The sequence below is a fragment of the Thalia democratica genome, chromosome 3 (assembly GCF_965202585.1).
Source record: "Thalia democratica chromosome 3, ktThaDemo2.hap1.1, whole genome shotgun sequence".
NCBI lineage: Eukaryota > Metazoa > Chordata > Thaliacea > Salpida > Salpidae > Thalia > Thalia democratica.
Window position 1 is genome coordinate 78,131,121 of NC_139167.1, and position 144,179 is coordinate 78,275,299.

Consider the following 144,179-nt stretch of genomic DNA (forward strand, 5'->3'; position numbering starts at 1 on the left):
AGCATTATTTCTTAATTTAACAGTTTAATACACATAAAACAATTAAGTTTCGACATAAACACAAAAACAGTTCATCAAGTTTATAAATAAGTGTACATACTTCTTAATACTTGACAATTTTTTTTTCAAGTGTGCACTGACAAACTTATCTATAAGACTTGACTGTGTATAGTCAAATAACTTGCTAATGTAAACTTTTAATACTTTTGAGTAGTATTGTTCACTTAGATAATCTGTTCAAAACTGTAATAAATTCAAGTTATTCAAAAGTAGTTAGACACTTGTTTAGTTTTGAGTGGGTCTTTTAATAAACTCTTAATATTGTAACACAATGAACTGTTGAAAACTTAGAAAGATGAACTATCATCAATTCATAATACTGTGTTGTTTAAACTATATACAAAAACCTGCACATTTTACTTATCATCTAACTTACATAAAAACTAAGCTAAAATCTATCATAATCCTTAAAGTTTTATCATTCTTCAAAAGTTAATATGTGTGAACTTGTTGCTGTATATAGTTTTTAACTAAAGTTATTTCCTTATATCATGGTTATTTCAGTGTTGTTTTTCTAGTTTAACAAAAGTATAATTATATCTTTTTATACACAAAAACTATTTTATGTTTGTCATTTAAAAAAACAATGATAAAACTAACAATTTAATCTAATGTTATCTTACTTAATATTTAAGCTAACAGCTATTATTTGCATTGATAGTTATTTAAATCTAGTTTATAAAGCTTGTTGATTTGTGTAGTAATTGTTTATAAAAAAACACTTCAAACTAGTAGTAAAGAGAACCGTAAGTTGCAATAAATATGTGAGTAAACATTTTTTAGGACACTAAAGTTTAACTTTACAAACTATATTAACACGTATCAAAATACTAATGAAACTATGAGTCAAAGTAAAAATTATTTTATAAACTGTTAAACAACTAATTACATTAATATACTTTATAAAAATGTAGTTTTTGTCTAAAGACAAAACCAACTGTAGTCATTGAAATTTATGCAAAATTTTATGCTATAAAATTGAATGATAATGAACAACTAAAACTTATTTTTAGAATTTATTTTCTTTTCTTTTTAAACTTGCCAATACTTAAAAATAAACATTTCCATGGTTTCAGGCGGAAAAATTCATGCGAAAAAACACCAAAAAAATTATCAAAACGATAAAAAATAAGGTTTTTAACATTTAATATTCACAATACTTTCTTATGGCGAATTTAAGCAGAAATTTTGTTTTATCACGTGGTCTCTCTTCATTTATTTTTAAAACTTTAACCTAGTTTTGAACTTCTAACTTGTTTTTTTAAACCTTGTTTTTTTTTGCAAAACTAAATTTTACTTTCATGTCGAGCACGAAATTCTACTTCAAAAAACATTTTCTTCTTTACATCTTTTAAAGGTGGTTGAAGTTTTGTTTGAGTACTTTTTTATTGTGCAGCATTTTCAAATGCAAGTATACATTTGAGTAAAAGTATATGTTAGATTGAGCTGATTTAGTATCCATTTTTACTTTAACATTGGATATTGCACAGATAATAAAGGCTAGACCAACTGCTTTTTTTTCGTTGTTTACATAAGATTTATCATTTTTTAAGCTTAAAATAATATGCAATTAAATAACTATGTTTATATTTAGTAAGCAACTAGGTAGAATTAAAGTTTTTTAAAGCAAGTATAACGTTTTGAATGAAATTGTTTTACGTTTGATTAACTTTTTATTAACTTTTATTTACTTTTTTGTTAACTTTTTATTAACTCACAACTTTTTTCCAATAGTCATTTCAGACTTTTTGGACTATATTTCGAACAAATTCTAAAACATAAGCAACTTAACAGTTTGTTTTTTTTTTCTGACGTGTTAAATAATAACTTTTACTAACTTCCCTTTTAAAACCTTTAATTTTATTTGAATTTTTAATGAGATTTTTTAGTTATTTCAACTTAATCTTTGTCAGATTCTTTCTAAATTGGAGGTTTCGTTTTTTTAACTTCAGTCGAATTGTTGTTAGTTGTTGGAAACGTTTTGATCGTGGTAGTTATTCGGAAGACTAAATGATTTATACATAGCTAATACGTTTATAAAACTTTTATATCTGTCCTTGATATCATTTGGTCTTCGTTACGGGTTTTTGTATTTGGTTTTGTTAGTTATGTTTATCTTGTACCAAGTGCTGGTATGAAAAGTATACGTTTTTATCTGTAAGCGTATTTTTTTGAGTTTTTATTAAGTACTATTAAGTTTAAAATCTTAATTTGTTTTGGTTTAGCCCCTTTGTTGTTTCAAATACCTTTCAAACTTGTATCTGTTTGCATGTTGTGAGTTAGAAACAATTAGCAAATACTAGTATTCAAACTATGTTCATAACAAATAGAATTTGTATAAACAAATAGATATTAAATAGAACCTTTTGTAATAAGTGTGTGAAAAAATGTTTATCCACACACTAAGGTTTAGCTTAAGTTTCCAAACTATATTAAAATATATCAAAACACCAATGAAACTGTTAGGCAAAGTAAAAAATCTTTGATAAATTTTTAATGAACTACTTACATTCGAGGTCAACGAACAAATATATTTATTGAAATATACAAACACTTTTACTTTATTTATTCAACAAACAAAACTCAAACAAGTTGATTACAGTATACTACCGCTTAAGTACGCACTTTTTTTGGTACGCATCACGCCTTAAGTACGCACTTATCCAGAAAGACAAAGTAAAGGATGTTATTCTAGAACTTCTAAGAAATTCCAGTTTTTTTTTGCCTAAATTTTCAATCATCAAGTTTTTCCAGATTATTTTATGTTTTCAGGTAGAATGGCCAAATTGCTGAGTTAGCCTGAGACTTTCACAACTTTTAAACTAGGGTAAGTAATCCTGAGTAGTCTAAGTAACCTGAGATTGTGACAGTCCTGTTATTAAATGTTAATAAACTTAATACTTATGTAGTGGTTGCAGAAAAATAAAAATAATACTGATATTTGAGCTGTAATGCTATAAAATAAATAAATATAGATGACAAAGTTAAAAAAACCTATAAATACAAAATAGTTAAGTCATAACTTAATTTAAATGTACATACATTGATGTTTTGAAAATGTTTGGTAAACACAATGTAGTTTGGTACTTTTCCTCTAACAAAACAAAATGTAGCTTAATATTTTTTTTAAATCATTGACTGACATTGACTTTCTATATTAAATGTATGTATTAATTATGTAGAAACTTTTTATAGAAAAAATAAATCATTTTAAAATCTATTAAAAAATTTTACAAATTAGAATTATTTATTAAATGTTATTTAAAATAAAAAGCCTTGTTTATTTCGCTTAATTATTTGGTGGCTAGTTGTAAGAAAGAAAACAAACAACTAATATTCATATTATCCTATGTCGTCAAAAAGTACGCACTACCCGTGCTAAGTACGCACTTTTTGGTCGGGTTCAATTTGCGTACTTAAGCGGTAGTGTACTGTATTTTAACACAATACTTCAACTAGTTTTTAATTTATTTATAATTTTTAGGTTTGTTTTTGTAAACTTCCATTGGTTTAAATATTCAACTCCATAAAAATTTCGAGACAATTGCATTTATATTAACAACAGCGAGTTTAACTAATAGATAGAACCAAGCTTTATCTGGAAACTAGACTGAACTGTAAACATGAAAGTTTATGCAAATTTTCAAGCATCAAAATTCAATAAAAATGAACATTTAACTATTTTTTTAACTTGCCTATACTCAAAAACTAATGTCTCGATCTTTTCGGCCACAAAATTTTGTGCAAAAAAAGAACCAAAAACTTTATGTGAAGGATAAAAAACCAGAATTGTTAGAACAAGTGCGTTAACATTTTTCATGAATAAAACAATACTATTTAGCTTTTAGTCTTATAATTTTCAGATTGTGATTAGTTCAACTTGCACAATACTTTATTTGCTTAGATCAATAAGTCCAATACAATCTAAAGTCTTTACTTTCTAATAAACCCATATAATTCAATTAATAATATACAATTCAATGTTAACAAGTATTATAAATTGTTATGTCTAACTGTGATTAAACTAGAGTAATGCCATAAATAACTTTTAATTGACCTTTATAAGCAAAAAACCTAAGATATGATTGAATACTTAACTGGTAATTTATTTACGAGACACACTTAGTTTTGAATATTATGTAGTAACATAATTAGTTGAGTTACAATACAATGATATTGATAAACATAATTAAAAAGTAAGCTGAATTGTTATTTATAGAATAATACCAGAATTGTCTACTACAAAATTGTATCATTTGTAGTACGCAAAACACAGGATACATACTATAAAACATAAAACTGTACTTTCAATTCAAATGTTGTAATATTTAATAATGAGTCGAAAACAAACACCAAAATTAAATAGACAAAAAAAGACCTTTCGTTTTTATGACAATGCATACAATTTGTAGAACTTTGTGTGGACAACTTAAGACGTTTATTACTGAAAAATTTACTTGATTTACTTGATAAAACAGTTTAATCTTTTAAATTTATAGTTAAATACACATGTTGTTTGTGATATGAAACTAGAAACAATCACATAAACCAGCGCAACAATATGATAATTAAATATTAAGATTTGATTGTAATTTAAAAATTAAATTCCTTTATACGCAACAGTAAAATATTTAAGATCTAGTTGCCATATATGTTTGTATCTGTTAGTTTAATTAAGATACACCTTATCCAATACTTATTATGTACATACAATTAGTCTTACTTGAAACAAATTTAATAATTTATGATCCAAAAGATATGTCCATATACAACTAATGTGTAAGTAAAAATTACTAATTACTAAGTTTATACTGTATGAGACTACAGGGTAATGACGTAATAATTGTAAATATGCAAAAATAAAAAATATTACAAAATTACCTGAAAAATTGTGGACATAAACGGTATTTTGAAAGTGTCTAATTTAAAAGATGTCCAGACATTAGTTATACAATTTAAGACGTAAATACTTACTTATGTAAATTGAAAATTTTAGCTTAGTTTAACCATTGTTTTTCATTTTGAAGCCTAACGACGCTTAAATCTCAGTAAGTAATCTACTAGTGTAACTCAAACAAATGATGCAGGAACTGATTCATAGAGTATCCGGCACTTAAGTAGTGTAAATTGGGATTAGTTAAGTTATTATTTTCCAATAAGGGGTAAAACATGAAAAAAGCTGGTCTAAAGTATAATTAAACACTAAACTAAGAATTTATTTGCTGTTTATGAGACTTGGTAACTTGAATTAATATAACTTTTCGAATTGAAATAGAATGATACTGATAAAGTAAACTACAACATAAAACTGTTGTGTTACTTTTTAGTATTCGAATTACTTATAGGTATATACTATTAAAAATTTCACTTTTAAATTAAACATATCTGTTAATAACACTAAAACTCAGTTCAGTCTTTACTTTGAGCTATAAATAGAGTTAAATTACTTAAGGACACACAGTACAAACAAAACAAATAAGCTAAGGCTTGTTTAAATAACAACATTAATTAGATAGAAGACTTTTATAGGTAAACTAACTGGTATGTACAACTAGTAAATTTATGAGACAAATTACAATAGAATAATGTTAACAAATCAAATTACAATAAGTGAAGTGTTATATATAGAATAATGAATTGATTGTCTACTCCAAAACTATACCATTTGGAGTACTACATCAATGTTATATACTATAAAACATGTAACTTTACTGTAATTCAGATGTTTTTAATATCAATCATACATATGGATACTCACAAGCGTATAAGAGAAAAATAACATACTAAAAGAACTTGCGTAACTACTCGTACATCAAACAAAAAACTAATTAGGTGCCGACCAGCATAAGGACGCGGCCTAAAGGACGGCTTTCGTTATTTGTGCAAAAGTCCCTGGAGCAAGAGTTCTCGAAGAGAACTCGCAGCGGAAGGGACTTATGCACAAATAACGAAAGCTGTCCGCTACCACTTTAACTCAAAACCCAACTACTTCTTAGAGCTCAGTACCACACTTTTATCTGGTTTGGCTGTCAGGCTTACTAACTGGGCTCCAAGCGTAATTAGGTTTTTAAGAAAAAATGGTTGGGAGTAAAAGTGAAAAATTTTTCGCCGGCGGAGCCGGCGAAATGCCTTCAAAATAATTTTTTTTATCAATCTCAAAAATTTTCACGCCCATTTTCGATTTAGGGAATTCCCCCTAATGTGAAAATTTGTGTGGGGGGCCTTAATAATTTAGTGCGTACCTTATGCGTGTGCGTATTTCTTAGATCGCGTACCTTACAGACATTAAAAATCACTTTAACGCATTGTAACCATACTACCTGATGTCAAATCATTTTCGTTCATTTTTAAAATCCTTAACTACTTGCATCTTAAATAGTTCTAAGGTCCGGCTGCAGTTCTAACGTCGCTTCTGATTGGCTAATATATTACAATTTTTATTGATTTAATTTTTATTGAAGTAATAAAACTTGTTTTTCATTTTATTTTTATGTATTTTGGTAATTTTCTTTAATATTATGCTGTATCATCACTTCACCTCTTAATGTTATGAATGAAAACATATACAAGGCCTTACAACTGCAGCCGACCCACTTAAAATATGGCTTAACTTACCTTATCTAATTATTAACATATTTAAATTTAAACAATCACTGTCTAAAACTATATTTTTTAACCAATAAAATACAGTACCACTTGAGTTACTACACAATGTTACAAAATATGCAAAAGGAATATTAGTGATTTTATATTTTAAACAGTTTTTGACAGAGGTTATTTAAATAAAATAGTTAACACGCTTGTATACTGTATAAAAAAAAACTTTTATTAATTATCAAAATACTCTTTGCTTAGAGTCTTTACTGTGACACTATCTAATAGTATGAATGATGAAACTACTAAAAAACACTTGGAAATAATGCTGCACAATACATAGTATCAAGTTTGAGATAAAATAAACACCTATGTTAGTTTATAATGTCACAATAGAAATTCCAGACAAAGACTATTTTGAAGTGTTATTGTTATTCCAGAAAACTAAGTCTAACATGTCTATATAACAATCATATGTAGTCAGATAAAAGTCTGGTTTTGTCAGCTAGTCACAGTTTATTTATCATAACTCTGTTAAACACTAAAGGATTATCAACAATTGTTTCTAAATGTTAATATTTTTTTCTTTTATTTGCTTTTGAATGCACTTTATAACCACTCTAAGTAACAAACCAGACTCTTATACAGTTTAGCATTGTCAATTATTACACTGTACTACATAATTCTAAAAACATTTAACAGTTCTAAACATGTTTTGAACAGTTTTTGTTCAAAAAATATAGCTAACATGCTTGTATATTATATCTAAATCTAAGTATTAATCGTTTAAATAATCTTTCATAGGAACTTTTTTATATCATAAGTATCTGTTTTATATAGCATTTCATTAACTAACATAAAACATTTGGTTTAATCTTACACATAGTATCAAGTTGAAGATGAAACAAATACTTATGATACAATATTTTATAATGTCACACAATTAAAATTCCAGACAAAGACTATTTTGAAGTATTATTAATATTCCTTAAAACTAAGTCTATCATGTCTATACAACATTGTCTTTTTATAAACACCATATATAGTCAGACAGCAGTCTGGTTTTTGTCAGCTAGTAACAGTTTTTATCACAATTCTGTCAACTATAATAATTACTTAATGATTATCAATCTTATAGTATGTTTAAACATTGAACTTTATTACCACTTTTAATTATAATCACTATAACTAACTGAAACAAACCAGACTTTTATCTAACTTGGTTATATAAACATACAAAAACACCAACTAAACATAAGTCAGTTGATCATGCTGTCTAAATGTTGTTTGTGTTCTTATATGTTTATATGTAATGAAATATGTCACTTATACAGAAACATTTTACACTATTGCTTTAATTGATTAGTGGATAAAAACATAATAATAAAACATTTACTTAAAAAATTAATAACAATATGAATACCAAGGCTGCCAGTAATTGATTCAAAAATTGTACCCTTGTAAAATTCAACTTAATTTAGATATAATTAGAAACTAAGCAGCAAAAGCTGTTAATGCATTATGTACTTTACTTGATATCAATTGAGTTTGAGCACTAAATTATATTAATGATTCTTTATGTTTACAAAAACAAAAATTAATCAAGTAAGTAATTTATAAGTATTTAAAATTGAGTGTTACTGAAACATTAAGTGCTTGGCAACCTTGAAAAATAATCTTGTATGACATTTATCTATCTTAATTAAATAAGAAACTAACCTCACTAAGAGCTGCAATAGTCCAAGAACTGACTTGGTTCACCAAAATGGTTAGCAGTATTGATTAGGAATTAGAAAGATGATTGATCTAGCATCTAAATATAGATGCCATTTTGTTTCTGCTCAACATAAGACTTTTTAGTGAGTTTATGAATATAGAGTGAATCAAACAAATGAAATTTTTTCAAAATAAAGGTAAAGACTTTTCTTTAAAGTTGTGAACACGAAGATAAAAATACACATTATTTTCATAATAAACTAGAAAACTGTTGATTAAAGACAATTTTTTAACAAACAGGTAAACACCTTTCTGTGGAGTTGTGAACAAAAAGAAAAAAAAAACAAGATTACCACAATAAAGTAGAAGTCTTTTGATTTAAGACAGTTTTTCAAAATACAGGTAAACACTTTTCTGTGGAGTTGTGAACAAAAAGAAAAAAAACATGATTATCACAATAAAGTAGAAGACTGTAGATTTAAACCACTTTGACAACATACAGGTAATGACTTTTCTTTGAAATTGTGAACAAAAAGATAATTAATACCCTTGAATATCATAATAAAAGAGAAGACTCTTGATTTAAATAACTTTGACAACATGCAGATAATGTAGATTTGTTTTGTTTTCTTTTTTATTCAAGCATAAACAGTTCAAGTTTAAATTTTATTGATTTTTTTCATACTATGTCATTGTTTTTGAATTGTATGTGCTTGTACTTTGAGTACTTTTTATTACTTAAAGCAACATATAAAAGGTAAACTCTAAAAATACATATGTAAAGAAAGTTAAAGTAAAAATTTGATGGCCTACCACTTTCAAGAAAACTTTTATGAAATGAATTGCAATTTTTTAGAAATTTCTGCAAACAGATTTTTTGTATAATTACGTAATAAATAAAAACTTTGTGCAAAAAATTCACTTGGTGACATTCACGAGGCCTCTCTTCTCTCAATTTGACAGTTTTAAGCTAATTTTCAACTTTTGGCTCTAACTTTTCTAAACCTTGTTTTTTTCAAAAATAAATTTCACCATCGTTTTCAGCACAAAATTCTGCTTTAAAAAACACCAAACACTTTATTAAAACGTTAAAAAATAAGCAAATTACAACTTTAAAATTTCAAAGCTTTGAAATATACAAATTTTTGCTTTGAATACATTTCAAACTTCAATGTTTTTGCATGATCTGAGTTTTAAACAATTAGCAGGTATTAGTACTCCATTTATGTTCAAAACAAATATCTCTGCTATATTTTAAATTTCAGCTTTAAATTTTTGTATCAGCTAAAGGTTTATATTTGTAACTGTTCATTAACTGCTTTATAAAATCTGTATAAGTGAATTTAAATGTTTCAACTCTAACTTTGATTTAATACAATAACCATAAACTTGAGATTAATAGTTTAGTTTGTGTCTATTACTGTACAAACTTATTAATTTGTTAATTTGATTTTAAAATAGTGCTTCACTATAGTTATAGAGATATTATTAGTAATAAACACCTTAACAAACATTTACAAAGACATTGAGGCTTAGCTTAACTTTACACACTATGTTTAAAATATAGCAAAAAACTAATGAATCTATTGAAGAACTTTAAATAGATTGAAAAAAGCGTTTAAAGAACAAATTATATTGATATATTCTACAAACAAAAGTAGCTTTTATCTAAAAACCATACTAAATGGAGTCATGATAATTACAATTAGTTTTATATAAGCTAGTTTGACACTTACATTTCATACTTCAAAGTTAACATTAATGCAGTTGAGTAACAAATTTTTGTTTTAAACATTGATTAAACCATAAGTTTTTCAATACTTTCATTTTGATTTACTTATGTATGTTTTATCATTTTATATACCTTGCATTTTTTTCATATGACTTTTTTTGTTTTGTTTTTAACAAGTGAAGATCATTTATATCTTAATATAGTTTAATAACATTGTTTTGTTTATAATAAACTGTGAAAACAAAATATAATGGTCTACTTAAAGCTACTTAAATTGAGAACAAAATTAACTTGAAGCAAATTACAATATCATTAAAAATATGCAAATTTTTAACCAAAAAAATTGAATGATAAATGAACAAGTACAACTTTTTTTGAAATTTTTTGTCTTTTTTTTTTAAACTTGCCAATGCTTAAAAATAAACATTTCCATCGTTTTCGCCGGAAAATTTCATGCTAAAAAACCATAAAAAATTTATCAAAACGATGAAAAATAAGCAAAATGGATCTTTAAAACTTCAAAGCTTTGATTTTACACTACATGGTTGTTTCAAATACCTTTCAAACTTGTGTCTGTTTACATGATATGAGTTTTAAACAATTAGCAGGTATTAGTACTCCATTTATGTTCAAAACAAATATCTCTGCTATATTTTAAATTTCAGCTTTAAATTTTTGTATCAGCTAAAGGTTTATATTTGTAACTGTTCATTAACTGCTACCTAAATTAAATTACCTAAAATATTAACGGCAAAAACTTTAAAGAAAAATAACTATTTTTTAAATTAATTTTAGGAGGAAACAAATATGTCCACGAAGACTGCCTAATTGAATGGATTGAGAGGAAAAGGAAATTAAAAAAAGAAGAACATTTGGAACCGACATGCGATATTTGCAATACAAAGTTTTATGTCAACTATTTTATATAACTCATGAATTTATCTTTTGAAATTCACATTTTGCAAAACTAGAGTGAAATGATCATTGCCAGTAAATTAGTTTGATTTTGCGAAACTTAGTAAAAATATTTGAAATAAAATCATAATTGTGCTGACGATTAAGATTGGTTTTATACAGTAAATCAGGATATTTTACTGTAAATATTTAAAACTTGATAATGTGATGATTTTTGATTTTAACTTAGTTTGATAAAAGAAGTTAGATAAAAATCATAAATCTAGTAATTAAAAATTTTAGACTACAAAAAAAAAAGGTTAAAATGACAATCTAATAATTTGAAATAATGATAAATCTAATTGTACTTTCACCAAAGAAAAATTTTTTTATTATTTAGTCAAACATTGAAAGTAAAGTTTGTTAATAAAGTTTGACAGTGTTGTAATCCTTTTAGTCAAAACTGTTCTGATTGATTAGAAACTGTCTTGAATGACTTTGAACTGACCAGTAGTCATCCAGGATTATTTTTCTTTCATCAATTTAAAATTTTTCAAAGGCAAGAAAAACCAAGCTCTTTAACATAAATTACAACAAAGTAATAAACTATTGAAACTAAACCAACCACATCTCAAATAAAAGGTAGAAAAACTGACCTGAAATCTCAAAAATATATTTAGATAAAATAAACCTCACTGAGCAAACCGGAGTTTTGAAAACAAATTTAAATCTTATTCAGTTACCTTGTGTCTTTCTGAGATTTTAAAAAGTTACAAAGTTTCCAGGATTATTCTGATTTTGTGGCAACCTTTTTAGTTATCTGAAATATCATAGTTATAACAGACATATTATTTTAAACATTTATTTTAAGGCAAAAAATGATGTTAATTAAAATTTAAAAATAGCCTTAAATTCAAAATAAAAATTCTCAACTAACATGAACATTTTTTAAAATCCTTATGTGTTAAAGTTTTAATAAGAATATCAAAAGACCTTTAAGTACCTTTATTTTTGCAATTACTAAATAGAAAGTTTGGGAAACCCTGGTTTACCTATAGTATTTTTTCTCTTGAAAATTTTTGAATCATTGCAGAACTAATTTTTATATAGGCTTAAATTTATTATGAATTTATTATAATTTAGCTTTTATAACTCATAAAGTAATTTATTCTTTACAACAAGAGCTCTAAAGGTTAAGAGCAGGTAAGTATAACAGGACAATTTTATTCCAGAGTAAACTGTTTTATACTAATAAAATTTAGAAATTATATGATTATAATTGTCTTATTATGGTTTAAAACAGTTCCTCCTACCACAGGGTTGCCATTCTTTAAATCAAATAGATTATTTGATTTACGAAACTAAACTAACGTTTATAAATTAAGACTGAGGTGTTTTCAGTTTGTTCAATAATTTAAACAACTATGTCGATAAAAATTTTGAAAATCTACTACTGACCAAGTAGTATGAAAAGTAAATAACCTCATTAATTATAAATAAATATCAAACAAAATAATAATCATTATTGAAACATAACTAAACATCAAGATAGAGAATAGTTTACATCTTAAATTAATTGCTTATAGTGTTGTTTTTTATAGAAACCTTCTTTTATGAATTTTTACGGATCTTATTTTCATTTAGGCTTTGAATTACTAAACATTTATTAAATTTTTATTGTTATAACATTTAAAGAAAGTTATTTTTACAAACAGTGCTGTACACGTTAGGTGCAAGTAAGTTTAATATTTTTTTTATATCTAGAATTAATTTTTTTATAATTTTTATATTTCATAAGCTATTTATAACGCAATTTTAATGAATCTCGTTTGTAATTTAATGAAAATTTCAAGTATATTTTGTGTACTCGATTATGGAGCATATCATAATTCGTTAAACTTGAGGTCTAAATTAAACTTTATGTTTATCATGATTAGTATACTTTTATCAACAAAATACGGTTAATGCAATTTTAGTGAATCTCGTTTGTAATTTAATTAAAATTTCAAGTATATTTTGTGTACTCGATTATGGAGCATATCATAATTCGTTAAACTTGAGGTCTAAATTAAACTTTATGTTTATTATGATTAGTATACTTTTATCAACAAAATGCGGTTAATGCAATTTTAATGAATCTCGTTTGTAATATTGTAATGTTTTTTTAATAAAAATATACTATTCATCACGAATATAAAGTTTAATTTAGACCTCAAGTTAAACGAACTATGAGTTACCCCATAATCGAGTATTACAAAATATACATGAAATTTAAATTAAATTACAAACGAGATTCATTCAAACTGCTTAAAGCACGTTTTTTAATAAAAATTAACTATTCATTACAAATATAAAGTTTAATTTAGACCTCAAGTTAAACGAACTATGAGTTACCCCATAATCGAGTATCACAAAATATACTTGAAATTTAAATTAAATTACAAACGAGATTCATTCAAACTGCTTAAAGCACGTTTTTTAATAAAAATATACTATTCATCACAAATATAAAGTTTCATTTAGACCTTAAGTTAAACGAACTATGAGTTACCCCATAATCGAGTATCACAAAATATACATGAAATTTAAATTAGATTACAAAAGAGATTCATTCAAACTGCTTAAAGCACGTTTTTTAATAAAAATATACTATTTATTACAAATATAAAGTTTTATAAAGACCTTAAGTTAAACGAACTATGAGTTACCCCATAATCGAGTATCACAAAATATACATGAAATTTAAATTAAATTACAAACGAGATTCATTCAAACTGCTTAAAGCACGTTTTTTAATAAAAATATACTATTTATTACAAATATAAAGTTTCATTTAGACCTTAAGTTAAACGAACTATGAGTTACCCCATAATCGAGTATCACAAAATATACTTGAAATTTAAATTAAATTACAAACGAAATTCATTCAAACTGCTTAAAGCACGTTTTTTTAATAAAAATATACTATTCATTACAAATATAAAGTTTCATTTAGACCTCAAGTTAAACAAACAATGAGTTACCCCATAATCGAGTATCACAAAATATACTTGAAATTTAAATAAAATTACAAACGAAATTCATTCAAACTGCTTAAAGCACGTTTTTTAATAAAAATATACTATTCATTACAAATATAAAGTTTCATTTAGACCTTAAGTTAAACGAACTATGAGTTACCCCATAATCGAGTATCACAAAATATACTTGAAATTTAAATTAAATTACAAACGAAATTCATTCAAACTGCTTAAAGCACGTTTTTTTAATAAAAATATACTATTCATTACAAATATAAAGTTTCATTTAGACCTCAAGTTAAACAAACAATGAGTTACCCCATAATCGAGTATCACAAAATATACTTGAAATTTAAATAAAATTACAAACGAAATTCATTCAAACTGCTTAAAGCACGTTTTTTAATAAAAATATACTATTCATTACAAATATAAAGTTTCATTTAGACCTTAAGTTAATCGAACTATGAGTTACCCCATAATCGAGTATCACAAACTATACTTGAAATTTAAATTAAATTACAAACGAGATTCATTCAAACTGCTTAAAGCACGTTTTTTTTAATAAAAGTATACTATTCATTATAAATATAAAGTTTAATTTAGACCTCAAGTTAAACGAACTATGAGTTACCACATAATCAAGTATCACAAACTATACTTGAAATTTAAATTTAATTACAACAAAAAAGTAAGTTGAAGTGTTAATTATAGAATAATACCAGAATGTCTACTACAAAATTGTATCATTTGTAGTACGCAAAACACAGGATACATACTATAAAACATAAAACTTTAATTTGAATTTAAATATTGTAATATTTAATATTGAGTCGAAAATAAACACCAAAATTAAATAGTTAAAAAAAGACATTTCGTTACCATGATAATGCATACAATTTGTAGAACTTTATGTCGACTAAAACTAGAAACAATCACATAAACCAGCGCAACAATATGATAATTAATGATTAAGTATTATTAAGACTTGATTGTAATTTAAAATTAAAATTCTTTTATACGCAGCAGTAATTTATTTAAGAGCATATATTATTCATATATGTTTGTATCTGTTAGTTTAATTAAGACACACATTATCCAACACTTTTTATGTACATAGAATTAGTCTTATTTGAAACAAGTTTAATAATTGATAATCCTAAAGACGATATCCATGTACAACTAAAGTGTAAGTAAAAATTACTAAGTTTTTTCTGTATGAGACTCAGGGTCATGACGTAATAATTGTAAATAGGTAAAAATAAAAAATATCACAAAATTACCTGAAAAATTGTGGACAAAAACGGTATTTTGTAAGTGTCTTATTTAAAAGATGTCCAAACTTTATTTATACAATTTAAGACGTAAATACTTATTTATGTAACTGAAAAATTTTAACTTAGTTTCTGTCTAAGTGGCATAAACCTTTTACATTCAGTGTTCCTTATATACTACTTAGATAAAGTATATGGTTCTGTTCCATTAAGAATGCAATGTACCAATATTGGTAAAGCATTTTGCACAACCATTGTTTTTTTTCTTTCAAGCCTAACGACGCTTAAATCTCAGTAAGTAATCTACTAGTGTAATTCAAACAAATGATATACATTGGGATTAATTATTGGAAACTGTAAATTGGGATTAATTAAATGAAAAAACAGTTAAGAGTCTAAAGTACACATAAATACTAAACTAAGAATTTGTTTGCTGTTATGAGACTTGGTAACTTGAATTGATATAACTTTTTGAAATGCAGTAGAATGATACTGATAAAGTAAATTACAACGTAAAACTGTTGAGTAATTTGAATTACTTAAAGGTATACACTATTAAACATTTCACTATAAATCGAACATATCTGTTAATAACACTAAAACTCAGTCTTTACTTAACTTTGAGCTATAAGTAGAACTAAATTACTTAAAAACATACAATACAAACAAAACAATGTTTAAATAATAACATAAATGAGATAGAAGACTTTTATAGGTAAACTAACTAGTATGTGCAAAATACAATAGAATGATACTGTTAAATCAAATTACAGTAAGTGAAGTGTTATATATAGAATAATAAATTGTTCATAATTAAATAATACATGTTAAAATCCAGTTTATAATGCTTGTTGATTTGTGTAGAACTTATTTATAAAACAACACATCAAACTAGTATTTAAGAGAACCCTTAGTTACAATAAATATATGAGTAGACATTTATTAGGACACTAAAATTTAGCTATATAAAGGACAAACTATATTAACACGTATCAAAATACTAATGAAATTGTTAGTCAAAGTAATTTGTTTTATAAACTTTTAAAGAACTAATTACATCAATATACTTTATAAGAAAGTAATTTTTGTCTAAAGACCATACCAACTGTAGTCATTGAAATTTATGCAAATTTTTATGCTATAAAATTGAATGATAATGAACAAGTATAACTTTTTTTCGGAAGATTTTTCTATTTATTTTAAACTTGCCAATAATTAAAAATAAACATTTCCATCGTTTCTGGCGGAAAGTTTCATGCGAAAATACACCAAAAAAATTATCAAAACGATAAAAAATAAGATTTATTTCACGATACTTTCTTATGGCAATTTTGAGCCGGAAAATTAATTTTATCACGTGGTTTCTCTTCTCTCGCTTTGAAAATTTTAAGCTTGTTTTAAACTTTTGGCTATAACTTTTTTAAACTTTGTTTTATTTTAGAATAGATTTTACTATCGTTTTCAGCACAAAATTCTGCTTAAAAAACACCAAACACTTTATAAAAATGATGAAAAATAGACAATATGAAAGCTTTGAATTTGAACTATTTAGTTTTTGAACACGTTTCAAACTTGTATGCTTTTGTATGATATGAGTTAGAAATTGAAACACATAGCAGGCACTAGTATCTTCATAACAAATATCACTGCTATATTCCTAATTTCCGCTTTAAACCTTCATTTTAGTTCAAAGATTTACATTTTTAACCATTAACTAACTGCTTAAACAAAAAGAATTCTACAAGAGTCTAAAATTAAGTCGTGTTGCTAATACTATTACATTAAGCTTGTGATTAATTAGTGAAGTTTTTTCTCAATAACTTTTTGTAGAAACTTATTGATTTGTGTACTTATTATTAAAACAATACTTCACTCTAGTATACTTAGTTGCAATAAGTACGTGAATAAACATTTATGCAGACATTAATGCCCAGCTTAACTTCACAACTCACTATTATCAATTTGGTCGTTATTTTGTACAATAACTTATTTTTACATGACTTAAGTTTAGCATTATTTCTTAATTTAACAGTTTAATACACATAAAACAATTAAGTTTCGACATAAACACAAAAACAGTTCATCAAGTTTATAAATAAGTGTACATACTTCTTAATACTTGACAATTTTTTTTTCAAGTGTGCACTGACAAACTTATCTATAAGACTTGACTGTGTATAGTCAAATAACTTGCTAATGTAAACTTTTAATACTTTTGAGTAGTATTGTTCACTTAGATAATCTGTTCAAAACTGTAATAAATTCAAGTTATTCAAAAGTAGTTAGACACTTGTTTAGTTTTGAGTGGGTCTTTTAATAAACTCTTAATATTGTAACACAATGAACTGTTGAAAACTTAGAAAGATGAACTATCATCAATTCATAATACTGTGTTGTTTAAACTATATACAAAAACCTGCACATTTTACTTATCATCTAACTTACATAAAAACTAAGCTAAAATCTATCATAATCCTTAAAGTTTTATCATTCTTCAAAAGTTAATATGTGTGAACTTGTTGCTGTATATAGTTTTTAACTAAAGTTATTTCCTTATATCATGGTTATTTCAGTATTGTTTTTCTAGTTTAACAAAAGTATAATTATATCTTTTTATACACAAAAACTATTTTATGTTTGTCATTTAAAAAAACAATGATAAAACTAACAATTTAATCTAATGTTATCTTACTTAATATTTAAGCTAACAGCTATTATTTGCATTGATAGTTATTTAAATCTAGTTTATAAAGCTTGTTGATTTGTGTAGTAATTGTTTATAAAAAAACACTTCAAACTAGTAGTAAAGAGAACCGTAAGTTGCAATAAATATGTGAGTAAACATTTTTTAGGACACTAAAGTTTAACTTTACAAACTATATTAACACGTATCAAAATACTAATGAAACTATGAGTCAAAGTAAAAATTATTTTATAAACTGTTAAACAACTAATTACATTAATATACTTTATAAAAATGTAGTTTTTGTCTAAAGACAAAACCAACTGTAGTCATTGAAATTTATGCAAAATTTTATGCTATAAAATTGAATGATAATGAACAACTAAAACTTATTTTTAGAATTTATTTTCTTTTCTTTTTAAACTTGCCAATACTTAAAAATAAACATTTCCATGGTTTCAGGCGGAAAAATTCATGCGAAAAAACACCAAAAAAATTATCAAAACGATAAAAAATAAGGTTTTTAACATTTAATATTCACAATACTTTCTTATGGCGAATTTAAGCAGAAATTTTGTTTTATCACGTGGTCTCTCTTCATTTATTTTTAAAACTTTAACCTAGTTTTGAACTTCTAACTTGTTTTTTTAAACCTTTTTTTTTTTTGCAAAACTAAATTTTACTTTCATGTCGAGCACGAAATTCTACTTCAAAAAACATTTTCTTCTTTACATCTTTTAAAGGTGGTTGAAGTTTTGTTTGAGTACTTTTTTATTGTGCAGCATTTTCAAATGCAAGTATACATTTGAGTAAAAGTATATGTTAGATTGAGCTGATTTAGTATCCATTTTTACTTTAACATTGGATATTGCACAGATAATAAAGGCTAGACCAACTGCTTTTTTTTTGTTGTTTACATAAGATTTATCATTTTTTAAGCTTAAAATAATATGCAATTAAATAACTATGTTTATATTTAGTAAGCAACTAGGTAGAATTAAAGTTTTTTAAAGCAAGTATAACGTTTTGAATGAAATTGTTTTACGTTTGATTAACTTTTTATTAACTTTTATTTACTTTTTTGTTAACTTTTTATTAACTCACAACTTTTTTCCAATAGTCATTTCAGACTTTTTGGACTATATTTCGAACAAATTCTAAAACATAAGCAACTTAACAGTTTGTTTTTTTTTCTGACGTGTTAAATAATAACTTTTACTAACTTCCCTTTTAAAACCTTTAATTTTATTTGAATTTTTAATGAGATTTTTTAGTTATTTCAACTTAATCTTTGTCAGATTCTTTCTAAATTGGAGGTTTCGTTTTTTTAACTTCAGTCGAATTGTTGTTAGTTGTTGGAAACGTTTTGATCGTGGTAGTTATTCGGAAGACTAAATGATTTATACATAGCTAATACGTTTATAAAACTTTTATATCTGTCCTTGATATCATTTGGTCTTCGTTACGGGTTTTTGTATTTGGTTTTGTTAGTTATGTTTATCTTGTACCAAGTGCTGGTATGAAAAGTATACGTTTTTATCTGTAAGCGTATTTTTTTGAGTTTTTATTAAGTACTATTAAGTTTAAAATCTTAATTTGTTTTGGTTTAGCCCCTTTGTTGTTTCAAATACCTTTCAAACTTGTATCTGTTTGCATGTTGTGAGTTAGAAACAATTAGCAAATACTAGTATTCAAACTATGTTCATAACAAATAGAATTTGTATAAACAAATAGATATTAAATAGAACCTTTTGTAATAAGTGTGTGAAAAAATGTTTATCCACACACTAAGGTTTAGCTTAAGTTTCCAAACTATATTAAAATATATCAAAACACCAATGAAACTGTTAGGCAAAGTAAAAAATCTTTGATAAATTTTTAATGAACTACTTACATTCGAGGTCAACGAACAAATATATTTATTGAAATATACAAACACTTTTACTTTATTTATTCAACAAACAAAACTCAAACAAGTTGATTATTTTAACACAATACTTCAACTAGTTTTTAATTTATTTATAATTTTTAGGTTTGTTTTTGTAAACTTCCATTAGTTTAAATATTCAACTCCATAAAAATTTCGAGACAATTGCATTTATATTAACAACAGCGAGTTTAACTAATAGATAGAACCAAGCTTTATCTGGAAACTAGACTGAACTGTAAACATGAAAGTTTATGCAAATTTTCAAGCATCAAAATTCAATAAAAATGAACATTTAACTATTTTTTTAACTTGCCTATACTCAAAAAAAAATGTCTCGATCTTTTCGGCCACAAAATTTTGTGCAAAAAAAGAACCAAAAACTTTATGTGAAGGATAAAAAACCAGAATTGTTAGAACAATGCGTTAACATTTTTCATGAATAAAACAATACTATTTAGCTTTTAGTCTTATAATTTTCAGATTGTGATTAGTTCAACTTGCACAATACTTTATTTGCTTAGATCAATAAGTCCAATACAATCTAAAGTCTTTACTTTCTAATAAACCCATATAATTCAATTAATAATATACAATTCAATGTTAACAAGTATTATAAATTGTTATGTCTAACTGTGATTAAACTAGAGTAATGCCATAAATAACTTTTAATTGACCTTTATAAGCAAAAAACCTAAGATATGATTGAATACTTAACTGGTAATTTATTTACGAGACACACTTAGTTTTGAATATTATGTAGTAACATAATTAGTTGAGTTACAATACAATGATATTGATAAACATAATTAAAAAGTAAGCTGAATTGTTATTTATAGAATAATACCAGAATTGTCTACTACAAAATTGTATCATTTGTAGTACGCAAAACACAGGATACATACTATAAAACATAAAACTATACTTTCAATTCAAATGTTGTAATATTTAATAATGAGTCGAAAACAAACACCAAAATTAAATAGACAAAAAAGACCTTTCGTTTTTATGACAATGCATACAATTTGTAGAACTTTGTGTGGACAACTTAAGACGTTTATTATTGAAAAATTTACTTGATTTACTTGATAAAACAGTTTAATCTTTTAAATTTATAGTTAAATACACATGTTGTTTGTGATATGAAACTAGAAACAATCACATAAACCAGCGCAACAATATGATAATTAAATATTAAGATTTGATTGTAATTTAAAAATTAAATTCCCTTATACGCAACAGTAAAATATTTAAGATCTAGTTGCCATATATGTTTGTATCTGTTAGTTTAATTAAGATACACCTTATCCAATACTTATTATGTACATACAATTAGTCTTACTTGAAACAAATTTAATAATTTATGATCCAAAAGATATGTCCATATACAACTAATGTGTAAGTAAAAATTACTAATTACTAAGTTTATACTGTATGAGACTACAGGGTAATGACGTAATAATTGTAAATATGCAAAAATAAAAAATATTACAAAATTACCTGAAAAATTGTGGACATAAACGGTATTTTGAAAGTGTCTAATTTAAAAGATGTCCAGACATTAGTTATACAATTTAAGACGTAAATACTTACTTATGTAAATTGAAAATTTTAGCTTAGTTTAACCATTGTTTTTCATTTTGAAGCCTAACGACGCTTAAATCTCAGTAAGTAATCTACTAGTGTAACTCAAACAAATGATGCAGGAACTGATTCATAGAGTATCCGGCACTTAAGTAGTGTAAATTGGGATTAGTTAAGTTATTATTTTCCAATAAGGGGTAAAACATGAAAAAAGCTGGTCTAAAGTATAATTAAACACTAAACTAAGAATTTATTTGCTGTTTATGAGACTTGGTAACTTGAATTAATATAACTTTTCGAATTGAAATAGAATGATACTGATAAAGTAAACTACAACATAAAACTGTTGTGTTACTTTTTAGTATTCGAATTACTTATAGGTATATACTATTAAAAATTTCACTTTTAAGTTAAACATATCTGTTAATAACACTAAAACTCAGTTCAGTCTTTACTTTGAGCTATAAATAGAGTTAAATTACTTAAGGACACACAGTACAAACAAAACAAATAAGCTAAGGCTTGTTTAAATAACAACATTAATTAGATAGAAGACTTTTATAGGTAAACTAACTGGTATGTACAACTAGTAAATTTATGAGACAAATTACAATAGAATAATGTTAACAAATCAAATTACAATAAGTGAAGTGTTATATATAGAATAATAAATTGATTGTCTACTCCAAAACTATACCATTTGGAGTACTACATCAATGTTATATACTATAAAACATGTAACTTTACTGTAATTCAGATGTTTTTAATATCGATCATACATATGGATACTCACAAGTGTATAAGAGAAAAATAACATACTAAAAGAACTTGCGTAACTACTCGTACATCAAACAAAAAACTAATTAGGTGCCGACCAGCATAAGGACGCGGCCTAAAGGACGGCTTTCGTTATTTGTGCAAAAGTCCCGAGAGCAAGAGTTCCTCCGGAGGAGGAACTCACAGCGGAAGGGACTTATGCACAAATAACGAAAGCTGTCCGCTACCATTTTAACTCAAAACCGAACTACTTCTTAGAGCTCAGTACCACACTTTTATCTGGTTTGGCTGTCAGGCTTACTAACTGGGCTCCAAGCGTAATTAGGTTTTTAAGAAAAAATGGTTGGGAGTAAAAGTGAAAAATTTTTCGCCGGCTCCGCCGGCGAAATGCCTTTAAAATAATTTTTTTTATCAATCTCAAAAATTTTCACGCCCATTTTCGATTTAGGGAATTCCCCCTAATGTGAAAATTTGTGTGGGGGCCTTAATAATTTAGTGCGTACCTTATGCGTGTGCGTATTTCTTAGATCGCGTACCTTACAGACATTAAAAATCACTTTAACGCATTGTAACCATACTACCTGATGTCAAATCATTTTCGTTCATTTTTAAAATCCTTAACTACTTGCATCTTAAATAGTTCTAAGGTCCGGCTGCAGTTCTAACGTCGCTTCTGATTGGCTAATATATTACAATTTTTATTGATTTAATTTTTATTGAAGTCATAAAACTTGTTTTTCATTTTATTTTTATGTATTTTGGTAATTTTCTTTAATATTATGCTGTATCATCACTTCACCTCATAATGTTATGAATGAAAACATATACAAGGCCTTACAACTGCAGCCGACCCACTTAAAATATGGCTTAACTTACCTTATCTAATTATTAACATATTTAAATTTAAACAATCACTGTCTAAAACTATATTTTTTAACCAATAAAATACAGTACCACTTGAGTTACTACACAATGTTACAAAATATGCAAAAGGAATATTAGTGATTTTATATTTTAAACAGTTTTTGACAGAGGTTATTTAAATAAAATAGTTAACACGCTTGTATACTGTATAAAAAAAAACTTTTATTAATTATCAAAATACTCTTTGCTTAGAGTCTTTACTGTGACACTATCTAATAGTATGAATGATGAAACTACTAAAAAACACTTGGAAATAATGCTGCACAATACATAGTATCAAGTTTGAGATAAAATAAACACCTATGTTAGTTTATAATGTCACAATAGAAATTCCAGACAAAGACTATTTTGAAGTGTTATTGTTATTCCAGAAAACTAAGTCTAACATGTCTATATAACAATCATATGTAGTCAGATAAAAGTCTGGTTTTGTCAGCTAGTCACAGTTTATTTATCATAACTCTGTTAAACACTAAAGGATTATCAACAATTGTTTCTAAATGTTAATATTTTTTTCTTTTATTTGCTTTTGAATGCACTTTATAACCACTCTAAGTAACAAACCAGACTCTTATACAGTTTAGCATTGTCAATTATTACACTGTACTACATAATTCTAAAAACATTTAACAGTTCTAAACATGTTTTGAACAGTTTTTGTTCAAAAAATATAGCTAACATGCTTGTATATTATATCTAAATCTAAGTATTAATCGTTTAAATAATCTTTCATAGGAACTTTTTTATATCATAAGTATCTGTTTTATATAGCATTTCATTAACTAACATAAAACATTTGGTTTAATCTTACACATAGTATCAAGTTGAAGATGAAACAAATACTTATGATACAATATTTTATAATGTCACACAATTAAAATTCCAGACAAAGACTATTTTGAAGTATTATTAATATTCCTTAAAACTAAGTCTATCATGTCTATACAACATTGTCTTTTTATAAACACCATATATAGTCAGACAGCAGTCTGGTTTTTGTCAGCTAGTAACAGTTTTTATCACAATTCTGTCAACTATAATAATTACTTAATGATTATCAATCTTATAGTATGTTTAAACATTGAACTTTATTACCACTTTTAATTATAATCACTATAACTAACTGAAACAAACCAGACTTTTATCTAACTTGGTTATATAAACATACAAAAACACCAACTAAACATAAGTCAGTTGATCATGCTGTCTAAATGTTGTTTGTGTTCTTATATGTTTATATGTAATGAAATATGTCACTTATACAGAAACATTTTACACTATTGCTTTAATTGATTAGTGGATAAAAACATAATAATAAAACATTTACTTAAAAAATTAATAACAATATGAATACCAAGGCTGCCAGTAATTGATTCAAAAATTGTACCCTTGTAAAATTCAACTTAATTTAGATATAATTAGAAACTAAGCAGCAAAAGCTGTTAATGCATTATGTACTTTACTTGATATCAATTGAGTTTGAGCACTAAATTATATTAATGATTCTTTATGTTTACAAAAACAAAAATTAATCAAGTAAGTAATTTATAAGTATTTAAAATTGAGTGTTACTGAAACATTAAGTGCTTGGCAACCTTGAAAAATAATCTTGTATGACATTTATCTATCTTAATTAAATAAGAAACTAACCTCACTAAGAGCTGCAATAGTCCAAGAACTGACTTGGTTCACCAAAATGATTAGCAGTATTGATTAGGAATTAGAAAGATGATTGATCTAGCATCTAAATATAGATGCCATTTTGTTTCTGCTCAACATAAGACTTTTTAGTGAGTTTATGAATATAGAGTGAATCAAACAAATGAAATTTTTTCAAAATAAAGGTAAAGACTTTTCTTTAAAGTTGTGAACACGAAGATAAAAATACACATTATTTTCATAATAAACTAGAAAACTGTTGATTAAAGACAATTTTTTAACAAACAGGTAAACACCTTTCTGTGGAGTTGTGAACAAAAAGAAAAAAAAAACAAGATTACCACAATAAAGTAGAAGTCTTTTGATTTAAGACAGTTTTTCAAAATACAGGTAAACACTTTTCTGTGGAGTTGTGAACAAAAAGAAAAAAAACATGATTATCACAATAAAGTAGAAGACTGTAGATTTAAACCACTTTGACAACATACAGGTAATGACTTTTCTTTGAAATTGTGAACAAAAAGATAATTAATACCCTTGAATATCATAATAAAAGAGAAGACTCTTGATTTAAATAACTTTGACAACATGCAGATAATGTAGATTTGTTTTGTTTTCTTTTTTATTCAAGCATAAACAGTTCAAGTTTAAATTTTATTGATTTTTTTCATACTATGTCATTGTTTTTGAATTGTATGTGCTTGTACTTTGAGTACTTTTTATTACTTAAAGCAACATATAAAAGGTAAACTCTAAAAATACATATGTAAAGAAAGTTAAAGTAAAAATTTGATGGCCTACCACTTTCAAGAAAACTTTTATGAAATGAATTGCAATTTTTTAGAAATTTCTGCAAACAGATTTTTTGTATAATTACGTAATAAATAAAAACTTTGTGCAAAAAATTCACTTGGTGACATTCACGAGGCCTCTCTTCTCTCAATTTGACAGTTTTAAGCTAATTTTCAACTTTTGGCTCTAACTTTTCTAAACCTTGTTTTTTTCAAAAATAAATTTCACCATCGTTTTCAGCACAAAATTCTGCTTTAAAAAACACCAAACACTTTATTAAAACGTTAAAAAATAAGCAAATTACAACTTTAAAATTTCAAAGCTTTGAAATATACAAATTTTTGCTTTGAATACATTTCAAACTTCAATGTTTTTGCATGATCTGAGTTTTAAACAATTAGCAGGTATTAGTACTCCATTTATGTTCAAAACAAATATCTCTGCTATATTTTAAATTTCAGCTTTAAATTTTTGTATCAGCTAAAGGTTTATATTTGTAACTGTTCATTAACTGCTTTATAAAATCTGTATAAGTGAATTTAAATGTTTCAACTCTAACTTTGATTTAATACAATAACCATAAACTTGAGATTAATAGTTTAGTTTGTGTCTATTACTGTACAAACTTATTAATTTGTTAATTTGATTTTAAAATAGTGCTTCACTATAGTTATAGAGATATTATTAGTAATAAACACCTTAACAAACATTTACAAAGACATTGAGGCTTAGCTTAACTTTACACACTATGTTTAAAATATAGCAAAAAACTAATGAATCTATTGAAGAACTTTAAATAGATTGAAAAAAGCGTTTAAAGAACAAATTATATTGATATATTCTACAAACAAAAGTAGCTTTTATCTAAAAACCATACTAAATGGAGTCATGATAATTACAATTAGTTTTATATAAGCTAGTTTGACACTTACATTTCATACTTCAAAGTTAACATTAATGCAGTTGAGTAACAAATTTTTGTTTTAAACATTGATTAAACCATAAGTTTTTCAATACTTTCATTTTGATTTACTTATGTATGTTTTATCATTTTATATACCTTGCATTTTTTTCATATGACTTTTTTTGTTTTGTTTTTAACAAGTGAAGATCATTTATATCTTAATATAGTTTAATAACATTGTTTTGTTTATAATAAACTGTGAAAACAAAATATAATGGTCTACTTAAAGCTACTTAAATTGAGAACAAAATTAACTTGAAGCAAATTACAATATCATTAAAAATATGCAAATTTTTAACCAAAAAAATTGAATGATAAATGAACAAGTACAACTTTTTTTGAAATTTTTTGTCTTTTTTTTTTAAACTTGCCAATGCTTAAAAATAAACATTTCCATCGTTTTCGCCGGAAAATTTCATGCTAAAAAACCATAAAAAATTTATCAAAACGATGAAAAATAAGCAAAATGGATCTTTAAAACTTCAAAGCTTTGATTTTACACTACATGGTTGTTTCAAATACCTTTCAAACTTGTGTCTGTTTACATGATATGAGTTTTAAACAATTAGCAGGTATTAGTACTCCATTTATGTTCAAAACAAATATCTCTGCTATATTTTAAATTTCAGCTTTAAATTTTTGTATCAGCTAAAGGTTTATATTTGTAACTGTTCATTAACTGCTACCTAAATTAAATTACCTAAAATATTAACGGCAAAAACTTTAAAGAAAAATAACTATTTTTTAAATTAATTTTAGGAGGAAACAAATATGTCCACGAAGACTGCCTAATTGAATGGATTGAGAGGAAAAGGAAATTAAAAAAAGAAGAACATTTGGAACCGACATGCGATATTTGCAATACAAAGTTTTATGTCAACTATTTTATATAACTCATGAATTTATCTTTTGAAATTCACATTTTGCAAAACTAGAGTGAAATGATCATTGCCAGTAAATTAGTTTGATTTTGCGAAACTTAGTAAAAATATTTGAAATAAAATCATAATTGTGCTGACGATTAAGATTGGTTTTATACAGTAAATCAGGATATTTTACTGTAAATATTTAAAACTTGATAATGTGATGATTTTTGATTTTAACTTAGTTTGATAAAAGAAGTTAGATAAAAATCATAAATCTAGTAATTAAAAATTTTAGACTACAAAAAAAAAAGTTAAAATGACAATCTAATAATTTGAAATAATGATAAATCTAATTGTACTATCACCAAAGAAAAATTTTTTTATTATTTAGTCAAACATTGAAAGTAAAGTTTGTTAATAAAGTTTGACAGTGTTGTAATCCTTTTAGTCAAAACTGTTCTGATTGATTAGAAACTGTCTTGAATGACTTTGAACTGACCAGTAGTCATCCAGGATTATTTTTCTTTCATCAATTTAAAATTTTTCAAAGGCAAGAAAAACCAAGCTCTTTAACATAAATTACAACAAAGTAATAAACTATTGAAACTAAACCAACCACATCTCAAATAAAAGGTAGAAAAACTGACCTGAAATCTCAAAAATATATTTAGATAAAATAAACCTCACTGAGCAAACCGGAGTTTTGAAAACAAATTTAAAACTTATTCAGTTACCTTGTGTCTTTCTGAGATTTTAAAAAGTTACAAAGTTTCCAGGATAGTTCTGATTTGTGGCAACCTTTTTAGTTATCTGAAATATCATAGTTATAACAGACATATTATTTTAAACATTTATTTTAAGGCAAAAAATGATGTTAATTAAAATTTAAAAATAGCCTTAAATTCAAAATAAAAATTCTCAACTAACATGAACATTTTTTAAAATCCTTATGTGTTAAAGTTTTAATAAGAATATCAAAAGACCTTTAAGTACCTTTATTTTTGCAATTACTAGATAGAAAGTTTGGGAAACCCTGGTTTACCTATAGTATTTTTTCTCTTGAAAATTTTTGAATCATTGCAGAACTAATTTTTATATAGGCTTAAATTTATTATGAATTTATTATAATTTAGCTTTTATAACTCATAAAGTAATTTATTCTTTACAATAAGAGCTCTAAAGGTTAAGAGCAGGTAAGTATAACAGGACAATTTTATTCCAGAGTAAACTGTTTTATACTAATAAAATTTAGAAATTATATGATTATAATTGTCTTATTATGGTTTAAAACAGTTCCTCCTACCACAGGGTTGCCATTCTTTAAGGCAAATAGATTATTTGATTTACGAAACTAAACTAACGTTTATAAATTAAGACTGAGGTGTTTTCAGTTTGTTCAATAATTTAAACAACTATGTCGATAAAAATTTTGAAAATCTACTACTGACCAAGTAGTATGAAAAGTAAATAACCTCATTAATTATAAATAAATATCAAACAAAATAATAATCATTATTGAAACATAACTAAACATCAAGATAGAGAATAGTTTACATCTTAAATTAATTGCTTATAGTGTTGTTTTTTATAGAAACCTTCTTTTATGAATTTTTACGGATCTTATTTTCATTTAGGCTTTGAATTACTAAACATTTATTAAATTTTTATTGTTATAACATTTAAAGAAAGTTATTTTTACAAACAGTGCTGTACACGTTAGGTGCAAGTAAGTTTAATATTTTTTTTATATCTAGAATTAATTTTTTTATAATTTTTATATTTCATAAGCTATTTATAACGCAATTTTAATGAATCTCGTTTGTAATTTAATGAAAATTTCAAGTATATTTTGTGTACTCGATTATGGAGCATATCATAATTCGTTAAACTTGAGGTCTAAATTAAACTTTATGTTTATCATGATTAGTATACTTTTATCAACAAAATACGGTTAATGCAATTTTAGTGAATCTCGTTTGTAATTTAATTAAAATTTCAAGTATATTTTGTGTACTCGATTATGGAGCATATCATAATTCGTTAAACTTGAGGTCTAAATTAAACTTTATGTTTATTATGATTAGTATACTTTTATCAACAAAATGCGGTTAATGCAATTTTAATGAATCTCGTTTGTAATATTGTAATGTTTTTTTAATAAAAATATACTATTCATCACGAATATAAAGTTTAATTTAGACCTCAAGTTAAACGAACTATGAGTTACCCCATAATCGAGTATTACAAAATATACATGAAATTTAAATTAAATTACAAACGAGATTCATTCAAACTGCTTAAAGCACGTTTTTTAATAAAAATTAACTATTCATTACAAATATAAAGTTTAATTTAGACCTCAAGTTAAACGAACTATGAGTTACCCCATAATCGAGTATCACAAAATATACTTGAAATTTAAATTAAATTACAAACGAGATTCATTCAAACTGCTTAAAGCACGTTTTTTAATAAAAATATACTATTCATCACAAATATAAAGTTTCATTTAGACCTTAAGTTAAACGAACTATGAGTTACCCCATAATCGAGTATCACAAAATATACATGAAATTTAAATTAGATTACAAAAGAGATTCATTCAAACTGCTTAAAGCACGTTTTTTAATAAAAATATACTATTTATTACAAATATAAAGTTTTATAAAGACCTTAAGTTAAACGAACTATGAGTTACCCCATAATCGAGTATCACAAAATATACATGAAATTTAAATTAAATTACAAACGAGATTCATTCAAACTGCTTAAAGCACGTTTTTTAATAAAAATATACTATTTATTACAAATATAAAGTTTCATTTAGACCTTAAGTTAAACGAACTATGAGTTACCCCATAATCGAGTATCACAAAATATACTTGAAATTTAAATTAAATTACAAACGAAATTCATTCAAACTGCTTAAAGCACGTTTTTTTAATAAAAATATACTATTCATTACAAATATAAAGTTTCATTTAGACCTCAAGTTAAACAAACAATGAGTTACCCCATAATCGAGTATCACAAAATATACTTGAAATTTAAATAAAATTACAAACGAAATTCATTCAAACTGCTTAAAGCACGTTTTTTAATAAAAATATACTATTCATTACAAATATAAAGTTTCATTTAGACCTTAAGTTAAACGAACTATGAGTTACCCCATAATCGAGTATCACAAAATATACTTGAAATTTAAATTAAATTACAAACGAAATTCATTCAAACTGCTTAAAGCACGTTTTTTTAATAAAAATATACTATTCATTACAAATATAAAGTTTCATTTAGACCTCAAGTTAAACAAACAATGAGTTACCCCATAATCGAGTATCACAAAATATACTTGAAATTTAAATAAAATTACAAACGAAATTCATTCAAACTGCTTAAAGCACGTTTTTTAATAAAAATATACTATTCATTACAAATATAAAGTTTCATTTAGACCTTAAGTTAATCGAACTATGAGTTACCCCATAATCGAGTATCACAAACTATACTTGAAATTTAAATTAAATTACAAACGAGATTCATTCAAACTGCTTAAAGCACGTTTTTTTTAATAAAAGTATACTATTCATTATAAATATAAAGTTTAATTTAGACCTCAAGTTAAACGAACTATGAGTTACCACATAATCAAGTATCACAAACTATACTTGAAATTTAAATTTAATTACAACAAAAAAGTAAGTTGAAGTGTTAATTATAGAATAATACCAGAATGTCTACTACAAAATTGTATCATTTGTAGTACGCAAAACACAGGATACATACTATAAAACATAAAACTTTAATTTGAATTTAAATATTGTAATATTTAATATTGAGTCGAAAATAAACACCAAAATTAAATAGTTAAAAAAAGACATTTCGTTACCATGATAATGCATACAATTTGTAGAACTTTATGTCGACTAAAACTAGAAACAATCACATAAACCAGCGCAACAATATGATAATTAATGATTAAGTATTATTAAGACTTGATTGTAATTTAAAATTAAAATTCTTTTATACGCAGCAGTAATTTATTTAAGAGCATATATTATTCATATATGTTTGTATCTGTTAGTTTAATTAAGACACACATTATCCAACACTTTTTATGTACATAGAATTAGTCTTATTTGAAACAAGTTTAATAATTGATAATCCTAAAGACGATATCCATGTACAACTAAAGTGTAAGTAAAAATTACTAAGTTTTTTCTGTATGAGACTCAGGGTCATGACGTAATAATTGTAAATAGGTAAAAATAAAAAATATCACAAAATTACCTGAAAAATTGTGGACAAAAACGGTATTTTGTAAGTGTCTTATTTAAAAGATGTCCAAACTTTATTTATACAATTTAAGACGTAAATACTTATTTATGTAACTGAAAAATTTTAACTTAGTTTCTGTCTAAGTGGCATAAACCTTTTACATTCAGTGTTCCTTATATACTACTTAGATAAAGTATATGGTTCTGTTCCATTAAGAATGCAATGTACCAATATTGGTAAAGCATTTTGCACAACCATTGTTTTTTTTCTTTCAAGCCTAACGACGCTTAAATCTCAGTAAGTAATCTACTAGTGTAATTCAAACAAATGATATACATTGGGATTAATTATTGGAAACTGTAAATTGGGATTAATTAAATGAAAAAACAGTTAAGAGTCTAAAGTACACATAAATACTAAACTAAGAATTTGTTTGCTGTTATGAGACTTGGTAACTTGAATTGATATAACTTTTTGAAATGCAGTAGAATGATACTGATAAAGTAAATTACAACGTAAAACTGTTGAGTAATTTGAATTACTTAAAGGTATACACTATTAAACATTTCACTATAAATCGAACATATCTGTTAATAACACTAAAACTCAGTCTTTACTTAACTTTGAGCTATAAGTAGAACTAAATTACTTAAAAACATACAATACAAACAAAACAATGTTTAAATAATAACATAAATGAGATAGAAGACTTTTATAGGTAAACTAACTAGTATGTGCAAAATACAATAGAATGATACTGTTAAATCAAATTACAGTAAGTGAAGTGTTATATATAGAATAATAAATTGTTCATAATTAAATAATACATGTTAAAATCCAGTTTATAATGCTTGTTGATTTGTGTAGAACTTATTTATAAAACAACACATCAAACTAGTATTTAAGAGAACCCTTAGTTACAATAAATATATGAGTAGACATTTATTAGGACACTAAAATTTAGCTATATAAAGGACAAACTATATTAACACGTATCAAAATACTAATGAAATTGTTAGTCAAAGTAATTTGTTTTATAAACTTTTAAAGAACTAATTACATCAATATACTTTATAAGAAAGTAATTTTTGTCTAAAGACCATACCAACTGTAGTCATTGAAATTTATGCAAATTTTTATGCTATAAAATTGAATGATAATGAACAAGTATAACTTTTTTTCGGAAGATTTTTCTATTTATTTTAAACTTGCCAATAATTAAAAATAAACATTTCCATCGTTTCTGGCGGAAAGTTTCATGCGAAAATACACCAAAAAAATTATCAAAACGATAAAAAATAAGATTTATTTCACGATACTTTCTTATGGCAATTTTGAGCCGGAAAATTAATTTTATCACGTGGTTTCTCTTCTCTCGCTTTGAAAATTTTAAGCTTGTTTTAAACTTTTGGCTATAACTTTTTTAAACTTTGTTTTATTTTAGAATAGATTTTACTATCGTTTTCAGCACAAAATTCTGCTTAAAAAACACCAAACACTTTATAAAAATGATGAAAAATAGACAATATGAAAGCTTTGAATTTGAACTATTTAGTTTTTGAACACGTTTCAAACTTGTATGCTTTTGTATGATATGAGTTAGAAATTGAAACACATAGCAGGCACTAGTATCTTCATAACAAATATCACTGCTATATTCCTAATTTCCGCTTTAAACCTTCATTTTAGTTCAAAGATTTACATTTTTAACCATTAACTAACTGCTTAAACAAAAAGAATTCTACAAGAGTCTAAAATTAAGTCGTGTTGCTAATACTATTACATTAAGCTTGTGATTAATTAGTGAAGTTTTTTCTCAATAACTTTTTGTAGAAACTTATTGATTTGTGTACTTATTATTAAAACAATACTTCACTCTAGTATACTTAGTTGCAATAAGTACGTGAATAAACATTTATGCAGACATTAATGCCCAGCTTAACTTCACAACTCACTATTATCAATTTGGTCGTTATTTTGTACAATAACTTATTTTTACATGACTTAAGTTTAGCATTATTTCTTAATTTAACAGTTTAATACACATAAAACAATTAAGTTTCGACATAAACACAAAAACAGTTCATCAAGTTTATAAATAAGTGTACATACTTCTTAATACTTGACAATTTTTTTTTCAAGTGTGCACTGACAAACTTATCTATAAGACTTGACTGTGTATAGTCAAATAACTTGCTAATGTAAACTTTTAATACTTTTGAGTAGTATTGTTCACTTAGATAATCTGTTCAAAACTGTAATAAATTCAAGTTATTCAAAAGTAGTTAGACACTTGTTTAGTTTTGAGTGGGTCTTTTAATAAACTCTTAATATTGTAACACAATGAACTGTTGAAAACTTAGAAAGATGAACTATCATCAATTCATAATACTGTGTTGTTTAAACTATATACAAAAACCTGCACATTTTACTTATCATCTAACTTACATAAAAACTAAGCTAAAATCTATCATAATCCTTAAAGTTTTATCATTCTTCAAAAGTTAATATGTGTGAACTTGTTGCTGTATATAGTTTTTAACTAAAGTTATTTCCTTATATCATGGTTATTTCAGTATTGTTTTTCTAGTTTAACAAAAGTATAATTATATCTTTTTATACACAAAAACTATTTTATGTTTGTCATTTAAAAAAACAATGATAAAACTAACAATTTAATCTAATGTTATCTTACTTAATATTTAAGCTAACAGCTATTATTTGCATTGATAGTTATTTAAATCTAGTTTATAAAGCTTGTTGATTTGTGTAGTAATTGTTTATAAAAAAACACTTCAAACTAGTAGTAAAGAGAACCGTAAGTTGCAATAAATATGTGAGTAAACATTTTTTAGGACACTAAAGTTTAACTTTACAAACTATATTAACACGTATCAAAATACTAATGAAACTATGAGTCAAAGTAAAAATTATTTTATAAACTGTTAAACAACTAATTACATTAATATACTTTATAAAAATGTAGTTTTTGTCTAAAGACAAAACCAACTGTAGTCATTGAAATTTATGCAAAATTTTATGCTATAAAATTGAATGATAATGAACAACTAAAACTTATTTTTAGAATTTATTTTCTTTTCTTTTTAAACTTGCCAATACTTAAAAATAAACATTTCCATGGTTTCAGGCGGAAAAATTCATGCGAAAAAACACCAAAAAAATTATCAAAACGATAAAAAATAAGGTTTTTAACATTTAATATTCACAATACTTTCTTATGGCGAATTTAAGCAGAAATTTTGTTTTATCACGTGGTCTCTCTTCATTTATTTTTAAAACTTTAACCTAGTTTTGAACTTCTAACTTGTTTTTTTAAACCTTTTTTTTTTTTGCAAAACTAAATTTTACTTTCATGTCGAGCACGAAATTCTACTTCAAAAAACATTTTCTTCTTTACATCTTTTAAAGGTGGTTGAAGTTTTGTTTGAGTACTTTTTTATTGTGCAGCATTTTCAAATGCAAGTATACATTTGAGTAAAAGTATATGTTAGATTGAGCTGATTTAGTATCCATTTTTACTTTAACATTGGATATTGCACAGATAATAAAGGCTAGACCAACTGCTTTTTTTTTGTTGTTTACATAAGATTTATCATTTTTTAAGCTTAAAATAATATGCAATTAAATAACTATGTTTATATTTAGTAAGCAACTAGGTAGAATTAAAGTTTTTTAAAGCAAGTATAACGTTTTGAATGAAATTGTTTTACGTTTGATTAACTTTTTATTAACTTTTATTTACTTTTTTGTTAACTTTTTATTAACTCACAACTTTTTTCCAATAGTCATTTCAGACTTTTTGGACTATATTTCGAACAAATTCTAAAACATAAGCAACTTAACAGTTTGTTTTTTTTTCTGACGTGTTAAATAATAACTTTTACTAACTTCCCTTTTAAAACCTTTAATTTTATTTGAATTTTTAATGAGATTTTTTAGTTATTTCAACTTAATCTTTGTCAGATTCTTTCTAAATTGGAGGTTTCGTTTTTTTAACTTCAGTCGAATTGTTGTTAGTTGTTGGAAACGTTTTGATCGTGGTAGTTATTCGGAAGACTAAATGATTTATACATAGCTAATACGTTTATAAAACTTTTATATCTGTCCTTGATATCATTTGGTCTTCGTTACGGGTTTTTGTATTTGGTTTTGTTAGTTATGTTTATCTTGTACCAAGTGCTGGTATGAAAAGTATACGTTTTTATCTGTAAGCGTATTTTTTTGAGTTTTTATTAAGTACTATTAAGTTTAAAATCTTAATTTGTTTTGGTTTAGCCCCTTTGTTGTTTCAAATACCTTTCAAACTTGTATCTGTTTGCATGTTGTGAGTTAGAAACAATTAGCAAATACTAGTATTCAAACTATGTTCATAACAAATAGAATTTGTATAAACAAATAGATATTAAATAGAACCTTTTGTAATAAGTGTGTGAAAAAATGTTTATCCACACACTAAGGTTTAGCTTAAGTTTCCAAACTATATTAAAATATATCAAAACACCAATGAAACTGTTAGGCAAAGTAAAAAATCTTTGATAAATTTTTAATGAACTACTTACATTCGAGGTCAACGAACAAATATATTTATTGAAATATACAAACACTTTTACTTTATTTATTCAACAAACAAAACTCAAACAAGTTGATTATTTTAACACAATACTTCAACTAGTTTTTAATTTATTTATAATTTTTAGGTTTGTTTTTGTAAACTTCCATTAGTTTAAATATTCAACTCCATAAAAATTTCGAGACAATTGCATTTATATTAACAACAGCGAGTTTAACTAATAGATAGAACCAAGCTTTATCTGGAAACTAGACTGAACTGTAAACATGAAAGTTTATGCAAATTTTCAAGCATCAAAATTCAATAAAAATGAACATTTAACTATTTTTTTAACTTGCCTATACTCAAAAAAAAATGTCTCGATCTTTTCGGCCACAAAATTTTGTGCAAAAAAAGAACCAAAAACTTTATGTGAAGGATAAAAAACCAGAATTGTTAGAACAATGCGTTAACATTTTTCATGAATAAAACAATACTATTTAGCTTTTAGTCTTATAATTTTCAGATTGTGATTAGTTCAACTTGCACAATACTTTATTTGCTTAGATCAATAAGTCCAATACAATCTAAAGTCTTTACTTTCTAATAAACCCATATAATTCAATTAATAATATACAATTCAATGTTAACAAGTATTATAAATTGTTATGTCTAACTGTGATTAAACTAGAGTAATGCCATAAATAACTTTTAATTGACCTTTATAAGCAAAAAACCTAAGATATGATTGAATACTTAACTGGTAATTTATTTACGAGACACACTTAGTTTTGAATATTATGTAGTAACATAATTAGTTGAGTTACAATACAATGATATTGATAAACATAATTAAAAAGTAAGCTGAATTGTTATTTATAGAATAATACCAGAATTGTCTACTACAAAATTGTATCATTTGTAGTACGCAAAACACAGGATACATACTATAAAACATAAAACTATACTTTCAATTCAAATGTTGTAATATTTAATAATGAGTCGAAAACAAACACCAAAATTAAATAGACAAAAAAGACCTTTCGTTTTTATGACAATGCATACAATTTGTAGAACTTTGTGTGGACAACTTAAGACGTTTATTATTGAAAAATTTACTTGATTTACTTGATAAAACAGTTTAATCTTTTAAATTTATAGTTAAATACACATGTTGTTTGTGATATGAAACTAGAAACAATCACATAAACCAGCGCAACAATATGATAATTAAATATTAAGATTTGATTGTAATTTAAAAATTAAATTCCCTTATACGCAACAGTAAAATATTTAAGATCTAGTTGCCATATATGTTTGTATCTGTTAGTTTAATTAAGATACACCTTATCCAATACTTATTATGTACATACAATTAGTCTTACTTGAAACAAATTTAATAATTTATGATCCAAAAGATATGTCCATATACAACTAATGTGTAAGTAAAAATTACTAATTACTAAGTTTATACTGTATGAGACTACAGGGTAATGACGTAATAATTGTAAATATGCAAAAATAAAAAATATTACAAAATTACCTGAAAAATTGTGGACATAAACGGTATTTTGAAAGTGTCTAATTTAAAAGATGTCCAGACATTAGTTATACAATTTAAGACGTAAATACTTACTTATGTAAATTGAAAATTTTAGCTTAGTTTAACCATTGTTTTTCATTTTGAAGCCTAACGACGCTTAAATCTCAGTAAGTAATCTACTAGTGTAACTCAAACAAATGATGCAGGAACTGATTCATAGAGTATCCGGCACTTAAGTAGTGTAAATTGGGATTAGTTAAGTTATTATTTTCCAATAAGGGGTAAAACATGAAAAAAGCTGGTCTAAAGTATAATTAAACACTAAACTAAGAATTTATTTGCTGTTTATGAGACTTGGTAACTTGAATTAATATAACTTTTCGAATTGAAATAGAATGATACTGATAAAGTAAACTACAACATAAAACTGTTGTGTTACTTTTTAGTATTCGAATTACTTATAGGTATATACTATTAAAAATTTCACTTTTAAGTTAAACATATCTGTTAATAACACTAAAACTCAGTTCAGTCTTTACTTTGAGCTATAAATAGAGTTAAATTACTTAAGGACACACAGTACAAACAAAACAAATAAGCTAAGGCTTGTTTAAATAACAACATTAATTAGATAGAAGACTTTTATAGGTAAACTAACTGGTATGTACAACTAGTAAATTTATGAGACAAATTACAATAGAATAATGTTAACAAATCAAATTACAATAAGTGAAGTGTTATATATAGAATAATAAATTGATTGTCTACTCCAAAACTATACCATTTGGAGTACTACATCAATGTTATATACTATAAAACATGTAACTTTACTGTAATTCAGATGTTTTTAATATCGATCATACATATGGATACTCACAAGTGTATAAGAGAAAAATAACATACTAAAAGAACTTGCGTAACTACTCGTACATCAAACAAAAAACTAATTAGGTGCCGACCAGCATAAGGACGCGGCCTAAAGGACGGCTTTCGTTATTTGTGCAAAAGTCCCGAGAGCAAGAGTTCCTCCGGAGGAGGAACTCACAGCGGAAGGGACTTATGCACAAATAACGAAAGCTGTCCGCTACCATTTTAACTCAAAACCGAACTACTTCTTAGAGCTCAGTACCACACTTTTATCTGGTTTGGCTGTCAGGCTTACTAACTGGGCTCCAAGCGTAATTAGGTTTTTAAGAAAAAATGGTTGGGAGTAAAAGTGAAAAATTTTTCGCCGGCTCCGCCGGCGAAATGCCTTTAAAATAATTTTTTTTATCAATCTCAAAAATTTTCACGCCCATTTTCGATTTAGGGAATTCCCCCTAATGTGAAAATTTGTGTGGGGGCCTTAATAATTTAGTGCGTACCTTATGCGTGTGCGTATTTCTTAGATCGCGTACCTTACAGACATTAAAAATCACTTTAACGCATTGTAACCATACTACCTGATGTCAAATCATTTTCGTTCATTTTTAAAATCCTTAACTACTTGCATCTTAAATAGTTCTAAGGTCCGGCTGCAGTTCTAACGTCGCTTCTGATTGGCTAATATATTACAATTTTTATTGATTTAATTTTTATTGAAGTCATAAAACTTGTTTTTCATTTTATTTTTATGTATTTTGGTAATTTTCTTTAATATTATGCTGTATCATCACTTCACCTCATAATGTTATGAATGAAAACATATACAAGGCCTTACAACTGCAGCCGACCCACTTAAAATATGGCTTAACTTACCTTATCTAATTATTAACATATTTAAATTTAAACAATCACTGTCTAAAACTATATTTTTTAACCAATAAAATACAGTACCACTTGAGTTACTACACAATGTTACAAAATATGCAAAAGGAATATTAGTGATTTTATATTTTAAACAGTTTTTGACAGAGGTTATTTAAATAAAATAGTTAACACGCTTGTATACTGTATAAAAAAAAAACTTTTATTAATTATCAAAATACTCTTTGCTTAGAGTCTTTACTGTGACACTATCTAATAGTATGAATGATGAAACTACTAAAAAACACTTGGAAATAATGCTGCACAATACATAGTATCAAGTTTGAGATAAAATAAACACCTATGTTAGTTTATAATGTCACAATAGAAATTCCAGACAAAGACTATTTTGAAGTATTATTGTTATTCCAGAAAACTAAGTCTAACATGTCTATATAACAATCATATGTAGTCAGATAAAAGTCTGGTTTTGTCAGCTAGTCACAGTTTATTTATCATAACTCTGTTAAACACTAAAGGATTATCAACAATTGTTTCTAAATGTTAATATTTTTTTCTTTTATTTGCTTTTGAATGCACTTTATAACCACTCTAAGTAACAAACCAGACTCTTATACAGTTTAGCATTGTCAATTATTACACTGTACTACATAATTCTAAAAACATTTAACAGTTCTAAACATGTTTTGAACAGTTTTTGTTCAAAAAATATAGCTAACATGCTTGTATATTATATCTAAATCTAAGTATTAATCGTTTAAATAATCTTTCATAGGAATTTTTTTATATCATAAGTATCTGTTTTATATAGCATTTCATTAACTAACATAAAACATTTGGTTTAATCTTACACATAGTATCAAGTTGAAGATGAAACAAATACTTATGATACAATATTTTATAATGTCACACAATTAAAATTCCAGACAAAGACTATTTTGAAGTATTATTAATATTCCTTAAAACTAAGTCTATCATGTCTATACAACATTGTCTTTTTATAAACACCATATATAGTCAGACAGCAGTCTGGTTTTTGTCAGCTAGTAACAGTTTTTATCACAATTCTGTCAACTATAATAATTACTTAATGATTATCAATCTTATAGTATGTTTAAACATTGAACTTTATTACCACTTTTAATTATAATCACTATAACTAACTGAAACAAACCAGACTTTTATCTAACTTGGTTATATAAACATACAAAAACACCAAATAAACATAAGTCAGTTGATCATGCTGTCTAAATGTTGTTTGTGTTCTTATATGTTTATATGTAATGAAATATGTCACTTATACAGAAACATTTTACACTATTGCTTTAATTGATTAGTGGATAAAAACATAATAATAAAACATTTACTTAAAAAATTAATAACAATATGAATACCAAGGCTGCCAGTAATTGATTCAAAAATTGTACCCTTGTAAAATTCAACTTAATTTAGATATAATTAGAAACTAAGCAGCAAAAGCTGTTAATGCATTATGTACTTTACTTGATATCAATTGAGTTTGAGCACTAAATTATATTAATGATTCTTTATGTTTACAAAAACAAAAATTAATCAAGTAAGTAATTTATAAGTATTTAAAATTGAGTGTTACTGAAACATTAAGTGCTTGGCAACCTTGAAAAATAATCTTGTATGACATTTATCTATCTTAATTAAATAAGAAACTAACCTCACTAAGAGCTGCAATAGTCCAAGAACTGACTTGGTTCACCAAAATGGTTAGCAGTATTGATTAGGAATTAGAAAGATGATTGATCTAGCATCTAAATATAGATGCCATTTTGTTTCTGCTCAACATAAGACTTTTTAGTGAGTTTATGAATATAGAGTGAATCAAACAAATGAAATTTTTTCAAAATAAAGGTAAAGACTTTTCTTTAAAGTTGTGAACACGAAGATAAAAATACACATTATTTTCATAATAAACTAGAAAACTGTTGATTAAAGACAATTTTTTAACAAACAGGTAAACACCTTTCTGTGGAGTTGTGAACAAAAAGAAAAAAAAAACAAGATTACCACAATAAAGTAGAAGTCTTTTGATTTAAGACAGTTTTTCAAAATACAGGTAAACACTTTTCTGTGGAGTTGTGAACAAAAAGAAAAAAAACATGATTATCACAATAAAGTAGAAGACTGTAGATTTAAACCACTTTGACAACATACAGGTAATGACTTTTCTTTGAAATTGTGAACAAAAAGATAATTAATACCCTTGAATATCATAATAAAGTAGAAGACTCTTGATTTAAATAACTTTGACAACATGCAGATAATGTAGATTTGTTTTGTTTTCTTTTTTATTCAAGCATAAACAGTTCAAGTTTAAATTTTATTGATTTTTTTCATACTATGTCATTGTTTTTGAATTGTATGTGCTTGTACTTTGAGTACTTTTTATTACTTAAAGCAACATATAAAAGGTAAACTCTAAAAATACATATGTAAAGAAAGTTAAAGTAAAAATTTGATGGCCTACCACTTTCAAGAAAACTTTTATGAAATGAATTGCAATTTTTTAGAAATTTCTGCAAACAGATTTTTTGTATAATTACGTAATAAATAAAAACTTTGTGCAAAAAATTCACTTGGTGACATTCACGAGGCCTCTCTTCTCTCAATTTGACAGTTTTAAGCTAATTTTCAACTTTTGGCTCTAACTTTTCTAAACCTTGTTTTTTTCAAAAATAAATTTCACCATCGTTTTCAGCACAAAATTCTGCTTTAAAAAACACCAAACACTTTATTAAAACGTTAAAAAATAAGCAAATTACAACTTTAAAATTTCAAAGCTTTGAAATATACAAATTTTTGCTTTGAATACATTTCAAACTTCAATGTTTTTGCATGATCTGAGTTTTAAACAATTAGCAGGTATTAGTACTCCATTTATGTTCAAAACAAATATCTCTGCTATATTTTAAATTTCAGCTTTAAATTTTTGTATCAGCTAAAGGTTTATATTTGTAACTGTTCATTAACTGCTTTATAAAATCTGTATAAGTGAATTTAAATGTTTCAACTCTAACTTTGATTTAATACAATAACCATAAACTTGAGATTAATAGTTTAGCTTGTGTCTATTACTGTACAAACTTATTAATTTGTTAAATTGATTTTAAAATAGTGCTTCACTATAGTTATAGAGATATTATTAGTAATAAACACCTTAACAAACATTTACAAAGACATTGAGGCTTAGCTTAACTTTACACACTATGTTTAAAATATAGCAAAAAACTAATGAATCTATTGGAGAACTTTAAATAGATTGAAAAAAGCGTTTAAAGAACAAATTATATTGATATATTCTACAAACAAAAGTAGCTTTTATCTAAAAACCATACTAAATGGAGTCATGATAATTACAATTAGTTTTATATAAGCTAGTTTGACACTTACATTTCATACTTCAAAGTTAACATTAATGCAGTTGAGTAACAAATTTTTGTTTTAAACATTGATTAAACCATAAGTTTTTCAATACTTTCATTTTGATTTACTTATGTATGTTTTATCATTTTATATACCTTGCATTTTTTTCATATGACTTTTTTTGTTTTGTTTTTAACAAGTGAAGATCATTTATATCTTAATATAGTTTAATAACATTGTTTTGTTTATAATAAACTGTGAAAACAAAATATAATGGTCTACTTAAAGCTACTTAAATTGAGAACAAAATTAACTTGAAGCAAATTACAATATCATTAAAAATATGCAAATTTTTAACCAAAAAAATTGAATGATAAATGAACAAGTACAACTTTTTTTGAAATTTTTTGTCTTTTTTTTTTAAACTTGCCAATGCTTAAAAATAAACATTTCCATCGTTTTCGGCGGAAAATTTCATGCTAAAAAACCATAAAAAATTTATCAAAACGATGAAAAATAAGCAAAATGGATCTTTAAAACTTCAAAGCTTTGATTTTACACTACATGGTTGTTTCAAATACCTTTCAAACTTGTGTCTGTTTACATGATATGAGTTTTAAACAATTAGCAGGTATTAGTACTCCATTTATGTTCAAAACAAATATCTCTGCTATATTTTAAATTTCAGCTTTAAATTTTTGTATCAGCTAAAAGTTTATATTTGTAACTGTTCATTAACTGCTACCTAAATTAAATTACCTAAAATATTAACGGCAAAAACTTAAAAAAAAAATAACTATTTTTTAAATTAATTTTAGGAGGAAACAAATATGTCCACGAAGACTGCCTAATTGAATGGATTGAGAGGAAAAGGAAATTAAAAAAAGAAGAACATTTGGAACCGACATGCGATATTTGCAATACAAAGTTTTATGTCAACTATTTTATATAACTCATGAATTTATCTTTTGAAATTCACATTTTGCAAAACTAGAGTGAAATGATCATTGCCAGTAAATTAGTTTGATTTTGCGAAACTTAGTAAAAATATTTGAAATAAAATCATAATTGTGCTGACGATTAAGATTGGTTTTATACAGTAAATCAGGATATTTTACTGTAAATATTTAAAACTTGATAATGTGTTATTTTTTTATTTTAACTTAGTTTAATAAAAGAAGTTAGATAAAAGTCAGAAATCTAGTAATTAAAAAATTTAGACTACAAAAAAAAAAGTTAAAATGACAATCTAATAATATGAAGTAATGATAAACCTAATTGTACTTTCACCAAAAAAAAATGTTTTTATTATTTAGTAAAACATTAAAAGTAAAGTTTGTTAATAAAGTTTGACAGTGTTGTAATCCTTATAGTCAAAACTGTTCTGATTGATTAGGAACTGTCTTGAATAACTTTGAACTGACCAGTAGTCATCCCGGATTATTTTTCTTTCATCAATTTAAAATTTTTCAAAGGTAAGAAAAACCAAGCTCTTCACAAAAATTACAACAAAGTAATAAAATATTGAAACTAAACCAACTACATCTCAATTAAAAGGTAGAAAAACTGACCTGAAATCTCAAAAATATATTTAGATAAAAAAAACCTCTCTGAGCAAACCGGAGTTTTGAAAACAAATTTAAAACTTATTCAGTTACCTTGTGTCATTATGAGATTTTAAAAAGTAACAAAGTTTCCAGGATAGTTCTGATTTTGTGGCAACCTTTTTAGTTACCTAAAATATCATAGTTATAGCAGACAGATTATTTTAAACATTTATTTTAAGGCAAAAAATGATGTTAATTAAATTTAAAAATAGCCTTAAATTCAAAATAAAAATTCTCAACTAACATGAACATTTTTTAAAATCCTTATGTTTTAAAGTTTTAATAAGAATATCAAAAGACCTTTAGGTACCTTTATTTTTGCAATTACTAAATAGAAAGTTTGGGAAACCCTGGTTTACCTATAGTATTTTTTCTCTTGAAAATTTTTGAATCATTGCAGAACTAATTTTTATATAGGCTTAAATTTATTATGAATTTATTATAATTTAGCTTTTATAACTCATAAAGTAATTTATTCTTTACAATAAGAGCTCTAAAGGTTAAGAGCAGGTAAGTATAACAGGACAATTTTATTCTAGAGTAAACTGTTTTATACTAATAAAATTTAGAAATTATATGATTATAATTGTCTTATTATGGTTTAAAACAGTTCCTCCTACCACAGGGTTGCCATTCTTTAAGGCAAATAGATTATTTGATTTACGAAACTAAACTAACGTTTATAAATTAAGACTGAGGTGTTTTCAGTTTGTTCAATAATTTAAACAACTATATGTCGATAAAAATTTTGAAAATCTACTACTGACCAAGTAGTATGAAAAGTAAATAACCTCATTAATTATAAATAAATATCAAACAAAATAATAATCATTATTGAAACATAACTAAACATCAAGATAGAGAATAGTTTACATCTTAAATTAATTGCTTATAGTGTTGTTTTTTATAGAAACCTTCTTTTATGAATTTTTACGGATCTTATTTTCATTTAGGCTTTGAATTACTAAACATTTATTAAATTTTTATTGTTATAACATTTAAAGAAAGTTATTTTTACAAACAGTGCTGTACACGCTAGGTGCAAGTAAGTTTAATATTTTTTTTATATCTAGAATTAATTTTTTTATAATTTTTATATTTCATAAGCTATTTATAACGCAATTTTAATGAATCTCGTTTGTAATTTAATGAAAATTTCAAGTATATTTTGTGTACTCGATTATGGAGCATATCATAATTCGTTAAACTTGAGGTCTAAATTAAACTTTATGTTTATCATGATTAGTATACTTTTATCAACAAAATACGGTTAATGCAATTTTAGTGAATCTCGTTTGTAATTTAATTAAAATTTCAAGTATACTTTGTGTACTCGATTATGGAGCATATCATAATTCGTTAAACTTGAGGTCTAAATTAAACTTTATGTTTATTATGATTAGTATACTTTTATCAACAAAATGCGGTTAATGCAATTTTAATGAATCTCGTTTGTAATATTGTAATGTTTTTTTAATAAAAATATACTATTCATCACAAATATAAAGTATAATTTAGACCTCAAGTTAAACGAACTATGAGTTACCCCATAATCGAGTATCACAAAATATACTTGAAATTTAAATTAAATTACAAACGAGATTCATTCAAACTGCTTAAAGCACGTTTTTTAATAAAAATATACTATTCATCACAAATATAAAGTTTCATTTAGACCTTAAGTTAAACGAACTATGAGTTACCCCATAATCGAGTATCACAAAATATACATGAAATTTAAATTAGATTACAAAAGAGATTCATTCAAACTGCTTAAAGCACGTTTTTTAATAAAAATATACTATTTATTACAAATATAAAGTTTTATAAAGACCTTAAGTTAAACGAACTATGAGTTACCCCATAATCGAGTATCACAAAATATACATGAAATTTAAATTAAATTACAAACGAGATTTATTCAAACTGCTTAAAGCACGTTTTTTAATAAAAATATACTATTCATTACAAATATAAAGTTTCATTTAGACCTCAAGTTAAACAAACAATGAGTTACCCCATAATCGAGTATCACAAAATATACTTGAAATTTAAATAAAATTACAAACGAAATTCATTCAAACTGCTTAAAGCACGTTTTTTAATAAAAATATACTATTCATTACAAATATAAAGTTTCATTTAGACCTTAAGTAAATCGAACTATGAGTTACCCCATAATCGAGTATCACAAACTATACTTGAAATTTAAATTAAATTACAAACGAGATTCATTCAAACTGCTTAAAGCACGTTTTTTTTAATAAAAGTATACTATTCATTATAAATATAAAGTTTAATTTAGACCTCAAGTTAAACGAACTATGAGTTACCACATAATCAAGTATCACAAACTATACTTGAAATTTAAATTTAATTACAACAAAAAAGTAAGTTGAAGTGTTAATTATAGAATAATACCAGAATGTCTACTACAAAATTGTATCATTTGTAGTACGCAAAACACAGGATACATACTATAAAACATAAAACTTTAATTTGAATTTAAATATTGTAATATTTAATATTGAGTCGAAAATAAACACCAAAATTAAATAGTTAAAAAAAGACCTTTCGTTACCATGATAATGCATACAATTTGTAGAACTTTATGTGGACTAAAACTAGAAACAATCACATAAACCAGCGCAACAATATGATAATTAATGATTAAGTATTATTAAGACTTGATTGTAATTTAAAATTAAAATTCTTTTATACGCAGCAGTAATTTATTTAAGAGCATATATTATTCATATATGTTTGTATCTGTTAGTTTAATTAAGACACACCTTATCCAACACTTTTTATGTACATAGAATTAGTCTTATTTGAAACAAATTTAATAATTGATAATCCTAAAGACGATATCCATGTACAACTAAAGTGTAAGTAAAAATTACTAAGTTTTTTCTGTATGAGACTCAGGGTCATGACGTAATAATTGTAAATAGGTAAAAATAAAAAATATCACAAAATTACCTGAAAAATTGTGGACAAAAACGGTATTTTGTAAGTGTCTTATTTAAAAGATGTCCAAACTTTATTTATACAATTTAAGACGTAAATACTTATTTATGTAACTGAAAAATTTTAACTTAGTTTCTGTCTAAGTGGCATAAACCTTTTACATTCAGTGTTCCTTATATACTACTTAGATAAAGTATATGGTTCTGTTCCATTAAGAATGCAATGTACCAATATTGGTAAAGCATTTTGCACAACCATTGTTTTTTTTCTTTCAAGCCTAACGACGCTTAAATCTCAGTAAGTAATCTACTAGTGTAATTCAAACAAATGATATACATTGGGATTAATTATTGGGAACTGTAAATTGGGATTAATTAAATGAAAAAACAGTTAAGAGTCTAAAGTACACATAAATACTAAACTAAGAATTTGTTTGCTGTTATGAGACTTGGTAACTTGAATTGATATAACTTTTTGAAATGCAGTAGAATGATACTGATAAAGTAAATTACAACGTAAAACTGTTGAGTAATTTGAATTACTTAAAGGTATACACTATTAAACATTTCACTATAAATCGAACATATCTGTTAATAACACTAAAACTCAGTCTTTACTTAACTTTGAGCTATAAGTAGAACTAAATTACTTAAAAACATACAATACAAACAAAACAATGTTTAAATAAAAACATAAATGAGATAGAAGACTTTTATAGGTAAACTAACTAGTATGTGCAAAATACAATAGAATGATACTGTTAAATCAAATTACAGTAAGTGAAGTGTTATATATAGAATAATAAATTGTTCATAATTAAATAATACATGTTAAAATCCAGTTTATAATGCTTGTTGATTTGTGTAGAACTTATTTATAAAACAACACATCAAACTAGTATTTAAGAGAACCCTTAGTTACAATAAATATATGAGTAGACATTTATTAGGACACTAAAATTTAGCTATATAAAGGACAAACTATATTAACACGTATCAAAATACTAATGAAATTGTTAGTCAAAGTAATTTGTTTTATAAACTTTTAAAGAACTAATTACATCAATATACTTTATAAGAAAGTAATTTTTGTCTAAAGACCATACCAACTGTAGTCATTGAAATTTATGCAAATTTTTATGCTATAAAATTGAATGATAATGAACAAGTATAACTTTTTTTCGGAAGATTTTTCTATTTATTTTAAACTTGCCAATAATTAAAAATAAACATTTCCATCGTTTCTGGCGGAAAGTTTCATGCGAAAAAACACCAAAAAAATTATCAAAACGATAAAAAATAAGATTTATTTCACGATACTTTCTTATGGCAATTTTGAGCCGGAAAATTAATTTTATCACGTGGTTTCTCTTCTCTCGCTTTGAAAATTTTAAGCTTGTTTTAAACTTTTGGCTATAACTTTTTTAAACTTTGTTTTATTTTAGAATAGATTTTACTATCGTTTTCAGCACAAAATTCTGCTTAAAAAACACCAAACACTTTATAAAAATGATGAAAAATAGACAAAATGAAAGCTTTGAATTTGAACTATTTAGTTTTTGAACACGTTTCAAACTTGTATGCTTTTGTATGATATGAGTTAGAAATTGAAACACATAGCAGGCACTAGTATCTTCATAACAAATATCACTGCTATATTCCTAATTTCCGCTTTAAACCTTCATTTTAGTTCAAAGATTTACATTTTTAACCATTAACTAACTGCTTAAACAAAAAGAATTCTACAAGAGTCTAAAATTAAGTCGTGTTGCTAATACTATTACATTAAGCTTGTGATTAATTAGTGAAGTTTTTTCTCAATAACTTTTTGTAGAAACTTATTGATTTGTGTACTTATTATTAAAACAATACTTCACTCTAGTATACTTAGTTGCAATAAGTACGTGAATAAACATTTATGCAGACATTAATGCCCAGCTTAACTTCACAACTCACTATTATCAATTTGGTCGTTATTTTGTACAATAACTTATTTTTACATGACTTAAGTTTAGCATTATTTCTTAATTTAACAGTTTAATACACATAAAACAATTAAGTTTCGACATAAACACAAAAACAGTTCATCAAGTTTATAAATAAGTGTACATACTTCTTAATACTTGACAATTTTTTTTTTCAAGTGTGCACTGACAAACTTATCTATAAGACTTGACTGTGTATAGTCAAATAACTTGCTAGTGTAAACTTTTAATACTTTTGAGTAGTATTGTTCACTTAGATAATCTGTTCAAAACTGTAATAAATTCAAGTTATTCAAAAGTAGTTAGACACTTGTTTAGTTTTGAGTGGGTCTTTTAATAAACTCTTAATATTGTAACACAATGAACTGTTGAAAACTTAGAAAGATGAACTATCATCAATTCATAATACTGTGTTGTTTAAACTATATACAAAAACCTGCACATTTTACTTATCATCTAACTTACATAAAAACTAAGCTAAAATCTATCATAATCCTTAAAGTTTTATCATTCTTCAAAAGTTAATATGTGTGAACTTGTTGCTGTATATAGTTTTTAACTAAAGTTATTTCCTTATATCATGGTTATTTCAGTATTGTTTTTCTAGTTTAACAAAAGTATAATTATATCTTTTTATACACAAAAACTATTTTATGTTTGTCATTTAAAAAAACAATGATAAAACTAACAATTTAATCTAATGTTATCTTACTTAATATTTAAGCTAACAGCTATTATTTGCATTGATAGTTATTTAAATCTAGTTTATAAAGCTTGTTGATTTGTGTAGTAATTGTTTATAAAAAAACACTTCAAACTAGTAGTAAAGAGAACCGTAAGTTGCAATAAATATGTGAGTAAACATTTTTTAGGACACTAAAGTTTAACTTTACAAACTATATTAACACGTATCAAAATACTAATGAAACTATGAGTCAAAGTAAAAATTATTTTATAAACTGTTAAACAACTAATTACATTAATATACTTTATAAAAATGTAGTTTTTGTCTAAAGACAAAACCAACTGTAGTCATTGAAATTTATGCAAAATTTTATGCTATAAAATTGAATGATAATGAACAACTAAAACTTATTTTTAGAATTTATTTTCTTTTCTTTTTAAACTTGCCAATACTTAAAAATAAACATTTCCATGGTTTCAGGCGGAAAAATTCATGCGAAAAAACACCAAAAAAATTATCAAAACGATAAAAAATAAGGTTTTTAACATTTAATATTCACAATACTTTCTTATGGCGAATTTAAGCAGAAATTTTGTTTTATCACGTGGTCTCTCTTCATTTATTTTTAAAACTTTAACCTAGTTTTGAACTTCTAACTTGTTTTTTTAAACCTTGTTTTTTTTTGCAAAACTAAATTTTACTTTCATGTCGAGCACGAAATTCTACTTCAAAAAACATTTTCTTCTTTACATCTTTTAAAGGTGGTTGAAGTTTTGTTTGAGTACTTTTTTATTGTGCAGCATTTTCAAATGCAAGTATACATTTGAGTAAAAGTATATGTTAGATTGAGCTGATTTAGTATCCATTTTTACTTTAACATTGGATATTGCACAGATAATAAAGGCTAGACCAACTGCTTTTTTTTCGTTGTTTACATAAGATTTATCATTTTTTGAGCTTAAAATAATATGCAATTAAATAACTATGTTTATATTTAGTAAGCAACTAGGTAGAATTAAAGTTTTTTAAAGCAAGTATAACGTTTTGAATGAAATTGTTTTACGTTTGATTAACTTTTTATTAACTTTTATTTACTTTTTTGTTAACTTTTTAACAACTCACAACTTTTTTCCAATAGTCATTTCAGACTTTTTGGACTATATTTCGAACAAATTCTAAAACATAAGCAACTTAACAGTTTGTTTTTTTTTTCTGACGTGTTAAATAATAACTTTTACTAACTTCCCTTTTAAAACCTTTAATTTTATTTGAATTTTTAATGAGATTTTTTAGTTATTTCAACTTAATCTTTGTCAGATTCTTTCTAAATTGGAGGTTTCGTTTTTTTAACTTCAGTCGAATTGTTGTTAGTTGTTGGAAACGTTTTGATCGTGGTAGTTATTCGGAAGACTAAATGATTTATACATAGCTAATACGTTTATAAAACTTTTATATCTGTCCTTGATATCATTTGGTCTTCGTTACGGGTTTTTGTATTTGGTTTTGTTAGTTATGTTTATCTTGTACCAAGTGCTGGTATGAAAAGTATACGTTTTTATCTGTAAGCGTATTTGTTTGAGTTTTTATTAAGTACTATTAAGTTTAAAATCTTAATTTGTTTTGGTTTAGCCCCTTTGTTGTTTCAAATACCTTTCAAACTTGTATCTGTTTGCATGTTGTGAGTTAGAAACAATTAGCAAATACTAGTATTCAAACTATGTTCATAACAAATAGAATTTGTATAAACAAATAGATATTAAATAGAACCTTTTGTAATAAGTGTGTGAAAAAATGTTTATCCACACACTAAGGTTTAGCTTAAGTTTCCAAACTATATTAAAATATATCAAAACACCAATGAAACTGTTAGGCAAAGTAAAAAATCTTTGATAAATTTTTAATGAACTACTTACATTCGAGGTCAACGAACAAATATATTTATTGAAATATACAAACACTTTTACTTTATTTATTCAACAAACAAAACTCAAACAAGTTGATTATTTTAACACAATACTTCAACTAGTTTTTAATTTATTTATAATTTTTAGGTTTGTTTTTGTAAACTTCCATTAGTTTAAATATTCAACTCCATAAAAATTTCGAGACAATTGCATTTATATTAACAACAGCGAGTTTAACTAATAGATAGAACCAAGCTTTATCTGGAAACTAGACTGAACTGTAAACATGAAAGTTTATGCAAATTTTCAAGCATCAAAATTCAATAAAAATGAACATTTAACTATTTTTTTAACTTGCCTATACTCAAAAACTAATGTCTCGATCTTTTCGGCCACAAAATTTTGTGCAAAAAAAGAACCAAAAACTTTATGTGAAGGATAAAAAACCAGAATTGTTAGAACAATGCGTTAACATTTTTCATGAATAAAACAATACTATTTAGCTTTTAGTCTTATAATTTTCAGATTGTGATTAGTTCAACTTGCACAATACTTTATTTGCTTAGATCAATAAGTCCAATACAATCTAAAGTCTTTACTTTCTAATAAACCCATATAATTCAATTAATAATATACAATTCAATGTTAACAAGTATTATAAATTGTTATGTCTAACTGTGATTAAACTAGAGTAATGCCATAAATAACTTTTAATTGACCTTTATAAGCAAAAAACCTAAGATATGATTGAATACTTAACTGGTAATTTATTTACGAGACACACTTAGTTTTGAATATTATGTAGTAACATAATTAGTTGAGTTACAATACAATGATATTGATAAACATAATTAAAAAGTAAGCTGAATTGTTATTTATAGAATAATACCAGAATTGTCTACTACAAAATTGTATCATTTGTAGTACGCAAAACACAGGATACATACTATAAAACATAAAACTATACTTTCAATTCAAATGTTGTAATATTTAATAATGAGTCGAAAACAAACACCAAAATTAAATAGACAAAAAAGACCTTTCGTTTTTATGACAATGCATACAATTTGTAGAACTTTGTGTGGACAACTTAAGACGTTTATTATTGAAAAATTTACTTGATTTACTTGATAAAACAGTTTAATCTTTTAAATTTATAGTTAAATACACACGTTGTTTGTGATATGAAACTAGAAACAATCACATAAACCAGCGCAACAATATGATAATTAAATATTAAGATTTGATTGTAATTTAAAAATTAAATTCCTTTATACGCAACAGTAAAATATTTAAGATCTAGTTGCCATATATGTTTGTATCTGTTAGTTTAATTAAGATACACCTTATCCAATACTTATTATGTACATACAATTAGTCTTACTTGAAACAAATTTAATAATTTATGATCCAAAAGATATGTCCATATACAACTAATGTGTAAGTAAAAATTACTAATTACTAAGTTTATACTGTATGAGACTACAGGGTAATGACGTAATAATTGTAAATATGCAAAAATAAAAAATATTACAAAATTACCTGAAAAATTGTGGACATAAACGGTATTTTGAAAGTGTCTAATTTAAAAGATGTCCAGACATTAGTTATACAATTTAAGACGTAAATACTTACTTATGTAAATTGAAAATTTTAGCTTAGTTTAACCATTGTTTTTCATTTTGAAGCCTAACGACGCTTAAATCTCAGTAAGTAATCTACTAGTGTAACTCAAACAAATGATGCAGGAACTGATTCATAGAGTATCCGGCACTTAAGTAGTGTAAATTGGGATTAGTTAAGTTATTATTTTCCAATAAGGGGTAAAACATGAAAAAAGCTGGTCTAAAGTATAATTAAACACTAAACTAAGAATTTATTTGCTGTTTATGAGACTTGGTAACTTGAATTAATATAACTTTTCGAATTGAAATAGAATGATACTGATAAAGTAAACTACAACATAAAACTGTTGTGTTACTTTTTAGTATTCGAGTTACTTATAGGTATATACTATTAAAAATTTCACTTTTAAATTAAACATATCTGTTAATAACACTAAAACTCAGTTCAGTCTTTACTTTGAGCTATAAATAGAGTTAAATTACTTAAGGACACACAGTACAAACAAAACAAATAAGCTAAGGCTTGTTTAAATAACAACATTAATTAGATAGAAGACTTTTATAGGTAAACTAACTGGTATGTACAACTAGTAAATTTATGAGACAAATTACAATAGAATAAAGTTAACGAATCAAATTACAATAAGTGAAGTGTTATATATAGAATAATAAATTGATTGTCTACTCCAAAACTATACCATTTGGAGTACTACATCAATGTTATATACTATAAAACATGTAACTTTACTGTAATTCAGATGTTTTTAATATCAATCATACATATGGATACTCACAAGTGTATAAGAGAAAAATAACATACTAAAAGAACTTGCGTAACTACTAGTACATCAAACAAAAAACTAATTAGGTGCCGACCAGCATAAGGACGCGGCCTAAAGGACGGCTTTCGTTATTTGTGCAAAAGTCCCTGGAGCAAGAGTTCTCGAAGAGAACTCCCAGCGGAAGGGACTTATGCACAAATAACGAAAGCTGTCCGCTACCACTTTAACTCAAAACCCAACTACTTCTTAGAGCTCAGTACCACACTTTTATCTGGTTTGGCTGTCAGGCTTACTAACTGGGCTTCAAGCGTAATTAGGTTTTTAAGAAAAAATGGTTGGGAGTAAAAGTGAAAAATTTTTCGCCGGCGGAGCCGGCGAAATGCCTTCAAAATAATTTTTTTTATCAATCTCAAAAATTTTCACGCCCATTTTCGATTTAGGGAATTCCCCCTAATGTGAAAATTTGTGTGGGGGGCCTTAATAATTTAGTGCGTACCTTATGCGTGTGCGTATTTCTTAGATCGCGTACCTTACAGACATTAAAAATCACTTTAACGCATTGTAACCATACTACCTGATGTCAAATCATTTTCGTTCATTTTTAAAATCCTTAACTACTTGCATCTTAAATAGTTCTAAGGTCCGGCTGCAGTTCTAACGTCGCTTCTGATTAGCTAATATATTACTTGTTTACTTAGGTTAGGGAAAGGTTTTATATTAAAATTTTGGTTAGGTGGTTAAGGGTGTACATGCTTTTAATATTCTGCTGAATTATCACTTTACGCGTTTGCATAATGTTATGAATGAAAACACATACAAAACCTTACAACTGCAGCCGACCCAATTAAAATATACACATTTTAGCTTAACTTACCTTATTCAATTTCTATACTTGCAACTAACATACTTAAATATAAACTACCACTGTCAGAAACTCTTCTTAAGTAGCTATTAAACAACAACATAGAATTGCTATACAATATAGTTATAAAAATATTTAACAGAAAGTACTATTTCTTTCTAACAGTTTTTGACAGTGTTTTTTGTTTAGAAAAAAATGGTTAGCACACTTGCATATTATTTATTAATTGTTTAAATAGTCTTTCTTTAGAATTTTTGTGGTTACGTTATCTAATAGTATATCATAAGTATTTATTTTGTATGGAATTTCATGTTTGTTGAGATTAAACTAGAAAGACACTTTATTTAATGCTACACATAGCATCAAGTTGAAGAAAAAATAAATGCTTGTGATATACTATTTTTTAGTGTCACTGTTTAAATTCCAAACAAAGACTATTTTGAAGTACTCTAAAAAATTAAGTTTAACATATCTGTACAACATAGTCTTTTTATCAAGATCATACATAGTCAGATAACAGTCTGGTTTTTGTCAGCTAGTTACAGTTTTCTTATCATAACTCTATCAATTATAATGGTTTTCAAAGTATTAATACACTTAAACTTTGAATTTTATTATTACTGTTAACTATAATCACTACAAGTGACTGAAACAAACCATACTCTTATCTAACTTAGTTATATAAACATATAAAAACACTAAACATCAGGCAGTTGATCAAGCTGCCTGAATGTTTTTTGTGCTCCTATGTGTTCACATGTAAAAAAATAAGTGACTTATCACAAACAATTTACACTATAGCTTTAACAGCTTAGTGGATAAAAACATAGTAATAAAACATTTACTTAAACAACTAATAACAATGTGTCTTTAAAAGTGTGCAAAGATTTAAAATTAACTACTTAATTTTCAAGCTTGTAACATTCACTAAACAAAATAACAGCTTGATTTTTACCTCTAAAACGATAATTGAACGTTTACATTGTAATTTCTTTGTAAAGATTTATAACAAATAAGTTTTGACATATAGAAAAGCTAATGAAGTTTAATAGTAACAGCTGTTATTTACTTTTGCACACTTTAGAAACTCTATAAGATATTTTATAGTGTAAAATGTTCATTGTATTTAATTCTTAGTTGTATGACATGCATTTATAAGTGCCAGGGCTGCCACTCTTTAATTTAAAAAAACTGTACTCTTTTAAACCAAATTTCATATAAACTTGGATAAAATTAGAAACTAAGCAGCATAAGGTGTTAATGTGTTATGTACTTATACTTAATACCTATTGATTTTGAGCACTAATTTATACTAATGATATTCTTTATTTTAAAAAATAATGACAATATTTAATGAAACAACTAATTTTCAAGTATTTAATAACACCTGAGCACTACTATAAATTAAATGTTGGCAACCTTGAAAAATAATCTTATATGAAGTTAACTATCTTATTATTAAATATTTTGTATAACATATAAAGCACTTACCTCACTAAGAGCAGTAAACCAACAACAGACCTGATATCTAAATTTCCACAAGAAGGTTAGTGGCTAGAAGGATTGATATAGATGATTGCTGTGAAATTGAAATAGAGATGCCCAATTTGTTTGTGCTTAATATAAAACTTTTCAGTGCAACTATGATTGAATAGAAAGACATGATTACTAATATAATGTAGCACACTGTTAATTTGAGACTCTTTTTCAACATAAAGATAAAGACTTTTCTCTGAAATCTTGAATAAAAGATAATGAATCACATGGTTAGAGTAGAAGACTGTTAATTCAAGATACTTAAAAAACATACAGACATTGTTGATTTGTTTTATGTACATTTTCTTGAAGCATAGACAGTTTAAGTTTCAACTGTTAAAGACAATGCTGATTTTTTTTCAAACCAAGTAATTGATTTTGTGTATCTGCTTTTAGTACCTATTATTACTTAAAAAAAGACATGTAAAAAGGTAAACTCTAAAATAGTTTATGAAAGTAAAGTTAAAGTAAAAAATGACAAGAGCTGCTACCTGTAAGAAAACATTTTACAAATGAATGCCATTTCATTAAAAATTTCTGCAAACAGAAATTTTAATAATTACGTAACAAATAAAAACTAGGTGCAAAAAATTCGCTTGGTGACATTCACGAGGTCTCTCTTCTCTCGCTTTGAACGTTTTAAGCTAATTTTAAACTTTTCCCTGTATTTTTTTCAAACCTTGTTTTTTTCAAAAATAAATTTTACCATCATGTCGAGCACCGAATTCTGCTTCAAAAAACACCAAACACTTTACAAAAAGGATGAAAAATAAGCAAAATAGAACTTAAAAACTTCAAAGCTTTGAATTTAAACTGTTTGCTTTTTAAAACTTGTATCTTTTTGCATGAAAGGATTTAGAAACAATTAGCAGATACTAGTAATCGAACTATGTTCATAACGAAAATCTCTGCTATAATTTAAAACCTTTTCTTTAGTTTAAATATGCTTATCTATTCATTGACTGCTTAAACACAACACAACTTACGTGAGTAAATATAAGCGATTAAAACAAAGGTGTGGTTTTAATTCAGTAAACTTGTGACTGATTAGTAAATTTTTCCTTATTAACATTTTATAGAAACTTGTTGGTTTGTGTACTTTTTTAAAAAGTAATACTTCACTCTAGCATTAAAGGTACCCTCAGTTGTAAAGGCATGTGAATAAAAATTTTTAATCTTTTAATTTTGTCGTTTTTGTTTGTACAGCAGTTTATTTTTACATGACTTAAATTTAGCTCTAGTTCTTAATTTAAAAGTTTAATGTAAGTTATATCATACAATAAAAACATTTCATCAAGTTTATAGTTTAACTACTTAACACTTGACAGAAAAAGAGCTTTTATTTGATATGTACACTAAAAAACTTATCTATATGATTTGACTGTTTTTCTATTTATAGTCAAATAACTTGATAATGTAAATTTTTAGTACTTGTGAATACTATTGTTCACTATAAACTCAAGTTATTTGAATAAATACTTGTGAGCTGCAGAACAGTTGAATTAATTTAGCTCCAACAAAATCTTTTAATGAACTCTTAAATTTGTAACACAAGTGACCATAGTATTGTGTTTTTGAAATTACATGCTGTTCCTGATGGAAAAACCAACACATTTTACTTATCATGGCACTTACATATAGGCTAAGCTAAAATTTATCATGATAGTTGAACTGTTATCATTCAAAAGTAAATACATATTGGTAAGTTAAGCATCAAAACTGTTAAGCAAAATAAATAATCTTTAATAAACTTTTGAATAACATTAATAAACTCTATAAAAAGTATTTTTATCTAAAGACCTAACCAGCTGTAGTCATTATAAATTATGCAAATTTATATGCAACAAAATCGAATAAAAACGAACAAGTATAACTTTTTTTCAAAATTTTAATTTTTTTTCTTAAACTTGCCAATTGTTAAAAATAAGTATCTCCATCGTTTCTGTCAGAAAATTTCATGCTAAAAAAACCCAAAAAACTTTTCAAAACGATGAAAAATAAGTCTCAAACTTTATATTTAAGCTATGTTCTTATGGAAAATTTAAACAGGAAAATTGATTTTATCTTCTCTTCTTTTGAAAACTTTAACATGGTTTTAAACTTTTAGTTGTGCTTTTTTCAAATCTTGTTTTACTTATAAATAAAGTAATATTTAGTAATTTAGTTTAGTCATTCTTTTAAGCAAAAATCAATACTGATTGACCAAAAACCAGTTTGTAATTCTTTAAGCTAGTTTAAACTAGAAAAATATAATTATGTTGATGTAAAACTTAATAACAAATTTTTAAAGGTTAAACTAATCTAACATCAATTAACTCAACAAATAATCAATAGAAAATATAGTCTAACATTCAGAAAAATATTAACCTAGTCTAAATTTTTCAATAATATTCGAACAATTATGTGTCAGCATAAGTTTTTCAAAAAAAAATTACTGTGCCTAAGTCTCCAAACTTTTAAAATAGCATTTAAGTTATTCTGAGTAGTTTGAGTGTGTGAAAACTCTGTTTTTAATCAACTAAGTTTTATTATTGCTTTGTAATCTAGTATTATCAATATCAACAAATATCAATAGTTGTGCTGACGATAAAGTTTGGTTTTACACAGTAAATCATGATATTTTACTGAAAATATATAAAACTTGATAATGTGATGATTTTTGATTTTAACTTAGTTTAATAAAAGAAGTTAGATAAAAATCAGAAATCTAGTAATTAAAAAATTTAGACTACAAAAAAAAGTTAAAATGACAATCTAATTATTTGAAATAATGATAAATCTAATTGTACTGTCACCAAAAAAAATGTTTTTATTATTTAGTCAAACATTGAAAGTAAAGTTTGTTAATAAAGTTTGACAGTGTTGTAATTCTTTTAGTCAAAACTGTTCTGATTGATTAGAAACTGTCTTGAATGACTTTGAACTGACCAGTAGTCATCCAGGATTATTTTTCTTTCATCAATTTAAAATTTTTCAAAGGCAAGAAAAACCAAGCTCTTCAACAAAAATTACAACAAAGTAATAAAATATTGAAACTAAACCAACTACATCTCAATTAAAAGGTAGAAAAACTGCCCTGAAATCTCAAAAATATATTTAGATAAAAAAAACCTCTCTGAGCAAACCGGAGTTTTGAAAACAAATTTAAAACTTATTCAGTTACCTTGTGTCATTCTGAGATTTTAAAAAGTAACAAAGTTTCCAGGATTATTCTGATTTTGTGGCAACCTTTTTAGTTACCTGAAATATCATAGTTATAACAGACAGATTATCTTAAACATTTATTTTAAGGCAAAAAATGATGTTAATTAAAATTTAAAAATAGCCTTAAATTCAAAATAAAAAATTCTAAACTAACATGAACATTTTTTAAAATCCTTATGTGTTAAAGTTTTAATAAGAATATCAAAAGACCTTTAAGTACCTTTATTTTTGCAATTACTAAAAAGAAAGTTTGGGAAACCCTGGTTTACATATAGTATTTTTCTCTTGAAAAATTTTTTCTTGTGAATTGTTGCAGAATTAATTTTCATATAGGCTTAAATTTACTATGAATTTATTACAATTTAGCTTTTATAACTCTTAAAGTAATTTATTGTTTACAATAGGGCTCTAAAGGTTAAGAGCAGGTAAGTATAACAGGACAATTTTATTCCGGATTAACTGTTTTATACTAATAACATTTAGAAACTATATGTTATAATTGTCTTATTATGGTTTAAAACAGTTGCTCCTACCACAGGGTTGCCATTCTTTAAGGCAATTAGATTATTTGATTTACGAAAACCAAATTTACTGCAAGGAAAACAAATACTTAAAGTTATAAAACACAAAGTTTATATAAAAATATCCAAACCAGCCTGAGTTTCTCAAGAATTTATCAAAAAATCCTGAGTTGGTCTAAACCAGCCTAAGTTACCCTAAATTAATAAAAAAATTGTTTGAACTATTCAAAGTAAATTAAAAATAAGACAGTCTTTTTATCATTTAAATGATTCTTTATACCTTGTTTACATTTTTAAAGTCAATAATGAAAAATAAAAACTAGTAAATAAGCACAAGCTTTTACATGTGTAAAAGTTAAAAGACATTCAAGTATGTAGAGTTTTTAATTTCTCTCCTTTTTTAAGGACGGCACATACATCAGTGAACAGTTCTATAGTGGCTCATAATACATGCTTAAAAAGTAAAACGTAAGTGAGACTAACAGTACACTTAAACAAAAATCTAAATATTAATGTAATTTCTCTATTATTCAAGTTATGTTATAAACTAGAAATGTGTAAAAACAACTTTTGAAATTATATTACCTTTAAGTTAATTGGCCCTTACAAAATATTTAAAAGTATTTTTTTAAGACTAGTACAAAAGTACTCTGTTATCTAAAAATATTTAGGATGTACCATCCCATTTAAAAACCAAGTCTTGAGACTCGCCTCTACTTTTAGTGAACTAAATGAATAAAAACTTAAAAGTAAAAATAAAAACAGGGCAGAAAAATAATATAACATGATAAAAAATGTGAAAACCTTGTTAAATACAGCTGATTATGTTAAACAAATTTTATACATATAAATTAGTTATAAACAAATAATTAAGTATAGTGATACAACTTGAAAATAAAATTAATCATTATTGAAACATAACTAAACATCAAGATAGAGAATAGTTTACATCTTTAATTAATTGCTAATAGTGTGGTTTTTTATAGAAACCTTCTTTTATGAATTTTCACAGATCTTATTTTCATTTAGGCTTTGAATTACTAAACATTTATTAAATTTTTATTGTTATAACATTAAAAGAAAGTTATTTTTACAAACAGTGCTCTACACGTTAGGTGCAAGTAAGTTTAATATTTTTTTTATATCTAGAATTAATTTTTTATAATTTTTATATTTCATAAGCTATTTATAACGCAATTTTAATGAATCTCGTTTGTAATTTAATGAAAATTTCAAGTATATTTTGTGTACTCGATTATGGAGCATATCGTAATTCGTTAAACTTGAGGTCTAAATTAAACTTTATGTTTGTCATGATTAGTATACTTTTATCAACAAAATACGGTTAACGCAATTTTAATGAATCTCGTTTGTAATTTAATTTAAATTTCAAGTATATTTTGTGTACTCGATTATGGAGCATATCATAATTCGTTAAACTTGAGGTCTAAATTAAACTTTATGTTTGTCATGATTAGTATACTTTTATCAACAAAATACGGTTAACGCAATTTTAATGAATCTCGTTTGTAATTTAATTAAAATTTCAAGTATATTTTGTGTACTCGATTATGGAGCATATCATAATTCGTTAAACTTGAGGTCTAAATTAAACTTTATGTTTATTATGATTAGTATACTTTTATCAACAAAATGCGGTTAATGCAATTTTAATGAATCTCGTTTGTAATATTGTAATGTTTTTTTAATAAAAATATACTATTCATCACAAATATAAAGTTTAATTTAGACCTCAAGTTAAACGAACTATGAGTTACCCCATAATCGAGTATTACAAAATATACATGAAATTTAAATTAAATTACAAACGAGATTCATTCAAACTGCTTAAAGCACGTTTTTTAATAAAAATTAACTATTCATTACAAATATAAAGTTTAATTTAGACCTCAAGTTAAACGAACTATGAGTTACCCCATAATCGAGTATCACAAAATATACTTGAAATTTAAATTAAATTACAAACGAGATTCATTCAAACTGCTTAAAGCACGTTTTTTAATAAAAATATACTATTCATCACAAATATAAAGTTTCATTTAGACCTTAATTTAAACGAACTATGAGTTACCCCATAATCGAGTATCACAAAATATACATGAAATTTAAATTAAATTACAAAAGAGATTCATTCAAACTGCTTAAAGCACGTTTTTTAATAAAAATATACTATTTATTACAAATATAAAGTTTTATAAAGACCTTAAGTTTAACGAACTATGAGTTACCCCATAATCGAGTATCACAAAATATACATGAAATTTAAATTAAATTACAAACGAGATTCATTCAAACTGCTTAAAGCACGTTTTTTAATAAAAATATACTATTCATTACAAATATAAAGTTTCATTTAGACCTTAAGTTAAACGAACTATGAGTTACCCCATAATCGAGTATCACAAAATATACTTGAAATTTAAATTAAATTACAAACGAAATTCATTCAAACTGCTTAAAGCACGTTTTTTAATAAAAATATACTATTCATTACAAATATAAAGTTTCATTTAGACCTTAAGTTAAACGAACTATGAGTTACCCCATAATCGAGTATCACAAAATATACTTGAAATTTAAATAAAATTACAAACGAAATTCATTCAAACTGCTTAGAGCACGTTTTTTAATAAAAATATACTATTCATTACAAATATAAAGTTTCATTTAGACCTTAAGTTAATCGAACTATGAGTTACCCCATAATCGAGTATCACAAACTATACTTGAAATTTAAATTAAATTACAAACGAGATTCATTCAAACTGCTTAAAGCACGTTTTTTTTAATAAAAGTATACTATTCATTATAAATATAAAGTTTAATTTAGACCTCAAGTTAAACGAACTATGAGTTACCACATAATCAAGTATCACAAACTATACTTGAAATTTAAATTTAATTACAACAAAAAAGTAAGTTGAAGTGTTAATTATAGAATAATACCAGAATGTCTACTACAAAATTGTATCATTTGTAGTACGCAAAACACAGGATACATACTATAAAACATAAAACTTTAATTTGAATTTAAATATTGTAATATTTAATATTGAGTCGAAAATAAACACCAAAATTAAATAGTTAAAAAAAGACCTTTCGTTACCATGATAATGCATACAATTTGTAGAACTTTATGTGGACTAAAACTAGAAACAATCACATAAACCAGCGCAACAATATGATAATTAATGATTAAGTATTATTAAGACTTGATTGTAATTTAAAATTAAAATTCTTTTATACGCAGCAGTAATTTATTTAAGAGCATATATTATTCATATATGTTTGTATCTGTTAGTTTAATTAAGACACACCTTATACAACACTTTTTATGTACATAGAATTAGTCTTATTTGAAACAAATTTAATAATTGATAATCCTAAAGACGATATCCATGTACAACTAAAGTGTAAGTAAAAATTACTAAGTTTTTTCTGTATGAGACTCAGGGTCATGACGTAATAATTGTAAATAGGTAAAAAAAAAAAATATCACAAAACTACCTGAAAAATTGTGGACAAAAACGGTATTTTGTAAGTGTCTTATTTAAAAGATGTCCAAACTTTATTTATACAATTTAAGACGTAAATACTTACTTATGTAACTGAAAAATTTTAACTTAGTTTCTGTCTAAGTGGCATAAACCTTTTACATTCAGTGTTCCTTATATACTACTTAGATAAAGTATATGGTTCTGTTCCATTAAGAATGCAATGTACCAATATTGGTAAAGCATTTTGCACAACCATTGTTTTTTTTCTTTCAAGCCTAACGACGCTTAAATCTCAGTAAGTAATCAACTAGTGTAATTCAAACAAATGATATACATTGGGATTAATTATTGGGAACTGTAAATTGGGATTAATTAAATGAAAAAACAGTTAAGAGTCTAAAGTACACATAAATACTAAACTAAGAATTTGTTTGCTGTTATGATACTTGGTAACTTGAATTGATATAACTTTTTGAAATGCAGTAGAATGATACTGATAAAGTAAATTACAACGTAAAACGGTTGAGTAATTTGAATTACTTAAAGGTATACACTATTAAACATTTCACTATAAATCGAACATATCTGTTAATAACACTAAAACTCAGTCTTTACTTAACTTTGAGCTATAAGTAGAACTAAATTACTTAAAAACATACAATACAAACAAAACAATGTTTAAATAATAACATAAATGAGATAGAAGACTTTTATAGGTAAACTAACTAGTATGTGCAAAATACAATAGAATGATACTGTTAAATCAAATTACAGTAAGTGAAGTGTTATATATAGAATAATAAATTGTTCATAAATAAATAATACATGTTAAAATCCAGTTTATAATGCTTGTTGATTTGTGTAGAACTTATTTATAAAACAACACATCAAACTAGTATTTAAGAGAACCCTTAGTTACAATAAATATATGAGTAGACATTTATTAGGACACTAAAATTTAGCTATATAAAGGACAAACTATATTAACACGTATCAAAATACTAATGAAATTGTTAGTCAAAGTAATTTGTTTTATAAACTTTTAAAGAACTAATTACATCAATATACTTTATAAGAAAGTAATTTTTGTCTAAAGACCATACCAACTGTAGTCATTGAAATTTATGCAAATTTTTATGCTATAAAATTGAATGATAATGAACAAGTATAACTTTTTTTCGGAAGATTTTTCTATTTATTTTAAACTTGCCAATAATTAAAAATAAACATTTCCATCGTTTCTGGCGGAAAGTTTCATGCGAAAAAACACCAAAAAAATTATCAAAACGATAAAAAATAAGATTTATTTCACGATACTTTCTTATGGCAATTTTGAGCCGGAAAATTAATTTTATCACGTGGTTTCTCTTCTCTCGCTTTGAAAATTTTAAGCTTGTTTTAAACTTTTGGCTATAACTTTTTTAAACTTTGTTTTATTTTAGAATAGATTTTACTATCGTTTTCAGCACAAAATTCTGCTTAAAAAACACCAAACACTTTATAAAAATGATGAAAAATAGACAAAATGAAAGCTTTGAATTTGAACTATTTAGTTTTTGAACACGTTTCAAACTTGTATGCTTTTGTATGATATGAGTTAGAAATTGAAACACATAGCAGGCACTAGTATCTTCATAACAAATATCACTGCTATATTCCTAATTTCCGCTTTAAACCTTCATTTTAGTTCAAAGATTTACATTTTTAACCATTAACTAACTGCTTAAACAAAAAGAATTCTACAAGAGTCTAAAATTAAGTCGTGTTGCTAATACTATTACATTAAGCTTGTGATTAATTAGTGAAGTTTTTTCTCAATAACTTTTTGTAGAAACTTATTGATTTGTGTACTTATTATTAAAACAATACTTCACTCTAGTATACTTAGTTGCAATAAGTACGTGAATAAACATTTATGCAGACATTAATGCCCAGCTTAACTTCACAACTCACTATTATCAATTTGGTCGTTATTTTGTACAATAACTTATTTTTACATGACTTAAGTTTAGCATTATTTCTTAATTTAACAGTTTAATACACATAAAACAATTAAGTTTCGACATAAACACAAAAACAGTTCATCAAGTTTATAAATAAGTGTACATACTTCTTAATACTTGACAATTTTTTTTTCAAGTGTGCACTGACAAACTTATCTATAAGACTTGACTGTGTATAGTCAAATAACTTGCTAATGTAAACTTTTAATACTTTTGAGTAGTATTGTTCACTTAGATAATCTGTTCAAAACAGTAATAAATTCAAGTTATTCAAAAGTAGTTAGACACTTGTTTAGTTTTGAGTGGGTCTTTTAATAAACTCTTAATATTGTAACACAATGAACTGTTGAAAACTTAGAAAGATGAACTATCATCAATTCATAATACTGTGTTTTTTAAACTATATACAAAAACCTGCACATTTTACTTATCATCTAACTTACATAAAAACTAAGCTAAAATCTATCATAATCCTTAAAATTTTATCATTCTTCAAAAGTTAATATGTGTGAACTTGTTGCTGTATATAGTTTTTAACTAAAGTTATTTCCTTATATCATGGTTATTTCAGTATTGTTTTTCTAGTTTAACAAAAGTATAATTATATCTTTTTATACACAAAAACTATTTTATGTTTGTCATTTAAAAAAACAATGATAAAACTAACAATTTAATCTAATGTTATCTTACTTAATATTTAAGCTAACAGCTATTATTTGCATTGATAGTTATTTAAATCTAGTTTATAAAGCTTGTTGATTTGTGTAGTAATTGTTTATAAAAAAACACTTCAAACTAGTAGTAAAGAGAACCGTAAGTTGCAATAAATATGTGAGTAAACATTTTTTAGGACACTAAAGTTTAACTTTACAAACTATATTAACACGTATCAAAATACTAATGAAACTATGAGTCAAAGTAAAAATTATTTTATAAACTGTTAAACAACTAATTACATTAATATACTTTATAAAAATGTAGTTTTTGTCTAAAGACAAAACCAACTGTAGTCATTGAAATTTATGCAAAATTTTATGCTATAAAATTGAATGATAATGAACAACTAAAACTTATTTTTAGAATTTATTTTCTTTTCTTTTTAAACTTGCCAATACTTAAAAATAAACATTTCCATGGTTTCAGGCGGAAAAATTCATGCGAAAAAACACCAAAAAAATTATCAAAACGATAAAAAATAAGGTTTTTAACATTTAATATTCACAATACTTTCTTATGGCGAATTTAAGCAGAAATTTTGTTTTATCACGTGGTCTCTCTTCATTTATTTTTAAAACTTTAACCTAGTTTTGAACTTCTAACTTGTTTTTTTAAACCTTGTTTTTTTTTGCAAAACTAAATTTTACTTTCATGTCGAGCACGAAATTCTACTTCAAAAAACATTTTCTTCTTTACATCTTTTAAAGGTGGTTGAAGTTTTGTTTGAGTACTTTTTTATTGTGCAGCATTTTCAAACGCAAGTATACATTTGAGTAAAAGTATATGTTAGATTGAGCTGATTTAGTATCCATTTTTACTTTAACATTGGATATTGCACAGATAATAAAGGCTAGACCAACTGCTTTTTTTTCGTTGTTTACATAAGATTTATCATTTTTTAAGCTTAAAATAATATGCAATTAAATAACTATGTTTATATTTAGTAAGCAACTAGGTAGAATTAAAGTTTTTTAAAGCAAGTATAACGTTTTGAATGAAATTGTTTTACGTTTGATTAACTTTTTATTAACTTTTATTTACTTTTTTGTTAACTTTTTATTAACTCACAACTTTTTTCCAATAGTCATTTCAGACTTTTTGGACTATATTTCGAACAAATTCTAAAACATAAGCAACTTAACAGTTTGTTTTTTTTTTCTGACGTGTTAAATAATAACTTTTACTAACTTCCCTTTTAAAACCTTTAATTTTATTTGAATTTTTAATGAGATTTTTTAGTTATTTCAACTTAATCTTTGTCAGATTCTTTCTAAATTGGAGGTTTCGTTTTTTTAACTTCAGTCGAATTGTTGTTAGTTGTTGGAAACGTTTTGATCGTGGTAGTTATTCGGAAGACTAAATGATTTATACATAGCTAATACGTTTATAAAACTTTTATATCTGTCCTTGATATCATTTGGTCTTCGTTACGGGTTTTTGTATTTGGTTTTGTTAGTTATGTTTATCTTGTACCAAGTGCTGGTATGAAAAGTATACGTTTTTATCTGTAAGCGTATTTTTTTGAGTTTTTATTAAGTACTATTAAGTTTAAAATCTTAATTTGTTTTGGTTTAGCCCCTTTGTTGTTTCAAATACCTTTCAAACTTGTATCTGTTTGCATGTTGTGAGTTAGAAACAATTAGCAAATACTAGTATTCAAACTATGTTCATAACAAATAGAATTTGTATAAACAAATAGATATTAAATAGAACCTTTTGTAATAAGTGTGTGAAAAAATGTTTATCCACACACTAAGGTTTAGCTTAAGTTTCCAAACTATATTAAAATATATCAAAACACCAATGAAACTGTTAGGCAAAGTAAAAAATCTTTGATAAATTTTTAATGAACTACTTACATTCGAGGTCAACGAACAAATATATTTATTGAAATATACAAACACTTTTACTTTATTTATTCAACAAACAAAACTCAAACAAGTTGATTATTTTAACACAATACTTCAACTAGTTTTTAATTTATTTATAATTTTTAGGTTTGTTTTTGTAAACTTCCATTAGTTTAAATATTCAACTCCATAAAAATTTCGAGACAATTGCATTTATATTAACAACAGCGAGTTTAACTAATAGATAGAACCAAGCTTTATCTGGAAACTAGACTGAACTGTAAACATGAAAGTTTATGCAAATTTTCAAGCATCAAAATTCAATAAAAATGAACATTTAACTATTTTTTTAACTTGCCTATACTCAAAAACTAATGTCTCGATCTTTTCGGCCACAAAATTTTGTGCAAAAAAAGAACCAAAAACTTTATGTGAAGGATAAAAAACCAGAATTGTTAGAACAAGTGCGTTAACATTTTTCATAAATAAAACAATACTATTTAGCTTTTAGTCTTATAATTTTCAGATTGTGATTAGTTCAACTTGCACAATACTTTATTTGCTTAGATCAATAAGTCCAATACAATCTAAAGTCTTTACTTTCTAATAAACCCATATAATTCAATTAATAATATACAATTCAATGTTAACAAGTATTATAAATTGTTATGTCTAACTGTGATTAAACTAGAGTAATGCCATAAATAACTTTTAATTGACCTTTATAAGCAAAAAACCTAAGACATGATTGAATACTTAACTGGTAATTTATTTACGAGACACACTTAGTTTTGAATATTATGTAGTAACATAATTAGTTGAGTTACAATACAATGATATTGATAAACATAATTAAAAAGTAAGCTGAATTGTTATTTATAGAATAATACCAGAATTGTCTACTACAAAATTGTATCATTTGTAGTACGCAAAACACAGGATACATACTATAAAACATAAAACTTTACTTTCAATTCAAATGTTGTAATATTTAATAATGAGTCGAAAACAAACACCAAAATTAAATAGACAAAAAAAGACCTTTCGTTTTTATGACAATGCATACAATTTGTAGAACTTTGTGTGGACAACTTAAGACGTTTATTATTGAAAAATTTACTTGATTTACTTGATAAAACAGTTTAATCTTTTAAATTTATAGTTAAATACACATGTTGTTTGTGATATGAAACTAGAAACAATCACATAAACCAGCGCAACAATATGATAATTAAATATTAAGATTTGATTGTAATTTAAAAATTAAATTCCTTTATACGCAACAGTAAAATATTTAAGATCTAGTTGCCATATATGTTTGTATCTGTTAGTTTAATTAAGATACACCTTATCCAATACTTATTATGTACATACAATTAGTCTTACTTGAAACAAATTTAATAATTTATGATCCAAAAGATATGTCCATATACAACTAATGTGTAAGTAAAAATTACTAATTACTAAGTTTATACTGTATGAGACTACAGGGTAATGACGTAATAATTGTAAATATGCAAAAATAAAAAATATTACAAAATTACCTGAAAAATTGTGGACATAAACGGTATTTTGAAAGTGTCTAATTTAAAAGATGTCCAGACATTAGTTATACAATTTAAGACGTAAATACTTACTTATGTAAATTGAAAATTTTAGCTTAGTTTAACCATTGTTTTTCATTTTGAAGCCTAACGACGCTTAAATCTCAGTAAGTAATCTACTAGTGTAACTCAAACAAATGATGCAGGAACTGATTCATAGAGTATCCGGCACTTAAGTAGTGTAAATTGGGATTAGTTAAGTTATTTTTTTCCAATAAGGGGTAAAACATGAAAAAAGCTGGTCTAAAGTATAATTAAACACTAAACTAAGAATTTATTTGCTGTTTATGAGACTTGGTAACTTGAATTAATATAACTTTTCGAATTGAAATAGAATGATACTGATAAAGTAAACTACAACATAAAACTGTTGTGTTACTTTTTAGTATTCGAATTACTTATAGGTATATACTATTAAAAATTTCACTTTTAAATTAAACATATCTGTTAATAACACTAAAACTCAGTTCAGTCTTTACTTTGAGCTATAAATAGAGTTAAATTACTTAAGGACACACAGTACAAACAAAACAAATAAGCTAAGGCTTGTTTAAATAACAACATTAATTAGATAGAAGACTTTTATAGGTAAACTAACTGGTATGTACAACTAGTAAATTTATGAGACAAATTACAATAGAATAATGTTAACAAATCAAATTACAATAAGTGAAGTGTTATATATAGAATAATAAATTGATTGTCTACTCCAAAACTATACCATTTGGAGTACTACATCAATGTTATATACTATAAAACATGTAACTTTACTGTAATTCAGATGTTTTTAATATCAATCATACATATGGATACTCACAAGTGTATAAGAGAAAAATAACATACTAAAAGAACTTGCGTAACTACTCGTACATCAAACAAAAAACTAATTAGGTGCCGACCAGCATAAGGACGCGGCCTAAAGGACGGCTTTCGTTATTTGTGCAAAAGTCCCTGGAGCAAGAGTTCTCGAAGAGAACTCGCAGCGGAAGGGACTTAAAAACAAATAACGAAAGCTGTCCGCTACCACTTTAACTCAAAACCCAACTACTTCTTAGAGCTCAGTACCACACTTTTATCTGGTTTGGCTGTCAGGCTTACTAACTGGGCTCCAAGCGTAATTAGGTTTTTAAGAAAAAATGGTTGGGAGTAAAAGTGAAAAATTTTTCGCCGGCGAAATGCCTTCAAAATAATTTTTTTTATCAATCTCAAAAATTTTCACGCCCATTTTCGATTTAGGGAATTCCCCCTAATGTGAAAATTTGTGTGGGGGGCCTTAATAATTTAGTGCGTACCTTATGCGTGTGCGTATTTCTTAGATCGCGTACCTTACAGACATTAAAAATCACTTTAACGCATTGTAACCATACTACCTGATGTCAAATCATTTTCGTTCATTTTTAAAATCCTTAACTACTTGCATCTTAAATAGTTCTAAGGTCCGGCTGCAGTTCTAACGTCGCTTCTGATTGGCTAATATATTACTTGTTTACTTAGGTTAGGGAAAGGTTTTATATTAAAATTTTGGTTAGATGGTTAAGGGTGTACATGCTTTTAATATTCTGCTGAATTATCACTTTACGCGTTTGCATAATGTTATGAATGAAAACACATACAAAACCTTACAACTGCAGCCGACCCAATTAAAATATACACATTTTAGCTTAACTTACCTTATTCAATTTCTATACTTGCAACTAACATACTTAAATATAAACTACCACTGTCAGAAACTCTTCTTAAGTAGCTATTAAACAACAACATAGAATTGCTATACAATATAGTTATAAAAATATTTAACAGAAAGTTCTATTTCTTTCTAACAGTTTTTGACAGTGTTTTTTGTTTAGAAAAAAATGGTTAGCACACTTGCATATTATTTATTAATTGTTTAAATAGTCTTTCTTTAGAATTTTTGTGGTTACGTTATCTAATAGTATATCATAAGTATTTATTTTGTATGGAATTTCATGTTTGTTGAGATTAAACTAGAAAGACACTTTATTTAATGCTACACATAGCATCAAGTTGAAGAAAAAATAAATGCTTGTGATATACTATTTTTTAGTGTCACTGTTTAAATTCCAAACAAAGACTATTTTGAAGTACTCTAAAAAATTAAGTTTAACATATCTGTACAACATAGTCTTTTTATCAAGATCATACATAGTCAGATAACAGTCTGGTTTTTGTCAGCTAGTTACAGTTTTCTTATCATAACTCTATCAATTATAATGGTTTTCAAAGTATTAATACACTTAAACTTTGAATTTTATTATTACTGTTAACTATAATCACTACAAGTGACTGAAACAAACCATACTCTTATCTAACTTAGTTATATAAACATATAAAAACACTAAACATCAGGCAGTTGATCAAGCTGCCTGAATGTTTTTTGTGCTCCTATGTGTTCACATGTAAAAAAATAAGTGACTTATCACAAACAATTTACACTATAGCTTTAACAGCTTAGTGGATAAAAACATAGTAATAAAACATTTACTTAAACAACTAATAACAATGTGTCTTTAAAAGTGTGCAAAGATTTAAAATTAACTACTTAATTTTCAAGCTTGTAACATTCACTAAACAAAATAACAGCTTGATTTTTACCTCTAAAACGATAATTGAACGTTTACATTGTAATTTCTTTGTAAAGATTTATAACAAATAAGTTTTGACATATAGAAAAGCTAATGAAGTTTAATAGTAACAGCTGTTATTTACTTTTGCACACTTTAGAAACTCTATAAGATATTTTATAGTGTAAAATGTTCATTGTATTTAATTCTTAGTTGTATGACATGCATTTATAAGTGCCAGGGCTGCCACTCTTTAATTTAAAAAAACTGTACTCTTTTAAACCAAATTTCATCTAAACTTGGATAAAATTAGAAACTAAGCAGCATAAGGTGTTAATGTGTTATGTACTTATACTTAATACCTATTGATTTTGAGCACTAATTTATACTAATGATATTCTTTATTTTAAAAAATAATGACAATATTTAATGAAACAACTAATTTTCAAGTATTTAATAACACCTGAGCACTACTATAAATTAAATGTTGGCAACCTTGAAAAATAATCTTATATGAAGTTAACTATCTTATTATTAAATATTTTGTATAACATATAAAGCACTTACCTCACTAAGAGCAGTAAACCAACAACAGACCTGATATCTAAATTTCCACAAGAAGGTTAGTGGCTAGAAGGATTGATATAGATGATTGCTGTGAAATTGAAATAGAGATGCCCAATTTGTTTGTGCTTAATATAAAACTTTTCAGTGCAACTATGATTGAATAGAAAGACATGATTACTAATATAATGTAGCACACTGTTAATTTGAGACTCTTTTTCAACATAAAGATAAAGACTTTTCTCTGAAATCATGAATAAAAGATAATGAATCACATGGTTAGAGTAGAAGACTGTTAATTCAAGATACTTAAAAAACATACAGACATTGTTGATTTGTTTTATGTACATTTTCTTGAAGCATAGACAGTTTAAGTTTCAACTGTTAAAGACAATGCTGATTTTTTTTCAAACCAAGTAATTGATTTTGTGTATCTGCTTTTAGTACCTTTTATTACTTAAAAAAAGACATGTAAAAAGGTAAACTCTAAAATAGTTTATGAAAGTAAAGTTAAAGTAAAAAATGACAAGAGCTGCTACCTGTAAGAAAACATTTTACAAATGAATGCCATTTCATTAAAAATTTCTGCAAACAGAAATTTTAATAATTACGTAACAAATAAAAACTAGGTGCAAAAAATTCGCTTGGTGACATTCACGAGGTCTCTCTTCTCTCGCTTTGAACGTTTTAAGCTAATTTTAAACTTTTCCCTGTATTTTTTTCAAACCTTGTTTTTTTCAAAAATAAATTTTACCATCATGTCGAGCACCGAATTCTGCTTCAAAAAACACCAAACACTTTACAAAAAGGATGAAAAATAAGCAAAATAGAACTTAAAAACTTCAAAGCTTTGAATTTAAACTGTTTGCTTTTTAAAACTTGTATCTTTTTGCATGAAAGGATTTAGAAACAATTAGCAGATACTAGTAATCGAACTATGTTCATAACGAAAATCTCTGCTATAATTTAAAACCTTTTCTTTAGTTTAAATATGCTTATCTATTCATTGACTGCTTAAACACAACACAACTTACGTGAGTAAATATAAGCGATTAAAACAAAGGTGTGGTTTTAATTCAGTAAACTTGTGACTGATTAGTAAATTTTTCCTTATTAACATTTTATAGAAACTTGTTGGTTTGTGTACTTTTTTAAAAAGTAATACTTCACTCTAGCATTAAAGGTACCCTCAGTTGTAAAGGCATGTGAATAAAAATTTTTAATCTTTTAATTTTGTCGTTTTTGTTTGTACAGCAGTTTATTTTTACATGACTTAAATTTAGCTCTAGTTCTTAATTTAAAAGTTTAATGTAAGTTATATCATACAATAAAAACATTTCATCAAGTTTATAGTTTAACTACTTAACACTTGACAGAAAAAGAGCTTTTATTTGATATGTACACTAAAAAACTTATCTATATGATTTGACTGTTTTTCTATTTATAGTCAAATAACTTGATAATGTAAATTTTTAGTACTTGTGAATACTATTGTTCACTATAAACTCAAGTTATTTGAATAAATACTTGTGAGCTGCAGAACAGTTGAATTAATTTAGCTCCAACAAAATCTTTTAATGAACTCTTAAATTTGTAACACAAGTGACCATAGTATTGTGTTTTTGAAATTACATGCTGTTCCTGATGGAAAAACCAACACATTTTACTTATCATGGCACTTACATATAGGCTAAGCTAAAATTTATCATGATAGTTGAACTGTTATCATTCAAAAGTAAATACATATTGGTAAGTTAAGCATCAAAACTGTTAAGCAAAATAAATAATCTTTAATAAACTTTTGAATAACATTAATAAACTCTATAAAAAGTATTTTTATCTAAAGACCTAACCAGCTGTAGTCATTATAAATTATGCAAATTTATATGCAACAAAATCGAATAAAAACGAACAAGTATAACTTTTTTTCAAAATTTTAATTTTTTTTCTTAAACTTGCCAATTGTTAAAAATAAGTATCTCCATCGTTTCTGTCAGAAAATTTCATGCTAAAAAAACCCAAAAAACTTTTCAAAACGATGAAAAATAAGGTTTTCTCAAACTTTATATTTAAGCTATGTTCTTATGGAAAATTTAAACAGGAAAATTGATTTTATCTTCTCTTCTTTTGAAAACTTTAACATGGTTTTAAACTTTTAGTTGTGCTTTTTTCAAATCTTGTTTTACTTATAAATAAATTTTACCATCATGTCAATCACCTAATTCTGCTTCAAAAAACACCAAAAAGTTTATAAAAAGGATGAAAAGTAAGAAAAAAAGAACTTTAAAACTTGAAACTACACTTCTGCTTGTTTTAGAGGATGTTTCAAACTTATATTTTTCAATAACATATGAGTTAAAAGTTAAATGAAATAGCACATACTAACATTTGAACTATGTTGATAACAAATATCTGTGCTAAATTTATAATTTCAGTTTTAAACTTATGTTTCAATTCAAAGTTTTGAACAAACAATTAAACGTTTAAAAATAAAACAAACATTAAATGTAAAACTGTGTAACTTGTTAACAATAATAAATGTATAACATAAGAGCATACGAACGAAGAAATTTATCAAAATACAAAAACTCTTTTACTTTATATATTCAACAAACTTAACTCAGTTAAGTTTATTATTTTAGCACAACAATTGAACACAAATGTTTATTGATAATATATTATTTAGGTTTGTTTTTGTAAACATTTATTAACTTAAATATTCAACTCAATAAGCATTTTTAGTCAAACATATTTAAAATAAGAACAGCAAGTTTAACTAACTGATATAAACAAGCTGAAGTAGTGTTTATCTGAAAACTAGACAGAACTGAAAATATGATAACGATTAAGATTGGTTTTATACAGTAAACCAGGATATTTTACTGTAAATATTTAAAACTTGATAATGTGTTGATTTTTGATTTTAACTTTGTTTAATAGAAGAAGTTAGATTAAAATCAGAAATCTAGTAATTAAAAGATTTAGACCATAAAAAAAAAAGTAAAAATGACAATCTAATAATTTGAAATAATGATAAACCTAATTGTACTATCACCAAAGAAAAATGTTTTTATTATTTAGTCAAACATTGAAAGTAAAGTTTGTTAATAAAGTTGGACAGTGTTGTGATCCTTTTAGTCAAAACTGTTCTGATTGATTAGAAACTGTCTTGAATGACTTTGAACTGACCAGTAGTCATCCAGGATTATTTTTCTTTCATCAATTTAAAATTTTTCAAAGGCAAGGAAAACCAAGCTCTTCAACAAAAATTACAACAAAGTAACAAAATATTGAAACTAAACCAACTACATCTCAATTAAAAGGTAGAAAAACTGCCCTGAAATCTCAAAAATATATTTAGGTAAAAAAAACCTCTTTGAGCAAACCGGAGTTTTGAAAACAAATTTAAAACTTATTCAGTTATCCTGTGTCATTCTGAGATTTTAAAAAGTAACAAAGTTTCCAGGATTATTCTGATTTTGTGGCAACCTTTTTAATTACCTGAAATATCATAGTTATAACAGACAGATTATTTTAAACATTTATTTTAAGGCAAAATATGATGTTAATTAAAATTTAAAAATAGCCTTAAATTCAAAATAAAAAATTCTAAACTAATATCAACATTTTTTAAAATCCTCATTTGTTAAAGTTTTAATAAAAATATCAAAAGACCTTTAAGCACCTTTATTTTTGCAATTACTAAATAGAAAGTTTAAGAAACCCTGGTTTACATATATTATTTTTTCTCTTGAAAAGTTTTTTCTTGTGAATCATTGCAGAATTAATTTTCATATAGGCTCAAATTTACTATGAATTTATTACAATTTAGCTTTTATAACTCTTATAGTAATTTATTCTTTACAACAAGAGCTCTAAAGGTTAAGAGCAGGTAAGTATAACAGGACAATTTTATTCCGGATTAACTGTTTTATACTAATAACATTTAGAAACTATATGTTATAATTGTCTTATTATGGTTTAAAACAGTTGCTCCTACCACAGGGTTGCCATTCTTTAAGGCAATTAGATTATTTGATTTACGAAAACCAAACTAACGTTTATAAATTAAGACTGAGTTGTTTACAGTTTGTACAATAATCTAAACAACTATGTTGATAAAAAGTTTGAAAATCTACTACTGACCAAGTAGTATGAATACTAAATAATTCAAAAAAGTAACCAAGCTGTTAAAATAAGAAATGTAAGAAATTTAGAAACACAAATTTCATGAAAAACATTTAAATTATAAATAAAGCCTGATGTTTAAAAAATTATCCAAATTATCTTAAGTTTTGCAACAAATTATAAAAAAAAGTCGAGTTAGCCTGAGTTATTAAGAAATTCAATATTTTAGACTTAAAGCACTTTATTTAAAGCTGTTATTAAAATATCTTATTTTTTAACAAAAAAACCTCTACTTGACTAAAAAAACTAGACAGTAGAACAGCCTCTTGATTTAATAAAAGTTGAAGATTAGATTTAAAATCAAAGAATAAAAAAATAAATAAAAATGTACAACATGTGTAAACAAGTGTAAAAACCTGTTTTGGTTAACCACTGTACAAACTTAAAATAAATTCTTCAATTTAGTTTAAGTTTTCTTTTAAATAACTTTTAATAATTTATAAATATACTGCAACAACATTGTTAACATAGAACAAAAAGTTTGGAACATGTACTTTTAAGGTGCTTCTAATACAGGGTTGCAATTTTTTAAATAAAAAACAGCCAGCATTAATAACAAACGCTTAGAATGAGTTACATTAATCTAGTAAGAGTTAGCTTGAGCTTATGAGAAAGTTTGACTAAAAAAATTATAAGTCTAATACTGAAAACCTTCTGTTTATGAAGTACAAGAAAAATTAAATTTTTTACTGCAAGGAAAACAAATACTTAAAGTTATAAAACACAAAGTTTATATAAAAATATCCAAACCAGCCTGAGTTTCTCAAGAATTTATCAAAAAATCCTGAGTTGGTCTAAACCAGCCTAAGTTACCCTAAATTAATAAAAAAATTGTTTGAACTATTCAAAGTAAATTAAAAATAAGACAGTCTTTTTATCATTTAAATGACTCTTTATACCTTGTTTACATTTTTAAAGTCAATAATGAAAAATAAAAACTAGTAAATAAGCACAAGCTTTTACATGTGTAAAAGTTAAAAGACATTCAAGTATGTAGAGTTTTTAATTTCTCTCCTTTTTAAGGACGGCACATACATCAGTGAACAGTTCTATAGTGGCTCATAATACATGCTTAAAAAGTAAAACGTAAGTGAGACTAACAGTACACTTAAACAAAAATCTAAATATCAATGTAATTTCTCTATTATTCAAGTTATGTTATAAACTAGAAATGTGTAAAAACAACTTTTGAAATTATATTACCTTTAAGTTAATTGGCCCTTACAAAATATTTAAAAGTATTTTTTTAAGACTAGTACAAAAGTACTCTGTTATCTAAAAATATTTAGGATGTACCATCCCATTTAAAAACCAAGTCTTGAGACTCGCCTCTACTTTTAGTGAACTAAATGAATAAAAACTTAAAAGTAAAAATAAAAACAGGGCAGAAAAATAATATAACATGATAAAAAATGTGAAAACCTTGTTAAATACAGCTGATTATGTTAAACAAATTTTATACATATAAATTAGTTATAAACAAATAATTAAGTATAGTGATACAACTTGAAAATAAAATTAATCATTTTTGAAACATAACTAAACATCAAGATAGAGAATAGTTTACATCTTTAATTAATTGCTAATAGTGTGGTTTTTTATAGAAACCTTCTTTTATGAATTTTCACAGATCTTATTTTCATTTAGGCTTTGAATTACTAAACATTTATTAAATTTTTATTGTTATAACATTAAAAGAAAGTTATTTTTACAAACAGTGCTGTACACGTTAGGTGCAAGTAAGTTTAATATTTTTTTTATATCTAGAATTAATTTTTTTATAATTTTTATATTTCATAAGCTATTTATAACGCAATTTTAATGAATCTCGTTTGTAATTTAATGAAAATTTCAAGTATATTTTGTGTACTCGATTATGGAGCATATCATAATTCGTTAAACTTGAGGTCTAAATTAAACTTTATGTTTATCATGATTAGTATACTTTTATCAACAAAATACGGTTAATGCAATTTTAATGAATCTCGTTTGTAATTTAATTAAAATTTCAAGTATATTTTGTGTACTCGATTATGGAGCATATCATAATTCGTTAAACTTGAGGTCTAAATTAAACTTTATGTTTATCATGATTAGTATACTTTTATCAACAAAATACGGTTAATGCAATTTTAATGAATCTCGTTTGTAATTTAATTAAAATTTCAAGTATATTTTGTGTACTCGATTATGGAGCATATCATAATTCGTTAAACTTGAGGTCTAAATTAAACTTTATGTTTATTATGATTAGTATACTTTTATCAACAAAATGCGGTTAATGCAATTTTAATGAATCTCGTTTGTAATATTGTAATGTTTTTTTAATAAAAATATACTATTCATCACAAATATAAAGTTTAATTTAGACCTCAAGTTAAACGAACTATGAGTTACCCCATAATCGAGTATTACAAAATATACATGAAATTTAAATTAAATTACAAACGAGATTCATTCAAACTGCTTAAAGCACGTTTTTTAATAAAAATTAACTATTCATTACAAATATAAAGTTTAATTTAGACCTCAAGTTAAACGAACTATGAGTTACCCCATAATCGAGTATCACAAAATATACTTGAAATTTAAATTAAATTACAAACGAGATTCATTCAAACTGCTTAAAGCACGTTTTTTAATAAAAATATACTATTCATCACAAATATAAAGTTTCATTTAGACCTTAAGTTAAACGAACTATGAGTTACCCCATAATCGAGTATCACAAAATATACATGAAATTTAAATTAAATTACAAAAGAGATACATTCAAACTGCTTAAAGCACGTTTTTTAATAAAAATATACTATTTATTACAAATATAAAGTTTTATAAAGACCTTAAGTTAAACGAACTATGAGTTACCCCATAATCGAGTATCACAAAATATACATGAAATTTAAATTAAATTACAAACGAGATTCATTCAAACTGCTTAAAGCACGTTTTTTAATAAAAATATACTATTCATTACAAATATAAAGTTTCATTTAGACCTTAAGTTAAACGAACTATGAGTTACCCCATAATCGAGTATCACAAAATATACTTGAAATTTAAATTAAATTACAAACGAAACTCATTCAAACTGCTTAAAGCACGTTTTTTAATAAAAATATACTATTCATTACAAATATAAAGTTTCATTTAGACCTTAAGTTAAACGAACTATGAGTTACCCCATAATCGAGTATCACAAAATATACATGAAATTTAAATTAAATTACAAACGAGATTCATTCAAACTGCTTAAAGCACGTTTTTTAATAAAAATATACTATTCATTACAAATATAAAGTTTCATTTAGACCTTAAGTTAAACGAACTATGAGTTACCCCATAATCGAGTATCACAAAATATACTTGAAATTTAAATTAAATTACAAACGAAACTCATTCAAACTGCTTAAAGCACGTTTTTTAATAAAAATATACTATTCATTACAAATATAAAGTTTCATTTAGACCTTAAGTTAAACGAACTATGAGTTACCCCATAATCGAGTATCACAAAATATACTTGAAATTTAAATTAAATTACAAACGAAACTCATTCAAACTGCTTAAAGCACGTTTTTTTAATAAAAATATACTATTCATTACAAATATAAAGTTTCATTTAGACCTTAAGTTAAACGAACTATGAGTTACCCCATAATCGAGTATCACAAAATATACTTGAAATTTAAATAAAATTACAAACGAAATTCATTCAAACTGCTTAAAGCACGTTTTTTAATAAAAATATACTATTCATTACAAATATAAAGTTTCATTTAGACCTTAAGTTAATCGAACTATGAGTTACCCCATAATCGAGTATCACAAACTATACTTGAAATTTAAATTAAATTACAAACGAGATTCATTCAAACTGCTTAAAGCACGTTTTTTTTAATAAAAGTATACTATTAATTATAAATATAAAGTTTAATTTAGACCTCAAGTTAAACGAACTATGAGTTACCACATAATCAAGTATCACAAACTATACTTGAAATTTAAATTTAATTACAACAAAAAAGTAAGTTGAAGTGTTAATTATAGAATAATACAAGAATGTCTACTACAAAATTGTATCATTTGTAGTACGCAAAACACAGGATACATACTATAAAACATAAAACTTTAATTTGAATTTAAATATTGTAATATTTAATATTGAGTCGAAAATAAACACCAAAATTAAATAGTTAAAAAAAGACCTTTCGTTACCATGATAATGCATACAATTTGTAGAACTTTATGTGGACTAAAACTAGAAACAATCACATAAACCAGCGCAACAATATGATAATTAATGATTAAGTATTATTAAGACTTGATTGTAATTTAAAATTAAAATTCTTTTATACGCAGCAGTAATTTATTTAAGAGCATATATTATTCATATATGTTTGTATCTGTTAGTTTAATTAAGACACACCTTATCCAACACTTTTTATGTACATAGAATTAGTCTTATTTGAAACAAATTTAATAATTGATAATCCTAAAGACGATATCCATGTACAACTAAAGTGTAAGTAAAAATTACTAAGTTTTTTCTGTATGAGACTCAGGGTCATGACGTAATAATTGTAAATAGGTAAAAATAAAAAATATCACAAAATTACCTGAAAAATTGTGGACAAAAACGGTATTTTGTAAGTGTCTTATTTAAAAGATGTCCAAACTTTATTTATACAATTTAAGACGTAAATACTTACTTATGTAACTGAAAAATTTTAACTTAGTTTCTGTCTAAGTGGCATAAACCTTTTACATTCAGTGTTCCTTATATACTACTTAGATAAAGTATATGGTTCTGTTCCATTAAGAATGCAATGTACCAATATTGGTAAAGCATTTTGCACAACCATTGTTTTTTTTCTTTCAAGCCTAACGACGCTTAAATCTCAGTAAGTAATCTACTAGTGTAATTCAAACAAATGATATACATTGGGATTAATTATTGGGAACTGTAAATTGGGATTAATTAAATGAAAAAACAGTTAAGAGTCTAAAGTACACATAAATACTAAACTAAGAATTTGTTTGCTGTTATGAGACTTGGTAACTTGAATTGATATAACTTTTTGAAATGCAGTAGAATGATACTGATAAAGTAAATTACAACGTAAAACTGTTGAGTAATTTGAATTACTTAAAGGTATACACTATTAAACATTTCACTATAAATCGAACATATCTGTTAATAACACTAAAACTCAGTCTTTACTTAACTTTGAGCTATAAGTAGAACTAAATTACTTAAAAACATACAATACAAACAAAACAATGTTTAAATAATAACATAAATGAGATAGAAGACTTTTATAGGTAAACTAACTAGTATGTGCAAAATACAATAGAATGATACTGTTAAATCAAATTACAGTAAGTGAAGTGTTATATATAGAATAATAAATTGTTCATAAATAAATAATACATGTTAAAATCCAGTTTATAATGCTTGTTGATTTGTGTAGAACTTATTTATAAAACAACACATCAAACTAGTATTTAAGAGAACCCTTAGTTACAATAAATATATGAGTAGACATTTATTAGGACACTAAAATTTAGCTATATAAAGGACAAACTATATTAACACGTATCAAAATACTAATGAAATTGTTAGTCAAAGTAATTTGTTTTATAAACTTTTAAAGAACTAATTACATCAATATACTTTATAAGAAAGTAATTTTTGTCTAAAGACCATACCAACTGTAGTCATTGAAATTTATGCAAATTTTTATGCTATAAAATTGAATGATAATGAACAAGTATAACTTTTTTTCGGAAGATTTTTCTATTTATTTTAAACTTGCCAATAATTAAAAATAAACATTTCCATCGTTTCTGGCGGAAAGTTTCATGCGAAAAAACACCAAAAAAATTATCAAAACGATAAAAAATAAGATTTATTTCACGATACCTTCTTATGGCAATTTTGAGCCGGAAAATTAATTTTATCACGTGGTTTCTCTTCTCTCGCTTTGAAAATTTTAAGCTTGTTTTAAACTTTTGGCTATAACTTTTTTAAACTTTGTTTTATTTTAGAATAGATTTTACTATCGTTTTCAGCACAAAATTCTGCTTAAAAAACACCAAACACTTTATAAAAATGATGAAAAATAGACAAAATGAAAGCTTTGAATTCGAACTATTTAGTTTTTGAACACGTTTCAAACTTGTATGCTTTTGTATGATATGAGTTAGAAATTGAAACACATAGCAGGCACTAGTATCTTCATAACAAATATCACTGCTATATTCCTATTTTCCGCTTTAAACCTTCATTTTAGTTCAAAGATTTACATTTTTAACCATTAACTAACTGCTTAAACAAAAAGAATTCTACAAGAGTCTAAAATTAAGTCGTGTTGCTAATACTATTACATTAAGCTTGTGATTAGTTAGTGAAGTTTTTTCTCAATAACTTTTTGTAGAAACTTATTGATTTGTGTACTTATTATTAAAACAATACTTCACTCTAGTATACTTAGTTGCAATAAGTACGTGAATAAACATTTATGCAGACATTAATGCCCAGCTTAACTTCACAACTCACTATTATCAATTTGGTCGTTATTTTGTACAATAACTTATTTTTACATGACTTAAGTTTAGCATTATTTCTTAATTTAACAGTTTAATACACATAAAACAATTAAGTTTCGACATAAACACAAAAACAGTTCATCAAGTTTATAAATAAGTGTACATACTTCTTAATACTTGACAATTTTTTTTTCAAGTGTGCACTGACAAACTTATCTATAAGACTTGACTGTGTATAGTCAAATAACTTGCTAATGTAAACTTTTAATACTTTTGAGTAGTATTGTTCACTTAGATAATCTGTTCAAAACTGTAATAAATTCAAGTTATTCAAAAGTAGTTAGACACTTGTTTAGTTTTGAGTGGGTCTTTTAATAAACTCTTAATATTGTAACACAATGAACTGTTGAAAACTTAGAAAGATGAACTATCATCAATTCATAATACTGTGTTGTTTAAACTATATACAAAAACCTGCACATTTTACTTATCATCTAACTTACATAAAAACTAAGCTAAAATCTATCATAATCCTTAAAATTTTATCATTCTTCAAAAGTTAATATGTGTGAACTTGTTGCTGTATATAGTTTTTAACTAAAGTTATTTCCTTATATCATGGTTATTTCAGTATTGTTTTTCTAGTTTAACAAAAGTATAATTATATCTTTTTATACACAAAAACTATTTTATGTTTGTCATTTAAAAAAACAATGATAAAACTAACAATTTAATCTAATGTTATCTTACTTAATATTTAAGCTAACAGCTATTATTTGCATTGATAGTTATTTAAATCTAGTTTATAAAGCTTGTTGATTTGTGTAGTAATTGTTTATAAAAAAACACTTCAAACTAGTAGTAAAGAGAACCGTAAGTTGCAATAAATATGTGAGTAAACATTTTTTAGGACACTAAAGTTTAACTTTACAAACTATATTAACACGTATCAAAATACTAATGAAACTATGAGTCAAAGTAAAAATTATTTTATAAACTGTTAAACAACTAATTACATTAATATACTTTATAAAAATGTAGTTTTTGTCTAAAGACAAAACCAACTGTAGTCATTGAAATTTATGCAAAATTTTATGCTATAAAATTGAATGATAATGAACAACTAAAACTTATTTTTAGAATTTATTTTCTTTTCTTTTTAAACTTGCCAATACTTAAAAATAAACATTTCCATGGTTTCAGGCGGAAAAATTCATGCGAAAAAACACCAAAAAAATTATCAAAACGATAAAAAATAAGGTTTTTAACATTTAATATTCACAATACTTTCTTATGGCGAATTTAAGCAGAAATTTTGTTTTATCACGTGGTCTCTCTTCATTTATTTTTAAAACTTTAACCTAGTTTTGAACTTCTAACTTGTTTTTTTAAACCTTGTTTTTTTTTGCAAAACTAAATTTTACTTTCATGTCGAGCACGAAATTCTACTTCAAAAAACATTTTCTTCTTTACATCTTTTAAAGGTGGTTGAAGTTTTGTTTGAGTACTTTTTTATTGTGCAGCATTTTCAAATGCAAGTATACATTTGAGTAAAAGTATATGTTAGATTGAGCTGATTTAGTATCCATTTTTACTTTAACATTGGATATTGCACAGATAATAAAGGCTAGACCAACTGCTTTTTTTTCGTTGTTTAAATAAGATTTATCATTTTTTAAGCTCAAAATAATATGCAATTAAATAACTATGTTTATATTTAGTAAGCAACTAGGTAGAATTAAAGTTTTTTAAAGCAAGTATAACGTTTTGAATGAAATTGTTTTACGTTTGATTAACTTTTTATTAACTTTTATTTACTTTTTTGTTAACTTTTTATTAACTCACAACTTTTTTCCAATAGTCATTTCAGACTTTTTGGACTATATTTCGAACAAATTCTAAAACATAAGCAACTTAACAGTTTGTTTTTTTTTCTGACGTGTTAAATAATAACTTTTACTAACTTCCCTTTTAAAACCTTTAATTTTATTTGAATTTTTAATGATATTTTTTAGTTATTTCAACTTAATCTTTGTCAGATTCTTTCTAAATTGGAGGTTTCGTTTTTTTAACTTCAGTCGAATTGTTGTTAGTTGTTGGAAACGTTTTGATCGTGGTAGTTATTCGGAAGACTAAATGATTTATACATAGCTAATACGTTTATAAAACTTTTATATCTGTCCTTGATATCATTTGGTCTTCGTTACGGGTTTTTGTATTTGGTTTTGTTAGTTATGTTTATCTTGTACCAAGTGCTGGTATGAAAAGTATACGTTTTTATCTGTAAGCGTATTTTTTTGAGTTTTTATTAAGTACTATTAAGTTTAAAATCTTAATTTGTTTTGGTTTAGCCCCTTTGTTGTTTCAAATACCTTTCAAACTTGTATCTGTTTGCATGTTGTGAGTTAGAAACAATTAGCAAATACTAGTATTCAAACTATGTTCATAACAAATAGAATTTGTATAAACAAATAGATATTAAATAGAACCTTTTGTAATAAGTGTGTGAAAAAATGTTTATCCACACACTAAGGTTTAGCTTAAGTTTCCAAACTATATTAAAATATATCAAAACACCAATGAAACTGTTAGGCAAAGTAAAAAATCTTTGATAAATTTTTAATGAACTACTTACATTCGAGGTCAACGAACAAATATATTTATTGAAATATACAAACACTTTTACTTTATTTATTCAACAAACAAAACTCAAACAAGTTGATTATTTTAACACAATACTTCAACTAGTTTTTAATTTATTTATAATTTTTAGGTTTGTTTTTGTAAACTTCCATTAGTTTAAATATTCAACTCCATAAAAATTTCGAGACAATTGCATTTATATTAACAACAGCGAGTTTAACTAATAGATAGAACCAAGCTTTATCTGGAAACTAGACTGAACTGTAAACATGAAAGTTTATGCAAATTTTCAAGCATCAAAATTCAATAAAAATGAACATTTAACTATTTTTTTAACTTGCCTATACTCAAAAACTAATGTCTCGATCTTTTCGGCCACAAAATTTTGTGCAAAAAAAGAACCAAAAACTTTATGTGAAGGATAAAAAACCAGAATTGTTAGAACAAGTGCGTTAACATTTTTCATGAATAAAACAATACTATTTAGCTTTTAGTCTTATAATTTTCAGATTGTGATTAGTTCAACTTGCACAATACTTTATTTGCTTAGATCAATAAGTCCAATACAATCTAAAGTCTTTACTTTCTAATAAACCCATATAATTCAATTAATAATATACAATTCAATGTTAACAAGTATTATAAATTGTTATGTCTAACTGTGATTAAACTAGAGTAATGCCATAAATAACTTTTAATTGACCTTTATAAGCAAAAAACCTAAGATATGATTGAATACTTAACTGGTAATTTATTTACGAGACACACTTAGTTTTGAATATTATGTAGTAACATAATTAGTTGAGTTACAATACAATGATATTGATAAACATAATTAAAAAGTAAGCTGAATTGTTATTTATAGAATAATACCAGAATTGTCTACTACAAAATTGTATCATTTGTAGTACGCAAAACACAGGATACATACTATAAAACATAAAACTTTACTTTCAATTCAAATGTTGTAATATTTAATAATGAGTCGAAAACAAACACCAAAATTAAATAGACAAAAAAAGACCTTTCGTTTTTATGACAATGCATACAATTTGTAGAACTTTGTGTGGACAACTTAAGACGTTTATTACTGAAAAATTTACTTGATTTACTTGATAAAACAGTTTAATCTTTTAAATTTACAGTTAAATACACATGTTGTTTGTGATATGAAACTAGAAACAATCACATAAACCAGCGCAACAATATGATAATTAAATATTAAGATTTGATTGTAATTTAAAAATTAAATTCCTTTATACGCAACAGTAAAATATTTAAGATCTAGTTGCCATATATGTTTGTATCTGTTAGTTTAATTAAGATACACCTTATCCAATACTTATTATGTACATACAATTAGTCTTACTTGAAACAAATTTAATAATTTATGATCCAAAAGATATGTCCATATACAACTAATGTGTAAGTAAAAATTACTAATTACTAAGTTTATACTGTATGAGACTACAGGGTAATGACGTAATAATTGTAAATATGCAAAAATAAAAAATATTACAAAATTACCTGAAAAATTGTGGACATAAACGGTATTTTGAAAGTGTCTAATTTAAAAGATGTCCAGACATTAGTTATACAATTTAAGACGTAAATACTTACTTATGTAAATTGAAAATTTTAGCTTAGTTTAACCATTGTTTTTCATTTTGAAGCCTAACGACGCTTAAATCTCAGTAAGTAATCTACTAGTGTAACTCAAACAAATGATGCAGGAACTGATTCATAGAGTATCCGGCACTTAAGTAGTGTAAATTGGGATTAGTTAAGTTATTATTTTCCAATAAGGGGTAAAACATGAAAAAAGCTGGTCTAAAGTATAATTAAACACTAAACTAAGAATTTATTTGCTGTTTATGAGACTTGGTAACTTGAATTAATATAACTTTTCGAATTGAAATAGAATGATACTGATAAAGTAAACTACAACATAAAACTGTTGTGTTACTTTTTAGTATTCGAATTACTTATAGGTATATACTATTAAAAATTTCACTTTTAAATTAAACATATCTGTTAATAACACTAAAACTCAGTTCAGTCTTTACTTTGAGCTATAAATAGAGTTAAATTACTTAAGGACACACAGTACAAACAAAACAAATAAGCTAAGGCTTGTTTAAATAACAACATTAATTAGATAGAAGACTTTTATAGGTAAACTAACTGGTATGTACAACTAGTAAATTTATGAGACAAGTTACAATAGAATAATGTTAACAAATCAAATTACAATAAGTGAAGTGTTATATATAGAATAATAAATTGATTGTCTACTCCAAAACTATACCATTTGGAGTACTACATCAATGTTATATACTATAAAACATGTAACTTTACTGTAATTCAGATGTTTTTAATATCAATCATACATATGGATACTCACAAGTGTATAAGAGAAAAATAACATACTAAAAGAACTTGCGTAACTACTAGTACATCAAACAAAAAACTAATTAGGTGCCGACCAGCATAAGGACGCGGCCTAAAGGACGGCTTTCGTTATTTGTGCAAAAGTCCCTGGAGCAAGAGTTCTCGAAGAGAACTCCCAGCGGAAGGGACTTATGCACAAATAACGAAAGCTGTCCGCTACCACTTTAACTCAAAACCCAACTACTTCTTAGAGCTCAGTACCACACTTTTATCTGGTTTGGCTGTCAGGCTTACTAACTGGGCTTCAAGCGTAATTAGGTTTTTAAGAAAAAATGGTTGGGAGTAAAAGTGAAAAATTTTTCGCCGGCGGAGCCGGCGAAATGCCTTCAAAATAATTTTTTTTATCAATCTCAAAAATTTTCACGCCCATTTTCGATTTAGGGAATTCCCCCTAATGTGAAAATTTGTGTGGGGGGCCTTAATAATTTAGTGCGTACCTTATGCGTGTGCGTATTTCTTAGATCGCGTACCTTACAGACATTAAAAATCACTTTAACGCATTGTAACCATACTACCTGATGTCAAATCATTTTCGTTCATTTTTAAAATCCTTAACTACTTGCATCTTAAATAGTTCTAAGGTCCGGCTGCAGTTCTAACGTCGCTTCTGATTAGCTAATATATTACTTGTTTACTTAGGTTAGGGAAAGGTTTTATATTAAAATTTTGGTTAGGTGGTTAAGGGTGTACATGCTTTTAATATTCTGCTGAATTATCACTTTACGCGTTTGCATAATGTTATGAATGAAAACACATACAAAACCTTACAACTGCAGCCGACCCAATTAAAATATACACATTTTAGCTTAACTTACCTTATTCAATTTCTATACTTGCAACTAACATACTTAAATATAAACTACCACTGTCAGAAACTCTTCTTAAGTAGCTATTAAACAACAACATAGAATTGCTATACAATATAGTTATAAAAATATTTAACAGAAAGTACTATTTCTTTCTAACAGTTTTTGACAGTGTTTTTTGTTTAGAAAAAAATGGTTAGCACACTTGCATATTATTTATTAATTGTTTAAATAGTCTTTCTTTAGAATTTTTGTGGTTACGTTATCTAATAGTATATCATAAGTATTTATTTTGTATGGAATTTCATGTTTGTTGAGATTAAACTAGAAAGACACTTTATTTAATGCTACACATAGCATCAAGTTGAAGAAAAAATAAATGCTTGTGATATACTATTTTTTAGTGTCACTGTTTAAATTCCAAACAAAGACTATTTTGAAGTACTCTAAAAAATTAAGTTTAACATATCTGTACAACATAGTCTTTTTATCAAGATCATACATAGTCAGATAACAGTCTGGTTTTTGTCAGCTAGTTACAGTTTTCTTATCATAACTCTATCAATTATAATGGTTTTCAAAGTATTAATACACTTAAACTTTGAATTTTATTATTACTGTTAACTATAATCACTACAAGTGACTGAAACAAACCATACTCTTATCTAACTTAGTTATATAAACATATAAAAACACTAAACATCAGGCAGTTGATCAAGCTGCCTGAATGTTTTTTGTGCTCCTATGTGTTCACATGTAAAAAAATAAGTGACTTATCACAAACAATTTACACTATAGCTTTAACAGCTTAGTGGATAAAAACATAGTAATAAAACATTTACTTAAACAACTAATAACAATGTGTCTTTAAAAGTGTGCAAAGATTTAAAATTAACTACTTAATTTTCAAGCTTGTAACATTCACTAAACAAAATAACAGCTTGATTTTTACCTCTAAAACGATAATTGAACGTTTACATTGTAATTTCTTTGTAAAGATTTATAACAAATAAGTTTTGACATATAGAAAAGCTAATGAAGTTTAATAGTAACAGCTGTTATTTACTTTTGCACACTTTAGAAACTCTATAAGATATTTTATAGTGTAAAATGTTCATTGTATTTAATTCTTAGTTGTATGACATGCATTTATAAGTGCCAGGGCTGCCACTCTTTAATTTAAAAAAACTGTACTCTTTTAAACCAAATTTCATATAAACTTGGATAAAATTAGAAACTAAGCAGCATAAGGTGTTAATGTGTTATGTACTTATACTTAATACCTATTGATTTTGAGCACTAATTTATACTAATGATATTCTTTATTTTAAAAAATAATGACAATATTTAATGAAACAACTAATTTTCAAGTATTTAATAACACCTGAGCACTACTATAAATTAAATGTTGGCAACCTTGAAAAATAATCTTATATGAAGTTAACTATCTTATTATTAAATATTTTGTATAACATATAAAGCACTTACCTCACTAAGAGCAGTAAACCAACAACAGACCTGATATCTAAATTTCCACAAGAAGGTTAGTGGCTAGAAGGATTGATATAGATGATTGCTGTGAAATTGAAATAGAGATGCCCAATTTGTTTGTGCTTAATATAAAACTTTTCAGTGCAACTATGATTGAATAGAAAGACATGATTACTAATATAATGTAGCACACTGTTAATTTGAGACTCTTTTTCAACATAAAGATAAAGACTTTTCTCTGAAATCTTGAATAAAAGATAATGAATCACATGGTTAGAGTAGAAGACTGTTAATTCAAGATACTTAAAAAACATACAGACATTGTTGATTTGTTTTATGTACATTTTCTTGAAGCATAGACAGTTTAAGTTTCAACTGTTAAAGACAATGCTGATTTTTTTTCAAACCAAGTAATTGATTTTGTGTATCTGCTTTTAGTACCTATTATTACTTAAAAAAAGACATGTAAAAAGGTAAACTCTAAAATAGTTTATGAAAGTAAAGTTAAAGTAAAAAATGACAAGAGCTGCTACCTGTAAGAAAACATTTTACAAATGAATGCCATTTCATTAAAAATTTCTGCAAACAGAAATTTTAATAATTACGTAACAAATAAAAACTAGGTGCAAAAAATTCGCTTGGTGACATTCACGAGGTCTCTCTTCTCTCGCTTTGAACGTTTTAAGCTAATTTTAAACTTTTCCCTGTATTTTTTTCAAACCTTGTTTTTTTCAAAAATAAATTTTACCATCATGTCGAGCACCGAATTCTGCTTCAAAAAACACCAAACACTTTACAAAAAGGATGAAAAATAAGCAAAATAGAACTTAAAAACTTCAAAGCTTTGAATTTAAACTGTTTGCTTTTTAAAACTTGTATCTTTTTGCATGAAAGGATTTAGAAACAATTAGCAGATACTAGTAATCGAACTATGTTCATAACGAAAATCTCTGCTATAATTTAAAACCTTTTCTTTAGTTTAAATATGCTTATCTATTCATTGACTGCTTAAACACAACACAACTTACGTGAGTAAATATAAGCGATTAAAACAAAGGTGTGGTTTTAATTCAGTAAACTTGTGACTGATTAGTAAATTTTTCCTTATTAACATTTTATAGAAACTTGTTGGTTTGTGTACTTTTTTAAAAAGTAATACTTCACTCTAGCATTAAAGGTACCCTCAGTTGTAAAGGCATGTGAATAAAAATTTTTAATCTTTTAATTTTGTCGTTTTTGTTTGTACAGCAGTTTATTTTTACATGACTTAAATTTAGCTCTAGTTCTTAATTTAAAAGTTTAATGTAAGTTATATCATACAATAAAAACATTTCATCAAGTTTATAGTTTAACTACTTAACACTTGACAGAAAAAGAGCTTTTATTTGATATGTACACTAAAAAACTTATCTATATGATTTGACTGTTTTTCTATTTATAGTCAAATAACTTGATAATGTAAATTTTTAGTACTTGTGAATACTATTGTTCACTATAAACTCAAGTTATTTGAATAAATACTTGTGAGCTGCAGAACAGTTGAATTAATTTAGCTCCAACAAAATCTTTTAATGAACTCTTAAATTTGTAACACAAGTGACCATAGTATTGTGTTTTTGAAATTACATGCTGTTCCTGATGGAAAAACCAACACATTTTACTTATCATGGCACTTACATATAGGCTAAGCTAAAATTTATCATGATAGTTGAACTGTTATCATTCAAAAGTAAATACATATTGGTAAGTTAAGCATCAAAACTGTTAAGCAAAATAAATAATCTTTAATAAACTTTTGAATAACATTAATAAACTCTATAAAAAGTATTTTTATCTAAAGACCTAACCAGCTGTAGTCATTATAAATTATGCAAATTTATATGCAACAAAATCGAATAAAAACGAACAAGTATAACTTTTTTTCAAAATTTTAATTTTTTTTCTTAAACTTGCCAATTGTTAAAAATAAGTATCTCCATCGTTTCTGTCAGAAAATTTCATGCTAAAAAAACCCAAAAAACTTTTCAAAACGATGAAAAATAAGTCTCAAACTTTATATTTAAGCTATGTTCTTATGGAAAATTTAAACAGGAAAATTGATTTTATCTTCTCTTCTTTTGAAAACTTTAACATGGTTTTAAACTTTTAGTTGTGCTTTTTTCAAATCTTGTTTTACTTATAAATAAAGTAATATTTAGTAATTTAGTTTAGTCATTCTTTTAAGCAAAAATCAATACTGATTGACCAAAAACCAGTTTGTAATTCTTTAAGCTAGTTTAAACTAGAAAAATATAATTATGTTGATGTAAAACTTAATAACAAATTGTTAAAGGTTAAACTAATCTAACATCAATTAACTCAACAAATAATCAATAGAAAATATAGTCTAACATTCAGAAAAATATTAACCTAGTCTAAATTTTTCAATAATATTCGAACAATTATGTGTCAGCATAAGTTTTTCAAAAAAAAATTACTGTGCCTAAGTCTCCAAACTTTTAAAATAGCATTTAAGTTATTCTGAGTAGTTTGAGTGTGTGAAAACTCTGTTTTTAATCAACTAAGTTTTATTATTGCTTTGTAATCTAGTATTATCAATATCAACAAATATCAATAGTTGTGCTGACGATAAAGTTTGGTTTTACACAGTAAATCATGATATTTTACTGAAAATATATAAAACTTGATAATGTGATGATTTTTGATTTTAACTTAGTTTAATAAAAGAAGTTAGATAAAAATCAGAAATCTAGTAATTAAAAAATTTAGACTACAAAAAAAAGTTAAAATGACAATCTAATTATTTGAAATAATGATAAATCTAATTGTACTGTCACCAAAAAAAATGTTTTTATTATTTAGTCAAACATTGAAAGTAAAGTTTGTTAATAAAGTTTGACAGTGTTGTAATTCTTTTAGTCAAAACTGTTCTGATTGATTAGAAACTGTCTTGAATGACTTTGAACTGACCAGTAGTCATCCAGGATTATTTTTCTTTCATCAATTTAAAATTTTTCAAAGGCAAGAAAAACCAAGCTCTTCAACAAAAATTACAACAAAGTAATAAAATATTGAAACTAAACCAACTACATCTCAATTAAAAGGTAGAAAAACTGCCCTGAAATCTCAAAAATATATTTAGATAAAAAAAACCTCTCTGAGCAAACCGGAGTTTTGAAAACAAATTTAAAACTTATTCAGTTACCTTGTGTCATTCTGAGATTTTAAAAAGTAACAAAGTTTCCAGGATTATTCTGATTTTGTGGCAACCTTTTTAGTTACCTGAAATATCATAGTTATAACAGACAGATTATCTTAAACATTTATTTTAAGGCAAAAAATGATGTTAATTAAAATTTAAAAATAGCCTTAAATTCAAAATAAAAAATTCTAAACTAACATGAACATTTTTTAAAATCCTTATGTGTTAAAGTTTTAATAAGAATATCAAAAGACCTTTAAGTACCTTTATTTTTGCAATTACTAAAAAGAAAGTTTGGGAAACCCTGGTTTACATATAGTATTTTTCTCTTGAAAAATTTTTTCTTGTGAATTGTTGCAGAATTAATTTTCATATAGGCTTAAATTTACTATGAATTTATTACAATTTAGCTTTTATAACTCTTAAAGTAATTTATTGTTTACAATAGGGCTCTAAAGGTTAAGAGCAGGTAAGTATAACAGGACAATTTTATTCCGGATTAACTGTTTTATACTAATAACATTTAGAAACTATATGTTATAATTGTCTTATTATGGTTTAAAACAGTTGCTCCTACCACAGGGTTGCCATTCTTTAAGGCAATTAGATTATTTGATTTACGAAAACCAAATTTACTGCAAGGAAAACAAATACTTAAAGTTATAAAACACAAAGTTTATATAAAAATATCCAAACCAGCCTGAGTTTCTCAAGAATTTATCAAAAAATCCTGAGTTGGTCTAAACCAGCCTAAGTTACCCTAAATTAATAAAAAAATTGTTTGAACTATTCAAAGTAAATTAAAAATAAGACAGTCTTTTTATCATTTAAATGATTCTTTATACCTTGTTTACATTTTTAAAGTCAATAATGAAAAATAAAAACTAGTAAATAAGCACAAGCTTTTACATGTGTAAAAGTTAAAAGACATTCAAGTATGTAGAGTTTTTAATTTCTCTCCTTTTTTAAGGACGGCACATACATCAGTGAACAGTTCTATAGTGGCTCATAATACATGCTTAAAAAGTAAAACGTAAGTGAGACTAACAGTACACTTAAACAAAAATCTAAATATTAATGTAATTTCTCTATTATTCAAGTTATGTTATAAACTAGAAATGTGTAAAAACAACTTTTGAAATTATATTACCTTTAAGTTAATTGGCCCTTACAAAATATTTAAAAGTATTTTTTTAAGACTAGTACAAAAGTACTCTGTTATCTAAAAATATTTAGGATGTACCATCCCATTTAAAAACCAAGTCTTGAGACTCGCCTCTACTTTTAGTGAACTAAATGAATAAAAACTTAAAAGTAAAAATAAAAACAGGGCAGAAAAATAATATAACATGATAAAAAATGTGAAAACCTTGTTAAATACAGCTGATTATGTTAAACAAATTTTATACATATAAATTAGTTATAAACAAATAATTAAGTATAGTGATACAACTTGAAAATAAAATTAATCATTATTGAAACATAACTAAACATCAAGATAGAGAATAGTTTACATCTTTAATTAATTGCTAATAGTGTGGTTTTTTATAGAAACCTTCTTTTATGAATTTTCACAGATCTTATTTTCATTTAGGCTTTGAATTACTAAACATTTATTAAATTTTTATTGTTATAACATTAAAAGAAAGTTATTTTTACAAACAGTGCTCTACACGTTAGGTGCAAGTAAGTTTAATATTTTTTTTATATCTAGAATTAATTTTTTATAATTTTTATATTTCATAAGCTATTTATAACGCAATTTTAATGAATCTCGTTTGTAATTTAATGAAAATTTCAAGTATATTTTGTGTACTCGATTATGGAGCATATCGTAATTCGTTAAACTTGAGGTCTAAATTAAACTTTATGTTTGTCATGATTAGTATACTTTTATCAACAAAATACGGTTAACGCAATTTTAATGAATCTCGTTTGTAATTTAATTTAAATTTCAAGTATATTTTGTGTACTCGATTATGGAGCATATCATAATTCGTTAAACTTGAGGTCTAAATTAAACTTTATGTTTGTCATGATTAGTATACTTTTATCAACAAAATACGGTTAACGCAATTTTAATGAATCTCGTTTGTAATTTAATTAAAATTTCAAGTATATTTTGTGTACTCGATTATGGAGCATATCATAATTCGTTAAACTTGAGGTCTAAATTAAACTTTATGTTTATTATGATTAGTATACTTTTATCAACAAAATGCGGTTAATGCAATTTTAATGAATCTCGTTTGTAATATTGTAATGTTTTTTTAATAAAAATATACTATTCATCACAAATATAAAGTTTAATTTAGACCTCAAGTTAAACGAACTATGAGTTACCCCATAATCGAGTATTACAAAATATACATGAAATTTAAATTAAATTACAAACGAGATTCATTCAAACTGCTTAAAGCACGTTTTTTAATAAAAATTAACTATTCATTACAAATATAAAGTTTAATTTAGACCTCAAGTTAAACGAACTATGAGTTACCCCATAATCGAGTATCACAAAATATACTTGAAATTTAAATTAAATTACAAACGAGATTCATTCAAACTGCTTAAAGCACGTTTTTTAATAAAAATATACTATTCATCACAAATATAAAGTTTCATTTAGACCTTAATTTAAACGAACTATGAGTTACCCCATAATCGAGTATCACAAAATATACATGAAATTTAAATTAAATTACAAAAGAGATTCATTCAAACTGCTTAAAGCACGTTTTTTAATAAAAATATACTATTTATTACAAATATAAAGTTTTATAAAGACCTTAAGTTAAACGAACTATGAGTTACCCCATAATCGAGTATCACAAAATATACATGAAATTTAAATTAAATTACAAACGAGATTCATTCAAACTGCTTAAAGCACGTTTTTTAATAAAAATATACTATTCATTACAAATATAAAGTTTCATTTAGACCTTAAGTTAAACGAACTATGAGTTACCCCATAATCGAGTATCACAAAATATACTTGAAATTTAAATTAAATTACAAACGAAATTCATTCAAACTGCTTAAAGCACGTTTTTTAATAAAAATATACTATTCATTACAAATATAAAGTTTCATTTAGACCTTAAGTTAAACGAACTATGAGTTACCCCATAATCGAGTATCACAAAATATACTTGAAATTTAAATAAAATTACAAACGAAATTCATTCAAACTGCTTAGAGCACGTTTTTTAATAAAAATATACTATTCATTACAAATATAAAGTTTCATTTAGACCTTAAGTTAATCGAACTATGAGTTACCCCATAATCGAGTATCACAAACTATACTTGAAATTTAAATTAAATTACAAACGAGATTCATTCAAACTGCTTAAAGCACGTTTTTTTTAATAAAAGTATACTATTCATTATAAATATAAAGTTTAATTTAGACCTCAAGTTAAACGAACTATGAGTTACCACATAATCAAGTATCACAAACTATACTTGAAATTTAAATTTAATTACAACAAAAAAGTAAGTTGAAGTGTTAATTATAGAATAATACCAGAATGTCTACTACAAAATTGTATCATTTGTAGTACGCAAAACACAGGATACATACTATAAAACATAAAACTTTAATTTGAATTTAAATATTGTAATATTTAATATTGAGTCGAAAATAAACACCAAAATTAAATAGTTAAAAAAAGACCTTTCGTTACCATGATAATGCATACAATTTGTAGAACTTTATGTGGACTAAAACTAGAAACAATCACATAAACCAGCGCAACAATATGATAATTAATGATTAAGTATTATTAAGACTTGATTGTAATTTAAAATTAAAATTCTTTTATACGCAGCAGTAATTTATTTAAGAGCATATATTATTCATATATGTTTGTATCTGTTAGTTTAATTAAGACACACCTTATACAACACTTTTTATGTACATAGAATTAGTCTTATTTGAAACAAATTTAATAATTGATAATCCTAAAGACGATATCCATGTACAACTAAAGTGTAAGTAAAAATTACTAAGTTTTTTCTGTATGAGACTCAGGGTCATGACGTAATAATTGTAAATAGGTAAAAAAAAAAAATATCACAAAACTACCTGAAAAATTGTGGACAAAAACGGTATTTTGTAAGTGTCTTATTTAAAAGATGTCCAAACTTTATTTATACAATTTAAGACGTAAATACTTACTTATGTAACTGAAAAATTTTAACTTAGTTTCTGTCTAAGTGGCATAAACCTTTTACATTCAGTGTTCCTTATATACTACTTAGATAAAGTATATGGTTCTGTTCCATTAAGAATGCAATGTACCAATATTGGTAAAGCATTTTGCACAACCATTGTTTTTTTTCTTTCAAGCCTAACGACGCTTAAATCTCAGTAAGTAATCAACTAGTGTAATTCAAACAAATGATATACATTGGGATTAATTATTGGGAACTGTAAATTGGGATTAATTAAATGAAAAAACAGTTAAGAGTCTAAAGTACACATAAATACTAAACTAAGAATTTGTTTGCTGTTATGATACTTGGTAACTTGAATTGATATAACTTTTTGAAATGCAGTAGAATGATACTGATAAAGTAAATTACAACGTAAAACGGTTGAGTAATTTGAATTACTTAAAGGTATACACTATTAAACATTTCACTATAAATCGAACATATCTGTTAATAACACTAAAACTCAGTCTTTACTTAACTTTGAGCTATAAGTAGAACTAAATTACTTAAAAACATACAATACAAACAAAACAATGTTTAAATAATAACATAAATGAGATAGAAGACTTTTATAGGTAAACTAACTAGTATGTGCAAAATACAATAGAATGATACTGTTAAATCAAATTACAGTAAGTGAAGTGTTATATATAGAATAATAAATTGTTCATAAATAAATAATACATGTTAAAATCCAGTTTATAATGCTTGTTGATTTGTGTAGAACTTATTTATAAAACAACACATCAAACTAGTATTTAAGAGAACCCTTAGTTACAATAAATATATGAGTAGACATTTATTAGGACACTAAAATTTAGCTATATAAAGGACAAACTATATTAACACGTATCAAAATACTAATGAAATTGTTAGTCAAAGTAATTTGTTTTATAAACTTTTAAAGAACTAATTACATCAATATACTTTATAAGAAAGTAATTTTTGTCTAAAGACCATACCAACTGTAGTCATTGAAATTTATGCAAATTTTTATGCTATAAAATTGAATGATAATGAACAAGTATAACTTTTTTTCGGAAGATTTTTCTATTTATTTTAAACTTGCCAATAATTAAAAATAAACATTTCCATCGTTTCTGGCGGAAAGTTTCATGCGAAAAAACACCAAAAAAATTATCAAAACGATAAAAAATAAGATTTATTTCACGATACTTTCTTATGGCAATTTTGAGCCGGAAAATTAATTTTATCACGTGGTTTCTCTTCTCTCGCTTTGAAAATTTTAAGCTTGTTTTAAACTTTTGGCTATAACTTTTTTAAACTTTGTTTTATTTTAGAATAGATTTTACTATCGTTTTCAGCACAAAATTCTGCTTAAAAAACACCAAACACTTTATAAAAATGATGAAAAATAGACAAAATGAAAGCTTTGAATTTGAACTATTTAGTTTTTGAACACGTTTCAAACTTGTATGCTTTTGTATGATATGAGTTAGAAATTGAAACACATAGCAGGCACTAGTATCTTCATAACAAATATCACTGCTATATTCCTAATTTCCGCTTTAAACCTTCATTTTAGTTCAAAGATTTACATTTTTAACCATTAACTAACTGCTTAAACAAAAAGAATTCTACAAGAGTCTAAAATTAAGTCGTGTTGCTAATACTATTACATTAAGCTTGTGATTAATTAGTGAAGTTTTTTCTCAATAACTTTTTGTAGAAACTTATTGATTTGTGTACTTATTATTAAAACAATACTTCACTCTAGTATACTTAGTTGCAATAAGTACGTGAATAAACATTTATGCAGACATTAATGCCCAGCTTAACTTCACAACTCACTATTATCAATTTGGTCGTTATTTTGTACAATAACTTATTTTTACATGACTTAAGTTTAGCATTATTTCTTAATTTAACAGTTTAATACACATAAAACAATTAAGTTTCGACATAAACACAAAAACAGTTCATCAAGTTTATAAATAAGTGTACATACTTCTTAATACTTGACAATTTTTTTTTCAAGTGTGCACTGACAAACTTATCTATAAGACTTGACTGTGTATAGTCAAATAACTTGCTAATGTAAACTTTTAATACTTTTGAGTAGTATTGTTCACTTAGATAATCTGTTCAAAACAGTAATAAATTCAAGTTATTCAAAAGTAGTTAGACACTTGTTTAGTTTTGAGTGGGTCTTTTAATAAACTCTTAATATTGTAACACAATGAACTGTTGAAAACTTAGAAAGATGAACTATCATCAATTCATAATACTGTGTTTTTTAAACTATATACAAAAACCTGCACATTTTACTTATCATCTAACTTACATAAAAACTAAGCTAAAATCTATCATAATCCTTAAAATTTTATCATTCTTCAAAAGTTAATATGTGTGAACTTGTTGCTGTATATAGTTTTTAACTAAAGTTATTTCCTTATATCATGGTTATTTCAGTATTGTTTTTCTAGTTTAACAAAAGTATAATTATATCTTTTTATACACAAAAACTATTTTATGTTTGTCATTTAAAAAAACAATGATAAAACTAACAATTTAATCTAATGTTATCTTACTTAATATTTAAGCTAACAGCTATTATTTGCATTGATAGTTATTTAAATCTAGTTTATAAAGCTTGTTGATTTGTGTAGTAATTGTTTATAAAAAAACACTTCAAACTAGTAGTAAAGAGAACCGTAAGTTGCAATAAATATGTGAGTAAACATTTTTTAGGACACTAAAGTTTAACTTTACAAACTATATTAACACGTATCAAAATACTAATGAAACTATGAGTCAAAGTAAAAATTATTTTATAAACTGTTAAACAACTAATTACATTAATATACTTTATAAAAATGTAGTTTTTGTCTAAAGACAAAACCAACTGTAGTCATTGAAATTTATGCAAAATTTTATGCTATAAAATTGAATGATAATGAACAACTAAAACTTATTTTTAGAATTTATTTTCTTTTCTTTTTAAACTTGCCAATACTTAAAAATAAACATTTCCATGGTTTCAGGCGGAAAAATTCATGCGAAAAAACACCAAAAAAATTATCAAAACGATAAAAAATAAGGTTTTTAACATTTAATATTCACAATACTTTCTTATGGCGAATTTAAGCAGAAATTTTGTTTTATCACGTGGTCTCTCTTCATTTATTTTTAAAACTTTAACCTAGTTTTGAACTTCTAACTTGTTTTTTTAAACCTTGTTTTTTTTTGCAAAACTAAATTTTACTTTCATGTCGAGCACGAAATTCTACTTCAAAAAACATTTTCTTCTTTACATCTTTTAAAGGTGGTTGAAGTTTTGTTTGAGTACTTTTTTATTGTGCAGCATTTTCAAACGCAAGTATACATTTGAGTAAAAGTATATGTTAGATTGAGCTGATTTAGTATCCATTTTTACTTTAACATTGGATATTGCACAGATAATAAAGGCTAGACCAACTGCTTTTTTTTCGTTGTTTACATAAGATTTATCATTTTTTAAGCTTAAAATAATATGCAATTAAATAACTATGTTTATATTTAGTAAGCAACTAGGTAGAATTAAAGTTTTTTAAAGCAAGTATAACGTTTTGAATGAAATTGTTTTACGTTTGATTAACTTTTTATTAACTTTTATTTACTTTTTTGTTAACTTTTTATTAACTCACAACTTTTTTCCAATAGTCATTTCAGACTTTTTGGACTATATTTCGAACAAATTCTAAAACATAAGCAACTTAACAGTTTGTTTTTTTTTTCTGACGTGTTAAATAATAACTTTTACTAACTTCCCTTTTAAAACCTTTAATTTTATTTGAATTTTTAATGAGATTTTTTAGTTATTTCAACTTAATCTTTGTCAGATTCTTTCTAAATTGGAGGTTTCGTTTTTTTAACTTCAGTCGAATTGTTGTTAGTTGTTGGAAACGTTTTGATCGTGGTAGTTATTCGGAAGACTAAATGATTTATACATAGCTAATACGTTTATAAAACTTTTATATCTGTCCTTGATATCATTTGGTCTTCGTTACGGGTTTTTGTATTTGGTTTTGTTAGTTATGTTTATCTTGTACCAAGTGCTGGTATGAAAAGTATACGTTTTTATCTGTAAGCGTATTTTTTTGAGTTTTTATTAAGTACTATTAAGTTTAAAATCTTAATTTGTTTTGGTTTAGCCCCTTTGTTGTTTCAAATACCTTTCAAACTTGTATCTGTTTGCATGTTGTGAGTTAGAAACAATTAGCAAATACTAGTATTCAAACTATGTTCATAACAAATAGAATTTGTATAAACAAATAGATATTAAATAGAACCTTTTGTAATAAGTGTGTGAAAAAATGTTTATCCACACACTAAGGTTTAGCTTAAGTTTCCAAACTATATTAAAATATATCAAAACACCAATGAAACTGTTAGGCAAAGTAAAAAATCTTTGATAAATTTTTAATGAACTACTTACATTCGAGGTCAACGAACAAATATATTTATTGAAATATACAAACACTTTTACTTTATTTATTCAACAAACAAAACTCAAACAAGTTGATTATTTTAACACAATACTTCAACTAGTTTTTAATTTATTTATAATTTTTAGGTTTGTTTTTGTAAACTTCCATTAGTTTAAATATTCAACTCCATAAAAATTTCGAGACAATTGCATTTATATTAACAACAGCGAGTTTAACTAATAGATAGAACCAAGCTTTATCTGGAAACTAGACTGAACTGTAAACATGAAAGTTTATGCAAATTTTCAAGCATCAAAATTCAATAAAAATGAACATTTAACTATTTTTTTAACTTGCCTATACTCAAAAACTAATGTCTCGATCTTTTCGGCCACAAAATTTTGTGCAAAAAAAGAACCAAAAACTTTATGTGAAGGATAAAAAACCAGAATTGTTAGAACAAGTGCGTTAACATTTTTCATAAATAAAACAATACTATTTAGCTTTTAGTCTTATAATTTTCAGATTGTGATTAGTTCAACTTGCACAATACTTTATTTGCTTAGATCAATAAGTCCAATACAATCTAAAGTCTTTACTTTCTAATAAACCCATATAATTCAATTAATAATATACAATTCAATGTTAACAAGTATTATAAATTGTTATGTCTAACTGTGATTAAACTAGAGTAATGCCATAAATAACTTTTAATTGACCTTTATAAGCAAAAAACCTAAGACATGATTGAATACTTAACTGGTAATTTATTTACGAGACACACTTAGTTTTGAATATTATGTAGTAACATAATTAGTTGAGTTACAATACAATGATATTGATAAACATAATTAAAAAGTAAGCTGAATTGTTATTTATAGAATAATACCAGAATTGTCTACTACAAAATTGTATCATTTGTAGTACGCAAAACACAGGATACATACTATAAAACATAAAACTTTACTTTCAATTCAAATGTTGTAATATTTAATAATGAGTCGAAAACAAACACCAAAATTAAATAGACAAAAAAAGACCTTTCGTTTTTATGACAATGCATACAATTTGTAGAACTTTGTGTGGACAACTTAAGACGTTTATTATTGAAAAATTTACTTGATTTACTTGATAAAACAGTTTAATCTTTTAAATTTATAGTTAAATACACATGTTGTTTGTGATATGAAACTAGAAACAATCACATAAACCAGCGCAACAATATGATAATTAAATATTAAGATTTGATTGTAATTTAAAAATTAAATTCCTTTATACGCAACAGTAAAATATTTAAGATCTAGTTGCCATATATGTTTGTATCTGTTAGTTTAATTAAGATACACCTTATCCAATACTTATTATGTACATACAATTAGTCTTACTTGAAACAAATTTAATAATTTATGATCCAAAAGATATGTCCATATACAACTAATGTGTAAGTAAAAATTACTAATTACTAAGTTTATACTGTATGAGACTACAGGGTAATGACGTAATAATTGTAAATATGCAAAAATAAAAAATATTACAAAATTACCTGAAAAATTGTGGACATAAACGGTATTTTGAAAGTGTCTAATTTAAAAGATGTCCAGACATTAGTTATACAATTTAAGACGTAAATACTTACTTATGTAAATTGAAAATTTTAGCTTAGTTTAACCATTGTTTTTCATTTTGAAGCCTAACGACGCTTAAATCTCAGTAAGTAATCTACTAGTGTAACTCAAACAAATGATGCAGGAACTGATTCATAGAGTATCCGGCACTTAAGTAGTGTAAATTGGGATTAGTTAAGTTATTTTTTTCCAATAAGGGGTAAAACATGAAAAAAGCTGGTCTAAAGTATAATTAAACACTAAACTAAGAATTTATTTGCTGTTTATGAGACTTGGTAACTTGAATTAATATAACTTTTCGAATTGAAATAGAATGATACTGATAAAGTAAACTACAACATAAAACTGTTGTGTTACTTTTTAGTATTCGAATTACTTATAGGTATATACTATTAAAAATTTCACTTTTAAATTAAACATATCTGTTAATAACACTAAAACTCAGTTCAGTCTTTACTTTGAGCTATAAATAGAGTTAAATTACTTAAGGACACACAGTACAAACAAAACAAATAAGCTAAGGCTTGTTTAAATAACAACATTAATTAGATAGAAGACTTTTATAGGTAAACTAACTGGTATGTACAACTAGTAAATTTATGAGACAAATTACAATAGAATAATGTTAACAAATCAAATTACAATAAGTGAAGTGTTATATATAGAATAATAAATTGATTGTCTACTCCAAAACTATACCATTTGGAGTACTACATCAATGTTATATACTATAAAACATGTAACTTTACTGTAATTCAGATGTTTTTAATATCAATCATACATATGGATACTCACAAGTGTATAAGAGAAAAATAACATACTAAAAGAACTTGCGTAACTACTCGTACATCAAACAAAAAACTAATTAGGTGCCGACCAGCATAAGGACGCGGCCTAAAGGACGGCTTTCGTTATTTGTGCAAAAGTCCCTGGAGCAAGAGTTCTCGAAGAGAACTCGCAGCGGAAGGGACTTAAAAACAAATAACGAAAGCTGTCCGCTACCACTTTAACTCAAAACCCAACTACTTCTTAGAGCTCAGTACCACACTTTTATCTGGTTTGGCTGTCAGGCTTACTAACTGGGCTCCAAGCGTAATTAGGTTTTTAAGAAAAAATGGTTGGGAGTAAAAGTGAAAAATTTTTCGCCGGCGAAATGCCTTCAAAATAATTTTTTTTATCAATCTCAAAAATTTTCACGCCCATTTTCGATTTAGGGAATTCCCCCTAATGTGAAAATTTGTGTGGGGGGCCTTAATAATTTAGTGCGTACCTTATGCGTGTGCGTATTTCTTAGATCGCGTACCTTACAGACATTAAAAATCACTTTAACGCATTGTAACCATACTACCTGATGTCAAATCATTTTCGTTCATTTTTAAAATCCTTAACTACTTGCATCTTAAATAGTTCTAAGGTCCGGCTGCAGTTCTAACGTCGCTTCTGATTGGCTAATATATTACTTGTTTACTTAGGTTAGGGAAAGGTTTTATATTAAAATTTTGGTTAGATGGTTAAGGGTGTACATGCTTTTAATATTCTGCTGAATTATCACTTTACGCGTTTGCATAATGTTATGAATGAAAACACATACAAAACCTTACAACTGCAGCCGACCCAATTAAAATATACACATTTTAGCTTAACTTACCTTATTCAATTTCTATACTTGCAACTAACATACTTAAATATAAACTACCACTGTCAGAAACTCTTCTTAAGTAGCTATTAAACAACAACATAGAATTGCTATACAATATAGTTATAAAAATATTTAACAGAAAGTTCTATTTCTTTCTAACAGTTTTTGACAGTGTTTTTTGTTTAGAAAAAAATGGTTAGCACACTTGCATATTATTTATTAATTGTTTAAATAGTCTTTCTTTAGAATTTTTGTGGTTACGTTATCTAATAGTATATCATAAGTATTTATTTTGTATGGAATTTCATGTTTGTTGAGATTAAACTAGAAAGACACTTTATTTAATGCTACACATAGCATCAAGTTGAAGAAAAAATAAATGCTTGTGATATACTATTTTTTAGTGTCACTGTTTAAATTCCAAACAAAGACTATTTTGAAGTACTCTAAAAAATTAAGTTTAACATATCTGTACAACATAGTCTTTTTATCAAGATCATACATAGTCAGATAACAGTCTGGTTTTTGTCAGCTAGTTACAGTTTTCTTATCATAACTCTATCAATTATAATGGTTTTCAAAGTATTAATACACTTAAACTTTGAATTTTATTATTACTGTTAACTATAATCACTACAAGTGACTGAAACAAACCATACTCTTATCTAACTTAGTTATATAAACATATAAAAACACTAAACATCAGGCAGTTGATCAAGCTGCCTGAATGTTTTTTGTGCTCCTATGTGTTCACATGTAAAAAAATAAGTGACTTATCACAAACAATTTACACTATAGCTTTAACAGCTTAGTGGATAAAAACATAGTAATAAAACATTTACTTAAACAACTAATAACAATGTGTCTTTAAAAGTGTGCAAAGATTTAAAATTAACTACTTAATTTTCAAGCTTGTAACATTCACTAAACAAAATAACAGCTTGATTTTTACCTCTAAAACGATAATTGAACGTTTACATTGTAATTTCTTTGTAAAGATTTATAACAAATAAGTTTTGACATATAGAAAAGCTAATGAAGTTTAATAGTAACAGCTGTTATTTACTTTTGCACACTTTAGAAACTCTATAAGATATTTTATAGTGTAAAATGTTCATTGTATTTAATTCTTAGTTGTATGACATGCATTTATAAGTGCCAGGGCTGCCACTCTTTAATTTAAAAAAACTGTACTCTTTTAAACCAAATTTCATCTAAACTTGGATAAAATTAGAAACTAAGCAGCATAAGGTGTTAATGTGTTATGTACTTATACTTAATACCTATTGATTTTGAGCACTAATTTATACTAATGATATTCTTTATTTTAAAAAATAATGACAATATTTAATGAAACAACTAATTTTCAAGTATTTAATAACACCTGAGCACTACTATAAATTAAATGTTGGCAACCTTGAAAAATAATCTTATATGAAGTTAACTATCTTATTATTAAATATTTTGTATAACATATAAAGCACTTACCTCACTAAGAGCAGTAAACCAACAACAGACCTGATATCTAAATTTCCACAAGAAGGTTAGTGGCTAGAAGGATTGATATAGATGATTGCTGTGAAATTGAAATAGAGATGCCCAATTTGTTTGTGCTTAATATAAAACTTTTCAGTGCAACTATGATTGAATAGAAAGACATGATTACTAATATAATGTAGCACACTGTTAATTTGAGACTCTTTTTCAACATAAAGATAAAGACTTTTCTCTGAAATCATGAATAAAAGATAATGAATCACATGGTTAGAGTAGAAGACTGTTAATTCAAGATACTTAAAAAACATACAGACATTGTTGATTTGTTTTATGTACATTTTCTTGAAGCATAGACAGTTTAAGTTTCAACTGTTAAAGACAATGCTGATTTTTTTTCAAACCAAGTAATTGATTTTGTGTATCTGCTTTTAGTACCTTTTATTACTTAAAAAAAGACATGTAAAAAGGTAAACTCTAAAATAGTTTATGAAAGTAAAGTTAAAGTAAAAAATGACAAGAGCTGCTACCTGTAAGAAAACATTTTACAAATGAATGCCATTTCATTAAAAATTTCTGCAAACAGAAATTTTAATAATTACGTAACAAATAAAAACTAGGTGCAAAAAATTCGCTTGGTGACATTCACGAGGTCTCTCTTCTCTCGCTTTGAACGTTTTAAGCTAATTTTAAACTTTTCCCTGTATTTTTTTCAAACCTTGTTTTTTTCAAAAATAAATTTTACCATCATGTCGAGCACCGAATTCTGCTTCAAAAAACACCAAACACTTTACAAAAAGGATGAAAAATAAGCAAAATAGAACTTAAAAACTTCAAAGCTTTGAATTTAAACTGTTTGCTTTTTAAAACTTGTATCTTTTTGCATGAAAGGATTTAGAAACAATTAGCAGATACTAGTAATCGAACTATGTTCATAACGAAAATCTCTGCTATAATTTAAAACCTTTTCTTTAGTTTAAATATGCTTATCTATTCATTGACTGCTTAAACACAACACAACTTACGTGAGTAAATATAAGCGATTAAAACAAAGGTGTGGTTTTAATTCAGTAAACTTGTGACTGATTAGTAAATTTTTCCTTATTAACATTTTATAGAAACTTGTTGGTTTGTGTACTTTTTTAAAAAGTAATACTTCACTCTAGCATTAAAGGTACCCTCAGTTGTAAAGGCATGTGAATAAAAATTTTTAATCTTTTAATTTTGTCGTTTTTGTTTGTACAGCAGTTTATTTTTACATGACTTAAATTTAGCTCTAGTTCTTAATTTAAAAGTTTAATGTAAGTTATATCATACAATAAAAACATTTCATCAAGTTTATAGTTTAACTACTTAACACTTGACAGAAAAAGAGCTTTTATTTGATATGTACACTAAAAAACTTATCTATATGATTTGACTGTTTTTCTATTTATAGTCAAATAACTTGATAATGTAAATTTTTAGTACTTGTGAATACTATTGTTCACTATAAACTCAAGTTATTTGAATAAATACTTGTGAGCTGCAGAACAGTTGAATTAATTTAGCTCCAACAAAATCTTTTAATGAACTCTTAAATTTGTAACACAAGTGACCATAGTATTGTGTTTTTGAAATTACATGCTGTTCCTGATGGAAAAACCAACACATTTTACTTATCATGGCACTTACATATAGGCTAAGCTAAAATTTATCATGATAGTTGAACTGTTATCATTCAAAAGTAAATACATATTGGTAAGTTAAGCATCAAAACTGTTAAGCAAAATAAATAATCTTTAATAAACTTTTGAATAACATTAATAAACTCTATAAAAAGTATTTTTATCTAAAGACCTAACCAGCTGTAGTCATTATAAATTATGCAAATTTATATGCAACAAAATCGAATAAAAACGAACAAGTATAACTTTTTTTCAAAATTTTAATTTTTTTTCTTAAACTTGCCAATTGTTAAAAATAAGTATCTCCATCGTTTCTGTCAGAAAATTTCATGCTAAAAAAACCCAAAAAACTTTTCAAAACGATGAAAAATAAGGTTTTCTCAAACTTTATATTTAAGCTATGTTCTTATGGAAAATTTAAACAGGAAAATTGATTTTATCTTCTCTTCTTTTGAAAACTTTAACATGGTTTTAAACTTTTAGTTGTGCTTTTTTCAAATCTTGTTTTACTTATAAATAAATTTTACCATCATGTCAATCACCTAATTCTGCTTCAAAAAACACCAAAAAGTTTATAAAAAGGATGAAAAGTAAGAAAAAAAGAACTTTAAAACTTGAAACTACACTTCTGCTTGTTTTAGAGGATGTTTCAAACTTATATTTTTCAATAACATATGAGTTAAAAGTTAAATGAAATAGCACATACTAACATTTGAACTATGTTGATAACAAATATCTGTGCTAAATTTATAATTTCAGTTTTAAACTTATGTTTCAATTCAAAGTTTTGAACAAACAATTAAACGTTTAAAAATAAAACAAACATTAAATGTAAAACTGTGTAACTTGTTAACAATAATAAATGTATAACATAAGAGCATACGAACGAAGAAATTTATCAAAATACAAAAACTCTTTTACTTTATATATTCAACAAACTTAACTCAGTTAAGTTTATTATTTTAGCACAACAATTGAACACAAATGTTTATTGATAATATATTATTTAGGTTTGTTTTTGTAAACATTTATTAACTTAAATATTCAACTCAATAAGCATTTTTAGTCAAACATATTTAAAATAAGAACAGCAAGTTTAACTAACTGATATAAACAAGCTGAAGTAGTGTTTATCTGAAAACTAGACAGAACTGAAAATATGATAACGATTAAGATTGGTTTTATACAGTAAACCAGGATATTTTACTGTAAATATTTAAAACTTGATAATGTGTTGATTTTTGATTTTAACTTTGTTTAATAGAAGAAGTTAGATTAAAATCAGAAATCTAGTAATTAAAAGATTTAGACCATAAAAAAAAAAGTAAAAATGACAATCTAATAATTTGAAATAATGATAAACCTAATTGTACTATCACCAAAGAAAAATGTTTTTATTATTTAGTCAAACATTGAAAGTAAAGTTTGTTAATAAAGTTGGACAGTGTTGTGATCCTTTTAGTCAAAACTGTTCTGATTGATTAGAAACTGTCTTGAATGACTTTGAACTGACCAGTAGTCATCCAGGATTATTTTTCTTTCATCAATTTAAAATTTTTCAAAGGCAAGGAAAACCAAGCTCTTCAACAAAAATTACAACAAAGTAACAAAATATTGAAACTAAACCAACTACATCTCAATTAAAAGGTAGAAAAACTGCCCTGAAATCTCAAAAATATATTTAGATAAAAAAAACCTCTTTGAGCAAACCGGAGTTTTGAAAACAAATTTAAAACTTATTCAGTTATCCTGTGTCATTCTGAGATTTTAAAAAGTAACAAAGTTTCCAGGATTATTCTGATTTTGTGGCAACCTTTTTAATTACCTGAAATATCATAGTTATAACAGACAGATTATTTTAAACATTTATTTTAAGGCAAAATATGATGTTAATTAAAATTTAAAAATAGCCTTAAATTCAAAATAAAAAATTCTAAACTAATATCAACATTTTTTAAAATCCTCATTTGTTAAAGTTTTAATAAAAATATCAAAAGACCTTTAAGCACCTTTATTTTTGCAATTACTAAATAGAAAGTTTAAGAAACCCTGGTTTACATATATTATTTTTTCTCTTGAAAAGTTTTTTCTTGTGAATCATTGCAGAATTAATTTTCATATAGGCTCAAATTTACTATGAATTTATTACAATTTAGCTTTTATAACTCTTATAGTAATTTATTCTTTACAACAAGAGCTCTAAAGGTTAAGAGCAGGTAAGTATAACAGGACAATTTTATTCCGGATTAACTGTTTTATACTAATAACATTTAGAAACTATATGTTATAATTGTCTTATTATGGTTTAAAACAGTTGCTCCTACCACAGGGTTGCCATTCTTTAAGGCAATTAGATTATTTGATTTACGAAAACCAAACTAACGTTTATAAATTAAGACTGAGTTGTTTACAGTTTGTACAATAATCTAAACAACTATGTTGATAAAAAGTTTGAAAATCTACTACTGACCAAGTAGTATGAATACTAAATAATTCAAAAAAGTAACCAAGCTGTTAAAATAAGAAATGTAAGAAATTTAGAAACACAAATTTCATGAAAAACATTTAAATTATAAATAAAGCCTGATGTTTAAAAAATTATCCAAATTATCTTAAGTTTTGCAACAAATTATAAAAAAAAGTCGAGTTAGCCTGAGTTATTAAGAAATTCAATATTTTAGACTTAAAGCACTTTATTTAAAGCTGTTATTAAAATATCTTATTTTTTAACAAAAAAACCTCTACTTGACTAAAAAAACTAGACAGTAGAACAGCCTCTTGATTTAATAAAAGTTGAAGATTAGATTTAAAATCAAAGAATAAAAAAATAAATAAAAATGTACAACATGTGTAAACAAGTGTAAAAACCTGTTTTGGTTAACCACTGTACAAACTTAAAATAAATTCTTCAATTTAGTTTAAGTTTTCTTTTAAATAACTTTTAATAATTTATAAATATACTGCAACAACATTGTTAACATAGAACAAAAAGTTTGGAACATGTACTTTTAAGGTGCTTCTAATACAGGGTTGCAATTTTTTAAATAAAAAACAGCCAGCATTAATAACAAACGCTTAGAATGAGTTACATTAATCTAGTAAGAGTTAGCTTGAGCTTATGAGAAAGTTTGACTAAAAAAATTATAAGTCTAATACTGAAAACCTTCTGTTTATGAAGTACAAGAAAAATTAAATTTTTTACTGCAAGGAAAACAAATACTTAAAGTTATAAAACACAAAGTTTATATAAAAATATCCAAACCAGCCTGAGTTTCTCAAGAATTTATCAAAAAATCCTGAGTTGGTCTAAACCAGCCTAAGTTACCCTAAATTAATAAAAAAATTGTTTGAACTATTCAAAGTAAATTAAAAATAAGACAGTCTTTTTATCATTTAAATGACTCTTTATACCTTGTTTACATTTTTAAAGTCAATAATGAAAAATAAAAACTAGTAAATAAGCACAAGCTTTTACATGTGTAAAAGTTAAAAGACATTCAAGTATGTAGAGTTTTTAATTTCTCTCCTTTTTAAGGACGGCACATACATCAGTGAACAGTTCTATAGTGGCTCATAATACATGCTTAAAAAGTAAAACGTAAGTGAGACTAACAGTACACTTAAACAAAAATCTAAATATCAATGTAATTTCTCTATTATTCAAGTTATGTTATAAACTAGAAATGTGTAAAAACAACTTTTGAAATTATATTACCTTTAAGTTAATTGGCCCTTACAAAATATTTAAAAGTATTTTTTTAAGACTAGTACAAAAGTACTCTGTTATCTAAAAATATTTAGGATGTACCATCCCATTTAAAAACCAAGTCTTGAGACTCGCCTCTACTTTTAGTGAACTAAATGAATAAAAACTTAAAAGTAAAAATAAAAACAGGGCAGAAAAATAATATAACATGATAAAAAATGTGAAAACCTTGTTAAATACAGCTGATTATGTTAAACAAATTTTATACATATAAATTAGTTATAAACAAATAATTAAGTATAGTGATACAACTTGAAAATAAAATTAATCATTTTTGAAACATAACTAAACATCAAGATAGAGAATAGTTTACATCTTTAATTAATTGCTAATAGTGTGGTTTTTTATAGAAACCTTCTTTTATGAATTTTCACAGATCTTATTTTCATTTAGGCTTTGAATTACTAAACATTTATTAAATTTTTATTGTTATAACATTAAAAGAAAGTTATTTTTACAAACAGTGCTGTACACGTTAGGTGCAAGTAAGTTTAATATTTTTTTTATATCTAGAATTAATTTTTTTATAATTTTTATATTTCATAAGCTATTTATAACGCAATTTTAATGAATCTCGTTTGTAATTTAATGAAAATTTCAAGTATATTTTGTGTACTCGATTATGGAGCATATCATAATTCGTTAAACTTGAGGTCTAAATTAAACTTTATGTTTATCATGATTAGTATACTTTTATCAACAAAATACGGTTAATGCAATTTTAATGAATCTCGTTTGTAATTTAATTAAAATTTCAAGTATATTTTGTGTACTCGATTATGGAGCATATCATAATTCGTTAAACTTGAGGTCTAAATTAAACTTTATGTTTATCATGATTAGTATACTTTTATCAACAAAATACGGTTAATGCAATTTTAATGAATCTCGTTTGTAATTTAATTAAAATTTCAAGTATATTTTGTGTACTCGATTATGGAGCATATCATAATTCGTTAAACTTGAGGTCTAAATTAAACTTTATGTTTATTATGATTAGTATACTTTTATCAACAAAATGCGGTTAATGCAATTTTAATGAATCTCGTTTGTAATATTGTAATGTTTTTTTAATAAAAATATACTATTCATCACAAATATAAAGTTTAATTTAGACCTCAAGTTAAACGAACTATGAGTTACCCCATAATCGAGTATTACAAAATATACATGAAATTTAAATTAAATTACAAACGAGATTCATTCAAACTGCTTAAAGCACGTTTTTTAATAAAAATTAACTATTCATTACAAATATAAAGTTTAATTTAGACCTCAAGTTAAACGAACTATGAGTTACCCCATAATCGAGTATCACAAAATATACTTGAAATTTAAATTAAATTACAAACGAGATTCATTCAAACTGCTTAAAGCACGTTTTTTAATAAAAATATACTATTCATCACAAATATAAAGTTTCATTTAGACCTTAAGTTAAACGAACTATGAGTTACCCCATAATCGAGTATCACAAAATATACATGAAATTTAAATTAAATTACAAAAGAGATACATTCAAACTGCTTAAAGCACGTTTTTTAATAAAAATATACTATTTATTACAAATATAAAGTTTTATAAAGACCTTAAGTTAAACGAACTATGAGTTACCCCATAATCGAGTATCACAAAATATACATGAAATTTAAATTAAATTACAAACGAGATTCATTCAAACTGCTTAAAGCACGTTTTTTAATAAAAATATACTATTCATTACAAATATAAAGTTTCATTTAGACCTTAAGTTAAACGAACTATGAGTTACCCCATAATCGAGTATCACAAAATATACTTGAAATTTAAATTAAATTACAAACGAAACTCATTCAAACTGCTTAAAGCACGTTTTTTAATAAAAATATACTATTCATTACAAATATAAAGTTTCATTTAGACCTTAAGTTAAACGAACTATGAGTTACCCCATAATCGAGTATCACAAAATATACATGAAATTTAAATTAAATTACAAACGAGATTCATTCAAACTGCTTAAAGCACGTTTTTTAATAAAAATATACTATTCATTACAAATATAAAGTTTCATTTAGACCTTAAGTTAAACGAACTATGAGTTACCCCATAATCGAGTATCACAAAATATACTTGAAATTTAAATTAAATTACAAACGAAACTCATTCAAACTGCTTAAAGCACGTTTTTTAATAAAAATATACTATTCATTACAAATATAAAGTTTCATTTAGACCTTAAGTTAAACGAACTATGAGTTACCCCATAATCGAGTATCACAAAATATACTTGAAATTTAAATTAAATTACAAACGAAACTCATTCAAACTGCTTAAAGCACGTTTTTTTAATAAAAATATACTATTCATTACAAATATAAAGTTTCATTTAGACCTTAAGTTAAACGAACTATGAGTTACCCCATAATCGAGTATCACAAAATATACTTGAAATTTAAATAAAATTACAAACGAAATTCATTCAAACTGCTTAAAGCACGTTTTTTAATAAAAATATACTATTCATTACAAATATAAAGTTTCATTTAGACCTTAAGTTAATCGAACTATGAGTTACCCCATAATCGAGTATCACAAACTATACTTGAAATTTAAATTAAATTACAAACGAGATTCATTCAAACTGCTTAAAGCACGTTTTTTTTAATAAAAGTATACTATTAATTATAAATATAAAGTTTAATTTAGACCTCAAGTTAAACGAACTATGAGTTACCACATAATCAAGTATCACAAACTATACTTGAAATTTAAATTTAATTACAACAAAAAAGTAAGTTGAAGTGTTAATTATAGAATAATACAAGAATGTCTACTACAAAATTGTATCATTTGTAGTACGCAAAACACAGGATACATACTATAAAACATAAAACTTTAATTTGAATTTAAATATTGTAATATTTAATATTGAGTCGAAAATAAACACCAAAATTAAATAGTTAAAAAAAGACCTTTCGTTACCATGATAATGCATACAATTTGTAGAACTTTATGTGGACTAAAACTAGAAACAATCACATAAACCAGCGCAACAATATGATAATTAATGATTAAGTATTATTAAGACTTGATTGTAATTTAAAATTAAAATTCTTTTATACGCAGCAGTAATTTATTTAAGAGCATATATTATTCATATATGTTTGTATCTGTTAGTTTAATTAAGACACACCTTATCCAACACTTTTTATGTACATAGAATTAGTCTTATTTGAAACAAATTTAATAATTGATAATCCTAAAGACGATATCCATGTACAACTAAAGTGTAAGTAAAAATTACTAAGTTTTTTCTGTATGAGACTCAGGGTCATGACGTAATAATTGTAAATAGGTAAAAATAAAAAATATCACAAAATTACCTGAAAAATTGTGGACAAAAACGGTATTTTGTAAGTGTCTTATTTAAAAGATGTCCAAACTTTATTTATACAATTTAAGACGTAAATACTTACTTATGTAACTGAAAAATTTTAACTTAGTTTCTGTCTAAGTGGCATAAACCTTTTACATTCAGTGTTCCTTATATACTACTTAGATAAAGTATATGGTTCTGTTCCATTAAGAATGCAATGTACCAATATTGGTAAAGCATTTTGCACAACCATTGTTTTTTTTCTTTCAAGCCTAACGACGCTTAAATCTCAGTAAGTAATCTACTAGTGTAATTCAAACAAATGATATACATTGGGATTAATTATTGGGAACTGTAAATTGGGATTAATTAAATGAAAAAACAGTTAAGAGTCTAAAGTACACATAAATACTAAACTAAGAATTTGTTTGCTGTTATGAGACTTGGTAACTTGAATTGATATAACTTTTTGAAATGCAGTAGAATGATACTGATAAAGTAAATTACAACGTAAAACTGTTGAGTAATTTGAATTACTTAAAGGTATACACTATTAAACATTTCACTATAAATCGAACATATCTGTTAATAACACTAAAACTCAGTCTTTACTTAACTTTGAGCTATAAGTAGAACTAAATTACTTAAAAACATACAATACAAACAAAACAATGTTTAAATAATAACATAAATGAGATAGAAGACTTTTATAGGTAAACTAACTAGTATGTGCAAAATACAATAGAATGATACTGTTAAATCAAATTACAGTAAGTGAAGTGTTATATATAGAATAATAAATTGTTCATAAATAAATAATACATGTTAAAATCCAGTTTATAATGCTTGTTGATTTGTGTAGAACTTATTTATAAAACAACACATCAAACTAGTATTTAAGAGAACCCTTAGTTACAATAAATATATGAGTAGACATTTATTAGGACACTAAAATTTAGCTATATAAAGGACAAACTATATTAACACGTATCAAAATACTAATGAAATTGTTAGTCAAAGTAATTTGTTTTATAAACTTTTAAAGAACTAATTACATCAATATACTTTATAAGAAAGTAATTTTTGTCTAAAGACCATACCAACTGTAGTCATTGAAATTTATGCAAATTTTTATGCTATAAAATTGAATGATAATGAACAAGTATAACTTTTTTTCGGAAGATTTTTCTATTTATTTTAAACTTGCCAATAATTAAAAATAAACATTTCCATCGTTTCTGGCGGAAAGTTTCATGCGAAAAAACACCAAAAAAATTATCAAAACGATAAAAAATAAGATTTATTTCACGATACCTTCTTATGGCAATTTTGAGCCGGAAAATTAATTTTATCACGTGGTTTCTCTTCTCTCGCTTTGAAAATTTTAAGCTTGTTTTAAACTTTTGGCTATAACTTTTTTAAACTTTGTTTTATTTTAGAATAGATTTTACTATCGTTTTCAGCACAAAATTCTGCTTAAAAAACACCAAACACTTTATAAAAATGATGAAAAATAGACAAAATGAAAGCTTTGAATTCGAACTATTTAGTTTTTGAACACGTTTCAAACTTGTATGCTTTTGTATGATATGAGTTAGAAATTGAAACACATAGCAGGCACTAGTATCTTCATAACAAATATCACTGCTATATTCCTATTTTCCGCTTTAAACCTTCATTTTAGTTCAAAGATTTACATTTTTAACCATTAACTAACTGCTTAAACAAAAAGAATTCTACAAGAGTCTAAAATTAAGTCGTGTTGCTAATACTATTACATTAAGCTTGTGATTAGTTAGTGAAGTTTTTTCTCAATAACTTTTTGTAGAAACTTATTGATTTGTGTACTTATTATTAAAACAATACTTCACTCTAGTATACTTAGTTGCAATAAGTACGTGAATAAACATTTATGCAGACATTAATGCCCAGCTTAACTTCACAACTCACTATTATCAATTTGGTCGTTATTTTGTACAATAACTTATTTTTACATGACTTAAGTTTAGCATTATTTCTTAATTTAACAGTTTAATACACATAAAACAATTAAGTTTCGACATAAACACAAAAACAGTTCATCAAGTTTATAAATAAGTGTACATACTTCTTAATACTTGACAATTTTTTTTTCAAGTGTGCACTGACAAACTTATCTATAAGACTTGACTGTGTATAGTCAAATAACTTGCTAATGTAAACTTTTAATACTTTTGAGTAGTATTGTTCACTTAGATAATCTGTTCAAAACTGTAATAAATTCAAGTTATTCAAAAGTAGTTAGACACTTGTTTAGTTTTGAGTGGGTCTTTTAATAAACTCTTAATATTGTAACACAATGAACTGTTGAAAACTTAGAAAGATGAACTATCATCAATTCATAATACTGTGTTGTTTAAACTATATACAAAAACCTGCACATTTTACTTATCATCTAACTTACATAAAAACTAAGCTAAAATCTATCATAATCCTTAAAATTTTATCATTCTTCAAAAGTTAATATGTGTGAACTTGTTGCTGTATATAGTTTTTAACTAAAGTTATTTCCTTATATCATGGTTATTTCAGTATTGTTTTTCTAGTTTAACAAAAGTATAATTATATCTTTTTATACACAAAAACTATTTTATGTTTGTCATTTAAAAAAACAATGATAAAACTAACAATTTAATCTAATGTTATCTTACTTAATATTTAAGCTAACAGCTATTATTTGCATTGATAGTTATTTAAATCTAGTTTATAAAGCTTGTTGATTTGTGTAGTAATTGTTTATAAAAAAACACTTCAAACTAGTAGTAAAGAGAACCGTAAGTTGCAATAAATATGTGAGTAAACATTTTTTAGGACACTAAAGTTTAACTTTACAAACTATATTAACACGTATCAAAATACTAATGAAACTATGAGTCAAAGTAAAAATTATTTTATAAACTGTTAAACAACTAATTACATTAATATACTTTATAAAAATGTAGTTTTTGTCTAAAGACAAAACCAACTGTAGTCATTGAAATTTATGCAAAATTTTATGCTATAAAATTGAATGATAATGAACAACTAAAACTTATTTTTAGAATTTATTTTCTTTTCTTTTTAAACTTGCCAATACTTAAAAATAAACATTTCCATGGTTTCAGGCGGAAAAATTCATGCGAAAAAACACCAAAAAAATTATCAAAACGATAAAAAATAAGGTTTTTAACATTTAATATTCACAATACTTTCTTATGGCGAATTTAAGCAGAAATTTTGTTTTATCACGTGGTCTCTCTTCATTTATTTTTAAAACTTTAACCTAGTTTTGAACTTCTAACTTGTTTTTTTAAACCTTGTTTTTTTTTGCAAAACTAAATTTTACTTTCATGTCGAGCACGAAATTCTACTTCAAAAAACATTTTCTTCTTTACATCTTTTAAAGGTGGTTGAAGTTTTGTTTGAGTACTTTTTTATTGTGCAGCATTTTCAAATGCAAGTATACATTTGAGTAAAAGTATATGTTAGATTGAGCTGATTTAGTATCCATTTTTACTTTAACATTGGATATTGCACAGATAATAAAGGCTAGACCAACTGCTTTTTTTTCGTTGTTTACATAAGATTTATCATTTTTTAAGCTCAAAATAATATGCAATTAAATAACTATGTTTATATTTAGTAAGCAACTAGGTAGAATTAAAGTTTTTTAAAGCAAGTATAACGTTTTGAATGAAATTGTTTTACGTTTGATTAACTTTTTATTAACTTTTATTTACTTTTTTGTTAACTTTTTATTAACTCACAACTTTTTTCCAATAGTCATTTCAGACTTTTTGGACTATATTTCGAACAAATTCTAAAACATAAGCAACTTAACAGTTTGTTTTTTTTTCTGACGTGTTAAATAATAACTTTTACTAACTTCCCTTTTAAAACCTTTAATTTTATTTGAATTTTTAATGATATTTTTTAGTTATTTCAACTTAATCTTTGTCAGATTCTTTCTAAATTGGAGGTTTCGTTTTTTTAACTTCAGTCGAATTGTTGTTAGTTGTTGGAAACGTTTTGATCGTGGTAGTTATTCGGAAGACTAAATGATTTATACATAGCTAATACGTTTATAAAACTTTTATATCTGTCCTTGATATCATTTGGTCTTCGTTACGGGTTTTTGTATTTGGTTTTGTTAGTTATGTTTATCTTGTACCAAGTGCTGGTATGAAAAGTATACGTTTTTATCTGTAAGCGTATTTTTTTGAGTTTTTATTAAGTACTATTAAGTTTAAAATCTTAATTTGTTTTGGTTTAGCCCCTTTGTTGTTTCAAATACCTTTCAAACTTGTATCTGTTTGCATGTTGTGAGTTAGAAACAATTAGCAAATACTAGTATTCAAACTATGTTCATAACAAATAGAATTTGTATAAACAAATAGATATTAAATAGAACCTTTTGTAATAAGTGTGTGAAAAAATGTTTATCCACACACTAAGGTTTAGCTTAAGTTTCCAAACTATATTAAAATATATCAAAACACCAATGAAACTGTTAGGCAAAGTAAAAAATCTTTGATAAATTTTTAATGAACTACTTACATTCGAGGTCAACGAACAAATATATTTATTGAAATATACAAACACTTTTACTTTATTTATTCAACAAACAAAACTCAAACAAGTTGATTATTTTAACACAATACTTCAACTAGTTTTTAATTTATTTATAATTTTTAGGTTTGTTTTTGTAAACTTCCATTAGTTTAAATATTCAACTCCATAAAAATTTCGAGACAATTGCATTTATATTAACAACAGCGAGTTTAACTAATAGATAGAACCAAGCTTTATCTGGAAACTAGACTGAACTGTAAACATGAAAGTTTATGCAAATTTTCAAGCATCAAAATTCAATAAAAATGAACATTTAACTATTTTTTTAACTTGCCTATACTCAAAAACTAATGTCTCGATCTTTTCGGCCACAAAATTTTGTGCAAAAAAAGAACCAAAAACTTTATGTGAAGGATAAAAAACCAGAATTGTTAGAACAAGTGCGTTAACATTTTTCATGAATAAAACAATACTATTTAGCTTTTAGTCTTATAATTTTCAGATTGTGATTAGTTCAACTTGCACAATACTTTATTTGCTTAGATCAATAAGTCCAATACAATCTAAAGTCTTTACTTTCTAATAAACCCATATAATTCAATTAATAATATACAATTCAATGTTAACAAGTATTATAAATTGTTATGTCTAACTGTGATTAAACTAGAGTAATGCCATAAATAACTTTTAATTGACCTTTATAAGCAAAAAACCTAAGATATGATTGAATACTTAACTGGTAATTTATTTACGAGACACACTTAGTTTTGAATATTATGTAGTAACATAATTAGTTGAGTTACAATACAATGATATTGATAAACATAATTAAAAAGTAAGCTGAATTGTTATTTATAGAATAATACCAGAATTGTCTACTACAAAATTGTATCATTTGTAGTACGCAAAACACAGGATACATACTATAAAACATAAAACTTTACTTTCAATTCAAATGTTGTAATATTTAATAATGAGTCGAAAACAAACACCAAAATTAAATAGACAAAAAAAGACCTTTCGTTTTTATGACAATGCATACAATTTGTAGAACTTTGTGTGGACAACTTAAGACGTTTATTACTGAAAAATTTACTTGATTTACTTGATAAAACAGTTTAATCTTTTAAATTTACAGTTAAATACACATGTTGTTTGTGATATGAAACTAGAAACAATCACATAAACCAGCGCAACAATATGATAATTAAATATTAAGATTTGATTGTAATTTAAAAATTAAATTCCTTTATACGCAACAGTAAAATATTTAAGATCTAGTTGCCATATATGTTTGTATCTGTTAGTTTAATTAAGATACACCTTATCCAATACTTATTATGTACATACAATTAGTCTTACTTGAAACAAATTTAATAATTTATGATCCAAAAGATATGTCCATATACAACTAATGTGTAAGTAAAAATTACTAATTACTAAGTTTATACTGTATGAGACTACAGGGTAATGACGTAATAATTGTAAATATGCAAAAATAAAAAATATTACAAAATTACCTGAAAAATTGTGGACATAAACGGTATTTTGAAAGTGTCTAATTTAAAAGATGTCCAGACATTAGTTATACAATTTAAGACGTAAATACTTACTTATGTAAATTGAAAATTTTAGCTTAGTTTAACCATTGTTTTTCATTTTGAAGCCTAACGACGCTTAAATCTCAGTAAGTAATCTACTAGTGTAACTCAAACAAATGATGCAGGAACTGATTCATAGAGTATCCGGCACTTAAGTAGTGTAAATTGGGATTAGTTAAGTTATTATTTTCCAATAAGGGGTAAAACATGAAAAAAGCTGGTCTAAAGTATAATTAAACACTAAACTAAGAATTTATTTGCTGTTTATGAGACTTGGTAACTTGAATTAATATAACTTTTCGAATTGAAATAGAATGATACTGATAAAGTAAACTACAACATAAAACTGTTGTGTTACTTTTTAGTATTCGAATTACTTATAGGTATATACTATTAAAAATTTCACTTTTAAATTAAACATATCTGTTAATAACACTAAAACTCAGTTCAGTCTTTACTTTGAGCTATAAATAGAGTTAAATTACTTAAGGACACACAGTACAAACAAAACAAATAAGCTAAGGCTTGTTTAAATAACAACATTAATTAGATAGAAGACTTTTATAGGTAAACTAACTGGTATGTACAACTAGTAAATTTATGAGACAAGTTACAATAGAATAATGTTAACAAATCAAATTACAATAAGTGAAGTGTTATATATAGAATAATAAATTGATTGTCTACTCCAAAACTATACCATTTGGAGTACTACATCAATGTTATATACTATAAAACATGTAACTTTACTGTAATTCAGATGTTTTTAATATCAATCATACATATGGATACTCACAAGTGTATAAGAGAAAAATAACATACTAAAAGAACTTGCGTAACTACTCGTACATCAAACAAAAAACTAATTAGGTGCCGACCAGCATAAGGACGCGGCCTAAAGGACGGCTTTCGTTATTTGTGCAAAAGTCCCTGGAGCAAGAGTTCTCGAAGAGAACTCGCAGCGGAAGGGACTTATGCACAAATAACGAAAGCTGTCCGCTACCACTTTAACTCAAAACCCAACTACTTCTTAGAGCTCAGTACCACACTTTTATCTGGTTTGGCTGTCAGGCTTACTAACTGGGCTCCAAGCGTAATTAGGTTTTTAAGAAAAAATGGTTGGGAGTAAAAGTGAAAAATTTTTCGCCGGCTCCGCCGGCGAAATGCCTTTAAAATAATTTTTTTTATCAATCTCAAAAATTTTCACGCCCATTTTCGATTTAGGGAATTCCCCCTAATGTGAAAATTTGTGTGGGGGGCCTTAATAATTTAGTGCGTACCTTATGCGTGTGCGTATTTCTTAGATCGCGTACCTTACAGACATTAAAAATCACTTTAACGCATTGTAACCATACTACCTGATGTCAAATCATTTTCGTTCATTTTTAAAATCCTTAACTACTTGCATCTTAAATAGTTCTAAGGTCCGGCTGCAGTTCTAACGTCGCTTCTGATTGGCTAATATATTACTTGTTTACTTAGGTTAGGGAAAGGTTTTATATTAAAATTTTGGTTAGATGGTTAAGGGTGTACATGCTTTTAATATTCTGCTGAATTATCACTTTACGCGTTTGCATAATGTTATGAATGAAAACACATACAAAACCTTACAACTGCAGCCGACCCAATTAAAATATACACATTTTAGCTTAACTTACCTTATTCAATTTCTATACTTGCAACTAACATACTTAAATATAAACTACCACTGTCAGAAACTCTTCTTAAGTAGCTATTAAACAACAACATAGAATTGCTATACAATATAGTTATAAAAATATTTAACAGAAAGTTCTATTTCTTTCTAACAGTTTTTGACAGTGTTTTTTGTTTAGAAAAAAATGGTTAGCACACTTGCATATTATTTATTAATTGTTTAAATAGTCTTTCTTTAGAATTTTTGTGGTTACGTTATCTAATAGTATATCATAAGTATTTATTTTGTATGGAATTTCATGTTTGTTGAGATTAAACTAGAAAGACACTTTATTTAATGCTACACATAGCATCAAGTTGAAGAAAAAATAAATGCTTGTGATATACTATTTTTTAGTGTCACTGTTTAAATTCCAAACAAAGACTATTTTGAAGTACTCTAAAAAATTAAGTTTAACATATCTGTACAACATAGTCTTTTTATCAAGATCATACATAGTCAGATAACAGTCTGGTTTTTGTCAGCTAGTTACAGTTTTCTTATCATAACTCTATCAATTATAATGGTTTTCAAAGTATTAATACACTTAAACTTTGAATTTTATTATTACTGTTAACTATAATCACTACAAGTGACTGAAACAAACCATACTCTTATCTAACTTAGTTATATAAACATATAAAAACACTAAACATCAGGCAGTTGATCAAGCTGCCTGAATGTTTTTTGTGCTCCTATGTGTTCACATGTAAAAAAATAAGTGACTTATCACAAACAATTTACACTATAGCTTTAACAGCTTAGTGGATAAAAACATAGTAATAAAACATTTACTTAAACAACTAATAACAATGTGTCTTTAAAAGTGTGCAAAGATTTAAAATTAACTACTTAATTTTCAAGCTTGTAACATTCACTAAACAAAATAACAGCTTGATTTTTACCTCTAAAACGATAATTGAACGTTTACATTGTAATTTCTTTGTAAAGATTTATAACAAATAAGTTTTGACATATAGAAAAGCTAATGAAGTTTAATAGTAACAGCTGTTATTTACTTTTGCACACTTTAGAAACTCTATAAGATATTTTATAGTGTAAAATGTTCATTGTATTTAATTCTTAGTTGTATGACATGCATTTATAAGTGCCAGGGCTGCCACTCTTTAATTTAAAAAAACTGTACTCTTTTAAACCAAATTTCATCTAAACTTGGATAAAATTAGAAACTAAGCAGCATAAGGTGTTAATGTGTTATGTACTTATACTTAATACCTATTGATTTTGAGCACTAATTTATACTAATGATATTCTTTATTTTAAAAAATAATGACAATATTTAATGAAACAACTAATTTTCAAGTATTTAATAACACCTGAGCACTACTATAAATTAAATGTTGGCAACCTTGAAAAATAATCTTATATGAAGTTAACTATCTTATTATTAAATATTTTGTATAACATATAAAGCACTTACCTCACTAAGAGCAGTAAACCAACAACAGACCTGATATCTAAATTTCCACAAGAAGGTTAGTGGCTAGAAGGATTGATATAGATGATTGCTGTGAAATTGAAATAGAGATGCCCAATTTGTTTGTGCTTAATATAAAACTTTTCAGTGCAACTATGATTGAATAGAAAGACATGATTACTAATATAATGTAGCACACTGTTAATTTGAGACTCTTTTTCAACATAAAGATAAAGACTTTTCTCTGAAATCATGAATAAAAGATAATGAATCACATGGTTAGAGTAGAAGACTGTTAATTCAAGATACTTAAAAAACATACAGACATTGTTGATTTGTTTTATGTACATTTTCTTGAAGCATAGACAGTTTAAGTTTCAACTGTTAAAGACAATGCTGATTTTTTTTCAAACCAAGTAATTGATTTTGTGTATCTGCTTTTAGTACCTTTTATTACTTAAAAAAAGACATGTAAAAAGGTAAACTCTAAAATAGTTTATGAAAGTAAAGTTAAAGTAAAAAATGACAAGAGCTGCTACCTGTAAGAAAACATTTTACAAATGAATGCCATTTCATTAAAAATTTCTGCAAACAGAAATTTTAATAATTACGTAACAAATAAAAACTAGGTGCAAAAAATTCGCTTGGTGACATTCACGAGGTCTCTCTTCTCTCGCTTTGAACGTTTTAAGCTAATTTTAAACTTTTCCCTGTATTTTTTTCAAACCTTGTTTTTTTCAAAAATAAATTTTACCATCATGTCGAGCACCGAATTCTGCTTCAAAAAACACCAAACACTTTACAAAAAGGATGAAAAATAAGCAAAATAGAACTTAAAAACTTCAAAGCTTTGAATTTAAACTGTTTGCTTTTTAAAACTTGTATCTTTTTGCATGAAAGGATTTAGAAACAATTAGCAGATACTAGTAATCGAACTATGTTCATAACGAAAATCTCTGCTATAATTTAAAACCTTTTCTTTAGTTTAAATATGCTTATCTATTCATTGACTGCTTAAACACAACACAACTTACGTGAGTAAATATAAGCGATTAAAACAAAGGTGTGGTTTTAATTCAGTAAACTTGTGACTGATTAGTAAATTTTTCCTTATTAACATTTTATAGAAACTTGTTGGTTTGTGTACTTTTTTAAAAAGTAATACTTCACTCTAGCATTAAAGGTACCCTCAGTTGTAAAGGCATGTGAATAAAAATTTTTAATCTTTTAATTTTGTCGTTTTTGTTTGTACAGCAGTTTATTTTTACATGACTTAAATTTAGCTCTAGTTCTTAATTTAAAAGTTTAATGTAAGTTATATCATACAATAAAAACATTTCATCAAGTTTATAGTTTAACTACTTAACACTTGACAGAAAAAGAGCTTTTATTTGATATGTACACTAAAAAACTTATCTATATGATTTGACTGTTTTTCTATTTATAGTCAAATAACTTGATAATGTAAATTTTTAGTACTTGTGAATACTATTGTTCACTATAAACTCAAGTTATTTGAATAAATACTTGTGAGCTGCAGAACAGTTGAATTAATTTAGCTCCAACAAAATCTTTTAATGAACTCTTAAATTTGTAACACAAGTGACCATAGTATTGTGTTTTTGAAATTACATGCTGTTCCTGATGGAAAAACCAACACATTTTACTTATCATGGCACTTACATATAGGCTAAGCTAAAATTTATCATGATAGTTGAACTGTTATCATTCAAAAGTAAATACATATTGGTAAGTTAAGCATCAAAACTGTTAAGCAAAATAAATAATCTTTAATAAACTTTTGAATAACATTAATAAACTCTATAAAAAGTATTTTTATCTAAAGACCTAACCAGCTGTAGTCATTATAAATTATGCAAATTTATATGCAACAAAATCGAATAAAAACGAACAAGTATAACTTTTTTTCAAAATTTTAATTTTTTTTCTTAAACTTGCCAATTGTTAAAAATAAGTATCTCCATCGTTTCTGTCAGAAAATTTCATGCTAAAAAAACCCAAAAAACTTTTCAAAACGATGAAAAATAAGGTTTTCTCAAACTTTATATTTAAGCTATGTTCTTATGGAAAATTTAAACAGGAAAATTGATTTTATCTTCTCTTCTTTTGAAAACTTTAACATGGTTTTAAACTTTTAGTTGTGCTTTTTTCAAATCTTGTTTTACTTATAAATAAATTTTACCATCATGTCAATCACCTAATTCTGCTTCAAAAAACACCAAAAAGTTTATAAAAAGGATGAAAAGTAAGAAAAAAAGAACTTTAAAACTTGAAACTACACTTCTGCTTGTTTTAGAGGATGTTTCAAACTTATATTTTTCAATAACATATGAGTTAAAAGTTAAATGAAATAGCACATACTAACATTTGAACTATGTTGATAACAAATATCTGTGCTAAATTTATAATTTCAGTTTTAAACTTATGTTTCAATTCAAAGTTTTGAACAAACAATTAAACGTTTAAAAATAAAACAAACATTAAATGTAAAACTGTGTAACTTGTTAACAATAATAAATGTATAACATAAGAGCATACGAACGAAGAAATTTATCAAAATACAAAAACTCTTTTACTTTATATATTCAACAAACTTAACTCAGTTAAGTTTATTATTTTAGCACAACAATTGAACACAAATGTTTATTGATAATATATTATTTAGGTTTGTTTTTGTAAACATTTATTAACTTAAATATTCAACTCAATAAGCATTTTTAGTCAAACATATTTAAAATAAGAACAGCAAGTTTAACTAACTGATATAAACAAGCTGAAGTAGTGTTTATCTGAAAACTAGACAGAACTGAAAATATGATAACGATTAAGATTGGTTTTATACAGTAAACCAGGATATTTTACTGTAAATATTTAAAACTTGATAATGTGTTGATTTTTGATTTTAACTTTGTTTAATAGAAGAAGTTAGATTAAAATCAGAAATCTAGTAATTAAAAGATTTAGACCATAAAAAAAAAAGTAAAAATGACAATCTAATAATTTGAAATAATGATAAACCTAATTGTACTATCACCAAAGAAAAATGTTTTTATTATTTAGTCAAACATTGAAAGTAAAGTTTGTTAATAAAGTTGGACAGTGTTGTGATCCTTTTAGTCAAAACTGTTCTGATTGATTAGAAACTGTCTTGAATGACTTTGAACTGACCAGTAGTCATCCAGGATTATTTTTCTTTCATCAATTTAAAATTTTTCAAAGGCAAGGAAAACCAAGCTCTTCAACAAAAATTACAACAAAGTAACAAAATATTGAAACTAAACCAACTACATCTCAATTAAAAGGTAGAAAAACTGCCCTGAAATCTCAAAAATATATTTAGATAAAAAAAACCTCTTTGAGCAAACCGGAGTTTTGAAAACAAATTTAAAACTTATTCAGTTATCCTGTGTCATTCTGAGATTTTAAAAAGTAACAAAGTTTCCAGGATTATTCTGATTTTGTGGCAACCTTTTTAATTACCTGAAATATCATAGTTATAACAGACAGATTATTTTAAACATTTATTTTAAGGCAAAATATGATGTTAATTAAAATTTAAAAATAGCCTTAAATTCAAAATAAAAAATTCTAAACTAATATCAACATTTTTTAAAATCCTCATTTGTTAAAGTTTTAATAAAAATATCAAAAGACCTTTAAGCACCTTTATTTTTGCAATTACTAAATAGAAAGTTTAAGAAACCCTGGTTTACATATATTATTTTTTCTCTTGAAAAGTTTTTTCTTGTGAATCATTGCAGAATTAATTTTCATATAGGCTCAAATTTACTATGAATTTATTACAATTTAGCTTTTATAACTCTTATAGTAATTTATTCTTTACAACAAGAGCTCTAAAGGTTAAGAGCAGGTAAGTATAACAGGACAATTTTATTCCGGATTAACTGTTTTATACTAATAACATTTAGAAACTATATGTTATAATTGTCTTATTATGGTTTAAAACAGTTGCTCCTACCACAGGGTTGCCATTCTTTAAGGCAATTAGATTATTTGATTTACGAAAACCAAACTAACGTTTATAAATTAAGACTGAGTTGTTTACAGTTTGTACAATAATCTAAACAACTATGTTGATAAAAAGTTTGAAAATCTACTACTGACCAAGTAGTATGAATACTAAATAATTCAAAAAAGTAACCAAGCTGTTAAAATAAGAAATGTAAGAAATTTAGAAACACAAATTTCATGAAAAACATTTAAATTATAAATAAAGCCTGATGTTTAAAAAATTATCCAAATTATCTTAAGTTTTGCAACAAATTATAAAAAAAAGTCGAGTTAGCCTGAGTTATTAAGAAATTCAATATTTTAGACTTAAAGCACTTTATTTAAAGCTGTTATTAAAATATCTTATTTTTTAACAAAAAAACCTCTACTTGACTAAAAAAACTAGACAGTAGAACAGCCTCTTGATTTAATAAAAGTTGAAGATTAGATTTAAAATCAAAGAATAAAAAAATAAATAAAAATGTACAACATGTGTAAACAAGTGTAAAAACCTGTTTTGGTTAACCACTGTACAAACTTAAAATAAATTCTTCAATTTAGTTTAAGTTTTCTTTTAAATAACTTTTAATAATTTATAAATATACTGCAACAACATTGTTAACATAGAACAAAAAGTTTGGAACATGTACTTTTAAGGTGCTTCTAATACAGGGTTGCAATTTTTTAAATAAAAAACAGCCAGCATTAATAACAAACGCTTAGAATGAGTTACATTAATCTAGTAAGAGTTAGCTTGAGCTTATGAGAAAGTTTGACTAAAAAAATTATAAGTCTAATACTGAAAACCTTCTGTTTATGAAGTACAAGAAAAATTAAATTTTTTACTGCAAGGAAAACAAATACTTAAAGTTATAAAACACAAAGTTTATATAAAAATATCCAAACCAGCCTGAGTTTCTCAAGAATTTATCAAAAAATCCTGAGTTGGTCTAAACCAGCCTAAGTTACCCTAAATTAATAAAAAAATTGTTTGAACTATTCAAAGTAAATTAAAAATAAGACAGTCTTTTTATCATTTAAATGACTCTTTATACCTTGTTTACATTTTTAAAGTCAATAATGAAAAATAAAAACTAGTAAATAAGCACAAGCTTTTACATGTGTAAAAGTTAAAAGACATTCAAGTATGTAGAGTTTTTAATTTCTCTCCTTTTTAAGGACGGCACATACATCAGTGAACAGTTCTATAGTGGCTCATAATACATGCTTAAAAAGTAAAACGTAAGTGAGACTAACAGTACACTTAAACAAAAATCTAAATATCAATGTAATTTCTCTATTATTCAAGTTATGTTATAAACTAGAAATGTGTAAAAACAACTTTTGAAATTATATTACCTTTAAGTTAATTGGCCCTTACAAAATATTTAAAAGTATTTTTTTAAGACTAGTACAAAAGTACTCTGTTATCTAAAAATATTTAGGATGTACCATCCCATTTAAAAACCAAGTCTTGAGACTCGCCTCTACTTTTAGTGAACTAAATGAATAAAAACTTAAAAGTAAAAATAAAAACAGGGCAGAAAAATAATATAACATGATAAAAAATGTGAAAACCTTGTTAAATACAGCTGATTATGTTAAACAAATTTTATACATATAAATTAGTTATAAACAAATAATTAAGTATAGTGATACAACTTGAAAATAAAATTAATCATTTTTGAAACATAACTAAACATCAAGATAGAGAATAGTTTACATCTTTAATTAATTGCTAATAGTGTGGTTTTTTATAGAAACCTTCTTTTATGAATTTTCACAGATCTTATTTTCATTTAGGCTTTGAATTACTAAACATTTATTAAATTTTTATTGTTATAACATTAAAAGAAAGTTATTTTTACAAACAGTGCTGTACACGTTAGGTGCAAGTAAGTTTAATATTTTTTTTATATCTAGAATTAATTTTTTTATAATTTTTATATTTCATAAGCTATTTATAACGCAATTTTAATGAATCTCGTTTGTAATTTAATGAAAATTTCAAGTATATTTTGTGTACTCGATTATGGAGCATATCATAATTCGTTAAACTTGAGGTCTAAATTAAACTTTATGTTTATCATGATTAGTATACTTTTATCAACAAAATACGGTTAATGCAATTTTAATGAATCTCGTTTGTAATTTAATTAAAATTTCAAGTATATTTTGTGTACTCGATTATGGAGCATATCATAATTCGTTAAACTTGAGGTCTAAATTAAACTTTATGTTTATCATGATTAGTATACTTTTATCAACAAAATACGGTTAATGCAATTTTAATGAATCTCGTTTGTAATTTAATTAAAATTTCAAGTATATTTTGTGTACTCGATTATGGAGCATATCATAATTCGTTAAACTTGAGGTCTAAATTAAACTTTATGTTTATTATGATTAGTATACTTTTATCAACAAAATGCGGTTAATGCAATTTTAATGAATCTCGTTTGTAATATTGTAATGTTTTTTTAATAAAAATATACTATTCATCACAAATATAAAGTTTAATTTAGACCTCAAGTTAAACGAACTATGAGTTACCCCATAATCGAGTATTACAAAATATACATGAAATTTAAATTAAATTACAAACGAGATTCATTCAAACTGCTTAAAGCACGTTTTTTAATAAAAATTAACTATTCATTACAAATATAAAGTTTAATTTAGACCTCAAGTTAAACGAACTATGAGTTACCCCATAATCGAGTATCACAAAATATACTTGAAATTTAAATTAAATTACAAACGAGATTCATTCAAACTGCTTAAAGCACGTTTTTTAATAAAAATATACTATTCATCACAAATATAAAGTTTCATTTAGACCTTAAGTTAAACGAACTATGAGTTACCCCATAATCGAGTATCACAAAATATACATGAAATTTAAATTAAATTACAAAAGAGATACATTCAAACTGCTTAAAGCACGTTTTTTAATAAAAATATACTATTTATTACAAATATAAAGTTTTATAAAGACCTTAAGTTAAACGAACTATGAGTTACCCCATAATCGAGTATCACAAAATATACATGAAATTTAAATTAAATTACAAACGAGATTCATTCAAACTGCTTAAAGCACGTTTTTTAATAAAAATATACTATTCATTACAAATATAAAGTTTCATTTAGACCTTAAGTTAAACGAACTATGAGTTACCCCATAATCGAGTATCACAAAATATACTTGAAATTTAAATTAAATTACAAACGAAACTCATTCAAACTGCTTAAAGCACGTTTTTTAATAAAAATATACTATTCATTACAAATATAAAGTTTCATTTAGACCTTAAGTTAAACGAACTATGAGTTACCCCATAATCGAGTATCACAAAATATACATGAAATTTAAATTAAATTACAAACGAGATTCATTCAAACTGCTTAAAGCACGTTTTTTAATAAAAATATACTATTCATTACAAATATAAAGTTTCATTTAGACCTTAAGTTAAACGAACTATGAGTTACCCCATAATCGAGTATCACAAAATATACTTGAAATTTAAATTAAATTACAAACGAAACTCATTCAAACTGCTTAAAGCACGTTTTTTAATAAAAATATACTATTCATTACAAATATAAAGTTTCATTTAGACCTTAAGTTAAACGAACTATGAGTTACCCCATAATCGAGTATCACAAAATATACTTGAAATTTAAATTAAATTACAAACGAAACTCATTCAAACTGCTTAAAGCACGTTTTTTTAATAAAAATATACTATTCATTACAAATATAAAGTTTCATTTAGACCTTAAGTTAAACGAACTATGAGTTACCCCATAATCGAGTATCACAAAATATACTTGAAATTTAAATAAAATTACAAACGAAATTCATTCAAACTGCTTAAAGCACGTTTTTTAATAAAAATATACTATTCATTACAAATATAAAGTTTCATTTAGACCTTAAGTTAATCGAACTATGAGTTACCCCATAATCGAGTATCACAAACTATACTTGAAATTTAAATTAAATTACAAACGAGATTCATTCAAACTGCTTAAAGCACGTTTTTTTTAATAAAAGTATACTATTAATTATAAATATAAAGTTTAATTTAGACCTCAAGTTAAACGAACTATGAGTTACCACATAATCAAGTATCACAAACTATACTTGAAATTTAAATTTAATTACAACAAAAAAGTAAGTTGAAGTGTTAATTATAGAATAATACAAGAATGTCTACTACAAAATTGTATCATTTGTAGTACGCAAAACACAGGATACATACTATAAAACATAAAACTTTAATTTGAATTTAAATATTGTAATATTTAATATTGAGTCGAAAATAAACACCAAAATTAAATAGTTAAAAAAAGACCTTTCGTTACCATGATAATGCATACAATTTGTAGAACTTTATGTGGACTAAAACTAGAAACAATCACATAAACCAGCGCAACAATATGATAATTAATGATTAAGTATTATTAAGACTTGATTGTAATTTAAAATTAAAATTCTTTTATACGCAGCAGTAATTTATTTAAGAGCATATATTATTCATATATGTTTGTATCTGTTAGTTTAATTAAGACACACCTTATCCAACACTTTTTATGTACATAGAATTAGTCTTATTTGAAACAAATTTAATAATTGATAATCCTAAAGACGATATCCATGTACAACTAAAGTGTAAGTAAAAATTACTAAGTTTTTTCTGTATGAGACTCAGGGTCATGACGTAATAATTGTAAATAGGTAAAAATAAAAAATATCACAAAATTACCTGAAAAATTGTGGACAAAAACGGTATTTTGTAAGTGTCTTATTTAAAAGATGTCCAAACTTTATTTATACAATTTAAGACGTAAATACTTACTTATGTAACTGAAAAATTTTAACTTAGTTTCTGTCTAAGTGGCATAAACCTTTTACATTCAGTGTTCCTTATATACTACTTAGATAAAGTATATGGTTCTGTTCCATTAAGAATGCAATGTACCAATATTGGTAAAGCATTTTGCACAACCATTGTTTTTTTTCTTTCAAGCCTAACGACGCTTAAATCTCAGTAAGTAATCTACTAGTGTAATTCAAACAAATGATATACATTGGGATTAATTATTGGGAACTGTAAATTGGGATTAATTAAATGAAAAAACAGTTAAGAGTCTAAAGTACACATAAATACTAAACTAAGAATTTGTTTGCTGTTATGAGACTTGGTAACTTGAATTGATATAACTTTTTGAAATGCAGTAGAATGATACTGATAAAGTAAATTACAACGTAAAACTGTTGAGTAATTTGAATTACTTAAAGGTATACACTATTAAACATTTCACTATAAATCGAACATATCTGTTAATAACACTAAAACTCAGTCTTTACTTAACTTTGAGCTATAAGTAGAACTAAATTACTTAAAAACATACAATACAAACAAAACAATGTTTAAATAATAACATAAATGAGATAGAAGACTTTTATAGGTAAACTAACTAGTATGTGCAAAATACAATAGAATGATACTGTTAAATCAAATTACAGTAAGTGAAGTGTTATATATAGAATAATAAATTGTTCATAAATAAATAATACATGTTAAAATCCAGTTTATAATGCTTGTTGATTTGTGTAGAACTTATTTATAAAACAACACATCAAACTAGTATTTAAGAGAACCCTTAGTTACAATAAATATATGAGTAGACATTTATTAGGACACTAAAATTTAGCTATATAAAGGACAAACTATATTAACACGTATCAAAATACTAATGAAATTGTTAGTCAAAGTAATTTGTTTTATAAACTTTTAAAGAACTAATTACATCAATATACTTTATAAGAAAGTAATTTTTGTCTAAAGACCATACCAACTGTAGTCATTGAAATTTATGCAAATTTTTATGCTATAAAATTGAATGATAATGAACAAGTATAACTTTTTTTCGGAAGATTTTTCTATTTATTTTAAACTTGCCAATAATTAAAAATAAACATTTCCATCGTTTCTGGCGGAAAGTTTCATGCGAAAAAACACCAAAAAAATTATCAAAACGATAAAAAATAAGATTTATTTCACGATACCTTCTTATGGCAATTTTGAGCCGGAAAATTAATTTTATCACGTGGTTTCTCTTCTCTCGCTTTGAAAATTTTAAGCTTGTTTTAAACTTTTGGCTATAACTTTTTTAAACTTTGTTTTATTTTAGAATAGATTTTACTATCGTTTTCAGCACAAAATTCTGCTTAAAAAACACCAAACACTTTATAAAAATGATGAAAAATAGACAAAATGAAAGCTTTGAATTCGAACTATTTAGTTTTTGAACACGTTTCAAACTTGTATGCTTTTGTATGATATGAGTTAGAAATTGAAACACATAGCAGGCACTAGTATCTTCATAACAAATATCACTGCTATATTCCTATTTTCCGCTTTAAACCTTCATTTTAGTTCAAAGATTTACATTTTTAACCATTAACTAACTGCTTAAACAAAAAGAATTCTACAAGAGTCTAAAATTAAGTCGTGTTGCTAATACTATTACATTAAGCTTGTGATTAGTTAGTGAAGTTTTTTCTCAATAACTTTTTGTAGAAACTTATTGATTTGTGTACTTATTATTAAAACAATACTTCACTCTAGTATACTTAGTTGCAATAAGTACGTGAATAAACATTTATGCAGACATTAATGCCCAGCTTAACTTCACAACTCACTATTATCAATTTGGTCGTTATTTTGTACAATAACTTATTTTTACATGACTTAAGTTTAGCATTATTTCTTAATTTAACAGTTTAATACACATAAAACAATTAAGTTTCGACATAAACACAAAAACAGTTCATCAAGTTTATAAATAAGTGTACATACTTCTTAATACTTGACAATTTTTTTTTCAAGTGTGCACTGACAAACTTATCTATAAGACTTGACTGTGTATAGTCAAATAACTTGCTAATGTAAACTTTTAATACTTTTGAGTAGTATTGTTCACTTAGATAATCTGTTCAAAACTGTAATAAATTCAAGTTATTCAAAAGTAGTTAGACACTTGTTTAGTTTTGAGTGGGTCTTTTAATAAACTCTTAATATTGTAACACAATGAACTGTTGAAAACTTAGAAAGATGAACTATCATCAATTCATAATACTGTGTTGTTTAAACTATATACAAAAACCTGCACATTTTACTTATCATCTAACTTACATAAAAACTAAGCTAAAATCTATCATAATCCTTAAAATTTTATCATTCTTCAAAAGTTAATATGTGTGAACTTGTTGCTGTATATAGTTTTTAACTAAAGTTATTTCCTTATATCATGGTTATTTCAGTATTGTTTTTCTAGTTTAACAAAAGTATAATTATATCTTTTTATACACAAAAACTATTTTATGTTTGTCATTTAAAAAAACAATGATAAAACTAACAATTTAATCTAATGTTATCTTACTTAATATTTAAGCTAACAGCTATTATTTGCATTGATAGTTATTTAAATCTAGTTTATAAAGCTTGTTGATTTGTGTAGTAATTGTTTATAAAAAAACACTTCAAACTAGTAGTAAAGAGAACCGTAAGTTGCAATAAATATGTGAGTAAACATTTTTTAGGACACTAAAGTTTAACTTTACAAACTATATTAACACGTATCAAAATACTAATGAAACTATGAGTCAAAGTAAAAATTATTTTATAAACTGTTAAACAACTAATTACATTAATATACTTTATAAAAATGTAGTTTTTGTCTAAAGACAAAACCAACTGTAGTCATTGAAATTTATGCAAAATTTTATGCTATAAAATTGAATGATAATGAACAACTAAAACTTATTTTTAGAATTTATTTTCTTTTCTTTTTAAACTTGCCAATACTTAAAAATAAACATTTCCATGGTTTCAGGCGGAAAAATTCATGCGAAAAAACACCAAAAAAATTATCAAAACGATAAAAAATAAGGTTTTTAACATTTAATATTCACAATACTTTCTTATGGCGAATTTAAGCAGAAATTTTGTTTTATCACGTGGTCTCTCTTCATTTATTTTTAAAACTTTAACCTAGTTTTGAACTTCTAACTTGTTTTTTTAAACCTTGTTTTTTTTTGCAAAACTAAATTTTACTTTCATGTCGAGCACGAAATTCTACTTCAAAAAACATTTTCTTCTTTACATCTTTTAAAGGTGGTTGAAGTTTTGTTTGAGTACTTTTTTATTGTGCAGCATTTTCAAATGCAAGTATACATTTGAGTAAAAGTATATGTTAGATTGAGCTGATTTAGTATCCATTTTTACTTTAACATTGGATATTGCACAGATAATAAAGGCTAGACCAACTGCTTTTTTTTCGTTGTTTACATAAGATTTATCATTTTTTAAGCTCAAAATAATATGCAATTAAATAACTATGTTTATATTTAGTAAGCAACTAGGTAGAATTAAAGTTTTTTAAAGCAAGTATAACGTTTTGAATGAAATTGTTTTACGTTTGATTAACTTTTTATTAACTTTTATTTACTTTTTTGTTAACTTTTTATTAACTCACAACTTTTTTCCAATAGTCATTTCAGACTTTTTGGACTATATTTCGAACAAATTCTAAAACATAAGCAACTTAACAGTTTGTTTTTTTTTCTGACGTGTTAAATAATAACTTTTACTAACTTCCCTTTTAAAACCTTTAATTTTATTTGAATTTTTAATGATATTTTTTAGTTATTTCAACTTAATCTTTGTCAGATTCTTTCTAAATTGGAGGTTTCGTTTTTTTAACTTCAGTCGAATTGTTGTTAGTTGTTGGAAACGTTTTGATCGTGGTAGTTATTCGGAAGACTAAATGATTTATACATAGCTAATACGTTTATAAAACTTTTATATCTGTCCTTGATATCATTTGGTCTTCGTTACGGGTTTTTGTATTTGGTTTTGTTAGTTATGTTTATCTTGTACCAAGTGCTGGTATGAAAAGTATACGTTTTTATCTGTAAGCGTATTTTTTTGAGTTTTTATTAAGTACTATTAAGTTTAAAATCTTAATTTGTTTTGGTTTAGCCCCTTTGTTGTTTCAAATACCTTTCAAACTTGTATCTGTTTGCATGTTGTGAGTTAGAAACAATTAGCAAATACTAGTATTCAAACTATGTTCATAACAAATAGAATTTGTATAAACAAATAGATATTAAATAGAACCTTTTGTAATAAGTGTGTGAAAAAATGTTTATCCACACACTAAGGTTTAGCTTAAGTTTCCAAACTATATTAAAATATATCAAAACACCAATGAAACTGTTAGGCAAAGTAAAAAATCTTTGATAAATTTTTAATGAACTACTTACATTCGAGGTCAACGAACAAATATATTTATTGAAATATACAAACACTTTTACTTTATTTATTCAACAAACAAAACTCAAACAAGTTGATTATTTTAACACAATACTTCAACTAGTTTTTAATTTATTTATAATTTTTAGGTTTGTTTTTGTAAACTTCCATTAGTTTAAATATTCAACTCCATAAAAATTTCGAGACAATTGCATTTATATTAACAACAGCGAGTTTAACTAATAGATAGAACCAAGCTTTATCTGGAAACTAGACTGAACTGTAAACATGAAAGTTTATGCAAATTTTCAAGCATCAAAATTCAATAAAAATGAACATTTAACTATTTTTTTAACTTGCCTATACTCAAAAACTAATGTCTCGATCTTTTCGGCCACAAAATTTTGTGCAAAAAAAGAACCAAAAACTTTATGTGAAGGATAAAAAACCAGAATTGTTAGAACAAGTGCGTTAACATTTTTCATGAATAAAACAATACTATTTAGCTTTTAGTCTTATAATTTTCAGATTGTGATTAGTTCAACTTGCACAATACTTTATTTGCTTAGATCAATAAGTCCAATACAATCTAAAGTCTTTACTTTCTAATAAACCCATATAATTCAATTAATAATATACAATTCAATGTTAACAAGTATTATAAATTGTTATGTCTAACTGTGATTAAACTAGAGTAATGCCATAAATAACTTTTAATTGACCTTTATAAGCAAAAAACCTAAGATATGATTGAATACTTAACTGGTAATTTATTTACGAGACACACTTAGTTTTGAATATTATGTAGTAACATAATTAGTTGAGTTACAATACAATGATATTGATAAACATAATTAAAAAGTAAGCTGAATTGTTATTTATAGAATAATACCAGAATTGTCTACTACAAAATTGTATCATTTGTAGTACGCAAAACACAGGATACATACTATAAAACATAAAACTTTACTTTCAATTCAAATGTTGTAATATTTAATAATGAGTCGAAAACAAACACCAAAATTAAATAGACAAAAAAAGACCTTTCGTTTTTATGACAATGCATACAATTTGTAGAACTTTGTGTGGACAACTTAAGACGTTTATTACTGAAAAATTTACTTGATTTACTTGATAAAACAGTTTAATCTTTTAAATTTACAGTTAAATACACATGTTGTTTGTGATATGAAACTAGAAACAATCACATAAACCAGCGCAACAATATGATAATTAAATATTAAGATTTGATTGTAATTTAAAAATTAAATTCCTTTATACGCAACAGTAAAATATTTAAGATCTAGTTGCCATATATGTTTGTATCTGTTAGTTTAATTAAGATACACCTTATCCAATACTTATTATGTACATACAATTAGTCTTACTTGAAACAAATTTAATAATTTATGATCCAAAAGATATGTCCATATACAACTAATGTGTAAGTAAAAATTACTAATTACTAAGTTTATACTGTATGAGACTACAGGGTAATGACGTAATAATTGTAAATATGCAAAAATAAAAAATATTACAAAATTACCTGAAAAATTGTGGACATAAACGGTATTTTGAAAGTGTCTAATTTAAAAGATGTCCAGACATTAGTTATACAATTTAAGACGTAAATACTTACTTATGTAAATTGAAAATTTTAGCTTAGTTTAACCATTGTTTTTCATTTTGAAGCCTAACGACGCTTAAATCTCAGTAAGTAATCTACTAGTGTAACTCAAACAAATGATGCAGGAACTGATTCATAGAGTATCCGGCACTTAAGTAGTGTAAATTGGGATTAGTTAAGTTATTATTTTCCAATAAGGGGTAAAACATGAAAAAAGCTGGTCTAAAGTATAATTAAACACTAAACTAAGAATTTATTTGCTGTTTATGAGACTTGGTAACTTGAATTAATATAACTTTTCGAATTGAAATAGAATGATACTGATAAAGTAAACTACAACATAAAACTGTTGTGTTACTTTTTAGTATTCGAATTACTTATAGGTATATACTATTAAAAATTTCACTTTTAAATTAAACATATCTGTTAATAACACTAAAACTCAGTTCAGTCTTTACTTTGAGCTATAAATAGAGTTAAATTACTTAAGGACACACAGTACAAACAAAACAAATAAGCTAAGGCTTGTTTAAATAACAACATTAATTAGATAGAAGACTTTTATAGGTAAACTAACTGGTATGTACAACTAGTAAATTTATGAGACAAGTTACAATAGAATAATGTTAACAAATCAAATTACAATAAGTGAAGTGTTATATATAGAATAATAAATTGATTGTCTACTCCAAAACTATACCATTTGGAGTACTACATCAATGTTATATACTATAAAACATGTAACTTTACTGTAATTCAGATGTTTTTAATATCAATCATACATATGGATACTCACAAGTGTATAAGAGAAAAATAACATACTAAAAGAACTTGCGTAACTACTCGTACATCAAACAAAAAACTAATTAGGTGCCGACCAGCATAAGGACGCGGCCTAAAGGACGGCTTTCGTTATTTGTGCAAAAGTCCCTGGAGCAAGAGTTCTCGAAGAGAACTCGCAGCGGAAGGGACTTATGCACAAATAACGAAAGCTGTCCGCTACCACTTTAACTCAAAACCCAACTACTTCTTAGAGCTCAGTACCACACTTTTATCTGGTTTGGCTGTCAGGCTTACTAACTGGGCTCCAAGCGTAATTAGGTTTTTAAGAAAAAATGGTTGGGAGTAAAAGTGAAAAATTTTTCGCCGGCTCCGCCGGCGAAATGCCTTTAAAATAATTTTTTTTATCAATCTCAAAAATTTTCACGCCCATTTTCGATTTAGGGAATTCCCCCTAATGTGAAAATTTGTGTGGGGGGCCTTAATAATTTAGTGCGTACCTTATGCGTGTGCGTATTTCTTAGATCGCGTACCTTACAGACATTAAAAATCACTTTAACGCATTGTAACCATACTACCTGATGTCAAAACATTTTCGTTCATTTTTAAAATCCTTAACTACTTGCATCTTAAATAGTTCTAAGGTCCGGCTGCAGTTCTAACGTCGCTTCTGATTGGCTAATATATTACAATTTTTATTGATTTAATTTTTATTGAAGTAATAAAACTTGTTTTTCATTTTATTTTTATGTATTTTGGTAATTTTCTTTAATATTATGCTGTATCATCACTTCACCTCATAATGTTATGAATGAAAACATATACAAGGCCTTACAACTGCAGCCGACCCACTTAAAATATGGCTTAACTTACCTTATCTAATTATTAACATATTTAAATTTAAACAATCACTGTCTAAAACTATATTTTTTAACCAATAAAATACAGTACCACTTGAGTTACTACACAATGTTACAAAATATGCAAAAGGAATATTAGTGATTTTATATTTTAAACAGTTTTTGACAGAGGTTATTTAAATAAAATAGTTAACACGCTTGTATACTGTATAAAAAAAAAACTTTTATTAATTATCAAAATACTCTTTGCTTAGAGTCTTTACTGTGACACTATCTAATAGTATGAATGATGAAACTACTAAAAAACACTTGGAAGTAATGCTGCACAATACATAGTATCAAGTTTGAGATAAAATAAACACCTATGTTAGTTTATAATGTCACAATAGAAATTCCAGACAAAGACTATTTTGAAGTATTATTGTTATTCCAGAAAACTAAGTCTAACATGTCTATATAACAATCATATGTAGTCAGATAAAAGTCTGGTTTTGTCAGCTAGTCACAGTTTATTTATTATAACTCTGTTAAACACTAAAGGATTATCAACAATTGTTTCTAAATGTTAATATTTTTTTCTTTTATTTGCTTTTGAATGCACTTTATAACCACTCTAAGTAACAAACCAGACTCTTATACAGTTTAGCATTGTCAATTATTACACTGTACTACATAATTCTAAAAACATTTAACAGTTCTAAACATGTTTTGAACAGTTTTTGTTAAAAAAATATAGCTAACATGCTTGTATATTATATCTAAATCTAAGTATTAATCGTTTAAATAATCTTTCATAGGAATTTTTTTATATCATAAGTATCTGTTTTATATAGCATTTCATTAACTAACATAAAACATTTGGTTTAATCTTACACATAGTATCAAGTTGAAGATGAAACAAATACTTATGATACAATATTTTATAATGTCACACAATTAAAATTCCAGACAAAGACTATTTTGAAGTATTATTAATATTCCTTAAAACTAAGTCTATCATGTCTATACAACATTGTCTTTTTATAAACACCATATATAGTCAGACAGCAGTCTGGTTTTTGTCAGCTAGTAACAGTTTTTATCACAATTCTGTCAACTATAATAATTACTTAATGATTATCAATCTTATAGTATGTTTAAACATTGAACTTTATTACCACTTTTAAT